This window comes from Vidua chalybeata, chromosome 3, assembly GCF_026979565.1.
Source record: "Vidua chalybeata isolate OUT-0048 chromosome 3, bVidCha1 merged haplotype, whole genome shotgun sequence".
Lineage (NCBI taxonomy): Eukaryota > Metazoa > Chordata > Aves > Passeriformes > Viduidae > Vidua > Vidua chalybeata.
In genome coordinates, this window is record NC_071532.1 from 59,352,658 (window position 1) to 59,496,614 (window position 143,957).

Consider the following 143,957-nt stretch of genomic DNA (forward strand, 5'->3'; position numbering starts at 1 on the left):
GTTAAGGATATGCATCACTTTCTAGATGTTGCCCGGGCCATAAGGGTTTCTGTATCCATCCCTTGGGAGCAACAGAAAGCAGTTTTGTTGAACATTAGCACCTTTGAGGATCTGCCAGTTGAACCACTTATAAAATGTCACTAAGCATTTTCCATCAGAATAGACTTAGTAAGTTGTTATTTTCAGTTAGCATTCATTTAGCATTTTTGCGAGGTCACTACAACTGGCTGCTGGTTCAGCTCTCTGAACTGGTTTGTGGCTCTACATCAAGAGCCGAGCAAAGAAATAATAGAACTTTGTATCCATCCTTCTCAGCAATGAGAGGATCAGCCTCGGCTGGTTGAGTATTCCGCATTTTACTAGTCTTATTTACTAGAAAAGCTTGAAGAGTAACCTTTCAAGAGGTACTTGAAAGAGAACCTTTCAAGAAGCAGAGCCAGTATCATTCAAGCAAAACGATTTGAAGGAAAGGAGATAGGTACATGCCTCAATTTTTTTGGAGGTAAACTAGTTACAGTTTGGGTTTTTGGCCTAACTTTACAAACCAATGCTCCATTAAGATAGAAATCTTCACTGTTCCAGTGCATTGAAACAGGGATCAGTGTAAACCATGATAAATCTAGAGATATGATTCCACCATCTATTTTCACACAATTGGCCAACTCACCAAAACACGATGTTTTCAGTTTAGCCTGCGCTGCTGATTGCATGACCACATGAATGGCTGCAAAGAAAAGGGCTGGATTATGACTGCCAGTTCAGGCTAGTGGGGAATTGCAGTGCAGGGCAACAGTGCCCCAGGTCTCTGTATTGCCCAGTGACAAGAGCTGGAGTCCTCTGGTAAGCCAGCAAGCAGCGACATGATCAACACAGTACTCATGGCCCTCGTCAGAAATTTGTACTTTGGGGAGAAAAGAAAAGTCAGCATATCACTTACAAGATTAAATTTTTTTTTTTTCTTTAGTCTTCTGGAGCAGTGTCCATGTCATACTGAACATCTTCAGTCTGATTGCTTTCTTTTTGGTACATAATATTTCATTTTTGTGATTCATAAATTTTTAACCGTTACTTGACTTTTTCCCCTGTTCTCACTGTAACATTGTATTTTTATTTGATACAATTTTATTAAAGATGTATTGGTTTTGCAGGGCCTGGTTTTTGGTAGTAGATGGGCCACAAAGATGGCTCCTGTGGGAAGCTGCTGGAAGCTTCCACCAGCAGAGCCAATCCTTGATGGCTCTGAAGACGGACGTGCAGCTGGCCAAAACCGGGCCAATGAGAGAGGTTGGTAATGCCTCTTTGATGGCATATTTCAGAAGGAAATCAAAACAAAGTCACAGGTGTTTCTGCTAGTCAGGGGAGAGGAGGAGGTGAGAACATGTGAGGGAAACAACATGGACACACCAAGGTCAGTGGAGAGGGAATGGAGAGGGAGGGGGAGGAGGTGCTCGAGGCACCAGAGTGGAGATTCCTCTGCAAGCCGTGGGGATCCACAGGGGATGCCATGGTGAAGCAGCTGTGCCCCTGCAGCCCGTGGGGATCCACAGGGGATGCAGAGATCCACCCACAGCCCATGCTGGAGCGGGTGGATGCCTGGAGGAGGCTGTAATCCAGTGAGAGACCCAGTGGAGAGCGGGCCTCTGCTTCCAGGCTGGAGCAATCTGTCCTTGGAGGACTGCACCCCCTAGAAAGAGAGCCCCATGTCACAGCAGTTTTGGGAGGACTGCTAGCCTGGGGAGGGAGTTCACGTTGCAGTAGATGTGGTAGAGCAGCTACTTATGAGAAGTGGACCCACAGGAGAAGTTCACTGAGAACTTCCTGTGGGAAGGGACCCCACAGCCTCACAGGGGAAGGACTCCTCTCTTGGAGCAGTGGAAAAAAAAAATCTCAGTAATGAGCTGCCCCAAAAACCCCCATGCCGTGTTAGTGGGAAGGAAGGAGGTCCTGGGGGAGAAAAGGTGCTTTAAGGGCTTATTTTACTTCTCATTATCCTCTTTTGATTCTGTTCATAATAAATTCACTTGGCAACCTGAAGTTGAGCCTGTTTTGCCCTTGGAGTGTTTTTTTCTCTCCCGATCCTTATCAAAATTCATGAAGTCTTTGTTAACTTTTTTCCTCTCCTCTGCCCAGCTGTGGCAGCAAAGGGTGAGAGAGCGACTCTTGTGGGTGCCTGGCTTTGGTCCAGTGTCAAACCATGACAAAAGGATAATATAAAAAGTTTTGATTTTACAGGGCCTTCATTTCCAGAAGGGTTTTTTTTTTTTTTTTTAAGAATAAAAGAAGGCATTTACAGCTAAGTGTCTTATTTCATCCCTTGTGCACTGCTGCCCGTGATAGCAAGAATGGAGTTTCATTTATATTACTTTTAAATCACAGTCAAATTAACTTTTTTCCTTTCAAATTGCCAAATAACTTGCACACCTCTAATAGAGAGAACTTGGTTCTTGTGTTGAATCTTGCTGTTGAAGTGGGACGACTCATTTTTCCAGTAGTACTGCAGATAGTACAGATGAAATATTTTTAAAGTTCATATAGCAAAAACTTGAGTATTAGAAATGTCATATTTAATCAGAAGCACATGTATTAAGGAAAGAGATGAATTTTTAATAATATTCTTCAGAGCTAATTCTTGCGGAGGGATTTGTTTACTGACAAGCTCAATGGATGGGCATGTTCAGAACCCTTGAAACTTCCCTTAGCTCTGATCAAATTTTAAAAGGTTTGTCTGGCTTGTTTCCCCCTTTATCTACAGCTGACCAATGGATGTGCATGTTTTCTTCCTAGATATTCTTATATAGCCTTTCTCCTATGTGATACTAGTTTTATCTTGCATCTGCCGTATGTTTGCATCTCTCCTTGTCTTGCAGCTGCATGTATCTTCCTCTACAGTAGCATAGAAATGAGAACTGTTGTGTTGACTTTAAGATTTGCTCCTTCACTGATATTGGGATTTTTTCCCTTTCTTTCAGGCATCTCTGCACTATGGTTCATGCTAGCATAAACGCCTGATAAATTACAGCAATATGTTGTTGGCATTTTCTTCAAGGGATGGGGAAGGTGACAGAAGTGCTACCTCAGAGCCTTTTCCTATATGTTACTGAAAAGGTTTGTGGACAACTGATGTTCTTTACATGATAATTCAGCACTGGATCTGATATTGCATATTCCGGCTTGAATACTTTTGTTTGAATCTATTTTTAATTGTTTAAAAAAATAAGTTGGTAGTAAGTGGAAAGAAAATAATAAAGTCTCTGTAGTGCATTGGAAGATGAAGCCAAATTAAGAGAGCATAAAATTGCACATGGGATACTTCACTTATATCTTTGGTATGCACCAACTCCTACACATCACACTTGTAACTCTGAGACCTGGCCCTTTACAGAATATGCCACACAGCTGTGATGTATAGATGTGCACACATCACATGCCTTACACATTCCTCTAGCACTAAAATGTGCTAAAATTAACCATAACTCTGACATTGGTGAAAACCTTATAGAGGCCTGTCAAAAGTTGTGCTATTTGTAGTCTGTGGTGCCATAGGCTCTCTCACAGGTAAACATAGTAACTCACTCGTCATGTTTCAAGTGTTTTGATATATTGGCTTTTTCATTTAGAAGTGTCACTTCAAGATGATGGCAGCTGTGGATAAGCTGCGGGGTAATTTCGTGCACGTGCAGTAAGCATCTGCCAGCACAGGCATGCTGGTCAGGATCCCCATCTCTTGCTATTATGTAACCAACTATGGGAGCTGAAATCTGTACCATTGATTGGTCTTTAGTCTGATCTGATTAAAACCTGAGATTTTTTTCCTTCAGCTTTGAAGAATTTTATAGAAAATAGTAGTGTTCTTCTGTCACATTCTAGGGAAAAAGAATTTTCATTGATTACTTAATTTCATTAACCATGGCTAGTGAAATCTTAGTTATAGTTATTGACCCCAGGTGTATGAAGAAATGGGTCACAGTGATTTGCTATATTACTAACAAACAGAGAGCACTCACACTTAGAACTGTTCTGAATTTGACTTGAAGTTACACTGTAAATTACTCTCTAAAAATGTAACTGTTATTGGGTTTTTGTTGTTCTGACTTGATTGAGAAATACAAATATTTACAGGTTTCACCACACTCAACACAGGCAACCCTTTGTTAGATAGTCTTTTGATACTACTGTAATAAATAGAATCATTAATGAAGACAAATATCAGCATCTGTGCTCAGTCCTTGTTGTCTCCATAACACTGATAGGAGACTGGTGTGCTTTTTCTGGTTGCTTTATCTATAGCAGATGCAAGTAACTGAAATCACTTTTGAGAAGCATTTCAAAGCATTTATGTTTCACGACCCTTAATGTACATAATCTGATTTTTTTTTAAAAACAGTTTCTCAGTTATCATCACTTCCCTCAATTAAGTGTGCAGCCTGCATTTCCATGTGCAAGTGGCTATTTTGCTGTAGAATTAGCCACCCAGGGCTAAATGTGCATATTGCTGTGCATGGCTAGAGTTTGCTTGACACTTTTTGAAGTGTTGGTATCTGCCTGTCTGCTTTAGAAGAATTGTTCTAGGGTGTTAGTCTTCTTATAGGGTGAAGAAGCGACCTTTCCAACATTTTAATGTATCTCCTTTTACACTGCTTGGTTGATAAGGGAAGTATCTTTCTGCTTTGCACTCGGTTTTATCTTTCAAGTTTTTGGAGAATTTTTTTTTCTGTGCTACTCTTTGCAAGGAAGTAAGAAGTGTGACAGAAAGGTGTGATTTTTAATTTACACCAGAGTTCTCAACAAATAATGACTTTTCACACCCTGTTCTTGTTGCTTAGCCTGGGGGAGGAGTTGTATGGCTACTGTTGTCATATCAAATTAAACCCACTCATGTAATTCAGAAAGGCATTCCTCTTAACCCTTCTAAGCTGCTGAAGTCGACAGGCATGAGAGTGTAGGTTGAAGTGTGTTTTTGGAGGATCTCTGCTGCTGAAGGATGAAAATGGAAATATTTTATTCAAGGAGTTTTTTTCTTTTTTTGTTTTTCCTTTTCTTTTGAGCACAGATGCTGATGAGGTTTGTGAGGGTGAATACTCATGTTAGCCTGGAGTTTGCTGCAGGTTCAGGGTATGGAAGGAAATGTTTGACCAACAATACCAGACACTCATATGCTTGTCTGAAAAACTGACTCCAATAGTGTTGTTGTGCTGTGGATTGCAAACATGGTCATGGAACACTTGGTGCTCCTTTAGATAGGAGAGCTAAAACACCTCGATAAGAAAATTCCCCTCAGAGAGAGTTTGCTGCTGCTGAGAAGTTTGCAGTGTGGAACAAGATGTGCCTTTATAAGTTATCTTCCTCTGGGGAGGTCGCTGGTCGTTTGGGGTGTGTTGCATCCCCTTGTCATCCGAGCGAGTCCTTCAGGCAGGGGGCACACGGTATGTGCAGGATTCATCCAGAGGGTAGATGCACGGCTGCCCCAGAGACTCTGCCTTCCCAGGGCGCCCACTGCATCCTCGCAGGTACCCCTGGAGCCTGGAGAAAGGAACCAGCAAATAACAGCAGGAGCAGTCTCCTCTCTATCGCCTTTCTTGTCCCTAGCTGTTGGTAATTCAGGGTTAAGTATTTGCTGGGTACCTGCCCTGCCAGGCGGTGCAGAGAGGGTTAAGGTGCTTGATTGACTGTAAGCATGGATGTGACAGACTCTTATCTGATGGTGGGGTGGCTTGTTTTTTTTTTTTTCCTTCTGTAAAATGTCAGCCATTTCCTGATGAGCCTGATGGTGGTGGTGAATTTCACACCTTTTTTCTTCTCTGTGTGGAAACCTGGGTGTTAATGGTACCGGAGCAGGTCTTGTTTTATAAGGAATGAGGCTGCCTCAGAACAGAGGGAAAGCAGGGACGGGAGAGGAGGTGAGGAAAGGGATCCAAGAAAACTGCCACTTACAACAGGCATTAGCTGAATTATTTTGCACTATTTTTATTCAGAGCATGTAGATATATTATTTGCTAAGTGCATTTTTTACTATGAAATATTGGAGTTTGGCTTAGAGCTCAGCACAAAAATAATCCCCTATTTTCATTTCAGAGGGAAATTTAGCATTGCAACAACTGAAGATGGAAAGTTGGTCAGTTGAGCAAGTCTGCAACTGGTTGAAACAGAGAAATTTAGGAGAGCTAGTTCCTAAGTTCCGTGGTAAGCATTTTTATTGTTTGGGGGAGTGGTGCTGTTTGTTTAGTATATCTTGCTATGCATTTTATTGGCACTGCCTACCTTGTTTTGGTGTGGGGAGTGTGTGTATATTCTAACCTCAGACTTTTATAGAAATTTATTAGGGTGAGAACTGACATAAATATGATAAATCAACCTAAGTGTACAAATTTGCTACAAAGTCTGAGAAATCCGGGGGGAAGAAATTAAGCCTGTATATAAATAGACACACCTCAAATCCGAGCTGTCAGTTTAAAAGTCCTGGCAGGGCCTATTGTATGTGGTAGAAATCTTTTGAACGAATGCAAATGTAGTGTGTAAATATTTTATGTCTGAGTATATAAACACTCTACAGAAGAGTGCACAAGAAGCTGTAATGTGAACAGCCTATTTCTTGTGTACTCTGTTAAAAAGCTTGATTTCCTTCATCAGCAAGTAACAGTCTCCTGTGATTCAAGCAAGGCCTGATTTAAAGCATTAAAATTGTCAGCTCTGCTTCTGTGTGTTTCAGGCTTGGCTCTATGTCAGGGGAAGATATCTGGCCAGTGATTAGGACTCCTGGCACTGCTTGGGAAAGGATGGTGATAGCTGAAGATGACTGTCAGCAGTACAAAGCATCCTTCCCTTTGATCCATCTTCCATAATCATATTTTTAGGTATATAGACTGTAACTGTAACTATAAAGCTAATTTACAGTAATTCTTTTATCCCCCTCAATCTGCAGAAGAAGAAATAAGTGGAGCAGCTCTTCTGGCTCTTAATGATCGTATGGTGCAGCAGCTGGTGAAGAAGATTGGGCACCAGGCAGTGCTGATGGACCTGATTAAAAAATACCAGCAACAGAGGAGTGGGCTGGAATCCCTTACATACTGTTGTGAAACAGCTTCTCAAAAATTTCCAGAAGTAATCAGTGGGTGAGTTTGTTCATGGCATAGCAAATATTGGTCTTGGTATAGTTGTGTTCTTTTCATGGCATTTTAAAACTGGAATTTACTAGCTCTTCATCTGTACCTGATTTTTATATTTTGAGTATCTGTAACAAATGTGAACTGTAAAATTAGATTCTTACCTTCTGGTTTTAAACATGGCATCAATGTTCCTGAACCACACCATTAATTAATTTAAACTTCCTTCATATCCAGTTCTAGGACCTAGTTTTCATTTGAACGAAGCACTTTCAACTTTCAGCTGTCAAACTTTCATTATAGCTAAGATTTTTTCTGTTTTCTATATTAAGCTCTTGAAGAACTTACTTTTAAATTCTTGCAAATCTTGGAGTATAATAATGATTTAGCCAGAGATAGTATTTGTGTCACAGGTGTATTGAAATCAGTTTATCAGAGGAAACTCTGGATTTGGTCCAGATGTAAGCATTTAATAATTCCACAGTGGGATTATTGAAATTTTTTGTGAAACTAGGTAGATTTTTAGAAAAGAGATTCCAGGGAGATTGTCCTCAATTATTATGTTCTGGCTCTTGGTTAGGCAGGTTTTCTTTCTCTGTTTGGAGTTTTTTAGGGGAGGGGGCAGAGTTTGTGAGGTGTTTTCATTGGGGGTATTTGGATGAGGGGTTTGTTGATTCTCCCATCCTTTACCTCCATTCTGACCTATTGTAAGTCTTGCAGGGTTATGTTTTTCCGAATGTTTTGGCTGAGGAGAGAAATCCTGACCTCTAAGTGGTCCCTTTTAAACCCAAGAATCCTGGCTGTCGAGAACAGCTTGCCATGGATCCAAAATGCATTTTTTTCAAAGGAAAGGACTCTAGCACTAAGGCTGCATTAGTCACAGTAGGATTAATCCCAGAGGATTAGAGCCGCAGAGCATTTGCCTTCATCCAAAAGGAGTCCAGGTTGTGCACTCTGAGTTGATTAAAAGCCCAAACAAAAGCGTGATAAACAGTGATAACTGAGTTACTTCCAAACAACTTGATCTCGTGAGCAGAACTAAACTGCACAGGGAGATACATCCTCTTGTCCTTGTGGAGGTATTTGTGAAACTCCTGAGGTAAATGCTCCTGCACCACTGGAGAAAAGGGGATTGCAGGAAGAAGACCAAGTCACTGCATGTAAGATTTATCACAGGCAGTCTCAGTTCTCTGCACCAAGGGCCTGCCTATTTGATTTATAGGAAACTCCTTCTTTAAGGGTAGAGGTGTCTTCTGTGAAGAAGACTACCACGTATAGGTCCTGTACTTCATCCAAAGTGTGGCGGATATACCAAGATTTCAGCAGAGGGTTCAGAAGAAAACATGTCCTTATGTTTAGGGCACTTAGAATGTTGCTTTGGATATTTAGCTTTCTGACTTTGTCAGGGGTGTTTGGATAGCCTGTGTCTCAGATGTGACTTTCCCATGTGCTTCTCAACTCTTTCAGGTCAAGCCATGCTATCCCACAAAGAGCACGCAGTTGCAGTAGCATGAGTGCAACTGTTTTGCTGTGAAGTTCAGCAGATTCAAAAAAATTAAATGCTTAAAATACCAAATCTTAGTGAATGTAATTTACATTAAAAGCTTTCCCTATCTAGTCTCCTTCCTGGAAAACAGGCTGCTGCTATTCTTCTATTTACAGGGAAGTTGAGTGAATAAGCTGCTGTTCCTGAAATATTTTTTGTGTCAGCAAGAAAGAATAAAATTCAAACAAGTTTAAGATGCATTCAGTCATGTATTTTAGGATGAGTAAAAAGTCAATACACTCTGTGCATTTTGGGGTATAAAATTATGGAAAAGCACCTATAGTGAAAAGAGTATTTTGTTACAAAACTGAAAGTTGTATCTTTATATGCAGATAGCTGTGACTCTCTTTTCTTAACACTGCAGTGCTTTTCTTAGTGATGCAGTTCCAAATTATTTTTGTCTTTTCAGTACATCTTGAACAAAATCCTGTAAGAATAATTTCTTTTGATCTAGTTCAAGGACTCATGACTTAAGTGTATGAGACACTGTTTTGAACAAATGTAAAACTCATAGTTCTGACAATTCACAGTATATGTGAACTCGCATTTCCCCCGTTGCTCCCTGATGTTAGGCTGAATTGCAGTGAGTAGAGAAACCACGTTAAGGTTTGCTGTTAGTAGCATCCACGGCTGGGCGTGTGATCCCCTTGGGACAAAGGTGAAATCTGAGTTTACATGCTCCTAGCTCCTACCATGCAGTGCTTGAGCCCAGGTGAAAACCAACCATCTTTTCTGTTTTGCAGAATTATTTCTCAGTCAGGCCAGTTCCCAGAACTTGCTCACCCTGCCAGGACCAGTGACAGGGTGGAGAGGGCATTGCTCAGGGCAGGGAAGAAAGGATCATCATCACAGTCTCTCTCTGGGTCAGCTGAAGTCACTGTGGAGCTTCCAAGAGCTGTCAGCAGTATTTCCCTGTTGTATTTCTCGTATAAATGCTATCCCCAGTGCTTTTTGGTGCACTCCTGGCTGCCACCTCTTTATGCTGGTGTCCTTGGCTCATCCTGTGACTGTGTGTGAATTGTGCTGATGTCTCCTCCCTGACAGAAACAGAAACAAAGTCCTTGGCTGGACATGGAATTTGGAGTGCAATAGGTGAACACTCTGTGTGGAAGTAATAGATGTGGCTAATTGGAATGTGGCTTACATCTCTAGCAGTTTGGATTAGGACGTGGAATCTTGTGTTTGTCACTGGTTCAGTGGAAGTGTTCTCAGTCACACAGTAGAAACTGCTTATGTGTGTATGAGGAGCTCACACATAGACATTGCCAGGTAAATATTAAGCTGCCTTCCACTTTCACAATCAATTGTTCCTGAGAGCCACACAGAGAAGATACTAAGGGTGTTTTTTTGTTGTTTCATTTAACTGCATGGATGAAATATATTGTTTCATGGAAAGGGAGAACTCCCCTTATAAATATGGCAAACTTTAATGTAATTTCCAATAATCTTTTGTGTGTTGAGTGCAACTGAGGCTGGAAACTGAGTTTCTAGAGCATCTTTAGAGTTCAGATGTTCTGAAGATATGAGGTCAGGAAAAAAAGTGGTTTATGATTACCATGAATTCTTGGCAGCATAACAGTGTCCCCTATCTTAGCTCTGCCTTTCCCCCAGTACAGGGTAAAACTGCTGATGTTGGCTTCCTCCAACACATCTACCAAAACAAGAAATAAAAGGAATGTGAGGAGGGAGAGAAGTGGACACAAAGGTTAAATGGAAAGTAGTGGACTGGCTCATAGCAAAGTGGGTATCTAGAGTTTTTGTTGCTAGTGATGAGCTACAGCTGGAGCACGTGGCCAGGAACAGTGGACTGTAAGATCAGGAAGCATTCAGAGATCTTCTAGAGTGGCTGGAGTAATGAAAATCTGACTTGAAGCTTTTGACTTAACTTCCAGAAAAAACAACTTTTCAAGATTCTAGTTAAATAGAAATGTATTGAAATGCCACGTAATTAGCTCTTTCAGCTCACCCCTTGTGTGTTGTAATGGTTAGTTTTCCCAGAAATTAGGACATGCCAGGTTATGAAGATGGATGTTACCCTGCAACTCTGACAAGGCTGACTTTCTTGGGATTTGTAACTGTGTAGTAATTCGAATATAAGCAGGCAGAACTTTCTACATTTTTCCTTTTAATTTGTCAGAGTTTGATAATTGAACTGAGAAATTGATTAAGAGGCATGAGCATATTTGATATGTTGATTTTTCTCCTTTTCTATTTCTGCCACTGGTATTTTAGAACCCTAAATGTCCTCTTTTCTATAAGCTGAGAAAAACCTGAGCACCTAAGCGCAAGACCTGAGAGTGATTTTTTGTTCCTTTTTTTCTTTCAGGGCTACTGACAGACAGATGTTGAATTCTTCTGGTCTTCTGGTGGAGCAGAAGAAATATCTGTATTCAGCTGAAAATGAAAAAGGACTAATTGATCATAGAGTGCTAAAGCAAAAGTGAGTTTATAATACATTCATTAAATTTTCCTTACCTTTTGACAATTACATAAAAGCTTCATCTTGCTTCATTTATACTTTACAAAAAGTGATCTTAATTACTGGAGGTCAGGTTCAGGTATATCCAGGTGAATTTAGGAAACAAAAAGAACAGAAATTTATTTGACTGCAAATAGTCTGGTGGTGTGATTCCATCCTCAGTCCTTGCTCACTGTTTAATGTTATCTTACACAGAGGGCAAAATACAGGTTTGTCTTTATTTATCTGATTTTTAAAAACTGTGTTTTACAGATCTGTTTTCAACAGCAATCTGACAAATTAGTCATTACAGAGTGGTATATGTTTATTCAATAAATTGTGTGCTTGAGGTATCTTAAGTATAGCAGTTGGGAAGGTAGGCATACTGATTCCATTAGCACACTTATTTTCCTGGGTTATCAAAATAAACCTGCCTAGAAACTGGAGGCAAGACAATGTGATGGGTTTTTTCTTTTTTTTTCTCCTTTGCTTTTCTTCTTTGAGATGGGCAGTCAGTGTTGAAAGAGAGCCCTGTTCCTCTTTCAAGGCAATTATTTTCATGTTTCCAAAGCTTTGTCTGCTTAATCATTATCCCCCTTTATTTCCACCTGCTACAACTTCTCCCTCTGCTGTTCTCCCCTGTAGATATGATTTGATGCTTTTTAAAGTCCAGGTACTTCTGTTTTTAAAAGAACATCTCCAAAGGTCCTGTCAGCACTGTTATCAAAGAAACAGACCCAAATCACTCAAACTCTTGGAATAAGCCACTAATATGATCCTGCAATATTTAGCCTTTGCTTCTAAAGGATGCTTATTTTTAATTAATTTGCCTTGTGCTGTATAAAGAGTTTTAAATGGGATGTGTGAATCAGAGTAACCATTACACAATGTACAGTTCAAATTATTGCTATTTGACCAGGGTTATACTTATAGCCTTTGTCTCCTCATTAATTTAATCCAATATCAAAAAGAAAAACTTAAAATTTTTGGTTGATTTTTTTTTTTTGTTGGTTTTGGGTTTTCTGTTTTTGTGTTTGTTTTCTGGTTTTTCTGTTTTTGTGTTTGTTTGTTTGTTCATTTTAATTTGTCTGTGGTGTTGGGTTTTGTGGTTTGGTTTTGGCTTTGATTTTGTTTTCCCAGTAGATTCATGGAGCCACAGCTTCAATAACTGTATGATTTTGCTGGAAGTGAATTAGTGGATTAGCTGGTGAATTAGCTCCAAGTTTCTCTGTGTTTCCTGTGTAGGTAGTCCTAACAACAGTGTTAAATACACTCTTCTATATTACTAAATATTACCAAAATATCAAAGAAAATTGTTTAAACAGAAAAATAAAGACTAAGTGGATGAAGCAATTGTATAATTTGTTTTCTTGTATTGAAATTGGGCATACATAAAGCCATGCAACCTACTCCAATGGAATAATGCTTTGCTAGCAATGACAGAAGTAAAACCAGCCCATCTCTTTGTTAATCTCCCAAGAAGATTAATCTTGAAGCAGTGCCTGTCTGTGAAGACAATAAGATAGAGTGTCTATCTCTGACAGTGTATTCAATAAATACACTTCCCATATTCCTGCTTTTCTGTACTGGAGTACTAGCAGTTTTATGGCTCCTGACAGCCCAGGGTTTATCTTGTTGCTAAGACAGAGGCTTTTATTATTTGTAAATACCTGATACTGCTGTGGAAAACCAACCTTTTATTGGTTGGTTTATATGTTCTGTCTGCCTTTCCTCAACATATTTGCTTAGCAAAATTATGTCCCTAATGTATCCCTTTTCCACTGTTTCCACTATGATGGTCCAGCTGTTTTCCTTCAAGAGTAATGTCCCGGTACATATTTATTTGTACATTTAGTTTTTCTGTAAAAACATGGTCTGTAGCTCTTGAGTGCTGTGTAACAGGTTTACTGTCTGAATGCCTTGGAGTAATTTGCTCAGAGCACAAGCAGGATAACAGATCTTCCAGCCAGCCTCAACAGGTTTGAACTTCCCTGTTTGCTGTGAGTTTGGAAGATGTGGTCAGTGCTCAGCTAAACCTGGGTCATATACCAATATGAATGCTGGTGCCAGCATTGACAGAATATTGGTGCTGGTGCCTGCATAAATTTGAGCTGATAGCAAGGACAACAAACTGGAAGATTTACAATTACCTTTACCTTTGCCCTTACAAATTTGTCATCCATCTCTAAGATGGCCATGATGGCCTGCATGGGTCATTCATTTCCTCAGTGGAGGAAATGTCTTTAACTAGGCCATTCTCACATCTTTTTTGGTCAGGCTACAGCAACTGTCTTGACTGCTGGGTAGCTGCATCTGAAGTGCCTTTAATTATATGTCATTCTGCTAATGATCTGTAGACAGCTCCTTGCTTTGCCTCCCCTTTAACCTATACATCAGTATTGTTCATCTGTTTGATGTGTTTTAGCAGAAACACGCTTATGGTTGTGCTTTAAAAAAAAAGAAAATTTTAAAAGGAAAAGAGAAAAAGAGCAGCTAGCCTGAAAAATTGTCACCTAGTCAATTACTTCAAATGATTTTGCTCCATTTACACAAGAGGGCAAATACTGCTTTTATATAACATACGTATATACACAAATGTAGTTATAAGCCTACAGTGAAAACTCAGCAGGACTGTGCTTTTTAATGTATAGCTTAAGAATTTCTTAGTTTCTAAGCAAAGACCTTATTCTTTATATCATCACATATACCAGAAAGAATTCTGATGATCTTTTTTTCAGTTAGCTCATAAGGACACGAAAAGCAGACTTTAAAAAACCATGTTAAGTCTTTGACGGTGATCAATAGTAGGAGAGAAGTACTGCCTGTCTATGTTGTTCAGAAGTACAGATATCAGATGCTGTCTGATTATACTTTTGGTATAACATACCAGAAAAACAATTTCATTTTTATGATTTCTGATAATTTCACTTTAATTGTTATTGCATCTTCATGAAACCTGTCTTATCTGTGAGTTTTGGTTTGGTTTGTTCAGGACTTGGGGGAGGTGCTTTAAATTTAGGTTTTTAATTTATATGGATGCAAGAATTTTTGCCACTTTTTTTTTGTTTTAAGTCAGCATTTTATGTCTCTGTTATTGCAGCAGGATACTTAAGGATACTAACCTAAAAGACCTAGAAGATTCATAATAATAGCTATTGTCTGTTCTTGTTGCCTCAATGTTTTGAAAGTCAGGACAACAGGGTTCATGGTTTTGGAGTACCTCAGGTCATCAGGGCTGAATTTATTGACATGGTGCTGTGAGTCTTCCACAGAAGTTGGGAGGAAAAAAGAAATAAATTGCTGTGTCTTTTCCACACCAGAAATGAGCAAGTCTTACAAATGACTTGCAGAAGACACTAATTGCATTGCCTTATTAAGGTCTAGCAAAGTCATAGCAGCAAAACAACAAAAATTCCAAAAACCCATAAAATTCTTTGGATACAGTATAACATATTGTGCAGGGGTGAAAATGAATAAACCCTGTTTCTTTTAAATGGCCAGATTTAACTGGCAATTTTGTCAGTCAGATTCCCTAAGGAGCATTTTTTCTTCCCCTTTCTGTAACCCACAGCTGCTGCCCTCGCATGAGGTGAAAGTGCAAAGCCTTCCTTTATGTGATGTAGCTCCTCAGACTGTCAAAAAGCCTGGGCTTCTTCTTGAAGAAGGTTGTGTCTGCATCTCACAAACTTTTTTTGGAAGCAGATTAATTTTGTCTGTAACTTCGTGGTCATACTGAACATGATGGTTTCTATAGAAAGGGTACTGCAGGGGAAGCTGAAGTGGGAGCTGCTGTGGGAAATGGGCAGCTTTGGCACATCTCACAGCTCCCACATCCCAGCCTTGCCGAAGCTAACACTGCTGTGGGTAACTTCTTTTTCAGTCTAAAGGATACCTGCCCTTATGTTTAGTGGGAACTAAAAAATATAAGAAATCATTAAGCACTAGGTAGACTGCAAATCCCAGGCTTGAGGGAATAACTGGGAAACCTTGTATTTGGGCTCAAAAGTTGGAAATGACAATGAAGCACTGAAAGAGAATGGCATGAGGATCTTTCAGGCACAGATATCAAAATTGTGAATAGAAAAATAGTGCCCTTTTGTTAACTGACTATTGAGAGGAAGAAAAGTTTTTTTGATATTTCGTCTTCTCTCATAATGTCTTCCTTTTGATGGAAATAGCCTTTGCAACCTTAAATGTTGTCATAAAATTGAAAGCATATTATACATGTGTTAGGGAAATGGATTTTTTTTTACAGCTAAAGACTTTTCCTTTCTTTCACATCTACAAGTTCCTTGTTTTCTCCTGTTTTTTCCTTAGATTTGTTGACATGGATTTTCTTCCAGACTACAAACCTTCAGACCAGAGTCTCTTGCTTGATGTGTGCTGTAGACATGTGAAAGGTTACACCTTCATTTGTGAATAATGGGAATCTATTGAGACTTCACCCATGTGCTGAGTTTTATGTGGATATACCAAAAAGGGGAACAACCCATCAAAGTCAGCAAATTTCTTCTTAACTGCCATGTCCTCTGACTAAATGGGATCTGAGCTGATGCAGCAATCGACTCACGGATTTTAGCAGACAATAAGAAAAGCTTGTGCCACACAGCCAGTTTATGTGTGTGCTCAGTTGGTCTTTAAATCACATTTCCCTCTAAATGAACTAAATAAATGCAAGAAACTGATCCTTCTTACCAGTATGCTCAGGAAGCTTAAAAAACCTAAAGCCTTATTGTGGTCTAGTATTTGATCTTGTTTCTAGATCTCTTTGGCACTTTACACAGCTATCTTGATTGAGTTGTCGGTATTGATACCAAGATTATTTTTACTGACTTGTTACAGCTAATGCAGGTAGCTCTATGTGTCTGTGTGATGTTTCTTGGAGCTGAACTTGGAGAGATGATGCTGTGTTTACTCCCCACTCTTCTCTCCAGTGCAATCTAAAACCATCACTGAATGGTCTGATGACACGGCAAATGTGTAACTCTTTGTCTTTTTGGCAGTAAAACAAAGTATTCCCTGGGATTAGGGATGCCAGGGGTTATATAATTCAAATAGATGTGTCTTTGAGGGCTCTTTGAGGTGTTTTGGTGTTTGGTTTTTTGTTTGGTTGGCTGGTTTGCTATGAGGTATTTTTCCATCCGAAGGAGACAAATGGCTCCTCCCAAAATAAAGCTGTTTTATAGCTTCATGACTCAGTAAACATGCTGTGCGTGAGCAGAGTAAGGTTACAATGGAGACAAAGAAGGAAATAGCTGTGTGAGACAGGACTGTGACTGGGCACATTAAAGTGGCAATCTACAAAAGCTGAGTGGTAAAAGCTCTGTGAATAGTTGTCTCCTTGCTGAGGAGGTGCTTCTTTGGATGCAGTTCCTTACTGCAGCTAAGCATAGAGAGACCAGCTTGCTTCATCTGAATTGGTATTTGTTTCACCTCATGAGAAGTCATTTTAGGGACTTAAACTGTGAGAAAACGAAATGAAAAGAATAATTAAGAACTTTGTCACTGCAGCTCCTTGTAACTTGCTGTAGGATTCCTAGTACCAGTGAAAAAGGGGTGTAATTAAGTCAGACGTGACAGTGGAGAAAGAGAGACACTGAAATTTTGCCTTAGCTAGCTATTGGATTGATTCCGCTGTAGAATCAAAAGTCTCAAGAACTGAGAGAGAAGAAAAAAATGTAACTTGAGATTTTGAGTTGTTTTTTTGTTTTTTTTTTCAAGATTTTGATCTAATTTCTGCCTCAGGTTAGCTAGAAGAGGTGTAGCCAGAAACAGGCTACATGTATTTGTACCTAAATCTCAAAACTGTATGTGCACTGAGATTTGTGTGTAGAGCCAAAACCTTCCTCGATTGTGGAGAACAGCATTGCAGCTGAACGGAACTGTTCTTTTAGTTAAACAAGCTTGCATGTGAGCATTTCTGAGGATAAAGTTTATATGGAGTTGTGTCTCTTTTCAAACAAGCTTATATTTCATTGTGAAATATTACAGCATATGTTTAACATGACTTCCCAACAGCAATGAGTCCTGCTAAAACTAGTGAAATATTTAATCTCGTGCACTGTGGGGGCCAGAGGAATTTTTGGATCTTGTTTGGAGAGCAAGGAATTATTTTGTGTTAGGTAAGGTAAATGAAGATAAATGAAACTTGGAGTATTTTTATTGCCATGGCAAGTGTGAAGGGACTGGTGAATGGGAGAGTTGCCGTGATTCTCTGATTATTAGCCATCCCAACTGCAAGAAAATTTTATTTTCTCAAGTGACTGAATGTTGTCCAGCTTGCCCAAATGGAACCTGCTATAAACCCCTCCACTTTTTGAAATGGCTTTTTGGCTTCAGTGGTATTACCAACAAATGGAATTTCAGTGCTGCTTAGATGAAAAGTACTGTAAATTTTAAACTTCTGTCCACTTTTGAGCTATTTTAAATGGTAGCACTTTGAAAACATCATGTAGTAATTTGCAGCCTGTACACTACATCACTTCCATCAGCAAAGTTGGTGAAGGTACAGGATGCAAACTTAAAGGCTGCAGAGCTGCCCACTGATGCTGCATCACACATCTGCACTGTTTGCATAGGAGGGATTTCCAAGTGATTTCAGAATCTAAGTTGGGTTTTATTTTCCTATGTGTATATTAATTTATCACGAAAAAAGGACATGAACATGTCTATGTGGATACATTGTCCCTTCCTGCACAACTTTGCCTTCTTTTGAGACTGCAAAGTACAAACAGAGCTTCACTGCACCTTGCATCTACTGTTAACCATCTGTGTCCCGTGAAATCTGGTGAGCTTGAAAAGACAGCAGCCCTGACCATTTTGTGTCTGTTTTACATGGGGAAATGCTAGTGCTGTGAGTACTTCTACTGATGTTGGGAGCAGAATACAGTACTGAAGCTATATGTTTTTTTCCCTCAACACTGTATTGTCATTTATGGTAGGGCTGGCATTGGTGCAGTTATATCAGGGATGTAGAGTTTTTGATAGCCCACAAGATATATTAAAAAATGCCAAGGTGATGTGGCAGCATAAGCAGGTCAGAAAGGTGGAGAGTTACAGGACAAGCTACTCAAGAAGGTATTGAGACTATAACTGGCTGTTGGGACCCACTTTTCCCTGTGTTCTTTCAGAATGAGGATTTGGGCAGCCAGTCGTGATAACCTGCCTCAAGCTCCCCCCAGCTGAGGTGTGACTTCTGTAGATAGCAGTCATGGTGTTCTTGTGGCAGGAGCTGCTGGGCTGTGTCTGCTTTGTCTTCAGACATGAGCTGATGATAAAACTGCCTTCATCCCTTCCTTGCCCTCCCCTGTGGGAGGACAGCCTTAAATAATGTGACATATAGTATTTTATTCAATTAAGCTGTTTGTCTTACTAGAGAGGAAAAATAAATGAAGAGACATAAAGGTGTTTTGCAACACCAGCAAGCCCCCACTGACTTCTGCTTTCTGCTTTCAGTTAGGAAGCACCTCCTACTGTCTGCTGGCTATTACATTCCACATTTGACATCTACTTTTTAACTCTGTATGTATTGATTGCTGCTTTTGTAGGTATTCTTTATGCAGAAACAAAGACAGCAGTCCTTGAATTTCTATAGCAATAACTTTCCCTTGTGTTGTGTTTTTCCATGTATTTATCTTTCCCTCCTGCCTGCATTTCAATAGAAGAAAGATGTGATGGTGATGATACAATCTTTTCTTTTATAGAAAAAACCTGAAATCATTTTTTGCAAGACACAAGATGTTGCAGTGGACAAGTTCTTATGTTTTGCCAGACTTCCCTTACGATGTCAAGTGCGTATTAGCAGAAAATAAATGCCCTGATCACAGTATGAGAATAAGAATTATTGAATTTTTACAAGCAGACATGACAAAATACCTGGAAGGATCACTGTAAGTAAACACCATTAAATTTATTTGGGGGCATTACCTGTTTTCTGCAGACATAAATTTTCAAATGGATGTAAAGCTGTTCTCGAATATATTTGCTTAAATAAAAGAGGCTAAGGGCCTGACACCTTCTGAAATGAATAGAAAGATTTTGTGCAAGCCTTTAAGCTGTGCCCTTTGTTACTTGGAAGGCAATTGATTGTCTAAGAAATAGTCAGAAATAATTTAATCTAGATTAGTATAGACTCCAGTGTTTAATACTGTCTAGAAAACCAAGTATTTCTTTTCTATCTCCATCTTGTTTGCACAGGTATCCGAACAGTCAGCAATATAACATTGTTGTCAATGCTCTGCTCCAGGCATACCCATTCCTTGATGAAGATGGGAATGGCTTTGTAAGTATTTTGGGCTTTCCCCACATAATTAATCACAAGAAAATAATCTAGTTCAGAGGAAATCAATATCAATTTCTTATATGCTGGCTCTATTCAGACTGCACACACTTGGCTGTGTTTGGCAAATCACATTTTTATTTCATTATGTCAATTAAAGATTAATGTAGGTATAGCTGTACCTCAAAGCTACCATGAGATCATGCAGACCTGTCTGTAGATGAAATCCCTGGTTGCTTGTTGGGTATATTTTCTTTCTGGGCTAATTTCTGCCCAGGGATAAAATGAAATTTGATTGGTTTTTTCTATTTTTAAAAATGAAGAAGCCAGCTCTTTAGGAAATTGCCTGTATGAGGACTAACATGTGACCGATGCTCTTGCAATGTATTATGATTGTTTGTGCATTAGATATGAAACTACAACATGCAGTAATCCTAGTGCTTTAAGGAATCTAGGTCTAATTAAAAAAAAAAAACAAAAAAAAAACCAAAAACATTTAAAAACAAATTTTGGCATATCATTGGGGGAAATAGCAGAAAACAGTGGAAGGAGATGTTTTAAATTTGAACTATATTTTTTTCACTTGTGATCCAGAATATCTGTCTGTGGTCTTGGAGGACCGTGGTCACCTTTTCACTTCACATCATTGCTTTGTCATGTGATACTTTTATACCATCTTGTAAAAGCTTGTGAGCCTCAGTGGGGACTGTTAGCTTTAAACATACATAAATATATATCTCACATGCCTTTACTGTAGAAAGCAAAATAATTTTGGGAATAAAAAAAAAGTTGAGGCTTAATAAGGGTAACTATTCTAGTTGTCCCCTGAGCCCAGGCATTGTTGAAGGGAAGGGACTGAAGAAAACAAAAACATCTCAAAGAGAAGAGAGGAAGCAAAAGAACCAGAGAGAAACAGCCCGTCCTTATTTTTAATCAGGATACCTCTCTGAATACGCCAGTGGTGGTCCTCGGGCAGGGTCCTGACTAATGCTGTGGGTTCATCTGGCTCCCTCTATGATGAGGAGCTGGATTGATATTCAGCTTGTTCCGAAGAGAATTTTACAGCCTTTAAGTTTTAAAACTGTTTTTAAACAGAGATTCTTAAGCTAGGTTTTCAAAGGGCTTTAATTGCAGAAGGACCATAGGCTAAGTGCCACATGGATGGCAGAACTGGTGCTGGCAGATGTTACGTGACGGGGCAGAGATTTCAGAGTGGTTTTTCTTTATCTTTTGATCTTTCCCCCCATTCTTACTAGAAAGCATTCTGGCAATAACTGCAATAAATAAACAAGGAAGCTGGAATTAGCAGTTTGCAATATTGCTAGTCTACTGCTTTCTGATCCAGCCCCTCTCCATTGCCTATGTTGAGAGAGGAAAAACTGCACAAAAGGTGTATGCCTGCATTCTTAAGTTCAGAGGAGGGTGTGAGAATGAATTAGTATTTTTTATTTGGCCTACTGTTAGACATTCTGTTCTTCCTTCTTGATCATAAGCACTATAAATACATATTTTTCTTGATCTGAGACAGTTGTGTGTTACAACAGTAACAGCTTCAACCCTACAATATATGCAAAGCTACTTATCACAAGACTTGCAGTAAAATTGAATTCATATACCTTTAAGAAGCAAATGAACAGCAAAAAAAATTGACAACAAATATTCTTTTTTTTCCTTGAAAGGATCTTCAGCAATTAAAAAAAGCAAATTTTTTGTAGATTTTTCTTTTAAAATTCCTTCAGCTATTAAGGGACTATAATTGTTGCTTGCCGTTCCTGATAATAGTATTAAAATGAAAGATGTAAAATATTGATTACTGAGAGGTTTTGAATACATTTAAGTTGTTTATCTATAGTAATCAAACAGTTGCTATTATTACAGTTTTTAAAATAGTACATTGAAAACATTTAAGAAATCAATAAAATGCAGAGGAAAAGGGGACTGATAGGTAAATGTAGAAAAAGAAAGCTAGCATGAGAGTAGTATTTCAAGCAAAAATGCTAGTTACAATCTTTGTTAAATAGCATTTATATATAAACTTCTGTGGAGGCAGTTCATATAATGTGGTTTTGGTGTCAACATTGGGAAGGGAGGAATAGCACTCTAAGTTTGTATTTCTCTGTGGACTCCAAAGAGAGCCTCAGGTGGGCAGCTGTGCACAAATGTCAGTGTTTGATAGACAAACACCTCCTTTTTGTGTCTTGTAAGGCTGGAGAATGGGAGACACCAAACATGGCAATTAGCTGGGCTGGCCTCTGGGAATAATGGTTTCCAGCAGTGGTAGCGCAATAAAGTTATTTGGGACTATTTAGAGTACCAACAAGTCTGTTTTCAATTCTTGGACTTTTAATTTCTTTTCAAAGTTCCGTTTTCAATTCTTGGACTTTTAATTTCTTTTCAAAGTTGTTGGAAAAATAGCTTGTTGCATGCATTTTAAAAACCAAAAGGTCTAAGTGCAGTTTGGAGTACCAAGTTTTGCGTTTCCTCTGGTGTGCTGGAGCTCACTTCACCTATTGAGTATTATCTTTCTGCCATGTAAAGTGCTCTATACCACTGTATTGTTAATGACATTCATTTACTGCTTGTTATTTATTGCTGTGCTGTGTCTCAGTTCCTAGATTCATTTTAACTCTAAAGTTATGCTTAAAAGGAAGGCAGTTTTTCAGCCTCTGGGGTGGAGGAGCAGCCACAGCATTTGCTGGGCTCTGCAGAAGGCTGCAGTAGTTCTTAAAGAGATGTCCTGAGAAGGTCTGCCAGTGGTGGGTGTGATTTTAATTTTAACTCACAAGTCTTGCATTTTAAAGACCTTCACCAGAAATTGATGTGCTTTGCGTGCCAGAAGGGTGCAGCAAAAACTGTTCTGGGTTCCTCCCTGGCCGGTGTGCATGCCTGTGTGGCTGGGCAGGGGCAGACAGTTGGGCTTCTTGGGTAAGGAAAGGGAAACTCATCCCATGAGAGATCTTGGGATTCCGGAATTAACATTTTCATCTGGCCAAGAGCAGAAAATCAGAATGTAAAGAACTTGATGTTATTGATATGCATGGATGGAGGAACTTTGAACTGTAAATGTCAGCACTTCTATTGCAACATTTTTGCAGAAATTTAGTGAAATGAACAACTGGAAAAGGGAAAGATTTCTGGCAAACATAGAGGAACAACAACAAAAACCAAAATAAGAGCACCTAAATTACCACAGAATTTTCATGACAGGAAAAAAATTACGTGCAAAACTTGAAACATTCCAGTTGTTGTGGGGTTTGTTTCCAGATACTGGACTTTTTTTTCCCAAAATACTTACTTACACTTCCAAATTATTTTAAACAGATCATTTAAACAATGTGTATGTTATGTTTCACTATAGTCTAATATCTTCAATCTCATACTGTTGCAATTAGAGGTTATTAAAAGTTTGTGGTTTCAAGATTTATTAGTAGATTATTCACATTTCTGTTTTCTCGGTTAAAAATTTTTCCATTTAATTTTACAGTATGAAAAAAATATATGCTTCTGTGCCATCAGTCCCTTTTCAAAGAATATCCAATATAGTCAGGACAATGATTATGACCCTAAATAAATTCACTTACAAATAAAGTAATGAATAAGCCACTTATGTACTATGAATTTTAAAATAATGTTATTTATGAGGTCAGTCTAGAAGCAGTGATTAAGAATTTTCTAAAATTCTAAATAATGATTTAGAAAAAAACTTTCTACTAATAGTAAAACTCATTTAAGAAGTGGGGTACCTGGAATGAAATTAATTCCAAGATTAACTTTTGGTAAGAGTGCTTTAAAGTGACTACATAAGGAAGTTTTCCCATTGTATTTCCTTCTACTTACAGAACAATGCTATCCTAAACTAACATATGACATTAAAAAAAAGTCTTCATTTAATCATGGAATAGTTTATTAGATTTGTAATGTGTATTGTAACCAGTACAGCATTTGTAAGTTACAGACAAATAGCTTATATAGAAAAAGTGAAGGTCATAAACACAGCAGTCAAAAGCAAATTGGCATGACACTGTTTCTTGACAACTTGCAAGATGTTCTATCTATCTGTGCTTATCCATTTTACAAGGCTTAAACCCAGCAATTTGGAAAGAATAATTTCCCTCATTCCATTTCATTTCAGCCAACCTTTTGAAAATCATATGGTTCCAAGAAAACATGATATGAGGAAGGGAGAGAGAAGGCTCTCTGCTCCACACCACTTGCCTTTTTGGGTAGGCTTTGCATAAGCAACTCCCTTCAGCTCATGGCTGTGGAGTGGTGCCTGTGAAACCCAGGATGCTGATGTTGAGATGCCTGATTTATGTAACTGCTGTGCACAAAGTGATTATTTGCTAGTAAATTACTGATCTTAATCTGCATGTAATCCTTTCCCTACTATGTCAGATAGACACAGCCTAATCCTCCTACTCCTTTACCAGGAAGGTAAACCTTCCCAGGGTGGTATTTGGGGGAAGCTGGGCAGAGCAGGAAAATTATAAGAAAATAAAGTTGTTGGTTCAAAAATGGTAACAAAAGCATCCTTTTTAGAGCATGCATTACCCACAAGGGAAACCATATAAATGTATGTGCCTGCAGTCTCATTCTGGAAATAGGTATGTGAGAGGGAACTTGCCTAAGTTTGTGACAATCCTATTATAGAAATAGATTTAATTAAAATTCTTCATTTATTGGGGGGACTGGAGAATGAAACAGTTGAAAAATTTTAACTTTGTGGGATATTTAAAGCCTTGTATGGGTTGTCAGCATATTCCTTCATAAAGAATAAGCAAAAACATCTTCTAGGCAAATAAAGATTTTTCAAAAGAAAGAAACTGTGTGAAGCTCAACTATAGGGATGCTTAAATTGTCAGCTGCTAACATATTCTGGGATGATCATGTTTTAAAATATTATAACATCTGTTAAACGCTTCAAAGAAGCATTAAACTAAGGTTTTTGTTTGCTTTTCTTAGCAGCCTTAAAATAACAAGCTAGGCATAAATTTTGCTAAGCATATGATGATGAGGTATTTGCATAAAGATGTGTAAGGCCAGGACTATAAATGTATTTAGGGACCTTTGGTTCAGGTGAGCAACAAGTGGGATTTTCAAGGCATGTAGTCACCTTACTGCTTCTGAAAATGGTGCTGAGGTGTAATACCCATCTTGAGGCAGTGACTATGCCTTGTGAGAAGACTGGATGAGCAGTTGTACTCTATTTTTAGTCACTATCTTTAGGTTGGTGGTGATGTGACTTCTGTTCTGGCAGAACCCTAAGCCTGAAGTTTGCATACTAGGAATGCAGATGGGTTTGCTTTCTTTCCAGTTCTTGGGTGTTGAAATGCGACTGGATGTGAAAAGATACTTTGGTAAGGGCACGTAGGAGGGTGGCAGAGAGTGTCTCCCTAAGAAGGGCACTCCTGCCCTGGTAGGCCCAGGGCTGCTCAAGAAGAGCTGAAGTAGAGATCACAGGGATTGTAGTCTCATAGCTCTTCCATTCTAATCTTTCACCATTAATGGAGGTCTTGCTTTTAGGATGGAGGGGCCTGTAGGTCAGCTAGAACCTAGGGAGTGGGAACAATAAGCTCAGCAGGAGAAATGCAAGGTCACTTGCATTCACCACCTTCACCACTGTCTCTTAAGAACCCTCCTGTGAGTGAGAAAGTCAGGCATGTCAGACTCACTGCAAAGAGAGATACTGTACTACTTAGTCTGCTTCTACTGAAATCTGGTTTACACCAAGTTAACCTTTCAAATCATGTGACCTTGACTATAAATGACACCATTTTGTTAAGAAATTTAGGGTAATCATTCTTCTGTTTATATTGTGTTTTAGCATGTCAGTGGGTACAGGCTTGACTATAGTATTAAGTGAGCATAATATTGGAGTAATTTTAGAAAATGAAGTAACAGATATTTGAATCTCTCCACATCCTTTCATTTGCAGTCACTTTTCTGACTGATTTTTTCCCTCTGACTCTTGAATACTCCCCAGTAACTGGAATATGCAAGAGATTTTGAGGAATGACAAAACTGTTCAAAACTGCAGGTTGTGCCTGCAGATACGTTGAACAGCCTTTGCTTAGAAATTGCTTCCCAGGGTCAATGGCATGGCTAGCTCCTGCCATGGGACATCCAGCTTTGGGCCACACGCAAATGGCCATTGGTCCTTAAGGATGCATGAGGAAGTTGCTGTCCATACAACTTTCAGCAGTGACTTTTCAATAACTGAGTAAAGAAATACACGAAGGTGACAGAAGCACTGGGGCCATGTAAGCTCTGCTTTTGGCTGCCAAGGAGTGATGAATGGCTGCATTAAACAGGACCTGCATCTGCTTGCAATGCAGAAATGCCTTTAAGTTGCACTTTACATACCTTGAGGTGTCTTAAAAATGCTAGGACCTACTTAAACGATTCTCTTAATTCAGCAGTTTTGAGTTCAGTTGAAAAATACCCTTGATCCTGTATAACTGTAGGCTCCCAGGAAAAGGTAGTACCACCCTTGTCTTTCCCACTCCCTTCTGTTAGACACAAAAATCATACAACTGTGCAACCAGTCAGACACTGCCAGAGGTAAAGGAAAAATAATACACTAAACTAAAAAAAACCCCAAAACAAGTCACTAACCCCCTCCCCCCACCCAAACCCCACAGCACAGTTTCTGTGGCATCTGTGAGCTGATCTGCTTCATTATGTAGTTTCACAACCCAATGTCATGAATGGAGCATAATGTAAGAGTTGAGGCATGGACAACAGTGCAGTTTATCTGGTAGCCTAGGATGGATTTCTATCCCTTAGATTCAATTACTGTTATCCTCAGCAAGCCACAGCAGTGCCATTAGCCCAGCTGATGGGTGCTGTAGAGCCATCTACTACAGGTGCTTTTGTTTCCTTCAATCCTGAAGCCAACAGTGGTGCTGCCCTATGAGCCTTTTTCTGCTTATGGCAAACACTTTTTTTTCGAGTTAGTTAAAAAACCTGACCTCCTTTAGGCTGGGGCAAATTCTTGACAGATATTTGTAATGACAGCTATTTTTTCCCCCCATGCAGTTGCTGTGGAAACGGGCCCTTAAAGATCGTTTCAAATACGTGCGGAGACCTATTGAAGATGATGAGCAAGTCCTGAGGAACAAATGCAAGTTTGGCCACAGGAGAGGACAGAGCAAAAAATCTTCTTTTGCTGAAAATACTCTTGATGATGTCCAGGGGCAGGTAGAGGTAAGATTTTTGGTGCTTGACTGAGTTCAGTCTTTCAGCTCCTCTGTTGACAATAAGGCCACCAGCCAGTAAAGGGGAGAAATGATCTCATCCCATTTAAACTCATTTTGTATAGAGCTTGTCATATTGTCAGACCCTTGACTTTTTTAGGTACCAACAACAGAGCAAACCTGATATTGGACACCTTGCACATTTATTGTCATTTAGACTTGTAAATTGGACAGAAAATACTGTCTGTTTTTCAAAATGCAGTATTTCTATTCTGCTTTTGATTATATATCTCCAATTAGAGTGAAAAACAATAGAGAATTATGTCTACTAGCTGAAGCCTCTGTACAAATAAGAATGCAAAGAGGTATTAGAGCTGGTAGCAAAAATCCTACTGTCACATTTGTTATATAAAATTTGTGTAGATGTGTGATGTACATAGAGACGTTTACAAATCTGTGCATGCAGTTGCTGTGTATTCCTTTAGTTGGAGAATTCAGAGCGTTATCACTGTCCAGTAAGTGTCTGAAGCATACTAATTAATTTATATACTTTCATAAATTCATTAAGGTTCCAGCTTTGCCAATGCTGCACACACCTCTTCGTGCTGCAATTAAAACATGGTAAAATTTAAACAGTTGTATAAATGTGATAAAGTAGATATGTAAGTAGATATTTATCTTGAGCTTATCAATGTTCATCCTGCTGTTTACCAGACCCTGTATTAGGGGAACAAGAGTGGTTTATTGGATGCATTTCTGCATGTATTGCCTTTGTGATTGATGGTAGCTTTAGTTTCCTATACAAAATGCAAACACACGTTTGGGTTGGTTTTTAGAAATTTCAGTAATTTCTGTTTATTCGCTTCAGATTAATATGTTCAGGAATAAACACACCCCTTCTTGCCAACTTTAGTTGAAGGGTTTGCAGCATGTGTGAAGTAAGAAACCTGTGACTTTGGTGCAAACAATAAACATTCTTGCATTCAGGAAAGAAGAAAGTATAAGCTCCTGGTTTTGTGTGCACGTTAAGAGTTAGCCATCCTTTATCTGCTAAAGCCTGGAAAGGGCACATGTGGGTCTTTTCTGTCTTATGAGCCTGTTGAGAAGGGCTTTATAGTGATCCTGTAGGGACTGCATGCTAAACTTCATTTATCTGTAGAGAGGGTGTAACTGCGCTGTGCTTCTGCAGTCCAGGAATCACCACTGTCTTTAATTGCATTGTCTGAGGCCATCACTGGTCATCCTTGTTTGCTTTTACAAAATAAAGACAAATATTGCATCTCCTCTAAAGGCCTAGACTTTTTTTGCTAGCCTGAATGTTGTAAGCAAATTAAGCGTTAAACTTAAGGGTGGTGAGAGTATGCTGAGTAACCCTAAACAACTTTCCTTTCTTTCTCTCATTTTCCCTGTATCCTGAACATATATATAAAAATGAAATACAAATATAAATGCAATAATCAACACTTGTGGGCCCTATTAAGGATTAAGAATGTATTCCATAATTTGGAGGGAAACATAACTTCCTTAGTTTTAAATGTGTTTCTACATTGAAAGCTGCAATGTCTGACTCTGAGATCCTAAATTATGTCACTACATATCTGCAAAATGGTACAAAATGTTTAATATTATTTTTAACAAAAGCAGTGGGGGTTTTCATTCTGTATACTTAGGAACACACATAAACACGCTTTCCTGTCCATCCTTGGCACTGATTATTCTATGAAAAATATAAACTCTTTGTGTCTTAGTCTCAAAAAAAAAAAAATTATCTAGAAGCCAATACCGTAGGTAAACTCAAATTATGTTCACATTGCCATTAGCCAGATCTCCTTGTCTTGATCCCTTTTCCAAGACTGGAAGAATGAATCAGCCTTGTGTGAACTAAAAGCCAGCACATCAAAATTAGTTGAGGTAAAATGGGTGAAAATGAATTCCAGGTTAAGGAGACCTTTGGAGACTAGTTAGTGAAGGATTCTTAGTCCCTTTGGGCCACCACACTCTCCTTTAGCTAGGCAGAATAGGACATTTAGAGCATTAAAGGTCAAAGCCGACTGGCAGAGCCATGCAGATGAGAGAGCACATCTGTTCCAAACAGATGACCTACTTACAAGTCTCACAGCTGACTTCTATATCGAGCTTTAGTTTCTGAGCAGTCATAAGCTGTCACTCTGTCATATGTGCTTTGTGTCTGTATAGTCTTGGATTGTTAATGGCGCTAAAGTGATAAAAAGATTGTTTACTGATAGGAAATGTCTCAGTGTTATACCTGGCATTTCTTTTTATATGAGAAGAGTAATACAGTTATTACTACTAATAAAACCCTTAACCAATCTTTTTACTTCTTCATGTGAAAATCCAGCTACTTGCCAGGACAAGCTTCCTGTGATGTTTTTGAGCCAGATAATGTCTGCTCCTTGGACTGCCCAAGCCCCTTTACCTTCCAACCAGGCATTCTTCCTTCAAAAGCAGCTCGAGCATACTCGGCAGGACACTGCTTCCAGGTGCAGCATCTGTCTTTATGCTCCAGTTTCTTTAAAACATCTGCTGATGTATTCCTCGTTACAGAGCATTATATTCAAACAAGATTGAAGAATAGCTGCTCTTTTTCTAGTGAGTAGCGTCGCATGAAAAGTCTTGAGGAAGTGCAGGGCAGTAGGATGATGGTAAGCAAGCACATAAACCCAAGCTAGAGGTGTCTGTCACTAAAGGAGATTTTTATTTAAATTATGCTCCTTACAACTATCCGTCACGTTGCACCACCAGCGAAAGAAGCTTGGACTGTGCCTGGCAGACATTAATTTGAGCCTCTGCGTCTGAGGGATATTTAAGAGTTTTATCAGGAAAGCCTCCATAAACAACAAATTTTATGGCTATGGTGTGAGAATCCTCAGTCATTTTCCACAGTCAGGCAAATATCTCAGAGCTGCAGTAATCCAGGGAACAGTGTTTTGTAATGATAATGACCTTCATCTGCTGCAAATGGAAGGTACTTTCCATGACAGGGGTGATCACACTGTTAGAATACATAAGAAAAGCAAGCCAGTCTCCCCTCTGCAGCAAGGGTGGGATTACTGCTAAACCAGCCATTCGGTGGCTTGTTCTGACTGCTCTCCTTATTGTGTTTTTAGCATCAAACCCCCTTCCTCTGCCCTAAGGACTTGTTTGATTTATGATCCTTCAGGCTGTGAGGGAAACCACCTCCTGCCAGTTGTAATAGGAAGGGCCCTAGACTTGGGGGAGCCAGAAGAAACGGAAAGATAAGACCATCCTAGTCCTTGGCCAAAGCATTGTCAGAAGGCAAAAGGTGATGGAGAAGGAAATGGGGTTAGAGCTGATGATTGGCTTGCATACCTTGAGAGCTTATGGCTCAACCACTATTTTGGTTTTCACAGGGGTAGTGACCAAAGGGCAAATTTTCCCTTTCAGAACTTTCAGTTTGGAAATCTTGCCAGTCTCAAGCGGTGCTTTTCATGGAATGTGTGACTTCACAATCAATTCAGTTAGCTGAATACAGAAATTAAAAAGCCCACAGATATCCTGCATGGCTCAACCTGCCAATTCAGAAAGGTGTGTGTTTCCCATAGGTCCAGTATCATATTCTGCGACTCCCAGAGGCTTCTGGGATACCCTTATGATATCTCAAAAGCCACTAAATAGCTATATCTATGGAGCTGGATTAAGCTCCTTCAATCCATCCCAGACATTAAATAAGAAAATATCTCAGCAAAGGGACTACCTAAAGGTATCTTAAGCTTCCTGAACTGTAAGGGAATATAGCAGGCTAGAAGACTGCTACTAATTCTTGATCTTAAACAAAAATGGAGAGAGAGTACAGTCACTTTTCTAAAGCCTCTGATTTCTTACATCCTCTGACAGTCTGTTTGTGAGGTCATCAGGGTTTCTCTGAAGCTGTTACACAAATAATTTGGAGTTAGGTGTGAAAAGGAAAAATAGGATCTGACAAGATGTCAGCTAAGATAGCAGTAGATGTTTGCAGATAAATTGGAGTATTTGCCACACCCAGCAGAGCTGGGAATAACAAAATGAAAACAACTTATAAAAGGGGCACCATCACACCATCTTCTTTCTGTGACAATGGGATAAAGAAATGCTTTGATGAGAAGTGATAGGATTCTGCAGAAACTTTAACTCACAAAGTTGGACATCTATTGATATTCCTGTACAGGGAAGATAAGCAGGAATTTTGAAACTGGTGAATGTGTAAATTCTGTGCCAAGAGGACTAAATGAAAAGCAGAGAAGATCCCTGGCCCAGGAGGAGCACCATTTGTGCTTGCTTTGGTGGTATCATGCGGTACAAGAATGGTGAAATTTATCCTGTTGGTTTTATCTGGAAATTGTCCTTTCTGATTAAAGGAGGAATCAGGACTGAGTGAAGTCTACCCTGGGAGATGGAGTCTCTTATCTCAGATTAGGTAAATTAGGCAAGGTAGACATTTCCTAGGGATATGCCTTTCTTTGCAGTGATAACTAACATCATGTTTGTTAACGGTCTTATGCCACTGCAGGAGTCAGAAACTTTAAACAAAATTTCAACGGCTCTAGAAAGAATAGGATTTGGAAAATGATGGCTGGAGAAAAAGGGAGGAATAAGAAAAATAAGGCAACAGCAAGGGAAAAAGAGAGCTAAATGTCTGTAAAGTTCTCAGAGGATGAACAGCTTGTGTGTGAGATGCAGAAATTCTCTTGACTCAATCTTATGGCATTATTGGCAGGTACAACGTTAGGTACCATCTATACTGAGAATGCCATGCACAAATGAAACAGGAGTGATAGCACCTTTCCCTCTAAGATTAATGGTCTTCAAATTAAGCATTTGAATGTTTGCACAGCCGGAATGTGAGCATGCATATATAAATGATCATTCAATGGCTGCACCAAACTGTTGTAATGTGATTTTTCCACTAAAACTTTGATGTGCATACATTAAACTTTGAGCATGTAGTGTTGCTTAGTTAATATTTTAAAATGCTTTTAAGTCAAAGCAAAAGCTTTAAATGCAAATCCCCATCATACATCTTGCACATCTTGCACTTCACCTTCTTATTTGTGTCAGCCAGTGTCTTTGTCATTCGGCGAGTTAAATTGTCAAGCACAGGTTGTCCCTTGGTAGAGGAAAACAGATTTCTGTCATTCTGCTTATGCAGCTTACTAAATCAGAAAGCAGTTGTTGTGGTCAGAGATAGACTGACTTAGGTGACTTGAAAGTTTTTGGTTAGCACTGGCACATAAATCTAGCTCTGAAGTTGTCTGCCTGGCTCAAAAGAGCAGTTATGTGTAATTAAAGCAAAGCCTGCCTTAATTAAACACCTCACTGGAGTACAAGTCAGTGTGGATCCTGCTGATGGTTACACGCTCATTTTGCTTGAAAGCAGCTTGTCCATGCTGTTTCACCTGTCTTTTGTGTGCAGTGTTTGGATATGAGAAGTGAGGCGTGGTTTTAATGTCTTCTCAATTCTCTCCCACTCATCCCACAGGATGAGAAGATGGGCCTTGAGCAGTGCCCAGTTTACAGCCTGCCTTCCTAGATTAATGCTTGTTCCAGATCAGTCTCCAGTGTTTGGGGTTTTTGTTTTGAGCAGACCATCACTTTCTAATAATTGTTCTTGAGTGTTTTGATCGCTCCTCCTGATATAAAACGGTCTGATGTTCATCATAGTAAATGCCATTCCAATGATCCTGATTGTCACCACAGAAAAAAGGACTGCCCCTTACAACAGTGGTAGCAAAAAACTGTTCTATACACTGTGCTTTTATGATGCCTTGTGTCTGTATGTGTTTCAAAATAGCAAGACCCACTTTTCAGTATTCAAATATCAAGACAGAGATTATGCTTGCTTAAGTAACTGTGAAAGCTTGTTTCTCACCCCGAAGAAGTTATAAAAGCCAATTAATGGAAAAGATTATTCCAAACAAGAGTTCTAACTACTGTCAGGCTTTCTTGTGTAAGTACCTTGAGTGTTGATGCTAACTAATGCAGGTAGACCCAGCGATCAAGAAGTGTTAGCAGCATCAATGCTCTTAGCAATAACATGACTTGGAATATACATTGGTATCTAGCAAGGAAAATTCGAAATGTGTTTTTCAAAGGAAATATTATTAACAGCTGCTCTATTGACAAAAGCAATAATAATGAAAGAGGGAGGCTGTACCAACAATACTACACATCAGCATCCCAGTCCTAATGTATGTGTTAAAGGACTTCCCATTCCGTGTTGACGCCACTGACCTGTCTGCATAGCACCACTGTTCCAGGAGATGGTTCTCATTACCATCACATGTTTTTCACATTGCTTTCCAGCAAGCAGATTAGACTCCATCCAAAGGAGTTGCCTCAATGGAGTATTCCCAGAGCATCCCAGTTGAGGAACCTGGATCGCTGGTTGGCAGTGAGCAGACTGACAGCATGCAGTAGTCATGTGTCCTCATATACACCTCTTTAACTCCTCTGCTCCTATTTGAATTCACTCTCTCAAACTGAGGAGCCAGTAGGTCCTGTTGGCATTCTTCAAAAAAGAGATCTCTATTTGACCTTAGCAACAATCAGGCTGCATTTACCATTCAGGAATTGGTCTAAACCCATGTAAAGAGCAATGAGTTGTCTGCTGTACACACCAGAGGCACTTTCATCACTCTGATTAGGCAGTCATGTTTGGTGTTAACATTCATGTCCTTTACGATTTATGATGCTAGCTTTCAACAGTAACTGAAAGCTTAGACCTTGGAGATCACATCATGCATAAGAATTGCTCCCTCCCTCCTCACAAACTGATGTAGCAGTTTCACTGCCTTGGCTGTGACACTGTTTCATAAAAGTACCCTGCTAACTGGGGTTTTTTTACAAGATGATGCTAATACAATCTTGGATCTTGGGAAGAATCAAGATCCATCAAAAGGACATTTAGGAATCGGGCCTTTATTTAGAAATCTGCCTCCAATCAAATGACTATCCTCTTGCTTCAGGAGATGGGAGGAATTAGGAATTTGGAGTCTAGTAGTTTTTTGTTTGTATGTATTTTGCTTTAATGTGAGCATCTTAACACAATCTGCTTGTATATGGTTCCAAGTAGAACAGTGAATAGCAGGTGGGGAGTCACAGTCAAAAGGCATCTGGAGTGTACGTAAAGAGCCTTACAACCTGTGTGCCTCCCAGACTTGGGAGTCTTCAGTCACAGATACCTGAGATGCCAAGAAGTCAAGAGCGTTTGCGGGCATGGGAACTAAGGGATGGGCTCTCTACTGCTGTCACCCTTTGAGTGTGAATCCAACAGAATGAGTAGGAGCCTTGGCAGGACCATCCGGCAGGCTAGGGTTAGGTTACTCTGACAGGTACTGGGTATCCTCTGCTTACCTCATTAACTTCCTTTCCTTTTGCCTTTTTTTTCTGTTCTGCTGCCCTTTTCATAAGCTTGCGATGATAAGGCAGCTTCTTATTTAAAGACACTGAGATAGATTTTTGTTTGTTCCAGAATTTTTTTTTAATCAAAATGTTTTTGTTTAAAAAGAAAGGAAACCCTTTACATTATAAACTGAGCATGTACATTGCTAAACAAGACAAAGTTCTGTATACAAAAATAATGAAATATCACCAATTAACATTCTTATTGTTGCAACTAAAATGGATCTTACTGGTGACACAACTGAAAATCTGGCCAGAGGGGTTGGATGACCTCAAGAAGTAAAGACTCCTCATTTAATGAGGCTATTTTTTTTTAGTTCTGTCTGGTATACGTGCTGAACTGTTAGCTGTGGCTTCTTCAGATACTGAGATAAGACATCCCAGCTTTGGTCTAGATAGGATTGGTTTTGCACATTATCAAAATAACGGAGCTTTAACCTTATGGTCAAATTTTACTGGAATATTGCTGTGCTGAAACTGGCTTTCTCACTGTGATGGTTGAAGTGGAGAGCATCTAGAGTCCTTCCTAAATAAGCAAGTGGTGGACTGGTAAGTCAGTTCAGTAACCAGCTTCCCAAATCCAGATTCCTCCTGCAATATTAAAGTTAGCTATAACATATTCTAAACGATACTTGGAATCATTCTCCAATCAAATGGGTGCTGCTGAGATAACTTATTTCCACCAAAAGAAAGCCACCTCTCACCTTTCCACTTACCTTAAAAGTCAATTTATTCACAATCAAAGAAGTTGGAAAGATTACAGATAGTGATTGCTTTAAGACGAGGCAACCAATTCTAACTGACTTCTGCTTGTATTACTCCCAGATAACAGATGATTTACACTATGAAGTTTGGCCTTCCATTGCTATTTTTCTCCCCTAATAAATAGCTATGATAGCAATTCTTCCTTATACTACTGCCATATTTCTATTGATAACTTGCCATTGCCACTGATGAAAATGTCAAATGGTCTTCTTTAGCTAATTAATAATATAATCAAGTAAACTAGGTCTCAAGGACAGAGCTGACCACAGGGAAAGACCATCAAATCAAGCAGTGTTTGCCTTGACAAGGGGGCTGTAGAGAAGCTGGCGTAAAGGTCACAACTTCCTCTTGGTTTTTGTTTCTAAGCAGCCTAGTCAGTCAGTCTGTGGTTGCAGCACACTGGGTTGAGTTGTTTTGCTTTCTTGTCTCTGCAAGTAAGATACTGAATGTGTCAGACCCTCAGGGAATGAGCCACCATGTTCCACATCAGCTGGCTGAAGAAGTTCCTCCTTTATTGGCAGGAGGCCTGAAAGCAGACCCACAGGAGAAACCAGTAGTGAAAGAGCTTTTTGGAGTCAGAGACTTCAAGCTAGCTCTTGCACAGCATAAAAACATAAATGTAATTTTAAAAGCCCTAACAACTGCCCAAGTTTGTGTGTGTGAGAAAGTGTGGGTATCTTGAAACTGACAAGAATGGGTCATCCCTTGGTTCTGTGTACTAGTCACAGTGAAGCAAGGGACAGCCTGTCCAAGGACAAGTTAGCAGGTTAAGGAATAGCTGAATGGCCCAGTTGGGAATATGTGGATACTAGGATGGTATTCATAGCAGTAATCAATATAAATTTCATACCAGAAACCATCAAAGGCTGATGCAGGAAGCTTGCAGAGACGACACACCAGCAGCAAAACAAAACTCTTGATGACTCTGAGTGATCTGGTGGATCTTTTCTGTGGCTTTCTGCCTTTTCTGCACTGGTTATAAAGGCTTTCTCACCCAGGATGAGCAGGAAGCCTGATTCTGCTAAGGGACAGGAGTGCTCAAGGTGCACTCCCTAGGTACAGGATGGCTGGCAGAATATAAAGTCATACCAGAAAAACTAGAGAAATTTTGCAAGGATTCTTAGTAGGTGAGTTCAGATGATCACATTACTGAGACCATTCATCATGGGCAGTGTCAGGGCATCTGTTTCAAGACTGGCATGTCAGTAAAGGGGACAGAATATTTCACTAAAGTGAGCACTACCACATTTCCAGGATCAAGTACTTGCACAAAGTTTTCAGTGGTGTCCAAGGATAAAACAGGTAATTTTTAAATTGTGACATACAATTTTTCTCAGATAATTGGAGGTAACTAATTTGATGCCAGTTTTTAGAATTTCAGGAGATAGCTAGAGAACATATGGACCAAGAAACCTTCTGTCTTCACTGGCCAAGTTGGCAAGAACTGTAATGCAGACCCAAGAGATTAACACATTAGGAAGGAATCAACAAACTTTTGGTAAACAGAACTGATTCTTCACAAATTCATTAGTTCTTTGAAGTATTCAACAACCCTGAGGACACAGGCAATCCAGCTGATATAGTTTACTTTAAATTCAGAAGAGATTTTAGCACATGCCTTTCAAAGGCTCTTAGAGGATATAATCTGAGGGGATAAACAGGAAGGTCCTTGAATGGATAAACAGTTAAAAGATAGAACAAAAAAGGCTATGCAGAAATGGTTGGGGTTTACAGTGGAAAAGATTATGAATGCTTAGTTTAAGCAGTTCAGTATATTTCTAAATGACATGGGAAAAGTAGACTAGTTGGCAGATTGCATTTTATGATGCTATCAAGGATAGTAAAGACCAAAGAATTGCAGGAGGACCCCATTCCAGGGGAAAAAAACCCAGCAGATAAAATTCAGTTCTGATAGATGGAAAATAAGGCACAAGGAGAAAATCCAATCGTAGCAACACTTACAGTGATGAGCTCTGAGCTTATTAGTACCATTCACAAATGCTATTTTTGTACTAGGCCAAAGAATATCTGGCACAATACTAAGCAGCAGTCCAAAAAAAAAAAAAAATGTTGATTACACAGAATTATTTAAGAAAGGAACAAAAGGCAATGCATTGTTCCACTGTATGCCCCTGTGGTGTCCCAGTATATCTCAACAAGTACTTTAAGTTATACTGCACCTATTTCATAAAGATTACAGTGAAATCAGAAAACTTGCGATGACAGTAACAAGGATAATTGAAAGTATGGACAAGCTTTCATATGTGGAATGATTAAATAGCTTAGGATGGTCTCGGCTGGAAAAGAGATGGATGAGGACAGAATATGACACATCTGTAAAACTATAGTGGCATAGAGATGGTGAATAGGTATTGAATGCAGTATGATAATTAGGAAGCAGAAGTAGCAGGAGAAAAACAAATAAATGCATTTCCTCTGACAGCATATAGTTAAACTGCCACATTTAAGGCAAGATTTTGTGGAAAGTATGATTTTATGAGAGTTGGAAAAGTGACTGGGAGAAGTAATTGAAGGAGAAAAAAAATCTACTGAAGGCTGTATAACTATAAAGACTGAAGGCTATTAAATATAAAGTTTGGGAGTCCACAAACCCCAGTGTAGTGAAGTCTTGATGAACTCACCTATACTCATCATTTATACTTTTTCCCAGCACCTCTCCCAGGCAGGTGGGGAGGGTGTGGTACTAAATTGTCTCCCCACCTCTGCTCCTGTCCTCTGAGGAGAGGCCAGGACTGCCTACCCAAGCTGATCACAACACTGTGGAAACCCAGGGCACCTGGAACATTTCTCTCTCTGCTCTGGGGTGTCCTGACCCCCAGGGGAGCACTGACTTTGACCATCATTCATGGAGAAAACTTCTAAAGCCTCAAGGTAAACTAGAAACCACATAAGTGTGATATAGATTATAGAGATTGTAGAGAGTAGTGTAGTATGTCACATGGGTGAGAAATTTAGGTTTTAGGATTTTTAGTATGTTATAGATGGGTTCAAGATGGGGGATATAGGGTGTTGTCTCGAGTTCATTTTACTTCCTTCTTCTTCTTTCTTCTTCTTGGGTTTAGGTGGGTGTAATTGGGTAGAAAAATCTGCATTGCAGGTCTTTAGGGGTCAGTTATTGGATTAGAAAGGAAAATAATTTAGGTGTCACTTCTTAATTGAGTAGTTTAGTTTTTGATTAGACTTAAAAGGCCTTGTAAAAAGAGATTGTTAGCCATTCTTGTGCTGTTTCTCCTGCATGCAGAATCTGATGCAGACAGTGTGCTGAAGTTTTGATAACAACGATAAACAGAAGCTGAAGACCAAAAAAGTTCAAGGCATCTCTCATTCCTGACACAGAACTGCTCCAGGAGGGTCTCCCCTGCCAGGGGAGCCCCCAGGGAGTTGCCCAACCTGGGGCCCGCAAACTCATACAACACTACTGCTGTAACACAATGAAGACTAAAATCCCCTATTAGAAAGAGTGCAGACTGTGCTAATACAGAACCCTTGCAAGGGCCAGGGAGTCGTGCAGGGGTCAAGTTAGGTAACTGTCCTGCATGCAGAACTTATTTTCTTCTGTGATGCCAATGGCTATTGGTATCTATGGATATATACTAGGAGACAGGCAGGTTTTTCATTGTGTACTCTGTGCAACCATTCTTGGAACATCTGCATGATTTCAAAGAGGGATGTTAATTAAAATGGAAAGTTTAATTGCACATGCAGAGCACTGCAAAGTGGTTTGGGATATTGTGCATTTCACAGCTCTATGTCGGAAATGTTCTGGGGAGCATTTTGAAGTGTCTTAAGTCCCTCTGGCATTGACCCACAGGCCACCCACATGTGTAGTCACAGCTGCATCAGTGACAATACAGACAGGAAAAGCCAGGGGCAACGCAGCCTGAGGATAGTAACTGTACCAACTGTGCATCTCCATGTCCCTCAGCTTGTTTCAGTGAGCTAATTCACTGTGTCCACTGATGGATAAGCTATACACACTCAGGCTACTCCAGCTGGTGTACTGCTTTGGATAGACACTCCTTCTCTTAGTAATTACCGGCTTTGGAATTACATCAGGGATAATAACGAGAATTTTGAGGAAGGTTGTTAACTATCCTCACGTACAAAAATACTTTTTGAAAACATTAACAGTCAAACTGCTCAAATAATGGTTTTCAATAAGAGTTTCTTTTAGTTCAGCTGGTCTCCTTGGGGGTAAAAATTCCAGCTGCACAAATGGGAAAGTTAGTTGTCCTGCTTTTAGAACCTGTATGGGTAAGAGGAAAATACTAAAATTCTCTTGGTAATACAGAGTTAATATTGCTAAATACTGAGTTGTCATTAGAACTGACTACTCATTTCCAATAAACCACAATGAGACAAACCAGACACAGGAACAGGAATTTCCTGAATAGCCTCAAATATACAATTTGGGCTTGGGGAACTTGGCTGACAGGTATAGTTTTATATGAAAACAGACCTTAGTCTAACTTAGGAGAGTGAGTACAGAAAGCTGGAACTGAAACCACACTACCCTTTCTCTGCTGAGCTTGGCTATGCTCAAATCACAGTGGTCACATCAAATAACATGAGCTAAAAAAGCTAAATAATCAAATAAAAATGCTAATTTGTTACAATTCTGTCCTTTATTTCTTCATAGGAAGAACCTGCTCATCTTAAAGGCAGTGCAATGGATTTACATATTAAGTGGCTTAATCAAGAGTATATGAAGACTCAGAGGAACTGGGAAGAAGTGGATAACAGAATGAATGCAACAATAGAAATACGGAGAAAGATGATCAGTGATAAGGCACCTTTAAAATATATTCTAAGACAATTTCCTTTCTTAAGATGCCCTTATCAGGTAACAGAGCTATTTTTAATAATGACATTGAATCCTGTTATAAATGTGATACATCTGTAGGCATGTATTTCACAGGATATTTCCACTGAAGTATCCATCAGCAATGTTCTCTTTAATCTAACTCATATTGAAACTAATCCCATTTTAAAAGGTTCATTAGCTCAACTCTGAGTTAAATGTGCCACATGTACCACCGGTGTCACTGTTTGGTGTTACTTGATGTATTCCTTCCCTGCTTTGAAAAAAAATTACATCACCATCTCAAGTTTATAATCTTATTTAACTGAGCTAGTTTTATCCTGTCTTCAAAGTGAATGCATTGTTTACAGTTTTGGTTTTGAGGTTTGCAATACCAAATACTTGTTTTTCTTTTAGCTTTTTAGGGAGTTCCAGCTTCTCACACACATGGACATTTATAAGAAAACAGTTGAGATTTTGGAGATTTATTCAGAAAACATATTGTCCTTGTATGTGGTGAGGAATAATCCAATTAACATGATGCTGCAAGAAAATCTGAAGCAGCACACAGAGGAGGACGTTCTGAAATGTCAGTACAAATCTCCTATGCTCTGAATATCAGAATTTTGTTGTAGATAATTGTTCTTACTTATGTAACTAAACTAGTTTCAATTGTACTGCACACACATTTCAAAAATGTTATGGTTTCTTTAAAAATACAGAGTGATGGTGAAACATTGAGAATAAAAGCTACTAAATTAGTAGGAAAATTGAGTCAGTCAAGTACTGAAACTTTTTTTTTCACTGAATAAAAGACTGCAGGTCTGATAAAGTAAGTAATTACCTTAAAATAAGTATTGCTAGATGAGCACAAGTATGTATTTCTAGATACGAGTGCTTATTATTTTCTAAAAATACCCACAGAAAACTAATTTTCTGCTTTAGAAATAGCCTCATAAAAAAGACACAATTTCCTTTGCAAGTCAAGTTTCTATGGTTATAATCTTTACCCCAGTAAAATTAAAGAAGTAGTTCTCACTAACCATTTCAGGCACCTCATCTCTGCAGAGACACACTGTAGGAAAAAGGGCACAGACTGGTACCTCTGGTGAGGTCCATGTACCCTGGCTCTGGGGGAGCAAACACCTGCTGACACTCAGCCTCTTTCAGTCTGAGAAGTCTGGGGAGTGTGGTCCTGCAGGGACAAAACTTTTCAAGCAGTCACTCAGAATTGCCATTCTTCCCCAGCTGCCGCTGCCTGTGCTCAAGCTTAGCTCTTTGAGAAGTCCTCCTTAGACTCACTTTCTGTCAAACAGGCATAATGCCAGGATATCAATCCAAGGTCACACCATATGAACACATGAGTGTCCAATAGCAGTTCCACTCCATTTATTGCCAGGTCATCTTTGAAAGAAGCAAGAAGTGTAGGTTAAAATTCTGGGGATTTCCTTTGCTAAGATTAAAAACAAAAGTACTCATGATAGATTAAAATTCTTCAATTAATAGTCTAATCCAGAAAGCCTTTATGGACTTTCTTTTCATATCTTTGGCCAAGGAAATCTATGGATATAGTAAGTAATTTCCCCTTTTCTTATGCAGCATGTCCACAGCGATTTTGACTCATACCTTAGTAAAGTCCCAAGGCCTTTACTTTTCTGTTTTTTTCTCACAAACAACTTGACCTGGCACCTAGACAATAAATGCATGACAAGGTAAGTTCAGTGAAGCACATGACACCAGAAGCCTGACCTGCAAAAAAGTTGTTATAGTCAATAACAGCTGAGCCAGAGGGATAGCAGGTACCAGGTGCCAGGAGGTTCTGCAGCACCAGCTGGTACCACAGCCTTCAAAGCAGAGTCCTGGAAACAGGACTCCCCAGACTTCCAGTTTACTGGGGAGAGATGAGTTTGGGGAAGGGCAGTGGGAGCAGGAAGACTGCTCAGCTCACAAACTCAACTAAAAGCAACCCAAAGACCAACTTACTTATTGTGAGGAAAATTGAATTGTAATACTGAGTAGCAGAGTCTCATTAATTATTTGACACTAATGTTCATTACCAGCTGAGTTGCCTAAATATTGACTGTGGTACAAACTACTCTTCAAAGTGGACTGAACAACAGCTCCACTACTGAGCTGTTAACTATTACGTAGGCTGCAGTCTGTTTTTCCAGGATGATACTCCAGTGCCAGAAGGTTTTCATTTGTAATTTAATAGAAATCCTTGCCTTTGACAGATATGAAAATGACTGCTGCATGTTTAGTCCTGCCAGAGGTCTTTGGAGATGACTCCAGTCTGTTTGCTGCAGTGAACGAGGAGGTAGGATACAGACAACCAGCAGCCTTGGTCTCTCTTCCTTTTATCAGCTGCACATCACCTGGCTTTTTGGTGGCTCTGCTTATTTCTGGGAAGAGATGACATTAGCCTATCTTTTGAGTAGAAATACTCACAGAAATACCACCAAACTTCAAAGCAGTGTTATCAGGCTTACTTCCTTCTCTGATCTGTTCATTGTAGCAATGTTGTGGCATCATTTGAAATACCCTTTTTTAAATTTAGGTAAAGGCAGTGACACCAGTGTTGGAAGTGAAAAACCCCTTCAACATGAATTCATGCGAGTTTGCCCTGTACATAGAAAGGGAAGAGTTAGCCCAGCTCAATGACTGCACCATGGCTCTGGCGGCGCTGGTGGCTGCATTCCATGTATTTGATATCCCATGCCCAAAGAGAATCCACAGGACACTGAACTTCCTGGAGTCCCTGGTCTTTGAAGTGAGGAACCCAGCATCCCTGCCCACCCTGGTAAAGACAGGGCTGGAGACACCCAAGTATCCAGTATCTGATGGTGCACCCAGCACTCCTCTCAGAAGCATTTGATATTTTATCAAAATAAATCCCTTTGTGCCATTCTTTCTAGTGAAAGTGTATGTATATTTAAAAGTTATGTTTAGTAATGACCTCCTTTTTTTATTGTACTGGCTACTTCTAAAAAACAAATTAAAACTCAAGCAGTTTCATTATTTTAAATGTAGATTTTAGAGCAGTCTAGAGATAATAAAATTTTCTTGATTACTTCATGCGTTATGTATTATTTTTCTGTATGGAACATTTGAAAAATTCAGATATTTTGATTGTAAGAATTAAAAAAATCGTGAATCAACATGTGCATTTCACTGCTTTAGATGGTAATATAGTTAATATTTTGAAATGGCACAATTTAAACATTTACTTATTACCATTACTTCATAATATTACGATTGCTGAGAGCCGAATATAATAATTTTTGTGGTTTAAAATGGTGGGCCTGATTTTCAGTTTGCAGGATGATGACTTTTTACTGTTTTCTTGCTTTCTTACTCTTTACTGTTTTCTTTAATTTTTCTAATGTTAAAACATTCTGTTTAAACATTTTAACATTCTGTTTTAACATTAATCCTGAATTTACTAAACAGGGATTCTAAGATGAGCTCTCAAAGTAGCAAGAATTACTTATCTGGGATGCTGCCATGTGCATTGGTAACCACAGCTGTGGTGCTGCAGAGGGAACGCCTCATTTTCTTTCCAAATTTGTTCCCCGGAACAAATCAGCTTTCTCCACATGGTGACTCTCTCTGCCCACACAGAGGAGAAGCCCTCTCCTCTCTTCTTCCACAGCTTTCTCTCTTTCCCAGCACTCTATTCCTAACTCCTGTCTGAAAATCCCAGGGGATACTGTCTGGCAGTGCATGGCTTTGGACAAGTGCCTGGTGATAGGAACAGCAGCCAGGAACCATTGCATTAATTAGAAATAAAAACTGGCTTTTTATTAAAACACTGCTTTCTATTAGAGACCAATCTCCCACCAATTCCAAAAATATCAGCGTAGGCAAAGCAGCACCTGTGGTCACAATGATTTTTTAAACACTCCAAACACACAGCCTGAAAGATCTCAGAAGCTTTGTTAAATTTTGGCTGTGCAGGGGTGACTCCAAGGTGGTGATTACAGTGGGAGATCCTTCAAAATGCGAGGAGATGGCTGCATTTGATGGCCAAACTCTCCTGCTATAGGCTTCACATGGTTCCCATGGAATGCAGGGAACCTTTATCAGTGTGAGGGCTGGGCTACCACTAATACAAAACAAAAACCAATGCCATTTCAGAGATTCAGTAGGTCTGATGAGTGATTTTAGTGTCCAAGTGAATTTGTTGGCTGTAGTTTTTGTAACAGAGGTGGCTATGCTCAGCTACCTCATCACATGGGATACAAAAGTAAGGATTATGTATGTCCCCATTATTGTATGTGATAGCTGCATGAATAAAAAACTGGGCTCAAGTGATGTTTATTCTACATCTTGTAAACAGTATCAATTTAAATCCATTTCTTAAGCCACAGTACTTTGTAAGTAGTTGTATATAAAAATTCAGGGAGGTGTTATCATCCCCAAGTAATCTCTGTTGAGCTGAAAATCTCTTTGTTGGTTATCATTGCAGGCTGTAGACCTGGCACACAGGACAGGCATAGGGGGTAAAGGAAAGTAAACTACACAGAAGGAGAGAATGAAAGAAAACAGAAGAATTTGGCTTTTTACTTATCTGCCCATGCAACTTCAGTTGCTGCTGGTGACAAAGTCCAGGGCTAAAAATGGCATTCTGATTGTAATGGCCAGCGGGATGTGAGCTTTGGGAGTAAGTGTTGAGGGACAGGGCACAAGCAGTAGCTAAGTTGCTCTTTTAAAACTACTGGCCAAACTGAGCTACAGTGAGGAATCACTCCACACCACATCCATCAGGAGCAGCTGGGTTCATCTGGGAGTCTTGGGCACAGATAAAGGTAACAGAGGCTCCAGTTCAGGTTTTATTTGTATTGTAGTACAATAAGAGTGCAAATTTGAACGTACACATGTTGAACAAAATGTAAAAATATTATTTATGCAATGCTATGGGAGGAAATCAACAGAGCAATGCAACTTACTTAATACTGACCCTGTTTCACCTCATATTATGGCAGGTACCAGTCACGACCTGGAAGGGACACAGAGAGTGAAAACTTAAGAACTCTAGCCAAAGAAAAGCCTAACAAAATCTGTGGGAAGATGTAACATTCTCCAAGCTCTGTGCAATGGGTATGTTCTGTTCTCAGCTCTACAGCTGAGCAACTTGCCCACTACAGCACTAAACAGAGGGCTGCCAAAAAACCTGATCCAACTCTTCTCTCTCTTCTTGCAAAGTAACATTCTGGAGCAGTCCTCAGTATACAGGTAGCTAGGCTTTCTCCCATATAAAGTGCATCTGTTTACATCTTGGGTGTATATATACCACGTGCAATGACTTCCCCTATAATAATCCTCCAAGAAAGGAGGTTGCCGCACCTCAGTACCTGCTGGTGACATCTGCAGCCTGCTAATGACCTAGTGAATTTCATGTATTTTACACCTGGCATGTGCCAGTGTACCACAAGCATTTAAGTATCCTTTTCCCTGTGCTTTGCCTTTCCCCATATGCCTTATTCATTTACAAATCAGAGTTTTCAGCTAGAAAGTGGTGAGTAAAATAATTCTCCCACCCCTGAGAAAACAAATCTTGGTTGAATATGAAACCAGGGCAGCAGTCCTAGCTTGAGCACAGTTTCTCTCCATTGTTGTGGTAACTGTGCTGAAGACTGGGAAGTGCAGACATGATTGAATGTAATCTCTTTTCTGCTAATTTCCTTGCCTCAAAATACTCCTCTTTTCTTCCATGTTCTGAAAAACATGGAAGTCCCCATGTACATGCAGACTCCATGTACATGGCTGGGACTCTATTGTGCAGCATAAACAAAAATCTTCTATGAAGTCAAACTTTATTTTTCAGTTGCAGCCTTCTCTATACTGGTCTTTTGATAAAATACATTAAAGATGCTGGTGGCAAAACTCACGTAACATTTTTGTAATCGTGCAAAAGTAAAAACATTCAGTTATCAAAAAAGCATTATAATTTCAACCCCAACAAGGTTTGTTTTGTTACAAGCAAACAGACAGTTTTATTATCTGTAAAGTAATATGCTGTAGCATAAAGTGTCACATATGTAACATTAAGTGTTTCATTTTCAAACTATGGCACAAATACACATTAGCCATAACAGTCTCATCTGGCTACCTGTAGCCTAATTTTTGGCTGATCAGTTTTTATTTTGATAAAATGAAGTAAAATCTTCCAAAAAGTAAAATGGGTACATGAAGTACAATTCAAGAATCCTTAGAAAATATTAACGTTCCCTTATATAATACAGCATAAATAATTAATGAAGGTTTTCTTGATGTCCAGAGAGAGTTAGGGATCCTAACCATCCATGGAGAATTAGCGCCATTAGTTTGGTAAATAAGACCAGCTGACTCGGTTGTTACACAGTACTCTCCCAAAAGCTTGAACACTTCCCAGAAGGATCAGATGTGTACTGGCTCCAGGAGAATATAAATAGTCCACCAGTGCTGAACTTAAGTGTCTTCCTTTCTGAGAGTCCTTACTCAACACTTCTAGTGAGTCTTTGTGCTTTGAATAAAACATGAGCTCCAGTGGAGAAAGCTGGTTCGTGCACATTTTCCATTATCTTCAGAGTTCATTGTGTGAGTTTTTCTCTGCAGCTTTGAACATCAGAATGGAATTAAAGATTTTTAGGGCTGGTCCCAGTTTAATGCTCATTATTTTGACTATGTCTGATTGGGTCATTAGCAGGAATGCTTCTCCATCAATTTGCTTTAAAAGAAAACCACACAAAGCTATTAATAGGTCTGACAGTGCAGCAGTATAACAGTTTCAGAAAACATGAAAAGTCCCAGGAACTTCAAACAAAGTTAAGGACTGGCTGAATACAAGCACTTTCAACTGCTTTCAGGAGAGCTTTGATTTCAACCTTTAGACAGATCAGCTAGTCTAAGAGAACAGGATGATCTTCTTCCTGCTCGAAAACAACCATCTGGCTAATTTTTAGCTAAACAGTTCTCATTTTCATACTGACAATATAAAACCTATTGAAAAGTAAAGTGGATAAATTAAGTATAATTCAACTATACTGAAGCACAGCAATGCTTTTAAACATCTTAGCTATTCCTTTTATGCAAGCATCCATAGCAGAAGCTTCTGGATCTCACTCCCAGCTACAGAGCTGGAATCCCCTTCAGGCCACCACTTCTCTGCTCACTAAATAGCAAATTGAAATTAATTTGATCCCAGATGAAAATAGGGGCCAGGCTAATAAAACTGCCTCTTTGACACAAACATAACAGAACATTTCAAAACATGGAATATTTTTTCTTTGCATTGTTGATATTTTACTAAACATTACAAATGAACATTCTCCTGTAAGCAAATCACTCTCTCAGCAGGAGTGCTAAATCCCAACAGGAAGAGCCCCCAGGGTCCTCACTTCAGGGGCTTCAATGGGGCCAACATTTCCTTTGTAACCTTTGGATCACTTAGGTATCTATAGGTAAACTTTTGTGTAAGCTGGATAGCTATACGTAAAATGCAACTGTGGTTAGATAGGAGCACTGCTTAGCCTTAAAGATACTAACCTGAGATAAAAACAGAATAAATTTTTGTAGGGCTAGGAAACAAGTTTTCTGACTCAGATATGCAGCAAAGGACACCCCAGCACTCTTAAGTTGCAGAACGCTGCAGTCAGAACAGCACCATGTGGTAACCCACAATTACTTTCTACTCATTTCGTACACAAAGCCAGACTTGGTGGGCTCAGAACTCGAAGTGTTTGAACTTGGGGACCCCCAAATAAAAAGCTGAAGCATCTTAACAGAAGCAGGCTGAGGGTTCATTTCCATAGTAGAAGTCTGAACCATCATCTTCTACCTACTGATGTCAGCCAGTCCATGCCTCAATGACCTCATTGACCTCAGTGGGGGACATTTAATTTACTAGTCACAGACAAAGCCTGAGAGGCTGAATCCTGGAGAAGGGAAATATTTTCTTACACCTCTGAGAAAGAAAGTGTTAAGGATTCAGCATCTCCGCAGCACTTGCTGTTTGCTGACTTGATTAGCAATATGCCAACTTTTATTTCTAAATACATTGATGAGACACAGGGGATGATCCAGGCTTGAATAGTAAAACGCTCAACATCTGAGCTAGTGCCAAATGCCCAGAGATGCAGCCTCTCAGTCCTTTGATAAGCAGCTATGATAGTCATTACAGTCTACAGCACAGCCTGAAAACTTCTGTTGCAGGAGATTAGCAGGGCCATCTGTATGCATTTTCCTCAGGAGGTGCCTTCCCAAGTCTAAGCACCAAAATTATTCTTCACTTGAAAGGCTGACTGACTCTGCCCATTCAGGTCATCTGGCTGGGATAAGCACCTGATCACTCTGGCATCTGTGATCAAACTGCCTTCTTGAAGCTAAGCATTAACAGGAATAACAAACCTCTGAGCAGAAAAAAAATAAGACAACCTAGTTTATAAGGCCTAATGTATCTAAAAGCCCTACCCATTCCTAATGACAACTTTGGAAAAACAGTCTTCTCAGATGACAGAAATGCACACCTGGCATGCTCACAGAGTGAGTACATACTTCTTTGAACTTCATCACAACCTTCAGATCTTCTCAATTCCTGCTCAGTTAAATCACATTCATAAATTGGCTATATCAGGAGGAAGAGCATCAATAGCTAAATGTGATCAGACAAGATGCAATGAGTTTTAAGAGATGGTTATCTCGAACCACTGTTCTGCTTTGTTTTACTTATTAACATCCTGGAGAACTAAGATTTATACTTGCTTATAAATCTTGTCCAGCCAGATCAAGAGAGAACAGTAGTAAATCACAGATTTTGTAAGTAATTTCAATTGGCAAGAACAAAGTTGGAAAAACACCTGGCCATCACTTGATTGGTTTTCTCTTTTCTTTCTTCCTACTTCATGACCTGAAAACCAACCTAATCTTCCATACATTTGCATCTGACTTTAAACAATGCGGCACTGAAATGGGTTGTCCAGGGAGGTGGTGGAGTTGCCATCCTTGGAAAAGTTTAAGAGGCATCTGGATCTGGTGCTGGTTGCTAAGGTTTAGAGATTAGAGGGATAGTGCTGCGTTGGAGGGTTAGACCTAATATTTTAAATATCTCTTCTAACCCTGATGATTCTATGATTCCATACACTTCATACTACTAATTTATATGTATTTCTACCAAGCTTTGTTGTCTCTGTCTTTTTGAAATAGAATTCACGCACCTCATCTTTAAACACCTTGCCATGTTCTTCACATCCTGGTAAACTTCGTATAAATTCAGAGACCTGCCACCAAAGCATACAACAAAAGATTTAGTAAGACACATGTTTTCTCAAAATAGTCTGTAAGACATTAAAGTCTTTTAGCTATTGTTTTTACAGTCTCATATTGGGTGTTCCACCTTCTCCTGTAAGTGCATAGAATCATGCTTCTTTTTTCTCTGATAAATGAGATCCTACTGCCTCAGGTGCAGAGAACAGTCACAGGTACTTGTGAAAGTAAAGCAATGACAAGATTCTGTCTGTCCAAGTATTGTTACATACCTGAACAGAGTCTCTAATCTTAAAAACAGGTATTATGGCCTGACCATATCCATTCAATTCCTCTCTGCACTATATTCTTACTCTCCAAAGCAGTGTGCCACATCCAAACTATGCACCAGAAATAGCTTCTTGCTTCATGCAGACCCCTACACTCGGGTCCATTCCTCCAGAATGTTTGTGTGGGGACTAAATGTTGGAAGTGGAGACCATGAGCACTTGATATGCGGGGCCATACATTTAGCACTTCTCTTTACAAGACCAATAAATATGCTTTTATATATATATATATATACATATTTATTTTTATCAATACACATATGAATTAATACTTCTGCTTCTGGTGCTGGATGGCAGTGGAATGAGCATTTTGGGGATCATTTACATTAGGTCTGGCTGAGTCTAATCCTCTGAGTACTCAGGTATTATTCTCTGGGGATAATCTAAAGCTCTGAATCAGCCTTCAAGGACAGTGGTAGTAAGATAGAAGACAAAGGGGGAACATACCTCATCTGTACTCCACTTAGAAACTTTACTGGCTGGGATCCCAGCTACACTTGGAAGGAGCTTGCTCTGCTGTTCCCAGCGCAAGGGTAGGCTAGGGATTTGCAACTTAGAAGATACGATAACTGGTTGAGAGAGAAGCCTCTGCGTGTTGGGTTCTTCAACATCTTCAGCAAGAGGAAGCAAGAAACAAGAATTAAATCCCTCAGTCGATGATGAGATCAGTCTCGGTAAAAGCACATTTATTTCTATTCATGGGCCTCCCTACACAAGCTGTATTGTTTTGCTTGAATAGTAAAATGCCATGAATGCCATGACTGTTCTTCCAGTAGCATGACTATCATTATATTGGCTCTCTATAAATATAACTACTCCTACATGGAAGGAGTCTCTTTCAACACAGCACAATTCCATGCCATCAGAGCTGTTAGCACAACGCACCAAAGGTCAAACAATTGAAAATATTTTGGTACAATAAATAACACTCACATTTAATAGTAGTACAGCAACACAAGAATTAACTTAATTTTGGGATTGAGCTTAGAAAATCAAAAGCAGCACTGCACTGCTACAAAATTCCAAGTGAATCAGTTATACAGTTCCAGCCCACACAACATTTATGGCTCATCCACAACAAAATGTTTTTCAGTTCTTCTGAGGAAAAAACGCAAATGTCTGCAAATTCTCTGCTTCCACTTTAATTGAATGTTTTGTTTGGAAAATAACATTAAACTCCTCCATGCTGCATTTTATCTCACTCATCCATAATGGAAGGAATGATCTCCCATCCCACTGTCCCCAAAGGTAATGTACTGGTGGGAGGGTGTCTTCAGACACATGCTGCTGTTGTCTGGAGAAAAGCAGCACCTGCAGATGTGTGCAGCAGGAAAGAGCGAAGACTCATACCTCGAATGATGTCAAACTACATATGACATCCCTGTTCATTTCGATCCATTGGCAGTGCAAAAGCAACATGCCTGCTCTCTGAACTGAGGCCCAGGTGCTTCCCAATTGCCAACTAAAATTGTGGAAAACCTCTGAAATTCACTTCTTAAGGAACAGCCAACAAAATACACTCTTAATGCCTAATGGTTCATGCAGTTATTCACAATGACAAGTTACTCTTAATGACATGGCTCCTGCAGTTACTCACAAATCCCTATGCTATTTTTGCTTGGATTGTTAATTTCTGTTGCAGTTCCATTCTACTTTCATTTTTGAGAAGCTGCTATTAACCACAAGTTCTCCCAATCCATACTGTTCTAGTTTTCACAAATTTGCACAAATTCAAATTATGGATTTTCACCAGCACAGTGGGGCTGACCTATAATACACCTAACATAGGATGGTACTACATTTGCTTGTGTTATTTTGCTCCTCTAGCCTAATTTTTTGCTACTTTCAAGATTTATTCTCATTTCATATTAATGCCTATTATTCTAAAGTTGACTCTTAAGCCATTTAGTCAGCACTGTCAGCCCATTCATTCATTTTTTTTAGACTCCTTAACCATTACATTCTCATTCTTCAAAGAGAGTTCCCTAAATGTCTTTTTACACTTCACTGTTGTTTTACAAATGCTCCTTAGAGCCTCTAATACTAATAAAAATCTCAATGAGAAAGGAATGTGAAAGGTAGCAACTCTGCTGAATGTAAAGCATATTTTACTGAACAGTATCTTTCTAATTGGTTTCCTCGAATCCCCTCCCCATCCTTACCCTCTGATCTTTTCCTTCTAGACAAGGTCTCTCAGGAGTTGAAAATGTAAGTGTTCAGCTATTTTTTCCTTTCATTAACACAACATGCAATATATTGATAGGGCCACATAAATAGTAGACTATAATGCTCTGTGAAGAAAATACCACGCAAATCACACACTGTATTCACACATTTAAATGTATATATGCACACAACAGCACACAGGTATAGGCACAGTGAGCAACATTCTCACTCTGTGTAGTATCTGCCTCACAGGTAAGGCAAAAAGCACAAGTGGAGCATGTAAAGTGCCAGTTTACTCAACTAGATGGAAAAAAAAAAAAAAAGTTCCTAGCCCTGTGGTAGATAAAACCACAACAGCAAAAAAAGAGAAATTTAGATTTAGTGTGGGTAAGCTTGTAACAGGAAGCCCAGAACACACCACTTTGGCTACAGTCTATATCTCTAATACCAGACAGTTGAAAGTTTTCCCTACCCACATGCTCTGGAGTATTTCTCACTCTACACACCCTGCTTCCCATAGAGAGGCAATCTGTCTTTCTGGGCCATAGAAAATATGAGATACATTCCAAGTTATGTCTCAGCTGGAACATTTAGAAGAAGAGTAACTTGAGCGGCACCAGAGGTTAGCCATCGAACAGCTTCTTCAACCACTTAAGTGAAAAAACAAAATCTGCTTGCCAGCTCCACGAGATAGCAGCCAGATGCACAAAGTTCACACTTTTAAACCTAAACCATGTCTTCTCTGCTGACATTTTGTTTCAGCATCAGCCCACCTTCCTTTACATTGTTCTTCTTTATGTGACCTTGTTATCCTTCTCTCTGATAGTTCATCTCTATCTTCTTAGTGAGTTATCACAGAATAAAATATAAACTTATATTTCATAGAAGGTAATTGGCAAATACTTTCTAGCATTATTGAGAGACCATTAACACTGCTCATTGCCTCCTGCATGGGTGTAGCTCTTAGCATATATAAGCACAAGATTTATGCCCATAAAAAAAAGTTAGTATGAAGGGGCAGTGATTTCAGTGGAGTTCTTTAGCTCCAAATAATCTTTCTCCAAAGAAAGGGAAGACAGCAGTACCTATTTTATAAAGTTATCAGTAGGGAACTGGTCAAGTGAGTATGGCAAAAGTATGCTGAAGTATAACAAGGTAAGTGACATGCCAAAAAACCAGGACAACAAGCACAGGTACCAACAGTGACAGTTCATAAATTCACAATTATTTTATCTTGAGATTTCCATGACTATGATAGCAAGAACTTAATGATCCATTTTCATCTTAGAGCTTAAATGTGTCATCCTACTTAAACACATAATAACATAACATTATGTATTTAAAAAGGAAAAATTTTCCAGACAATAATATAAAAAAATGTTCTATTTTCCTAAATCTAACTATCCAAGAACCTAGCAAGCAGAGGTTGTTGGTGAAAAACAGTCAATTTTGTCAAACTCAAAATGCTTCACAAAATCAGGCCAGTTTTCTTACAATTAAAAGAATAATACCAGACAATTTAAAATGCTTCCAATTATTTGATTTTTTTTTGTTTGTGTCAAATAATGCAAAGGTTAACATCAAAGCTGCATGTTTCCTGCTGAAACAAAATAGCTAAAAATTACAAAAAAGTCTCCTATTTGCTTTAGAGACTTGCTTCTTATAATGATTCATTTTCTCTAGAATTCTGAACTACATGTTTCAAAACACAGCTTTTTCACAGCTCCTACAATAGATGGAATCTCTCCAATTTTACACACTCACCAGAGTGCCTCAGATCTATCTGAAAAGTACTGGCCGATAAATAACGTATTAAGATTTAAAAAATGCATCAGGTTAATATTTAAAAATAAACCACTACCTTAATTTTGTCTTTATGCAAGCTCTACTAGTCTCAAAGAATTTCCTGCATTTTACAGACATGAGCTCACTTAAAAGGCAAGACATGTAGCTCTTGAAGAAACAGAGTTACTCAATTATTCAATTTTGATGAAAACTTTACAAACTGTTGTTGTACAAAAAATTGCTGAATAATCTAAAAGTACAAGGAATTAAGATTGGGAAATTAAAATGCTTAACTTGCATTGACCTTGTATCAGTTAATAAAATTATTGTAGCAAAGCTGCACTGCAACAATGCACTGACTTAGTCTAATAACAAGCCTGATACTAAGGTTCACATGTGAAAAATTAGCAAATATAAGACTGATATTCTGGATTTGTTCTTGTTGTGCTCTTTCTAAACAACGAGGATAAAACTTATTAATGAACAGCTGCTTCAATCTGTCCAACTGTGAACAGCCAAGAGTTTTGCTACAGCAGTACATACAGCCACACAGAATCACTGAACAGAAGAAAAGTCCACACTGGAAGAAATCTTTGGAGACCATATGAGAACTTTTCTGTCTCATCAATGAGAAGCCACAATCTGGCCATCACCCTCAACAAGACTGAGGCTGGGTTAAGTAAGTCACCTTAATTTTGCATTATATCTGTAACGTGTAAATGCTTTAACTTTCAATACCTTTTTGAGGCAATAAGTGAATGTTATACCTTTACAATTCAGACTGCTTTAATAAACTATTTTGAAAAGTCAGTGGAAAAACATCATTGAAATAAGATTTTTTAATATTGCTATTAATTTTACACTCATCCTTACAACTGTGATAAAGTTCTTGGAAAAGCTTTAATGATTACAAGATAATCTCCCCAACAGGTAGGGGGAAGGGCCACTAATTTTGCCCTTTAAGGAACATTCCTTTGGAAGTTCCCTTCTAAATTTGTCCCAAACCAGGACATGGTGCTAAAAGTGTTACTGTCAAGAAATTTTTGGACACAGACAGTGAACGTGGAAAATAATTTGCAATAGTTTCATGAGCATTTCAAGGGACATCACACTTCTTTACTTCTGCAGATTTTCATCTGAAACAAGTGAAAAACTGCCAATTTACCTTTGATTTCATTTGAAACGAGCGGCTTATTTTCTGTCTCCTCATCTTCACACTCTTTGTGCTTTATGGCATCCTTTGTTTGTAGTATTCCACTGAGGAAAAGAAGATGTTCAATTTTTATCAATACATCATAAAAATCACTAAGCATGATGACATCTCTTGCCAGCAATACTATTGACACACCAGGATTCCCATACAAAGGATGCTGTATCATTATAAAATAAAGAAAGAGAGGATCTTATTTCTGACTTACACAGAATGGCATGACTACTGACATGAATTTTGCAAAGAAGGCTCAAGAATAGTGTAAACTAAGATTATGTAAACCATACCAACACACTTGACTTAATAACTGAAACTGAAAAATACACAAACGGAGGCAGTGGATGTGTGCATATCATAAGGTGGGAAGTGTGAAACCCACATTTATAGCTGCATGTCCTACAAAGCCTGGCTGGTTATGCAGGCCATTTTTCAGGAGCTGTCTGAAATAACACTTACTCCTTTTCCTCTGCCCAACATTCATCTCTACAGGGCATCAACTCCTTGTCAGTACAGTTACTGACACCCTGTTGTGCAGCTGCTAATGATCCCGAAAATATCACCAAAAATATCTATATTCCTTTGCATCTGCTTTTGCATTACTTCTTATCCAGCTGCTCCCTAAGCTTTGCTAGCCCAAAAAATTTGCAGAGAGGGAATGTCTTCCTCCTATCAAGAAAAACTGGGCAAGAGATGTGGAAATAAGGGAATTTCTCAAGGTGGGGATGTGTGGGGTGTGTACATTCCCGTCTTAAAGTCAGCCCTTGGGAAGCTCCTCTTCAAACTCTGCCTTCAGAAGGTATTTCCAGATGTATTTCCTGGTACTTCCTGGTTTCTTACAAATGTGAAGTCATATGAATTTGATGACATTATGTGTCTACTTCTGCTTTTTAAGAATTTCAGAACACTTTGGCCAATTCTTACTAAGCCATCATAGATACTCAGAGCACTTGGAGATACTAAGTACATAATGAGCATTTTCTAAAAACAGGCACCAGACAGAATGATTCTTAGAGTCAAGACTACAAGAAATCCCACTAGTATATGAACTGATGCTTTACTATCTACCACAGAAGGAGTCAACAAGAAGACCTTAACAAATGTCAAAATCACAGATGAAAAGCAGATGCACACCTAACACTTCGTTAGGCATCAAGATTAGCTAACCTTGAAACACAAATCCATAGAAGAAACAGACCTATTTAATTCCACTGTTTACATTTATACTGTTGAATACCATTTCTATATTACAACAAGAAAACATTTGTGACTAAATCAAGTAGGAGCTTCAGGTTCACTGACTTCAACAGAAAAGTAATTATCACACTACTAATGGTGCAAAATGAACACTGCAGATCAGGAAATCCAGCCTTTTTAGTATGACAGGACAAAAATAATAATAGTATAACAACCAGTGAAATTCATACAGCAGGCATAACTTCTTGTGCCACAAAGGACTTCTCCACAGTATCTTCCTCAGAAAGATTTAGTAATTTAAAACTTATTTTCCAAACTCCACAAACACAGAAAACTATCTAAAGTAACATGCTAAAATAAATAGTGCAATTAATCCCAAAGGCAAAGGAAATGACAGCTGTAATTCAGTTAAGGAAGAGAGATCACCAAATCCTGTGAGGAAACAAGTACCTCCCTATTTTCTTGAGGGCAATTTTCATAGCAGCATACATACAGAAATTTGACCTCATTAGTTAAATATGACCGTATCATGAATTGAAAGTTTTGAGTAAGAGGCTGGAAGACAAATAGAATTTTTTTTAAGAGCCAGTATAATTTGATTCCAAGTCTGAGTGTTCAGCTTCCCTCACTGTAAAAATTTCCAGTATAGAATTTTTATTACAGTGAAATTCTTTTGCTCCTCTGAAGATATTTTAAAATTGAATATGCTGTAGGCATGTAATCTTTATCATGACTTTTAATCTCAGGAACATTCCAGAGGGAAACACTGCAGTATTTATGTAAATAATTATATTTTTGCACACCAAAATTTTCTAGTATACTTGTTTGATGCATAGAAAGGCAAAAAAAAAATAAAGAGAGAGAGAAAAAAGAAAAGGAGTAAGTGGAACCAGAGATTAGCTGAGTACCACTTAGATTTAACATGACAAAATAAAACTCATGTTTGGGATGATTTGTGGTTGATTCCTCAATGAAAGACTTCCATGAAACAAAAGATTACCTTTGAATACAAAGGTATACACAACTGAACTGAAGTCAAACATAATTAAATCCACACCATGAGCTCAGCAACTAAAGACCACACAAGTGTGTGTATCTATGTCTTCAATTATGCATGTGTACTTTGAATATACATCTAAAAAGATCCACTGGGTATTGCAATAAGCAGATGCTCAATATTTTATAACCCCAGCAGTTCATATATACCTAATGTTGTGAACATTATTTTTCATGCCTTTTTCAAAGGGAGATTATTCAACTGAAAGTCCTCCATGACTTTGCTGGATACATAATGAATGAGGAAATCCAGATGATAAAATGCAGCCAGTCATCAGTGTATTCAAACAGCTGAAATACAAGCTGCAAAGTCTCTGGGTATTTCAAAGCTGGCACAAGACTTATTCTCTTAATGAAACTGACTCAACACAGTGAACAGATAGCACAAGTATTGGTTATCTTAAGTCTTCTGAAGGTAGCATCCTCTAAAAATATAAAAGATGAAAAATTTTTTCTTCAATTAATCTTAAGAGATAGTTTGTAAAGCCGAAGTATTTTTCTAAAAAAAAGTGAATTTACTGTAAGTATTATTAAAATGATGAATTACAACTATTTTTTAACACAGCTTCTTTCAAAATTACACTTGCAGCCGTTTTTCTTTTTTTTTTTTGCTGTTTAAATTCACTGGAGTATGACTAGTGAATGCTATTTATTATCCTTAGTTGGAAGGGACCCAGTAAAGATCATCTAAGTCCACCAAAATAGTTCCATTTCAATCATCAGCTTTACTGTGGGCTATTTACCATAAAATACCAACTCTCCTGTCTGTCTCTCAAGACAGACACTATTATTGCCTACACAGTTCATATATAATGAACACAAAATAATGTAGCTCATGTAAATATGTAACAAATGACACCTTACTTCCAGGGTGTCATCTATTTCTGTTTGAAAATACTCAATAAAAGAATGTAGTGGTACTGTAAGTAATTAAAAATGTAGGGAATCCTATTGCCTCACATCTCTCCATGAAAACACTGATTTGTGTATTTTTAGTTTCAAAGATACTTTCCAAACTTGCACTGGAGAATAATATTTATGGTAAAAAAAAAGTTCTCATGTCATTTTCTGTCAAGAATGCATGCCAGATGCTGAAAGTTAAATAGTTACTTTTAATTTTTCCATGTTTGTACATAATTGTATATATATAATCATAATTTGGACACAAACCTAGGAAGAAGAATCTCAATTTCCAATAATTGTATTGTATTTTTCCTCTCCTCTGACATGTATTTCTTATTTCTTATATAACTTGTAATACTCCCTTCCCCTCTATTTCTAAGATAAAGAGAGCTGAAGAGCTTCCATCTCCTTCCCCACGGCTTCTAAGAATTCCACACACAAATCACCGGACTGCTTTGCTTGGTAAGTTGCATTTTGAACTGACTCCAAACACTCAATACTTTGAAAAGAACTGAGAGTTACCCAGGTGCCTTCTTTTCTTTCACATTGCATAACAGGGGCTTCTTGCAAGGAGATTTATTTTCTGCATCTTCCAGCTTGGTTGTTTCTGGTACAGTTTTCCCTGATGGTCGATTGTGAGGTGAAGATTTCATACCTACATGACCAGGGCTGGGGCATTTTCTGTCACTGTTTAAAACAAATTAACAAAATGTTTAGACGTGGAAGCAGTAAAACTGTTGTTTAATTTACTTTCTCTTGCACAAAATGTAAACTGAAAACATTCAAGGTGTTTTTTTTGGTTAAGAAATACAGAGAAGTTTTTTTACTTACCACTAAAAAAACTGTATACCTGGCATTTTCAGAAATCAGAAAACTCTCTTCTCCATTAAGTCAATGGTAAAATGATTAGGCAGTTCAACAGAAACAGAATTTGTCTAATATTACTTGTGATAATAAGTTATCCACTTCAAATATTTGTTACACAAGAACACTTTGAGGTATTATTTTCCTCCTATCCCTTCTCTCCCATAACATATCACTGTGAAGCCTTTAAAGTGTTCTATGCAGCCCCTTAATTGGGACAATATAAAAAATAGCACTTGACACAGTCTCTGCCACTGAGGACTCAAAGCTCAAAGTGCTAGTGGATTCACTGTAGTGGTAAGCAGGCTACCTGCCAGGGAGTAATTAAGTCACTTCAGATTTCTAAACCCCTACATTTATACAAAACAATCAAATCAGGCAGAACCCTTAGACAGCGGAACATTTTGGGTTTTAAAGCATGAAGCTGAAATTGTCTCTGAGAAGGCAATTTGAAATACCATCTATTGAAAATATGTGGTCATTACAGTGGGAACTGGAAATCCTCACATTTTCACATTTCACATCATTCACATTTTCACATTTACATTAATGTAACCCTTGAAAAGAAGGGAAAGCCTCTCTTCCTTTCCTTTCCGTCTTAAATTCTCTATTTCCCCCTATAGCCCAAAATAAGCATAGGAATCAGTATCCACAATTTCTGAGATAAAGTAATCTTCTGAAAATAATCATCTTGGTATCGCACTCCTTTGTTTTTTCCCAGTGCTCCTGTTTAAAAGCTTCCAGACTTCACCATTATTTTTGCAAAACTCAGTCCCAGTAATTTGAGTCCCCACTCCCACTGCAATGACAGAATAGTGGTTGTTCTTCAAAGAGCTACATTAATTTACAGTCACATCAATAGTGCCACTACAGCAAACAAAAGGAACACAAAGAAATAATTTTCTAAAGTGAAACCAACTGGTCAACATTCAATTTTAAATTCCAATTAACCACTAGTTACATCAAAGATGAAACCAAACTCTTGTTAAACTATAGACAGTAAAGTCAGTCTCAGTCTTTGACAGCTCCATGCCTTTTTTGATAAGCACTGAAAAAAATTATTTTTCTTCCCTGTAAATGAAAATGTAAATATGCAGGCCTTTCTGAAACCATTCAGTCATTGCACAGTTATAAATCGCATTGGAGAACACAGAAATAAAATACTGCTATTAGTCACGGACATCGCTTCAATCATAATTACTTGATTACAGGAGAGGTGGATCTTTCATTTGTTTCCACTTTTCTGTTTCTGGGGATAGGACTGGCTGCAGGCATCTCCCCACTCAATCGGTCAGGTAAGAGGCTCTCTTTGTTCAAGTTCATCTCTGAATATGGACAGCTGACTGCACTAGAAGTTGAAGAAGAACAATTACTCCTTATTCTCAGACACTTTACTGATTTCAAACAAAATGACACTGGAATTTCCTGGAAGTAGATGCAATAACTTAATATAAAGAAGATTTTAAAAAAATGTAGTAAGTAGTCATACCTTAAAATGTCAATAAATCCATCAAATGAAAAAACTCAACTTCGCATTTCCTTTTGACAGCAACTTGTGTAATACAAATTGTATTTATTTCTGTTAAAACATTCACTGTGGAAAATTGCTTGATAAATGTTTAGCATGCTCCCTCATAATTTTAATGGTATTTATACATACAACACAGGATGCTTTTGACTATACCCATGTCTCTTCAAATAAAGTCACATTACCATGGTTATTTATTTAAGTGACGGAGGATATTTCTATTATGTAATGTCTACACAAAAGCTGCATTTCAAGGGCAAAACATGAGGAATAGTGCACAACCCCTTACTGCAGTGAGTGTCCCATCTTTGCAAATGCCATTTTGTAATACTCCATTAAGAGACTGTGATATTTTTACAGTCTTTCTTAACATTCAACACTCCCTGTTTCCCTGCACTCCTGCTAGGGAAATTATTCGACAATGAACATTTACACAATGACTTGTAAATACTTCTCTAAGAAATGAGGAAGTTGTACCAAAGTTAGAAAACCTGTGTTTGCACAAGAAGCAGGAAAGGGAAAAACAGCAACACAAACCAAAACACATGGGGCTGAACTAGGAGTTTTCTTTAGTAGAATGCTCTGCAGTGTTCAACTGATTAGTCAGCCAGACCACATATTCAATACATCAATGATAATATCCTACACTCTGAATAGTATGTACATGTTACAATAGTGAATAACATCACACTCAAGTTTTCAAAACTATCTAAGATACAGGACAGACTGTAATAAATATGACGCTCCATTTGTGGCTCATGAGCTATGACATTAACTATATTTTGAAATTATGCTTTCCTACTCACCTGTATTGTTACAATGACTTCCATAATTCTAAAAGGTAAAAACCCCATGTTCTACAATTTTGCTTATTTTCTTTTCAAGAAAGAAGCTACTGTAACTACCCATCTTTGCATAAATCACTGCAATGTTTCATTTGTTTCACTGATAGTTACATGCATGATTTCCAAAGAGAACTGTCTAATATGAACAACTCTACCTTGACAGCCATATGTCCTGCCACATCCCAATTTCAAAAATTAATAGAAAAACAATAGCTTTCACTACAGCTTTCTTTCTAAAAGGCACAGTATTAAAAAAGAAAAAGGCCTTTTAATTTAAAATATGCTGTACACTCCTCTCTTCCCTTACCAACAAAGCTCTGGGCTCAGAATGAGTATGTAACAGCTCCTATAATGGGGTTGGACCAATATTGGTAATCTAATTTTGATGTTGCCAAGATAAACAAAAAGTTGGTGGAAATTTACATTTCTATCAGCACTTGCATAAAAGGAGAAAATTCCTTAAGTCCAAGTCAGTCAGCCCTTGCTGGGGTTGAAGATAGGATATCGACAGTATGTTTGATTTCTTCAGTTGGCTCATTTGAAAACAAGACAGTATCAACTTTTTCATTTCTTAATATTATTTTTCTAATGAAGATGAGATCCCTGTTAAGGCTACTCCAAGCAGATGTTGTTCCATAACAGTCTGTACAGTGCTATAAAGGGATATGTTGCCATATCCCCAGGTGATCCAATGAATCACACAAGTCATCTTTTTGCCTTCTTCTGAGGAGCTTTTTGTTTACACATCCAAATCAGATTAGATTCCAGCCACCCAATTGGCTATAAAACACTAAACTTGAAGTATGGTATGCTTTCGTTAATGAAATTTTTTAGAGTCATGGAACAAAATATACAAATAGCAATTAACTTGGAACATTCACCTTTTATTTCTTTCTCTTAAGCAGAATGGGGCATTTTATTTTAAATCTATTTATATATGTCTACTTACATTTATTCTCAACCTACTGGTTTTGTCTGTCTTAGGACTAGCCTCTGCCAGATGACTTAGCTGCTGCATCTATCACAATGATGTCTTTTTTTCCCTTTCAAAAGAAATACAAGATAAAAGATACAGGCTTCTGCTCAGAAAAAGGTTTTAAGGCACCAATGCTAGCATGATTTAAGTTCTTGCTGTGACAAACACATACCACTGTGATGAAATACAGTTTTCAGAAATTCATTAATATATTGGTTAATCTCAGTTCTGCCACTGCTATAGGGCAAAGCATGTAATTTTCTTTCAGCTTCCTAGGCTCACAGAGGTGTTTTGAGCAATGTTTCTGAGAAGTTAAAGGGCTGCCCCAAGGAAACACTGAACACTACTCATGTGGTATTTAACTTCAGTTGTGTATTATTAAGCAAGCCTTACACTCCCAATGAAATCTGACAATATAATTGTCAGACTCCAGCAGGTTTTCTGTTTACCAACACCACTAAAAGGTTTTAAATTAAAAAAAAAAACCCAAACAAAATACCCTAAGAAAAAGCCTAAAAATTCAGTCCTTTATTATAACTTGCCTGCTTATATACTACCTTTCCCTTGAGTATTTTCTGGAAAAACTGAAGTTGAATGACATTTTCAGTCAACAATAGTTATAATATTAATTATAACTATTATTATTATTAATTATAACTATTATTATTAACACTAGATTCAGATGACTTTTTCTCTGTAATTAATCATTCAAGTTGCTGTACAGTTTTTAAAAAACTCCTTGGTAGTCTTTTGATGTTACTGTTCCTTGAGGCAACAAAAAGAACCCATGTGGTTTCCACTGTTAGCTTGGTTACAACAAAACACAGCACAAATGAACCTTTGTATGGCTTTGGATCAATCAGTAAATCCTCCTGAATCTCAATACCTCCAGCCTTCAGTTCACTTTAACTTCTCTACTACAAAGAATAAAAAAAAAAATAATCTTGTTATTCCTACATAATAGAATTTATATAGGACTGTACGTTTTTAACACAACTCATCTCAAGGGCTCAGAAGTCTTGGTGGTTAGGTTATTTAATATTAAATAAGGATTTTTAACTCTTCTGTCACCTTAAACCTGGATTTCTGCTCCAGCTTACATTTTGCTTTAGCACATCATTTTGAAAACAGCACAAGTTCAGAAGTTAGTTTCCAAAATGATCAGATGTCCTTGGCTTGAGGGTTCCAAGGTCTGCCAGAGGCAGAGGAAAAATGGCAGGAAGCAAAAGCAGTAGGTACTCAATGTGAGACCTCTGCTATTCTTCTGACAGGACTGTACAGCCCCCGGCACTACCCCACAGCTTTGGAACCAGTCCAACATGAAGATCTCAATTATCATTGGAGCTGCCTCAGTAAACCAACATTCACATTAATGCCACCTGGCACACACACACACACACCCTGCACACGAGAGTAATCAGCCATCTCCAAATGCTGAAGGATCAGCACAGCACAATAATTAGCTGTCTGCAGGGCATCTGAAATGGCAGCAGATTGGCTGGCAATATGTGTGTCCATGACACAGTTTTCCAAGGAAAGGGAGCCACTGTTTCCAGAGTCCTGCATATGGTGAGTAAAAACTGAGCATTAAAATAAGTTTCTGTTTTTACTGAATCATGAAAGATGAAGAGAGAAAAAGGCAACGCACCATTCTGATTACAGGCCTGGGATTTTCAAGTCAACAGAGGTTTTACATTTCTTGCCCTTTCTAGAACTCTCTGATGGAAAAGAAATGTTGAGTAGCATATCCCATCTGTGCTTATTTGCAACTGGTCTTCTATCACACTCAAGATCTATCTCTAGGTGCAGTTACGTACCTATCTCTTTTCTGTAAAGTTCAAGGGTAGGAGGATAAAACTGGCCTGCTGATAGGCATGGACCTTAGTCTTCTCCAGACATTTGAAGATGCTCCTATCTCGTAGCAGTATGCAAATTTTCTGAAGCACAGAATCCAGACAGAACACTCTCAGCTACACCTAATATCAGAAGGGAACATAGGCCAGGATTCTCTCTTAAACTAAAGAAGAGTAAGGCAGCACTCTGTTAGGTCTAAGAATTTGCATATGAAGTACTTTTAAATCTAGATTATTAGTCTTTATGAACACTTGGAATATTTTGCAAACCTTTTATTTTGTATCAAGCCACAGACAGGTCTCCTGGTTCAGCTGTACTGGTTGGAAATGTCACCAACACCAGCTCCTCAGTGCCTTTCAGGTGCAAGTTACTGCTGAGCACTGCCAACAGATGAAGTTGTATGAGAGCTCCAGACTGGACTAATGGATGGAGTAGACTGTCTAGAGCAGACGTTATTTTGCTGATGGATTTTGTTAAGTGATCTCTTTACTTCAGAATTTATGAAAACATTTTTTAACTAGTCTCAAAACAATCAATATTAACTATTCCCTTTCAGAAATTATAGTGCATGTTTATCATCAAAGCATTCATTTTTCAGGAGAAAGCTGCTTCAACAGTCTAAATGTGAACCAAGAAATCAAGAGTGCTTTAGAATGGATTTGGCTGGTACCAATGACCTTGAGACTGGCATCAAAAACCACTGAAAAAAAAGATGTGACCTCCTGCTGAGCTGAGGTTCCCATGTTTATGTAACATGTGTTCTCTTACAACACAGCCTCTACCACAGCACTTCAGTTCGCTTCAACTTACACATAACGCATGGGAAGTTTGAAGTTTCCGGCAAAAATCTTTACTCATGAAGAATTGACTCAAAACTCTAATGAACTACTTACAACTGACCTCTTTGCACTCCTGCTTGAACTTGAGAATTATTGCATGCATTAAACATCAGGGTATACAATTCACAGTCATAAATATGCAGGTGATCTGCACAATGCTGACAACCTGTACAACAGGCTGTTTCAGCTGTGCCACACATAACCCTAGATCAACTGTTGATAGATACCAAGTCCTTAGTAACATCAACTTTTCCAAAAAGTAAAGGCTTTAGCACTGCTATATAATTAACCACCAAGGCTTTCATCTGATTCCTAAGGAACAAGCTCTCAAAAATATTTCAGAACTACTTACCATTTTAAATTATCATCTTTTCTGCACACAGGCATTTATGCATTGCACCTCATCACAAAAAGCAAGATAAGCATGGTTAAATACATTTCAAGGTTGCCAAGGTAAAAGAGCTATGGGAATGCTATCTGATGTAGAAAATTGTACAAATTTCAAAATCTCTTGGTTAGTTCAGGAAAAAAGTAGTGGTACAGTGTTAGAATTTCTGGACCCTCAAGTCTTTAGGCTCCAGAAGAGAACAAAACTCAATATTTTCCACAGAAAAATGTGGAAAATATTCTAGTTTTGTTCTTGTTTACTCAAGAATAAACCTAGAATATCATCACAGAGGGCAAATCAATAGCTAGTGAATAAGATACTTACTGGTAAAATATATTTGCTATGAAACAGCAAGTATCTGTCTTATGTTCAACAAAATCTCCTTGGTTATATTTTTATACCCTAGAACTATCAGTTAATGTGCAAATAATTGGATTGCTTAGACTACAGTAAAAAAAGAAGCACAATGAAATGCCATGAGTTTGTTTCTTTTCTCAATATTCAGGATGAGTAAGTATAACGACCTTTAAATAGCATGGAAAAGGTAGCTATAAAAGCAAAGGCTACACAAAGTAAATAGACATATAGCTCTTACTCATCCTTTCCATCTAAAACATTATAACTTTTATTGCCAATGTTTATTTAGAGAGATCATAAATGAAAAACTTTTCAGAAAAATTTACTTTCTTTATTTTTCTTAAGTTTCAACTTTGGGCTGAAACCAATGGTATGTCCACCTGATTCTAAGTAATTGAGATATCACTTGATAAGGAATTGGAATTTATTGCCTCCCAGACAAAATGCAATAATAAATCATACAAGACTCAAGTCTACTAGAATGTGAAATCAAATGGGTTTCAGACAAGCAGTCAGGAAGCTTTTTAGGCAAATCTAGTTTAGTTCACATTTGCAGTGGACTAATGCTAAGGACTAATGCAGAAGGTTACAATACGGTTACAGACAGACTTGACTGTTTAAGGAGTTATCCTGCTTGCTGAGTGAAATAAAGGGAAAGTACAAAAGGGAAGGTAGAAAAACTGGGAGGAAAAAAAAACCCAAAAGAAAAATAACAGACAGAAAAAGACAACTAGAATAGGGTGAGAATAGTCTGAAAGACAGTGGTGTGGCATACTGTGTCATGGCAACTCCATCCCAGTTCATACTGCAACAAGTTTTGTCACTGGAGCTATCCTAGCTACGTCCCTTCCTGGGGATAAAGCCTGTCCTAGCATCAGGAGCTCTTCTGCTCCTAACAGCACAAACAGTGCTTCTGCTGCAGACAGGGAAGAACTTGCAGCAGAAGATGCCTTTTGCATATCAAAATGTAGTAATACAGTGAGTTTTGCTGGCCAGGTATCTTTGATAGGGATTACTCAGGACCTTAACACATGGTGATACACCAGCAAAACCTTGTAGCATAATTTGAGTCAATGGGACATAATTCTCTCATCAAAAATGTGAAAAGATTGCAGAGCTCGCTCTTGGATCAAGGCAGTTTGAAAAGATACTTTCAAAAATGTATAGATAAATAACCAAAAAAACATCCACTAACCACATCAGGAAGAACAAAGGAATATGACATCTGAGAATCCTGTGACTGTGTAATGGAAAAATTGCAACTTTTGGAAGCTCTAATTTGCTAAACAGTAACAGGATGATATTTATGATTCTTCATTCTCAATTTAACATACTATATTATTTGTACATCCCTTACTGAAACAGCCTGGATTCACCCCACACTGTAAATATTTTTAAAATAATAAAATTTCAACTTGGGAAATGTTTCCCATTTACTCAGTCGTTGTCTCTCTGTCCCCTCCATTCCATTCTCCTGTGCTAATATCAACTACTCTCTAGGATGGGATATCCATATTTCTGTATTATACTTCAGATAGATGTCCAACAAAGCATCTATAGAAACACTAAATAGAAGCAGCAAGTTGTCATTCGGGAATATGTCAATTGGAATTTCCTTTCTAGCATTGCTCCAAGCCAACAAGCAAATCCTTACCCTTACCAACCAAGCAGAACAAGAACACCCAAGCCATAATAAAATCAGTGGCCTCATATTTCAAAAGGTTCAAAAGTTATTGCTTTATACATATCTGTCTGTAACATTCTGGAAACTGGACTGCAAGCCAAGGAATCCTCAAAGGAAAAAAATATAGAGTAACTGAATCTACCAATTGTGACAAAAAAGTAATGTACAGCAAATCTTATCTCAGCACACCCTGGTGAAATGAAGTTACAGATTGCTAATGTTTATTTCAGCATGCTCACCATGGCAACTGAAATAACTGCATATTTAGGTTTACAAGATTTCCTATTTTTTTTTTCCAGCTTGGATCTGTTTTCTTATGAACAACAATTTAGAAGAACCATCTGCACACATCCCTCAATTGAAAGGATAAAATCAATTTCACAAAACATACCTATGATGGCCGATATGTCTTGCTCTTTTGATGTGTCCAACTCCCTTACATCCTGCTGTGGGACACCCTCCATGCTCTAAAGCTTCAACCAGTTCCAAGGGACCTGCATGCCAGGTGAAATTACAAATGAGACTTAAGAAAATTATCTAATATTTAAAAGCTATATGCACGAATATGCACGAATACCAGCACATTGTAGCAAGCATGAAGAAATAAGTAAACAGAAATACTTTAATAATACATTCTGTAAAAGCATGATGGAGATTTAAACAACCTAATCCACTAGAGAAATAATTTTATTCTGTGCAAATAAATCTCTACAACAGAACTACATTTATATAAAGAACATAAATCTTGGAGGAGATGCATGACATCAAATTTCTCTTCTACTATCTACATTTAGTTGAAACCTGGTTGTTTTATAAGAGCACAGAAAAATTAAGTTATCCTATCCCTGTTCCTAAAGACAGGGATGTGTTTGTAATGTGTACTGTCCTTACACATTTTTTTAGCTGAAGTTTTCCAGTAAAAAAGATGTGAAAACGAAAGCTGAAAATACTACTAAAAAGAACAAGACATCAGGAGATTTTTGACTTTTTCATGTCTCTGAATTTATGTGTCTACCTGATTTTCATCAACCTGTAACAATGATGCCTGCAGAGACATTAAAGGATGCATGCCAAAGGAGATTTGAGGCCCAAACGAACATAATACATAACCCACAGTTTCACAGCAAGTGAGAGACAGCCGTGCTCCAGTACATAACACTGGGAACAGCTGCTGTGTCTCTGCAGGAATGCACTGTCCCCCTCTAGTAACCACTTCTTCCTGAACATCACATGAACTTGTATCTTCCCCTACAGATAACAATACAGACATGAAAAGGTCTATTTAAATATTTTTTCCAGATGAAAGATTCTTGCTCACAGATGGATAATGAAAGATAGAATTATTATGTATCATTAGAGCAGTCTAAAAGCTTTTTTACCAAGTGTTCCAGCCATGCAAAAATTACAAAACTATCTACACTGAAGTCCAAAGACTTCTATAGCCTTTAATGACTGTAATTGGTGAAAGAACAGGGAATTTTACCTTCTCTACCTTTATACAGAAATCATGCTTATAATGTAGCAAGTTGATTCAGAGGAGGAGTTATTTGAATAGGGATGTTTCTGTAAAGAGAAGTCTTGCTTCACTGACGTTCTGATTTTGAAAAAAATAACTCCCTATAACTATTCTCTCTTCACTTAAAAATTTTGAACTCTTTAAAAATGTAATTTAAAAGAGCTACAACTAGTTGTCCATGTTTACCTGAGAAGTTGCTGTTTGCATCGCTGTGAAACAATGTTAAAATCAACACCAATACTTGGCTCTTAATTCCCTAACTGCTATCAGAAAGGTCATAATCCTTCATGATGACTTAATTACATCTGAAAACAGTATGAATATATGAATACTGAGAACTGCTATAGACTAATATTGGTAACATTGCACGGCATTCACACAAAGCTGCTAATGTGAAAGGCAGGGATCTGGACCTCAACGTTGAAAGTCCTATCATACAGACTGAGACAGAAACTGTCTAGCAAAATATTTTTTTCCTTCCTCGTGAAACCCCTCCAGAAGTCTGGAAACGCCTTTTAACTTACCTGGAAACAATATTAACATTTTAAAAATATTCGACATGGTAATAAAACAAACTTATATTGTTGGATTAATATTTTATTCAGTAATCATTCTATTTTATAAGTATTTGTGTAGATTGTTACTTTTTTCCTATTTAATGGATGGTCAACTTCCTCTCCTGTCATATCATCCATCTTAATTTTTGTAGCTTAACAGAAATTTACTTCTGCCAGTCACATCCTAAAAGGGATGAGCAGTGCCTCCTAAGCCACCAGCTAGAGGAGATGACATGTTACATGTGCTGGGCACCTGTACCTTGTTTCTTTTAATGTCTCAAAAAAAAAAAGAATTTACATATTTTATACTCCCACCTAGGCTAAGATTTTTATTTATAAATCAATCTTACATAATAGAAATGTTGCAACCTTATTTGGCTCTTCTGCCATATGATACAATTTTTATTTATGTGGCCACAGACTACTTATCTCACTGGGCTGCTCATTCAGCACACAGGACAGCACATCTCAGATTAAGAAGCAGATATGCAGCATCCTGTCTTCTCCTCATTATTCACTTTGTGCTTTGGCACTTATGGCACTCTATTCAGATTCTGAAGGTAGAATGATTAACTTCCTAACAGGCAGTCATCACTGTACTGCTGAAGTGCTCAGAAAACTAATGAATATACTCTGATCACACCCTAGATAGGGAATAATTTCTTCTTGGCATTTAGAGACATTGAATTGAGGTATTGTGATTTTTCAGGTAACACATTCACACTGTGTGTGACTTATCTCAGTTATTTTACATTAATTTTTTTTCCTGAGTACTTGGCATTGCTCAGCATTTCTTATTTTCCAAGCACAGTTGTTTCTGACCTTGTTACAGCTGTGAATACTCAGCACTTGTGCAAACCATACCTCAAAGTCACTACATAACCCAGTCTCAGAGAAGAGCACTCACTTAAAAACTCATCTGTTCAAAGTTTGGCTAAAGTGATCTCACTGTCATTATCCAGAAACACAGTGGACTAGGCAGGGATATATTTACCAAAAAGTCTCTTCTCCCTGCAACCTCTCCCACTTCTTCAACAAGTAAAACAAAATCCCCATAGAGGACAAGCTGGTAAATCCAGTGTTATTACTGGTACCATGCTTCTGTTAGATTTATTTTCAAAGTGGGCACAATTAATCCCTCTTTGCTCAGCTGAAGAAGAAAAGGAAGTTCATTGTTTTTGAGGATTTGCCACAGCATTTGAAAGCAGTGCCTTCTCAGTGCACTCTGGACTCCTTTGAGCCAAAAAGCAGAGTAACCATCAAGAGAGATGTGAACAAAGGATCTTAAGAGTGATACCCTACACCCCTACTGAGTGCCACAGCAGTTTCAGTGCTGGCTTTGAGAGGGACAGGATTTTACACAGCAGATCTTTTACATCACTTTATGGTTTTCACTGTGGTTCTTGTATTTCCATTGCAGTAAGGGTCAATAAAGCCACCTACTAAAAAGTGATTAATTACTGACTATTGATTTTGCACTTAATGTCACATTTGCAATTATTTTGCATATCCTAGTGGCTTCTTTTCTTTGAATGACACTGCCAGGGAAAAATGATAGCACAGCACACATGCCTTTTACCATCATTACATTACAGTGTGGTTTCCCTTACTAAGTGGGGGCTGAAGAGGGTGTCCAGTTTTTGTACACCAGCCTGCAGGATGGATATCAGGGCTGTCAACATCAGTCCAATAATCATAAATACTATCCCAGCCATCAAAATGAACCTAAAATACAAAAAGGAGAATAGTGCATTTTAGATCAGGAAAATTCTCCATAAAATCAGTTTACCTGAGTAGTCTCTAGAAATGACATGTCCAGTAGAGAAGTCACCTTCAGAGAACTATTTAAGTTACACAGAAAATACATGTACTTCACATTCTGGACTCAGGCATACTCTCACTAAAATAAACAGTAAACAACCATATGTCAAATGGTTGTTTACTGTGTTGTCAGGCTCAAATCCCAGAAATAATGCAGTTCTCACATTAGTTCTCACATTAATACTTAAATTGAAGCATGAATTTCTGCCTTTTTCATCTCTCAAAAAACACACAAAAATCCAAATGTTTTTAAATCTCTTGTTTGAACTGGATTTAGGAAGAGCAGAGCAGTAAAGCAAAGGACTACAAAAAATGGAATTTATCTATAAAAGACAAACAATCCCCCCATCATATAAGCAAGAGTTTTTCTAAAATCAGGCTATACAAGATTAAGAGTTGAAACTGAAGAGAAAATGAATCATGTGACTTCGCAGGATAGCACCATATGGGTTATGCACACATTTTTTCACATGAAAGCCAAATGTCTTCAAATCTTGCATGACCTCTGTACCAGTAAATTCCTCTGATCTCTCACACACCTAGGTGTGGATGCACGTACACACAGACACACACAAACCAAGCTCTTTCAACAGACACTACAGTCAAATTACTGCCTTAGAAGTTACAAATCCTGTCATTTAATACATTAGACTGGGGAGTGGGATTTTTCTTTATTTTGGGATGGACTTTTTTTTGTTTCCTTTTTTTTTTTTTTTTTTATTTTGCATGTCCAACTTGAAGTAGAAAATGTGTAGGTGTGAAGATACTAGTTCTGATGACTTCCTACCAGCAGTTAATTCAGATGATTCAAAATGAAACTTCAGCATCTCCTACTTGAAATAACAGGTACGCCTAGTAAATCTGTACAAACTGCAAACATACACATCCTTCATTTTCAATTGGGTATCTGGTATATGTTAGCCCTTCTAACACTTAAGGCCTTCAGAGTGGAAGCTGGTTTCGTACAATGAAATTAATTCAAGTACACAACTTCTGCAAAACACATTAAAAATACCTTAACTTAGCTTAATCCAATACAAAGCCCATAATTAACAGAAACTTCAGAATTGCAGAAATCACTGAGAAAGGACAAAAGATCAGGGCTCTTTCATATCTCACATATATCTCTCTTTTCCCCTTAGGAACTTATAGAGATGAATTCAATTAACCTAAACCAAATATTTTACGGTCCCTAATACAAATATCAAAGCAGCCCTCTGACACTTGATATTAAATAATCACATTTCTTGATAGAATAGACAATTGTCTCCTATCAACTATTCCTGAAGCAATTTTCCAATATATTCAACTCTGCTCTCTAACTACCCACCTCAGCACAACTATCTAAGAGGACAATAAAGCAACCCATTCCAAAGGAATTATACATATATCAATCAGTGAAATGCAAGAGCAGAAGTTTAGCAGGACAGAGCAATACCACTAATTTCTTTCTATGGTTAATTTTACAACTACAGGATTTTAGTTCTACAAAGCCCTCATCATTCATTTAAGTAGGATAGTACAATAAGACAGAGAAACTTACTTTTATTCTATAGTCATCAGTATCTACAATGGTTGCTACTCTGATAAATACTGGATTTCTCTTGTCAACCACTTCAAGTTTCATATTTTTCTGAAAGCCATGAGAAGGTTTCTAGAAAAGAACAACAATACTATGTGAAACAACAAAACCTCAAAATCTGATGCAGCTATAAAATATATATAATCCATCAAAAACTTTACGCCTTTATTTTTTCAAATCTGCCCTCCCTCTACTAGAAATTCAAGTATAAAAACATAATTCAAACTAGTGTTGTCAATATAGTGAAACAAAGTAACCACTTTGGGATTCCAGGTTCTCCTGGAGTGGACTGGATTAAGCCATCCAAGTATGTAAATGGGTATATTTGTTTTGAATCAGGTTTTTTTTCCTAAATTCTCTAGAAAAGTTATCCTAGAGGTTTTGGCCAACTGTTTCATTACAGTATTTAATAAAGCATTACATACCAGCTGCCTGAAATGTCTATGAAATTGTCTACAGGAGACATATTTGTGTTTTCTGGTATGTATTTTTGTTTCATAAATCAAACCCTTTTTCAGTCTCCTACTGAAAACATAACTAATTCACAGGATCACAGTAACAAACAGGACCAAATGCCTGGGTTTGTAATACTATTTTGATAAAATTAGTGTCTTTGGTAGGAGTATCAGATTTTGTGTTTGTCATCTGTAGTTATGAAAACTTAAGCAAAATTATTTCCATTTTAAAGGAACATATTCACAAGACAAGTTATGAGGTTTATTCTAGTTTCGGTGAAAATAATGTATCTGTCACTCTAGGACTTTGCAGAGTTGGTGTTTTTCCTTCAGCTGCAGCTTAAGAACTCAATTTTCTCCCATAATAAAATACAAAACAGTGTTACTGTCTCAGATATAACCAAATAACTTCCTAATCCTAGCTCAGGGTATTTGTGCTGAGAATGTAAGATTGAGAAACCTTACTAAGACAGACACACCATGGGGTGACAAACTGCAGGTCATGAATAACCTCTGGTAATCTACTGACCCCAGGAACTGCTATAAACACCACATTTTGCCTTTTGTTAATCCAGCTCTTAGCGAAGTTGAGAATTAGTGTCTCTAGTAAGAAAAACTGAGGCAAACATGCTTCAGTGTGCTGTGAGAGAAGGGCTGGGAGATACTGGCCACCCAATTCTGGCTCCCAACAGCAATCCAAGATGGACAGAGGGATGGAGCACCTCTCCTATGAGGAAAGCCTGAGAGAATTGGGTTTTTCCAGCCTAGAAAAGAGACGGTTTAGGGTGATCAAATTACAGCCTTCCAGAACCTGAAGGGAGCCTACAAGATGGAGAGGGGCCTTTTTACAAGGGCATGTAGTGACAGGACAAGAGGAAATTATTTCAAACTAAAAGAGAGTAGGTTTAGATTAGATATCAGGAAATAATACTTTAGTGTGAGGATGATGGGGCACTTGAAGAGGTTGCCTAGAAATGTGGATGTCCAACCCCTTGAAGTGTTCCAGGCCAGGCTGGATGGAGCTCTGAGCAACCTGGTCTAGTGGAAGGTGTCCCTGTCCATGGCAGGGGGATTGGAACCAGATGATATTTAAGGTCCCTTCCAGCTCAAGCCATTGTGTGATTCCTTTTTGCAGTACTGACCATCACTGAAATCTTAAGAGCTCAAAAAGATGATCACTGAAAGAAACTAGCAAGTACAAAGATAAAAGAAAAAGATGCTGCTCACAAACACCATAGTTAAGCTGGGGAGCTGCCTATGGATGCTGCCCACATGCCCTAGCTGCAAGTTTGCAGAAGAAAAAGTCTGCTAAAGGGCACTGAAAACAAGCCCAAGACAATTGACTAGATGGACAAGAAGACTAATCTCTTACATTCATTTTTACACTGTATCTATTGCACCATATAAAATGTACAGAAATACAAATCTTCAAAATATGTTATCATTACTCAGTACCTATCTCATTATTTGTAATAAGTAGGCAGTAATTTTCCATAGCAAATTACACTCATTAGTAATACATTTGTAGCATTTAATCCCATTTATAATAATTAAAATAATACATTAATAGTTATTTATAATAATCTAATTTCTAACACTAAACTGCAAACTTGCATAAAAATAAACCACCTATATGCAACTAATTAATTGGATACATCTGGAAGCATAGGAACACCATATATGTATTATCTTCTTAAACAAATTTATTACATGAACTTAAAAGCATGAAAGAAATTTAAGCATTTTCTCACCACTTTAAAAGCCCTTGCAGGTGCAGGTAATGAACTGGTTTCTTCCAAATACTTCTCCCAAGAAAAATGCTTAGCATGTGGATAATCTGGCACATAAGAAACATGAGCAAAATTAAACACAGCAGTGCAAAAAAATGAAGTTAATGTCTAATTTACAGTGTGCCTAGCACTTTAACAATACTGTTCTGATTTATACATTGGACTTATAAAATAATTGCAAGAAAGGCTCTTCTAAATTGTCTCTGATAAATTCACCATACAGGTTAAAAGAGTCAACAATCCTCTCATACACACTATTGAGTAACTACTGTACACAATTGCTTTGGATATGAGGATATTCTGTGATTCCCTCTGCAATATAAATAATGTGGACTGGAAAAATCTGTCCACTTAACTGAGGAAATGATTTCAAGTAATGAACAGTCATTCACTGGTAAACAATCTAATCAGTGATAGCTTTGTACCACAGCTGAGCACATCTGACTACTTGTTAGTCTTTTAGTGAGCAATTTTTTACTAAGTTTCTAACAAAATAGCCTGGACATTTATGAATAATCTACAGATTATTCATCAAACATCATCAAAGAAGATGTTGCCTTTCTCAGAAAATGCCATGTTTATAAACATTCTAGGGAAGAAACACAAAGACAACTTGGCTGTTAAACAAAAGGCAGTGCCTGTCCTTCAACTTTACTCTGCACCAGAAGTTTAACTTGAAGTTTAAATGTTAGTATTCATAAGCTAGAAGAGAACAAAACCAATTCTAATTTATTTTACAAGGGATTCACTGAGTGATAGGCTGCAATTAACTTCCTGGCAGACAGACTGCTTACGACTTTTCAAGATTGCTGGCTATTAGAATTTTAGTCTAAGTCGGTTTTAACCAATTAAAACTGTCCATGTTCGCAGACCCCAGATGCCAGTTTCTGCAACAGGGCATTTAGGTCATCCAGCCATACACAACAGTCCTGAAAAACATCTCAAGTTTCACAATAATGAATACACTTCCTTCCTTCTTTATCATCTCTCTCATAGCATTTTCCTTAATTTCAAAGACTCCTTACAAGTTTGATTCTTTAATCATGTTAATACAATTTTTTCATGAATCCATTACCTTGCACACTCAGTCCACATTAAGATATTTCTCTTATGCAATGATCTCACACATCTGGAATTTGTTTTATCAGCATTTTCAGAATGTGAGTCTTGCAGTACTTGTCAGCCATTCAGCCAAAATTACGAACTTGTTCAGATTTCAAGGGATATCTTATTAGTAGATATCTCTTTACTAAATCAGTATATATTTGCATACTTAATGCCAAACATCTATTATACTTCTATTTTCAATATATTAAGTCCTGTAAAAAAAAAATTACAGCTCTGCAAATATCAATTCCTGATTACAGAAAGAAAAAAAATTCAGGAGAGGTACCAGAAACCATATTGTAAATTTTAACGATGCTAGTTGACTATAGCCACCTTAAATCTTTCAGACATGTAACAATTTACAAACCTGGTGGGGTGATGAGAGTTCTTTTATGTTCTTTACACCATCCAACAGGATGAATATGTGGGCTAGCTGCCTCACACCTGGAGGAAGGGGAGAAAAAAAGGGCCTGAAAATGCAGCACTTCAGACATCCTATTATGCTTACAAACCAAGACCTACAAGAGAGACTTAAATTCCTAACAACCCACAACACCTTCAACTTAAACTGCAAACATAACCTGAAGACACAAACACATCTAACACAGACTTTTACCACCTATACAAGCATAAGGCCTTATTTACAATTCTGCTGAAAGATCAAGAAAATCAAGTCCTTTAAATTAGTGGTAGATCTCTTTTGAGAAGCTATGATGCTGGATCTGAAAAATTCCCAACCAGAGATTCTTGGCTAGTTGCAAGAACACCATAATCTCCATCAAAGATGGAGTCTTGCAATGCCAAGACCAAAATTTGAAACCAAAAACTTAAAGATCTTGATTAATGGTCTAGGTTGCACCTGGAAGCAGAGGAGAAAATCATGTATAACTGCAATGCAATACCAATAGCAAGCAAAAATTCAGAACTGGATCCTGAATGGCTTAAACAGAGCTATAAACATGTTACTGTAACCCAGCACCACATAAGGAAAGTCAGTCTGGGAGAAACTCTGAAAAAAAACCCAAACCAAACAAATAAAACAACAACAAAAAACCAAAACAAAACAAAACAAAAAACAAAAAACCAAAAACAAACAAACAAAAAAAACACCAAAAAAAACCAAAACAAAACAAAAAAAAACCAACAAAAAACAACCAACCAACTAAAAAAAAAAAACCACCAAAAAACAACAAAAGAAGCATTTTAGGCCCCAAACTACATGAAAGAATTAGTGATCCAAGACTGCAAACTGCTCTTAAAAAACAGATCAAACTCTCTTACTCAAAGGGTTAACAACTTCCCATATTTTCTGTAAAGTGCATCCTATTCTGCACTACTGCTGTTGCCTGTGGCATGGTAAAAGAGCCACAGAAGACTAACAGAGGCAGGGTGAGCTACATGTGCTGGCATGTGTCAAGCAGTGAGAGATTGCTCTCACTGTGCTCGCTGGGTCAGTTGCATTGTACACAGACCAAATCAGAAGTGAGTCCTGGCTATCAAGTCCTCTTACAAAAACAAATAAAAGAGACACACACTGTAAAGAAACTGATCTAAAAGCAGACAAGAGAAAACCTGTTTAAGTCTTCTGTAATATTAAATTATTATATATAGAACTATTTATCTTTATTACATATTAGGATATTTTTTCATAACATAACACATTTTGCACAATAAAAACACAGTGTACATAATATATAATGCATATACTACAATTATTATATTCATAGTCAATATTATTAGTGAAAGCAAAAAGTAAGACTGATCTACAGGAAAAGTAAAAAGCTATCAGGCTCTGCTGTGAAACATGCACCATCCCTATGTGCGCATTGATACTTACTGAAGGTTTTTGAGTTGGCCAAACAATTGACAGTGCTTTTTTAATGAAATACATTGTATTTATGTAGCCAAGATGACTAAGAAACATGCTGCTGACACAAAAGGTCAGCATCACTCTGCATGGCACTGCACTACACTGTGCAAACACACCGTTTGCCTCTATTTAGCTGAAAATTCATATATTATAACCATATAATACCCATATACATCTGCCCTTAAGGACCTTGCTTCTTTTAGGAGCCTATCCCACCTAAGTTCTTCTTCAGTTAAATAAATTCAGTTTCACAGTGCACCATCTCTCTCCTCCACTATTTCCTATCCCTAAATGTGTTTCAGTAGCTGACATCAAATATTTCCAGCTATGCCCCACCTCTCTCTTCTGGAGAGCCCCACCAGCATTTCCATCTCTCCAGTGGCCACAAGCTCAGTGTCCCACTCACTGCAAGGACTCAGCGAGGCCAAAAAAGTGAAACCTGAGTAAGATGAAGTAGCTAAGGCCTTCACTCCCAGTTCCCCAGGGAGAGATCAAGAAACCAATCTTAAGCAGCCAAGCAATTGTCTAGATTCAAACACCATGTCTGCCTCTTGTGTTTTCTAAACACTTCTCAAATACTTAATGAGAAAAGAAGAAACAGAGAGCAACCATGCATGAAGACACATACTTCATATAATAATAACTGAGCAAAACACCAAACCACTCATGATCTAGTTTCTATTTAATCCCTCTCTGAAGTCAATGTCTCCATCATTAGGCTGGAGAATAACAGGTAATCTCTCCATTGTACCTCAATCCGAGTTTCTAATGCAAAATACCAAACAGTGTGGGGCTGCTCTCTATGAGTGTTATAAAATAATCATTATCTGTATCTACCCAGAAAGTATCAGCATGCTGGAAGTTCAAATTAATTAGGTTCCCTTAATTAATATACTTCTAAAATATCATATGCTGATAATGTGCAATACCTAAAAGGGTGCAATGAACCGTGCATGAGAGAAGAAGAAACTAAAGGTAAATTATGCAGGCACTCCATAGTCTTAAGATTCAAAACACCAGGTCTGTAGATCTGGGACACAAACATACTTTAGGGATGGCAAAAGGAAATAAAACACAGAAAAGATTGTAGACTGGACCCTGAGCTATACCACTTTGCAGTTTTCAACCTTCACTGCATAAAAGAAAAATGAAGGAGTGCATCATACTTGAAATACTTGGAATAACCTTCTTTTTTCATCAGAAAAGTATTTTACATGATGTCTAAAACTTAGTATGGATAATCTTCAACAACAGAAATGCAGGCTGGGGTGCTCCAGAACATGGTCTCACAACAAGGACTCCTCTAGCCTTCTACCGAAACAGAGTGAAGCACTAATGATGAAAAATACTGGCCAACATAACATCATTATCTTGTGGCTATATATATGAAACAATTCTGCTAGTATTTCTTTGTAATTATGCCAATCAGATAATGCCAAGCAGATAAAACCTACCCTAGATAGACTCTGTAATGGCTCTGACAATAGCCAAGGATTTTAATTCAGTTCATGAATACCAACGTCTTGTCCTTCTACAATATATAAAGCTATACTGTATGTATTTATTATTCATAGTATCACACCAGGTACTCTCTAAAGTACTCTCGCTGAAGTTGCCATCAATAAAAGGAAGCAAAGGAAGCAAGAGACCTTTTGTGATAATTTAGCACTGTTAAAACTCAGCACCTGATTTCTAGAAATGTTTTGCCTCCAAAAAATAAGAAAAAAACAGCGAGTTCTTCATGCTTCCTCTGGCCTCTTCCTTTCTCTTTACAGTAACTCTGAAGAAAAGCTAACAAGAACATGGGACAGCACTCCTCTCTTTGATCCCTCTCACACTGGGAGTTTTACATGTATGAGGTATACTTCTGCACTGAAAAGACATATCCTCTTACTTCCTAAAATGTTTTGAAGTAAAGTTCACAAATTATTTTCAAAAGTCTCGCAAGTTAAATTTGGGAACAAGTCCCATGGTCAGGATCACTATGGTATTATCAGTATTATACTTAAAACAATCAAGCAGATGTGTAAAACCACTTATCAGGACAAACCTTCTAAATGCATTTGGTTTGGTTTGATTTCTCAAGCATAATCTGAACATTCATTTTAATAAAACTCTGAAAAGTGAATGCCACTGCACACACTTCTTGCCTTGAAGATTCAAGAAGAAGCAAATGACCAAGGAATGTTGCAATGAAAGATGCATTCCTAGAAGATGCTCTGACATTACAGTGAGCATGGAACACAAAGCAACCTGTGATTCAACAGCATTGCAAAACAGCACTATGAAACATCTACAAACTTTGATTTGCTTTAAAAGAAAAACCCAGTCATTACAGATAAGCCTATGAGCAGCTTCTGCAACTGCAGTGGACTCAGGAAAAAGAAAGATCCCTGTTCCAGCAAAATCAGATCACACAGACCATCTTCACCTACTGATTTCACACAGCCTTTTAGCTTCTAACAGTTAATTTAATAATAGAAAGTAGAGATCAGTAAAAGTCACACAATTTAAAGTAAAACTATTATGCTTTAATGTGTGTTATTCAATGGATATACATCTAGTTTGGAAGAACAACAATAGTCCATCAGACAAAGCCCCAAAGAGTTGTCAACTGGAATGTTAAAGGCTATGCTGACCTTTCACAATCAATTTGCCACATCCCACAGCTTTTTATCTCCTTTGTTCCAAAACACAAGGCAGATCACCCAGCTCACATGCTTCATAAAACACGATGATCCATGAATTGTGAGGATGCTTACTAGGCCAAAAAAGGTTACCAACACTAGCAGGAGCAGAAGGATTTTGCACCTCCAAACCTACCTACCCCCCTGGACCACAGCAGAGCACCAACATTACCTTCTGCAGAGCAGTAGAGTCGTGACAAATGCACGCTCAACTAACAAAACAAGATTACAATGTCCACACAATTCATGTCACTTGTGAACCATTCTTTCTGTTGTGTGAGAACATGCAGACAGAAAAAGAAATCTAATATCCATACTGGAAACTGAAGCTAATCCAGAAAGCTGAAGTGGAGCCAAAAGCAGCAGAGTGCACCAGCTGAACCTGTAAGAGAGCCACACAGAGGGACAGAACAAGTGACAGCTTGCTGAGTTGTGGACATCTTAACTACAGAAAAAAACATCAAAGCAGGGAAGAACTACATCATGTAAATGGCCAGGAAATAGTTCCACAGTAAGGAAAACCAAGGGCAGCTGACAACGTCATTCCCTGTGTGCACAACTTTGCCTGAAAGGAACACGTGTAAGGTTCAACAGTCCTTAACTCACAGCAGGAGGGCACATCCCAGTGGGGGGGACACGCATGGAAGACAACTTAGTATTGTTCTACTGATCACTTTCACCTGTCATGCTAATTTTTCCCAAAAATCTGTTTCACATATACAGCTCATCCTAACTACATCAAGAGAGATGGATGATAATGCTTGCTGCTGAAAAAATTAATACTCAATTATTTCAGCAAACTATTTTCTTAAACAGGTTTCCACTTGATACTCTGGACATCTGGACAACCATTTTAAATTAAATGGTCAGCATTGACTTTACAATAAGTGCATGTGTTACAATAATTTTCTGTTTTGAAATTATTTCTGGTTTTCCCTTTTGGGGAACAAACATCTTATTATTTTGATATTCATTTTAATAAGTGTAGATACAGTCTGTAACAAAAATGTTACCTATCAAAAACCACTCATACACCCATAAATAATAATGTGCCCTCAAGAATACTACTTATACAAGTTCTTGATTGTGATATGTCAGTCACCCAACAGAGAGAAAAAAAGAAGAAAACTATAAAAACTATCCTGCAGCCCCATCTAGTGCATAATTGAGAATACTTCATCACTGACAAGTATAAAGCTGGTATTATTTTAGGTCAGGGCTTCTCGAAAGGTAATCCAGGAGGTTATAGCATGCATCCAGAGGTGGTATGGCACTATCATAAAACACTACCATATTTTCTATTTAAAGTCTGATAAGAAAGCTGCATGGTGATTCACAGGAAATTTAGCATCAGATAATGGTTCATTCTATTTAATTAGTTAAACGCATGCACTGTGACTCATGATTTTTAAAGGTTGTTTTACCTTTTTTTTAATATAACCCCTCCAAAAAGATGGTTCCTTTCAAAGAGAGAGTGGAGCAAAGTTAATTATCTCAAAAATGAAACACGCAGAGTGCAACTTTTAAGGACTTGGCTGCTAGGAAAGTAGTAAATACTGATGGAGAACAGGGCTGGCCTCTTAGTCTCACAACGAAGTCCAGTCTGTTCCAAAAATCAAAAGCTATTTTATTTTCACAGCAGGCTTCAGAAATCATTTTTCTACGCAAGACAGACAGGAACAGAGCAGCGAGTGGCACACGGGCCATTGTATTTTAACACACTCCTGGTACGCTGATCCCAAAATCTACCTGTACAACCTGCTCTGCAGGGGAAGTTCAGACCAAGCCAAAGATGAGTGAGGGCACCCAGAGGCCTCTGATGCAGCAAGTCTGGGATGCAGTATGTCCAGCACAGCCATTGCACCACTTCTCCTGTGGGCAAACAGCAACAAGCTGGCACAAGCTTCATTCACCTCTTTCATGAGCTCTGGCTGTGTTTCCATTTGGTCACAAAAAAATTAGGAAGATAAGGCAACATCAATCTGTGTGTAAGCAAATCTGATGTAAGGGAACAGAAGAATATAGGATGGACCTGTAGTTAATTCATAGTTCTGACATACTGAAAGATTCCCCACTCCATTTCCAGGTTCAGACAATGGTAAGAAAATTGAGAAGTTCCACTGAACAAGAATGCTTTCAAAGCAATATTATGTCTCATCAAAAGAGATGGAACAGATGGAAAGGACCTGGAGGCTTATGTTGTATAGGTCAAACTTCTTCATTAAGTAAAATCTTGAATTTGACAATTTTGTTCACTTTTGTCCAATCTAAAAGCCACTATCAAAAGAAAATTTAATAGGATTTATAATACACTGAAAGTAGCATGACCATGCATTAGAGCTGCTGTAATGACTAATTCTAGCCAGGGTACTTACTTTCAACCAAAAATGTATTTTCTAATGCTCAGAAAGAAAGTAAGGAAGAGTATCTTCAGGCTGAAAGCCTGAAGCCTAAAAACCCTTAGGCAATCGTAATGGGTTTCTGTTGCCTGAAGTCAGTAATATCAGTCAACTGTCTTTTAGGTATCCAAAAATAGGAAAGGTTTTTTTTAACCTCAGTGAGAAAGTTCAGTCTACTCCAAATAAAACACAAAAGGTATACAGAGAAACAAGGTACTTGTTTGAAAATAACCAACATACACAAAATAAGTAATTTCACCTTCATTATTATTCTGAGATTGAAACTTACATGCAGGCACAAGGAAACTGTGAGGCTCACTTATGGGAATCTCAGAAAACCTTTTCGTTTTTAGTCAGAGACAGCAGTTGGTAGACATGAAATGTATACACCTAAGATATTTTAAGGTCCTTACAAACCTGATATCTAAAATTAAAAATGTGAGTGGGATGCATTCAGGTTACATTTTCAGGCTCTCTTTTGGTCAGGCACTCCACTGCTATTTTCATTTGCCACTTTTTTCTCTCATTTTCTTTCTTTCCCTACTCACTATTCTCAATGCAATGCTGAGAGATAGGCCACATTACCGAGAATTTAATTTCCATGTACAGTACTTCCAGGAGCATCTTCTTGCTGCTTCCAGAAAGGTATTTCACAATTTCACCAAAAGAACAAAACTTAAGCTTGATGTCAGTGTAAACACAGCTCAAATGATTTCTGAAAACCTATAGGAAAACCTATAAGCTTTCCACTTCAAATTTTCTTCATCCTTTTAGGAGGGTTTTATGTCATGGATTCTACATATAAAATTCAGGAAAACCACTTCAGGATACTATAACTTTTACTAATACTATAAATGTAAAGCTTGGTTATATACTTGAAAACTGCTTCTCCCTCCTCTGAAAAGACCAGTGGACAAAGTTCCTGTTGACATTGGAATATTAACAAGTCTGAAATTCAGTTTATGTCTGCTATATAGAGTGCAGTATTTTAGAAAGATGCCTATGCTACCTCTGAACAAACTATGGGTTATATTGCACTGTGTTTTCCCTAAAAACTTTGCCTAACTGCCATTTTAATTATTAATTAATGTCATAGCTATAATGAGTGAACAGTTAAGTGCCAAGATATTCAGACTAAGTTTCCCCAGTCCCCAGTTTCCTGATGCTTTGTAGAGAAAATATATGGTTTGTGTTACTTCTTTGTGAAAATAATTGCTAATCTTTCTGGTCTTTGACTTGTATGGTCTATTATCTTGATATTCAGTTCTTGACTTCACTTAACTCTCTGTTCACTACTGCTTCAATAATTCAGTTCTACTTCAGTTTATTTGTCACAGTGGCCACAAAATTATTATTTCAAGAGATGGACTCACAAAGTTTAGAAGTTCCTTTTATAGTTTTGTGACATTCTCACTGACGTAGTGCCAAAGTAGTCACCAAATAAAGATGAAGGAATTTTTCTTCATTTATTTTATAGGCTCAGATATACAATTAAGTTGTCACTGCCAAACCCCAGCCACAAAGGGGATCCATAACAATGCTCTACCTGTTGTGCAGTAACTTACTCTCCAAAGACTGTAAGGTAAACTACATTGCTCCAAATGATCTGTCAAATGAAGATCCAAGTGCACATACAAACTTGTAGTGTAACAGCCTAAATCTCCTTCACTATCTTTATGCTCCTAGTACATCCTGCTCCATCCACTGACACAGCCCCTCCATCATAAAACATGTATAAAGGTCACCTCTAACACAGGTCAGGATAGCAGGATCTCAGTTTCCACTGGGATATAGAACACAGAGGACTAAAACCAGGTTTTGCCACTATCCTGATGCTTTATAGAATACGACTACAGTTCAGTTTCAACATAAGTGGATCAAGAACCTTATGAATACATGCAGCCTTTCATTCAATTTTCATTCAATGAGTAAAACTTACTCCAAGTACACTTAGTCTCATTATCATGGTGTATATTCTCCACTGAAGAGATCAGCCTCAGAGATAATATGTAATTGAAATCAATCTACACCTCCAGATGCAGCAGCACACATGAACACTCATTTAGCACAACCTCAGCATTTTTTACGTGCAACTTGACATGGGAAAATCAATTCCTCCAGTCTGCCACTGAGACCTACTTTGGTGGCCATACTTAAAAATCCAGCAAAAGTTGGTACGGTAACTGTATCACCAGTCTGGAAAGTATCACAGAAAACAGCACTTAAAGCGAACACATTTCTGATACATCTCACTAGGATACAAAACAAAAACATCATACCAGTAGTCATAACTCTCATCCCAGTTGTCAAAATGAACCAGAAAACGGTTGTCCACCATGTCTGTTACCGTGGCAACACAAATGAAAGTCGGGTTCTTCTTGTCTACGGCTTCCAGCTTCATCCCCACTCGAAATCCCGACGGAATCACTGTCTACATAGAGGAAGACATTTATCAGAAGATAAATATTATAAATCCAGAAATCTCCCCATCATCCAAAATCACTATATTCCTGTCATTTCCAAATTTCCCAATTAACTGTCCCAACAGAGCGGCAGCAGCCTAACTGGCTGACATGAGAGATGCTCAAACACCAAGACTTGTGGTTTATGAAAGAAAAAAAGTCCTAAACATGCTGCTAAAATGAAATGTATTTGTTTTAGCTGTCTTAGATACTCCCTCTGTTCCACAAGATTATGGTGCAAGACAGAGTACAAATAACAAATCTTTAATTTAAGAATGCATCAGAAGTTTAAACAGATAAGTAGAAGAGTAATGAACTGGAACTGCAGAGGTTAGCTGTGCAGTGGAGAATGTTAGAATGTTATTCTTTCTGCTGTAAACACTTTTGTTTTAAATTTCAGACTCAAGTCTGCAATCACTGAAATGTGCCATGAGTCTCTACCACACACATGAGCATACTCACAACTACACCATTAGTACCAAGTGAGTACTTACTGCATTCTGGTTTTCAAACAGTGATTTAGGAGCAGCTTGAGCCTTGCATGCCTTTAAGTAGGAGGGCCAGCTGAATTCTTCTTCCTTATATCCTAAATGAGTTATAAAAGAAGGGCAAGAAATGATGAGACACAGGGCACACGTATCAGTAAGAGACCAATTTTATACTTCTGTTTCTTCCCTTTGAATGAACATCTCCAAGAAGCACAGGCTAAAAGTCACCTCTTTGTCTCTCCCCAAGAAAACCTCATCTTACTACCACCTGTCTGCCTCACAGGTACTACCTAACTTCCCTTTGCTGGTCTCAGTGACACACACACAGAGCCAACAAGTGTTCTCCAGCTGCTTTTCAGTCTGTTGCTTTTACTTCAGAATCAGAAGAAAAACCTACAGGTCCCAAAGTTCTTCCCACCATGCCAGTCAGTCCAAGAAAAAAAATATCCTTCCTCCTCCAGACTTTGCTGTATTACATCATCAGACTATCACTAATACAGCATTATCACTACTAGCTTTAAAACAACCCCCGCTAGGTTATACCAAACGGTTACACTACCAATGCCTCAGGACCCCTTCTCAATTTACAGCGTAAACTTTCCCCTGTATGGACATTATACATTTTTTATTCTCTGTATACAACACTTGAAATGAAATCTGTATTTCTGTTAATGTTTAGTTTCTCAGGGGAAAAAAATACAAATAATTCATAATATGTTGAACTGCATAAAATAATCTTCCAAATACCATTTGTAGTTCTAATCTAAAAAACAATTCTAGGAGTTGGAAGCAAATAGGTTTCCTCCTTCATTCTTCTCTTATGTAACAGTTGTAGAAACATCTATTTTAGTCAATATGTTAAAACCCAGTAAATTAAGACCAAAACCACAACAAATTTCAGTGAGTGACTGCCTTTACTGAAATGTGTCACCTCATAACTGCTTGAAGTATTACTCAAATATGCCAGAGACAACTGCTTTGTTTAACCTGAGATTCTCATATTATCCCAGGAACCGCAAATTTAAAACCCTTCACCTTCTCTGCACGGGGCTTTTTCACTTTTCACTTTAAATAGTAGTCAACATAAATTAACCTACAAGTTCAAAGAAAAATACTTTCCTTATACTCCAGTTGTCTTGTCTTGATACAGCACAGCTGTGTATCAAGCTTTGAAACCATTTTTATGTTGTATGTATATTGTATTTCAAATGTATGTATGTTATATTTCAAATGCTGTACCATTTGAAGCCATTTTAAAGCAATACAGTATTTAGGCTTTTCATTTTCGCTTTGTAATTCTAGAGAGTATTCAAACCTAAGTCCAAACTCACAGCAGACAATAAAAAACTCCACCTACTGCATAAGTGAAGGGATCAGTTAATGGGACTAGGACAAAGCCCATGGGAAAAAAATGGTTTTAGTAGACTGTGAAGCGGTTTCTGGGCAGTGTGGATCTTCCTGTCACCAAATGAGAAAGGGACATCTTAACCTCCTAACTCATCTCTCATAACAAGACCAAAGGTCAATTTGATTTATTCACTGCAGACATAGATCAGTCAATGCAATTTTTGCATGCATATATATACATGTACATCCATCCTCATGCTGCAGATTTTGCCTGTGTGAGATAAAAAAGTGGCCTCCTCTACACAAAATGAATAGTGTCCTGAAGGCCATATTTTTTAATTTCTGTGAAACCCAGTTCAATTTTGCCTCTTAGCTCTCCTATACCTGCTGGAAGCCCAGCAGAAGCTGCCTGCTGCCTCTGCTGCTGTGGGGGTGGGAGACATCCCATCACAAGATCTGTCCTGCCCAGCAGCACTAAGAGTTACCCACCCTTTCCATTTTAATAAACATGGATAGAAATACATTTCAGAAAACATCTAGAATAATATTCTTCCTGTCTCATGTCCCTCGCTCCCCACCCCCTGCCCCCCCCCAAGGCAGGCCACCAGGTTCCAAATTGCTTAGGGTTTATACCATGAAGGTCATAAATTTGTATTTTATCTGGAAAATTAAAGGCTACTAACACAAACTTTTGAGTTCTTCTCTGGGGCGCTATTTTATATAAATACTGTGTCCTACATCATAACTCTCATTGGCTTTAGCATCTGTAAAATTTGCAATGGGCACTACAGAAATCATTATTAAAATGTCATAACACAGAAAATACAACCAATCTGTCCACCCCAATTAAAACAGAACCTACAACTGGCATATTATCCTTCCCCTTGGAAAAGCAGAACCCTACAAAATTCTTCCAGAGACAATCATTCATGGTCAACAAAAGCTTTCTAAACTAGGCATGTAAGATGTAAAAAGTGACAAATCCTCGTCATAGATGCAAAACTTACTAAGCACACTGTAATAACATCAGGAAGGTTGTAACTGGGAACTACACATTTGCTACACACAAGTTATTACATCAGTGAAGGCCAACCTTCTATGAAATTCTTATTTATGTTCAAGAAATTGCTATTGCTACATGGCCAGTTATGCCAGTGTACCAAGGCAAGTAGCACCCTGTAGCCAGAGTGGAGCTTGCAGAGGACTCAGAAGAGCAGCTCATGTCTCTCAAGGCCCACACAAAGAAATTCCATCCTCTCACACACTGGCAGACCCCCTGCCCCTACACTTCCAGTGGCTTTACTCTCACCTTCCACACCTGAGCCCTTATTTCTACAGTTCTATAATTCTCTGGAAGCACATCCTCTTGAATTTGTGCATGTCCTCATTTTCCAGCCCTTCTAAATCACATTATACTATCCTCATTGTGTATGCCAAAATGGCACAATCATTTATTTCTCACTTTCCAGACTTCAGGACTTGCTCCCTTCATCCCCACATACTCCCTTCATATTCCAAAAGGACCGCATTTATCTATTTTTCATAGTACAGTTCAGTGCAGATGCCCTCCAACTGCCAAAAGAAGTTACACAATGTGAAATGGAAGTAAATTATGCAAGTAAATTACACACATTTCAATACCTGTATATCATTTACATAATCCATGTACGAATTACACTTTCAGGCTTGCAATCTTACCTTTTTTTCTCCCTACTGATCTATTCATTCCTCTTTTTGTCTCTATTTCAGATTTAATCTTTGTGCAAATAGGATAGTCTTTATTAGTCTGTACCAACATTTGTACAAGAACACTGATCATTATGCAGTAGCAAAAATGTCCTAAGACCTTCCACTAAAGGATCCTCAGCTGCCTGTGAGACCTCAGTTTAAGCATAATTGTCACCAGTATGTTGGCATTTTTCTTGCAATAAGCTGGGGTCTAAGTTTGCTGCTCATTTTTTTTTTCCTTATGCCTTATAGATGACTCTTATGGCCCATTTTATTTTCTTGGTTTCTCTGAATTTTCACTGAATAAAAGGGGCATGCTTTTGAACTTGAAATTTTAGGCAAGATATGTATTTAATTTGCCATTTTCAAATACCCTTGACTAAACAAATGAAAACATTTCTGCCAAAAAAAAATATTACAGCATTACACAGGTACTCTCAATCTCAGAACTGCATAAGACATAGAGATTTAAACTAAGCAATACCTTTAGGTGGATGAAGCTTGTGACCTGTTTTTTCACACCAGCCAACAGGATGAATGTCTGAAGAATCAGCATTCACCCAGAAATCGTAACAATCTGGGTATCCATCAAAATGTAGTCTTACTCTGTAGCCACAAACCTAAAAGCAAGAATTGACAGCACATGTTTTAAGACCTTTGCCCTACACATAACCACTTCCATTCAATATTATATATAATAACTATATATTTTCAGTCAGCTTTTTATTTCTGCCCAATCTAGCATTACATGAATAAATTAATTTGATAAAAAGGAGAGAATTAAAAAGCAAAGCTATTCTCAGTCTGAGTGCCTCCTCTTCTGGTCAAAAGAATTTAACTGAAAGCTATTGCCAGAAGCACTCAAAAACTTGACAATGGTTCAACCCAGCATCAGAGTAAAACATAAGCCCTACAGAAGAGCATGAATACACCTGATACAACCGAGGTCAAAGTGTAGGTAATGAGGTTCTCAAGCTATTCTGATTAACTGATATGCAAGGGAACAGTGAACAATAAGTATGTTCAAAAGGCTCTCCAGAGAGATACTGAAAACTGTTTAAGTAAAGATGAGAAGTCAGTAGAGGTCTTCCCCAGAACTTCATTATTCCATGCAGTAATAAGTCAACCACTGAGAGGAGGAGAAAAACAGGACGCAATAGTGTCTCTGTACAGAAGTTCTCCACATCTCCCTGAGTGCCAAATGCCATAAATTTACTGCAGTTATCAGTGAAAATCTCAACATCAACCCTATTTCATATTTCATTTGGACTGTGACATAGCTTCTAGTTTCCCCATTTTAATTAATAAATGAAATCCAAAAACCCATTAAAACTAAAAATTAAAGTAAGATATGTTTAAAAGATAAACAAAATATGCCTGAGAAGCAGGTCCTCTATTGAAAGGAAAGAAGCTGCTCATCAGGAAAACTATTTCATGATCCACAGCAAAAAGAAAAACTGGGTTTGTATTTTATGTTAAATTGCACAGGTTGCCAATACAGGCAATTTCTGCAGCCATCAGCCTGAAAAAGTTGCAGCACAACAGCAACACAAGAAACTTTATTTTGTATCAGTGAATGAAGCAACTGCAAATGCAACTGCAAAAACTTCTTTAAAACTGCTGTGTATCAGTTGTCATGATTATTTTCTTTAATTTTTCTTTTCTTTTCTTTTACTTTTCTTTTAAAAAGTACAGGATTACAGATGAAACCACACATCATCCAACTAGTCTAATACTGTTTTTGGTAGCTGTGCATGCTAAATATATGTATAGCTGCATTGACACCAGATATAGTCTTTACATGTCTATCAGGTAGAAATAATACAGCATTATTAATTTAAAAATCATCTTCCTACATAAGTTTCTGTCTGCCTGTTAGATTAGAGTGAGGGTTTTCAGCTGCTGCTGTTTCATTTCAGTCTCTACTATAATCCAGCACTGTGGCTGCTTGCTTACCTCAGCCACTGTGAGAACACAGTAGATTGACTGGTGCTCAGGATCCACACCCTCCAGCTTCATCCCTACCTTGAATCCATTCTTATTGTATGGGAAAGACTGATACTGCAATGGAAAAGAACAGTTTCAAATACTTCTGAAAGTATACCAGAGAAAGACACAATATCTTTATAAGGAATAGAACAATCATTATTTATTATTCATGTTTCTGAAGGAACTAATAAATCACTTTAAGTTTCAAGTTTTCAAAAATGTGGAGAGGAAAAGAGAAATTGATGATTGCTTGAAAAACACAATGACTTGAAACTTGAGAATATGTAAGAAAATTAGGAAGAATTAGCAAAAGTGTCAAGGCAAAGATGACACCATTTTTCTTCAACTTTTTTCATTAATTTACAGTAAAGCATCTTAGCAATTTGATTGTTTAATTTTCAGCCTGTACAGTGACACCTTCCTGGTGGACATCATTCCTATAATAATCACAACAATGACTCTGTTTTGCCTTTTCAGTTCCACATCTCAGGCCATAAAAGATGAACTGAAAGACAGAAATATTGAACATTGTTTGTATGTAGAGATGGCCTATTTGCTGTCCTTTATATGCTGAGTCCAGACTATGTAGTCTTCCAGGAGAATTTTTACATTGCAGGAACATGACTACCCTTACATCATAGTACAATGAACCGAGAAGAATATCTTCCAAAAAACTGAAAGTGAAAACAAGGCTAAGCAGGATGGATCAACCACCTTTTCAACCAGCAGGCATCATCATCCCTCTGTTAAAGAGGACAGATGGGAGCAGATATTAAGGTTAAATTGGAAGAAAGATCAGAAAAATAAGTAACCAAAACTGAAGACAGTTTTCCACAGGTTAGAAAATTCACAGTAAGTTTTATGTTACAGAAAAAAACACAGGAAAAGCATCTTAAAATGTCCCCTTTTTCTTCGGTTTCTGTCTAGGAGACACATGTTCCCAAGTCAGCTGTGGTACCTCTGCAGCCAAAGGGAAGAGAAGGGTACCAAGGGAAATACTCAGAGAGGTACCACCTACTTGGAAAGAAGGGAAACCTTGTGAGCCACAGCTTAGAAACCACTCTAAGTTCTAAGGAAATGGCAAGGACCTTCCATCACCCTGACCATTCCTAACTAAGGATATGAAACAACACAGTGAAAAGTACTGCTTCTGAAAAGGTAAAATAAAAAGAAAAAAAACAGTAATTCTCAAAATCCAAACAGAAATCAAGGATTCATGATTGGTTGTGATGTTTGGTTGGGGCTTTTTTTAACCTGTTTATGTGGCTTGCTTATTAATCTGTAAAATGGAGAAACATTACCTGGCCAATTCTGAGTGTTATTAAGAATTCTCTTTCTGCTACAGGCTTTAAATATTGCACACTAAATCAAGCATTACCCAGGGGCTAAAAACTTTGAAAGAAAATACTAAATTAAGATGCACTGGATGAGAAAGGTACAATGTGAAGAAAACATCACATAACTCCAGACTTTAGCACCATGTCCAGTGCCCTGCAAAGCCTTTGTACTGCTACAGCATTTCATGGACCTTCAGACAGGCAGAGCAATGCTTTGTTAAATCTACCTTCCCACTAGGGCACTCTTTATCCTGATTTTTTTCTTGCTAATTTCAAGCCAGTATACAGCACTATCTTCACAACTGAAGATAGTCAGGGGACTGCTGTTCTTGCACCTACAAATCTATGGATTCTGTAAACCTAAATCCCAGATCTTCACTTTTCTAACTCAATAGCAACTAAACCACCAATTAAAGACCAGCATCACATGGCATGTGTAAGCTGAAAAGCTAATTCCCACAGAGAAGATTTAATAGCTGAACTATGAAGTATACAGAAAGAAATGGATACAAGAAACAGACTACAAGTAAGAACAGAATTGTCCAAAAAAAGTAACATATAGCAGGAGTACAGCAGCTGAGACATGTTCACGTGTTTCAGTAGGTTTTGCAAGGGAAGATAACAGCATGGATATCTTGTGGATTTGGATACAGAGCTCTCTTCCAAGCAAGAGAAGTGGCACTAATGAAAGCACTGAAATGACAAAGCATAGCAGGCAAAGGACAAGCAGGACATGATGATATGACATCCAACCAGATGACAGGCCAAAGGAGAAAAAGACAAGCAGTATCTGATGTAGTAACAAAATATAATGTCAGCAGAAGCTGAAGAAAAGACAGGTAATATAATCAAAACAACAAGACAAAAGATGACCTTTGTACCACCTTCCTAAACATAATTAAAGAAAATGATACAGCATGAAAAAGTGTGGGTATGTATCACATTTTTTAGCTTCAGAGTCTAGAAGGAATGGCTAGAACTGCAGATTTTGGGAGAGCATCTGCTTTCTGCAGTCTGATTTGACAGCATTCATCTACAACAGAATTCTCTGAAAAAAACAGACATAATTGCTTTCATAATTGCTGACGGACACAGCATTATTTTCATCCTGCAGATTTTCCCGAGAAAAGAATAAAATCTTCAAATTATTTTTGTTTATTGATTTCCTAGGAATTGCATGATCTTAGGTGGTTGACAGACTTAAATTTCAAAGGTCATACCTCTTTAAAAAGCTTAGTAGGTACTGCAATAGCCTTTTCTTCCTCCAGATAGGATGCCCAACACCACGCTTGCCTTCCTTTAGAGGGTACAGCTATAAAGAAACATAAAACAGGGAAATAATTCTGTAACTGTTAATATCTCAAGAAGAAAAATTCACAACACAAGTTTATAACATTCTTAAATTTACATTTTATGAAATGGACTCATGGTGTTCTTCAGAACTTATTTCAGGAAAAAGAAGTTCTGTAGGCTGAAAGGCACCAGGAACGTGAAGGTTCCTGGTTCATCCAGAAACATTTCCAGCAGTTCAAACCTTGATTAGTAACAAGAAAAAGCTCTTTCAGGTGACAAGAACAATTTATAAAGTCTTGCTCCAACACAGTTTTCCTTATTGCTCCTATGAAGCATTAAGATATACAGTTTGCAAATGCGTAAAAAGATGAGTTCAAATGAGTTAAAATAGCTCAGTATTTTAAGGGGTTTCTTTTTCCCCCAAGTCCTCCTTTAACTGGAAAGTATTTTCAAGTGGATACTACTCATAGTAAGTTTTTTTTAATCAGGGTTGAAATACTCTATTCTTTAACAGTATTCAGACTGTTTCTCACCTACTCGATCACTTAGTAGTTTGATGGTTTTGGATAGAAAGGCAGTGATTTAACAGTATTTTCTGCAAGTCTTCAGAACTGTCACCAGTGCTTTTTTTCCTCAGGATGTCATTAGCATATGACAGAAACCTCCAGTTTCAGGTTTGTTCACACAGTATGAACACTACACAGTAATTGCAATATTGCTTACAGTCCATCTTAATAATGGCTACAGTCACACAGTTTTCCGGCCTTGAAAATAAGGCACTACCTGCACTAGCAATAGCCAGGAACTTCAAGAACAGATGGCTGGAGCCTGGCTACGTATGTATCTACTTTCATACACCTCTACTCTGCTCTACTGATCTCCACCTAAAATGCCTCCTCTTCACAGACAGCTTAGCATTTCAGACCATAAGCTCACACTGTCAGAAGGATTTATCACAGTCCACACTGTGATTCTGGCTTGATCCAGACTGTGGGCTACTCACAGGAAAAACAAATCCTTTAAATAACAGTCTGGCTTAGCATTTTTATGATTAAAACATGAACCATAACAATAGTGATGCCAAACTTTCCTGAAGAAAGCTTACAATAATGTAACCAAAAGACAATAAATTTCAGAGTGATAGTGACCTCTCAACACAATTAGACCACACTAATTTTATTTAGGATTTACCCAGTTTTTATCTATTCCAACAGAGAAATGTATTGTACTTGGTTCTGAATACAAAATGGTCTTTGATACCAGTTTATACATTTATACTGATGTTCTCCCAAATAAAAATTTAAAAAAACACCAACAGAAGAAATCTGTAAATCATTCTTTCAGTGGGCAGCAGTGATTTCCACAAAGCATCAGCTTTGTCCTTGTGTCTCACACACTTCTTATCTCTTCAGCCTTAGAAGCAACTGTAGAAATATTTCAGTAGTGATGCTGTCTTGGGAGGGGGATCTTCCATAACATTTATTGTTGCATCTTCAACCAGTAGTTCATCTGCCTGGTGCACATCAGAGCTAACTGGAGTTCTGTGTTGATTAGTGGCCTGGCAACCTCTGTTAATGTCTCCCCATCTACCATAAGAAGCACTCTGGAGGGCAAGATGTAGGTCTGTGGTTGGTGTACCACTGAGATATAATAGCAGCTGATTCTCCCATTCTTCCTAAAACTATCTATCATACAAATGGCTTGAAAGAACAGCACTCATTTAAAATATGTTTTATTATGTTGCTTCATGCAGTATATGTCCCTTTGGATTGATTATAGCAATTATTCCTAAACAGTTCCATAAACGTGTCTATTTCCAGCACATAATGAAGATGCAAAATTGATCCCCAAGGAAACAAAAGTAAACTTTCACTTCTGCTTGATACATGTCTTTCAGCATCTGGGAACTCAATGGAGCTGATTCCCTCTAAGGCTGGCACTATTTAGAGGGACGAAAAGAAAAAAACCCAAAATGCACATTAGTTGCATTTACACTCACCAGATCCTCCCCTATGCTTCCTTAAAATGTAATTGCTGTAAATAACACTGTCACTGTCTTTTTACAGTAATGAAAAGAATTCAATAGGGAATATAAATTCTGTGAAACAATGCTGGTGATTCCCAGTAAGATATGGGTATTACCTGAAGAACTGATGGTTGAGATTTTTGTTTCATAATCTAACTTACTTTGTTTCAAAACGGTTATCTCCCCTTTTCTTTTTCTCCTGGCTCTCTGTGAGACTCTCAAGATCCTTCCTTCAGATTTGTCCTCCTAAATTAGAAAGAGGAGAAAAAAAAAAAATACAGTAACCTCATTAGCTTAGACGTCTAGTATGATAAAAGTCAAGATACTGAAGTTTAAACTGTGACTTCATTTAAATTGACCCAGCTCTCTCCTACCTCAAACAAACGTGCAGATGTCTAATAGAAGCAAAGTGAGCCATCAGTGACAAATCACAGCAAACACAATGAAAATGGCAGGCAGAAGGACTCTCACCACTTGGCACTCAGCCAGCCAGCCTTGCCTGACCCAGAGACAGATGAAGCCTTCAGCAGACCTCGCTGAGACACTGATAAATAACAGCATCTTTGGCATGTTCATGCTTCCAAAATTATTTAAAGGAAAACCTCTCACAGCTTTACTCTGTTTTTGGCTTTTTTTTCAAATGTACAATTGCTTTATGAAATACAAAATGGCACTGTGATCCTTTTAATTTTTTTTCACTGCTTTTGTATTAACAGTTTTGTGAGCATCTGAGCAGAGTAAGTACTCATCTGGGAGGGCAGATGCATGGAGACAAAGAAGGTATCCCCTGACTTTTGCCTAAGATACCGCTATGCAGAGAGCTGCAAATTCACTCCTGACAACTCTAGTGTCTTCATCCTTTTGACAATTCTGTAGTAGCAGGACTCTATCCTTCTCCCTGAAAACTGTGCTACCCCCAGTAGTGTCACAGTTATTGGGAAGAAAACACATACTACAAGAAAACAAGCATTATAGGAAGATATTGTGGGGTAAGCTTTTTCTAAAATAAAGAATAATTCCAAAGGGGAAAAAAAACCCAAAAAGCAAATTAAACTGCAACACAAAAGCAAAACAAATTCTTGGCTATGATTTTTAAAGGCAAATCACACTAAGAAAATCCAAAGTATTCCCTTCTTAACTGTAGTATAGCTTTCTTTGTAAATAAATTGTTGGTCTACAGTTATTTATTCATGTGCAGAATGACAAAGTAACAGGGTTGTTGGGAAATGTGTACTCTTGTTTTTCCATGCTGAAGACATGGCAAGTCAACGTTAGCATAATTTTTCCTTTAAATTCTTTTTGTTCTGTTCTTAAAAAAGCAGGGGAAAAAGACCAAAACCAGCTTTTATCAAATCATTGTCAATAATTACAATTTACTGCTGAGGCATAATTAAATTGGCAAACAAACCAGCTACTTATTGTGGCTCTGACAGAGTGATGAAGTCTCTTCTCTTTGTGGACTGATGGAGCTACTGACATTGCAATACAAGGCAAAACTCCCACCCAAATACTTGCAGGAATGGGTTGATGATGCATACTAACAATTTCATCTGGATTCTCCTTCTTCTCCCCATTATCCCGGGACTCTTCTTTGAGAGGTACTTTTGCTTTTCTTTTCCGAATGCCTTTAGAATCATCTTCCCCATTGCATTCCACGCTGGGCTTTTCCTCCTTTGGCTCTCTATCACAGAAGTAACACAGTGACACAAAGCTAATATTATTTCACTTCTCATATTCATAAAACAAGTAAAAAAGCAAGTAAATGTGTGGGTCCCATAGTACTATACTGAATATATTCTTAGAAATACTACTGAAAATTAAGTCTGTCAAAAGAATTAATCTGAGAGACACACAATAGCAACTGTAAAAGGAAAGCTGTCAGCTTATGCTGAACAAGTTTTACATGTTTTAAACAGTGTGTCTTTTCTCATGTACCATCAAGTCTCCCAGAGAAGCAAACTGTGAAATGTTTAGGACTGCAGGGCAGTTTAGAGAGAGGAAGGCAAAGGTAATTGTTAAGTCTGACAAATCCAATTGGAGAAAGCTGGTATGTGACTGTACAAATTGCTAAACAAGAAATCAGAACAGAAAACTTTGAAGCAATTAGCTAAAATGAAGGAAAATGTACAAAATCATAAATGTTTAAAACTGCCATAATCTAGCAATATGCAATACAGAATGGACACACTAACACAAACATGCTTTTATGATGAGATGAAATGCACTAACTGAAAAAAAGGAACTGAGAAGCTGCAGTATGCTCATGTTTTCACTCACTGTCAGCTATAAAACAGCTCTTGCACTTAATTATAATTAACTTACCACCCCAACCATCTCATTACTGATTATCTTAATTCCAATGACTGAAACAGGGTGGGAGTCTGATACTGATTCATGCATCCCATAGACTGTTTTACTGCTTGCGTCTGACAGCAGAACACAGCACACTGAGTAAAAAAGACTGCCTTCAATGTCAGTGTTAGACAAAACCAAATGTTGTTAAGGCATTTACACAAAAAACAGTGAAAGAACTTTATAAACCAATGGTGACACTGAAACTGAATATCTCCCTCTGGCCCACGATGAACATTTTATCCCACCACTTCACTCTCGTGCTGCATTTATGCCAAATTCTTTGTTTCTATGCTTTATTATAGTACCTACTTGTTTTTTACTTGTTGGGCACATTTCTGGCTGCAAAATTTCCCTTCAGGAACAAATTCTTCTATGGCACCATAGCGGTAACAGTTTTCACAGAAAACAAGTCCATCCACTTTTGCAGTTTCCTTTAACCTTGTGGGGATCCCTGTCTTTTCTGAAAAGGCTGCACAATGACAAAAGTTAACTTCACTTAGGTAGAGATGATACATTCCCAAACATTCTCAGCGGGCCTTGCCAAGCAAACAGAAAAACATCAGCCACACCACTCTTGTCAGAATGAAGAACTAGGAGTTAGTGTTTGTATGAGGTCCACATTGCTGACAAGCAAGTCAGGTTTTCATATTGCAACAGGAGAGAGGAACCCACTATTCTATGGTTCTGTCACGGCTTGATGTGGCTACTTGTGGAAGGACTGAATTTTGTGACAGGCACTGACTGCCCACAGAGTCATCACTGTTTAGAGTCCATGACCTCATCTCTTCCTGATATGCCTACACCTAAATTTGGGAGAAAAGGGTTGGGGCAAGTTATCTTTACATTAGTTTAAATTATTTCTGGAAGCAAATTGCTGACTACAGTCTGCAGCCTCTAGCAGCAGCTACTGCTCAACCGGCCTGAGGTCCACCAGAAGTGAAACATCACTCACTTGTAACAAAGCAATCTTCAAATACTAAGTTGCAATTTCCCCACAACAGACATAGCACCTAGGAGAGGCTGTATCCCTGAGAGAGTGCAGTTATTTTCCCTCACAAGCAAGTATGAAGCACTGTCAAGTACGCCAGCCTCTAAAGCAGGTTGTTGTCTTTGTACCTCCCCAAAAGGCAAACCTCAAGTCACAGACTATTTATGTTGCTTAAGCACTGTAGTGTCTTTGAAAGCAGAGACAAATGAACACTTCCATGCAAGCTATCTCCCCCAGAAGAATATCTATTATATTTATATATATAAGAATATCTGTTATATTTACACACCAGCATCATAAGTGGTTCAAAACAACTATTTCTTCTCAAAACGGAAAATTTTAGCAGTGTTTTTACTTTTGGGGAGCACTAAATTAATCAAGGATGGTGCAAGGTAGTAGCAGAATGCTTACTCGATATGTTTATGCATCCACAAACAGAGTTCAATTCAGTAGAAACAGAATTTTTTGTTTAGGTTTGTCAGACTGGAGGGGACGCAGTTGCTGTCGGTCACTGATCTCTCAGTCTAAGCAGAAAACCTGTTGTGCTACTACACTGTCACAGCGATGCTACTCTCATCACAGATTTGAAATCTGAATTAACTATCACTGCCTTGCCACAGAACACATTAACAGTGGTCTGCAGCTTCAGACCTCGGGAGGGCCCAAACCACTTTCCTACCAGTGTTAATGTCTCACATGACAATTATGAACTAACAGTAAGGGAGCAGCAAAGGAAAGCTCTCACTGACTTCTCGTGCTTATAGGGATGATTATCAAAAATTGTGATGTCTGCTTTTCAAAAGCCTTACAGCATATATATTTTAAAAGAAAGTTGATAAAATGTAATACCAATGAGGAAAAAAACTAGGTAGCTGTAAATAATCACAAAACCACTTGTGATATTCTCTTTCACGCTACTCCATCATTACTGGAGTCAGTGTAAAAAGATTGCAGTAATTTATGACCATGTAAACCAACTTTCCTTGAACAAAACAGGTGTTTCTTACTTCAGTATTTTAAATCCAGGAAACACTTTATCTGGTAGATAGATACTACAACTCTTAGAATTTTACCATTTAAGATAAACATAAACTGTTACTGCAGACTGATTTTAATGCTCAAAAAAAATCGTAGTTGGCAGGAGCAAGGCATCTGTGGGGGTATGCACTACACATCTAACACTGACACCGGTGGTAGCAGCTGTGCTGACCATACCAAGGCAGTTTGCAGTGCACAAATCAACTCCAGTCTGTTAGGAAAGTCTGTGGGCAGTCTGTGAGAACCAGCTCAACAAAAAATTCAATAATTTAAAATTCTCAATAATTAAAAGAAACTTATTATTTTGTAAATTAAATAGAGGGAAAATACCAATCCTAAATTTAGAGAAAATTACCGTAAGAAAAAAAAAATGTGGCTGTAATTGAACTTCAGATGTTTAACAGTGGAATTATTTCCTTTCAACTTGAAATTAATTTATTTTCATACTAATTTACACCCCAAGAAACTGGTTACTTCGTAAGAGATACTTTGTCCATTAAAGCAAGTAAATTTTTTATTTTGGATGCAAGCTTTAAGGAAAGTTGATACATTAAAGAAACTACAGTCTACCACAGAAAATGTTTACTGCTTCTTAACTGACCTTCTTGAGCAGTTGGAACCATCCAGGTTGTGGTAGCAGTTGCCTTTTTAACACTTTCCATCTCAGTTTCATCTGTAATTACTTCCAGGGCCCCAAATTCATTGACTCTAAACTGTAAGACAAAACAAATGGCACAGAGCATAGTAAAAATTTACTAGAAGTCTCTTGAAGTATCTTCTATTCAATATAGTTTTTACATGGTGTCCTCATCATATTGCCTATTTTCTGTTTCTGCTTATCCCCATGGAATTCAAAACAAGTCATTCTTGTTTCTATCAAGCCAAATCTGAATTCATTTTGATATCTATAAATATTAATTTGCAATAGATGCTGATCCAGATGCTTCCAATAGCTAACTTACACACACATATTAAAAAAAAAACAGTAACAGAAATTCATGGGAATATCCCTATGCCATATGTTTTTCACTGCCAGCAAAATAACACACTCCAGACACTGAGTATTCTTTCTGAGGACAAGGGAGCTGAATGAACATCACACACCAAATGCTTCACAGAGTACAGAAATTTCAGCATTCTCTGAAAACCCAGTACTTCCCCACTAAAAAGCACACATAAACAAACATCTCAAGGCAGTTTATGAGGTGTTTAATTACACGCTGAATGTGATATTACTGTCAGCCAGACACAAGGCTCAACAATGCCCCACATGCTGTGCTTACACTGGAGCACCACGAGTTATAGCTGTCCTGCTGCCAGAAGAAAAGTTTCTTCCCAATGCTGTAGTGATTACAGCACTACCACATGAAAATAATTCTGCTTCCCAGTCACTACGTGGTTTGCAGGCCCAGCTGGTGACATGGGTTTAGCTCAAGGCAGTGTTTTGTCCCTGACGCCTGCTCTGAACAGGGAAGGGGTGCCTTTGCCACAGAGAACAGGTCTTTATCAGTGTGGTGCTCTTACCAACAGCTATCAACAGGGAAAATTACATCTGAGAGAGTCCTTCAAAGCTCCCCGACATCCACCAGAGAGGACATTCCTTCAAGGCCATTGCATGAAGCCTATTTCTGTTTCTCTGGTCAGGCTACTTTACCTCAGGAAAATGGGAATGGGAACAATTGCCTGGCACTACATGGACCCTTTCTGTGCCTCCAGAGGCTGTTGAACATATCACACCCCCTCACTTTGGACCCTGCCATGATACAGTATTGAAAATAAGCCATTCTGGCTGCAAACAAAGGTGACCCCTATATATACACACACACGTATAAAGTGTGCTTTCACTAATACAGTCCTTCCAGCTTTAATATTTGCAAAGAGCCAAGAGGTCCTAAGGAATGTGAACAGCTAAGAAATAGGCTAGGAGGTAGAAAGGGAAGAGGCCCTCACACAATCATAAGATGTCTGGAGCTAAGATTTTTGCTTGTGATCAGCTGTGCTCACTACAGATATGAAAGCATGGACAAAATGCTGATAAATCCATCTGGACTGAAACACCATGAGTTCAACTTTGAAAGGCAACCAAATGCATTAAACACCACGTGCTGATGCTTCAGTTTGTGGAGAGACATTCATGCTGTTCCAACCACAGAAAAGCAGTAGAGTTACTATTCAGAAGAGTCTTACAGCTGACTTACGCACTCAGTCCTGTTCCTATTTTGGTTAAGCTCATTTCTGCTATTTGTGCTTTGCTGCCTCTGCAACAAGTGGATGTCAGAGGGAAAACCTTCCTCGCTTTCAAGAGCTCCAACTCTGCAAGAGCTGTCTCACAGCAGGCAAGCTGTGAACATGAGCCAAGACACCTGCAGGTTGCTGCAGCCTACCAGCAGGCAGGGCACAGGGAGGTTACTGAGCAGCTCTTCGAAACACTCTCCCACACCTTCATACAGTGTCAGCTGGAACTTCCATGTGCCAAAGGTATTTCTGAACAGTCCTGGGATACCTAAATACCTGGAATGTTTCTGCATGGTTCAATCAATGGCCAGCCCTGACACCACACACATGTTCCTCCTCCACCGGGGCCTACTGTGGAATGCAAGGACATCCCCCCAGGTAATGCAGTGACCTGCCAGCCCATCTGGCTCCAGAGGGCTCACTGCTGACTGATAGGCACCAAACAATGGAAGACAGATGACTGCAGGGAAGACAGCTCCCAGCTTCTCTTTCCCTGGAGGCTGTTAACAGCAGCAAGAGCTGAACCATTAAAGAAAAGCTCCTCAAGGAGCTCCTCAAAGCCAGGCAACCATGCTAAGATGGTCTCAGTGATGGGGAGTGACAACTTGCCACTGCCTTAGCAGGCGGGAGGGCACAACAGTCCAACTGGGCACTGCTTCACTGATCACTAACTCCTGGTTACTCCTATAACTCCTGCAGCCTTGCCTTTATTTGTGTCAGAGGCCTCCAGCTGCTGTTTGGAGGCAAACTTGAATTCATGACTGCTCTCACTCCCTATTTTCCCAGTGACACATCAGCACTAATGTATACCCCAAGCTCTTTGTGGCTAACCAGAGCAACACCTCAGACCTGGGAAGTAATACTCTGGTTTTAGCTGGGGAGGAAAAGACATTAACAGCTTGTGACAAAGCTTAACTACTTAAAAACAGGATAAATAGATGTACAAAGCAGCATGCTGCACAAAGTCATCACAGGATAATAGCTGCCAGAGCAACATGCCAACTAGTGTATACTGCTGGAAGCATGACAAAAAAGGATCTAGATTAATGGTGGTTTATGTGCCTATGAAAAAATTCAACACATTTGTAAGCCTCCTCTACTTGGAGTGTAGGCAATGGAAAGCCTAAAAGTAAAGTTGCCATCATAATATTTCCTCCAAAGCAAAATACAGTAAGGGCAGTCCTCCTAGGCACTTCCCAAGGTGTCTTGACAGTTTGAAATGTCACAGCAGGTGACAGTGCCATTGAGCCAGCTTCTGAGGATGGATCCATAGCTTTCTCAGAAATAAAAATTTGTTTTCAAGTCACAGAACTCCTTTAGTAAATATAGAAATTTGCATTGGATAAAAGGATTTCCCTTCAATCTGCCTTCATTGCATCAAATGGTGAAACTCCCCTTGATGGAAACAAAGGCCATAACCAAGCACTTAACAAATAAACTCACAAAAAAGACTGATTTTTGTTGCTTAAGTGTTTTAAAGAGAATAAATTATTAGGCTTATTGTGTATAAATTCAATCCACTTGGCTTTTGTCAAATGCCTGTTGGCAAATTTTAAGTAGTCTCTTAAAATGATTCTCTGTCCCATGCTATAAAGCCAATGGTTTTAAAAGATCAGACAGCAACAGAGAAGAGAAAGAAACCTCAACAGCTTTCCTGAACAAATTCACATGAAGATAAACAGGAATAAATATAGCATCTGGATAGGAAATTTAATTTCCAAAGTTTCATGTACAGGCGAGTAATTAGGGCAAAAATATACATGTTCAAGTAACTGCAATTCTTTTAATGCAAGCATATTGTAACTGAGTTGGCAGGAAGAGTCCAGCTGCTAATAGGTAAGTATGCAACACAGAACTTCCTCAGCTGCCTTGTCTGCAGTTTCCACAAGGATCAAGAAGGATCAAGGATCAAGCTTCCATTTAAACATCATTAGAGATTCCTTCCACACAGAGCTGAGATACATTTTTATGTTCTCAGGAAATGATGCCTTGATATATTAAAACCTCAGCTTTTATGACTATTAATTTTATCCCCAGGAAAATTTTAATATTCATTCAATAGATAATGACCATATTGAGGGAAGCCAAGGCTTAAATAAATAATAATCAAATATTATCAATACTTTCTGAACCATTTCTGTCCATCCACATGCTAAGTTTTTCTACTGGGACCAAAATTACTTTCAATAAATATTTTCCAAAAAATTAAAATTATTTGAAAATTTACACTGAATGGACTGAAACAAGTATCATAAGCCATTAATATGAAGTCTTTGTCTACTACAAGCAATAGTATCACACAAAGTATTTCATAAATGTTTCAGAAGATGACAGGTTTTCTGTTACCAGTGAACTGAAAGTCCATTCCTGAATTTCCTTCTTGAAAATCTTCCTTTTATATTTTAATTTCCACATATTCATTGTCAGTTTGTACCCATTTTTTTCTGAAGCCACATTACCCTATTGATTACATAGCTCTAGTACCCTAACACTTACTCTCTTGGTATAGGATAGAGCAAGGAATTATGTACCTCCTCAAACTCAATTTTATTGCGCTAAGCACAAGGTCCTTCTGTTCTTACAAAAATATTCTCCATCTTCCTGTTCAGCCTGTCATTCTTTGCCCACCATGTGCTACGCTGAACCATGGAAATCCCAGGGAACATGACAAAGCATAACTCCAGTGGGTTTAGAGAACTTCCATTCCTAATGGAAGTTCTTTGCCTTATCCTGCTGGCTGGAAGACACTGTGGTTTTATGTAGGGCTAAATGAATGCTAAAAGGGCTTTCAGTTCTCTTTTCCACATTTCATAAAAGTACTCTTGAGCATTTGTCTCTCTGTGGGATGAAAAAAAATTGCAAACAATGAAAAATGTCTATCATATTGTAGATTAAGTCTTAAAAGTCTTAAGTCTCAAACCTGTTGGGAACAAATGCATACAATCTAGTTTCAAATTAAGTCCCCACTGTTACATGTGTCCAGTTCAGAGCAGCACAGATCAGACTATCAGTGCTTGCTGTTACTTGTGTCCTCTTAAGAATGTAAAAGATCTCATCAGTTCCCACAGGTATCAAATCAGAATAAAAGTTGCTATTGTTTTATATATGGTAAAATTATTATTTGGGAGGACAGACAAAAAAAACAAAAAAAAACCAAGGGAAGAACAGTCGAAGTGCAAAGGAAAAAAAAAAAAAGAACAAAGCCTCCACATATGTTAATGCACAGCTTTAAAATAAATTAGAAAAATCAGCCAACACCACCATCTACTGGGCAAGACAAGGACAAAGAGTTCATTGCAATAAAGACAATTGTTACTCCATTCTGACAGTAACTTCAGCAACAAAACACATCTTGACACCACAACAGTGATTGTAGACATTCTCAGAAGAAATTCGCAAAGTTTTCAATATCCAAAACACAAGTAAATTGAGTAAATGTTCAGTACTCTTGATGCCTATGAAGTAGCTAAGCTTAAACTCACAGAATTCCACAGAAGTTTGTCAAGAGGACTGACACCTGGGACTTCAGTGATACAAGAACTACACTCTGATCTCTAGCTAGCAAAAAGTTATCATCATTCTTGGTGTTAATCACTGTTTAGTCACAGTGGTTTCAGTAGGACTCCTCAAATAAATCAGAGCTTTCCTAGCATTTTACAGTCTTTTTAAAGTAAAGGAATTGTCTGTCGCCATTGAATTGTCCAACCACACCCTGCTACATGCTGAACTATTTTTAACGTATTACTTAAATTGAATAAGTTATTAGATGCCAGAGCTTGTCCATTCAACCAGACCCCTCTTCCCTGTGTGTGTGATACACTCTTTACATGCACAATCACATACTACTTTTTCCACAGAACCCCTGCCCCAGGCAAGGGCTGAATAGCATTCAGAAAAATGAGGCAGCTGTTGGTATTTTTATACTCTTTCTTCAAGCAGTAAAGCCAGTCTTATTTACTCTACATGGTTTGAAAGCAGAATGACTGTTTATTTTCTTTTTTAAAAAAACCCAGTGTACAACAAAGAACACGTATCTAAAAAAGCTTTAGGCACTCTAGCAATTACTGTTACAATGCAGTGTAAAGTAACTCCTGAAACAAAATCTCTGTTCTCAGCCACTTATAAAAGGAAAAAACCTCCCTTTGGTAGCTCTTCATCGTTCTGAGCACTCTGCTCCCAGCTTATATTAAAGCACTCAGTAAGCACGTGACCCCTTACACTTGCCTCATCACAAAATTTTGACTCTCTTAGGGATAGAGAATACTGGAGAATTGTGCTGTTCCCACACCTGCCAATTCTGCTTCTTCAATCATGAGAAAGGATCCTGCCTGCACACTGCTACTCTGCAAGTATGGCAAAAGACAATCTTAAGCACGATCACAGCATATGTAGGGCTCCCTAAATCACAATCAGCAGAAATTAAATTCCTCACCACGAGCAAGGGGCAAGGCCAGACCCACTCTCACTGGAAAGATGTTGTCAGCAAGAAAGGCAAGCACTTCCACCAATCTTGGACTGATTTTAAGATGCTTCAGTAACACTGCAATAGGCTAATCCTGAAGTAACGAAGAAGAGAGAACAATTTGCATCCAAAAATAAAGGGTTTTTTCCTATCTGGGCAGGCACAAGCAGGAAGGAATTGCTATCAAATTATATCCTTCCAAAAATAAAAATAATAGGAGCATTCTCTCATCACTGCTGAACAGAAAGCTAAGGTACCATCAGAAAACATATCCCTTTAGCAAGAGAGACCGACGTTTTCCCAGTATATACCAATACCTCAGTCTTGTCTACAGTAACGTTTATCTACTTTATTCTTAGACACTCCTCAGGCTCTTCCAAACCTCCCCCCATCCCACTTCAAGTGCTCAAGAATTATCTCAGTACCAGAGGGCTTCCCACTGATTTCTCTACACTGCAAACTCAGTCTGCCTTATTATCTCCACTTGAGTAGGAAATTGCAGCTAAACAGACTTTCTTAAGGTGACACATAAATCAGCAACAGAGCCAGAAGTCAAGGCCTGCCAAGATGACGCTTATTGATCCAGAAGTTGACCTACAAGGCAACCCTGGCTCCGAATTATTTTGGCCAGAATATTTCTAGATGCAAAACTCTAATATCTCATGGGAAGCCCAAGCTAGCAAACAAATAAAAAATGGCTACTTGCCAAAAATTTGGTTCCAGCGAGTTGTTCAGCATTGCGCAGAAAGGCTGCAGTAGAAACAAGTGTCGTGCTAAGTGTTCCTGTGTGGGATTTACCTGCAATAGCCACAAAACTATTCCTTTTCCTTCCTGAAACCCTCTGCACGGTTGTTTGCAAATTTAACAGCAACTACAGCAAATAGCACAAAATGTTTTGTAGTAAAATCATTTAAGGGAAGACTGCCATGAATACACACGACGGAGCCCAAATGAAGATCCAAAGGCAAACTCAAATCCAGCATTTCTTGCTTTTACAGTTTTAATGATTTTAATAGTGAAATTTCCTTTTTTGGTCTTTTTTTTTCTTTACATAAGGTTCACTCATTTTATGACATTGCCAAGTTTTAACCAGAAATCTATGGCAATGAAGCAGAGCAAGAGCTAATTAATTACATTAGATTGCAACAGAATAAAGTTAATTTCACATGGAAAGGACCAGGCCACTAGGTAGATCTGCTAAGGCTCACATATGGCCAGAGGAAGTCCCCATGTAACTTGCTTTCTGCTCCCTATGCTATTCCTTACCACCTTCCCTGAAGGGAATACAACTTGTCTCTGGAGCAGCACCTTCCCAGTGCCTGCAGTGATTTAATCAGTTACAGGAAGTTGCCATTTCCCATGGACACCACTCTCATGGACCCTCCCTGCCTCTCAGGATTCAAAGTGCAGCCCATGCCGCCATGAGAGAACAGGAACAGCGTTGCACTGTAAAAGCACTGTACAAAGTTATCGCCCGAGACGCTACCGATATTTCCATAACAGTGTGAGAAAATAAGTTGTTCTAAAATAATTAATTATCCCAGGAAAGCTGGAATGCAACTTCAGAACAGGCAGGTGGAAGGATGTACTTTACTGCCTTGAGTAGCTGCAGCACCCCTGCATTCAGAAACAGCAATCCAAATCACTCTTACCTTCTTTACAGCACTGCTGGAAATACCAAACACCACTGGCCATTATTCCACCATTCATATCCACTATTCTATTTGGTTTCCTACAATATTTGCTGCCCAACTTTATTTACAGGTTAATTTCTTCATCATTAAATTTTAATTTTTTTTCCTTTATGTTCAAGCACAATTTGCAAGCTGGAAATAACCAAAATTCTGTCCAGGCAGTGTATAACTGCTCACTTTCCAAACACAGCACTAGAAAATGCATTAAGAAGTACTTCATAAACTTCTGTCACTACAGTAGGAAGTTACTGTAAATTATTACAGCTTTTCCAATTTAATGAGTATATTTAAATCTTGAAGCCATGGTGTTACTGTGTGCACTCAGCACAGAGATTGAAAAAAAAAAAGGAAAAAAAAAGAGAAAAAAGAGGAGTGTTTCACATTTACATTCACACCATGCAGAGTAACTGGTAAGCACTGATGTTTTTCAGATGAGCATACATTACTTTGCCTGCCACATGAAGGCAATCTGTAATTTGTAAACTATTTTAAATTCTACTGGAATTCAAGTTTTCTGTTTTATTTAAACATCTTGAAAGAACTAATATACAATGCTAAAATTTTTGTTCAGTCTTCAGTGCATCATACTGTACAATTTTTAATTCTCCCTATTCCCTGTGTGATTTGAAATTCTAGCATTTTCCACAACTACTCGCTACTTATCTGTCACATAGCATGCTCAAAGCAGTGTTCAAGGAGTGAACACTATTTTTGCTGAAGATTTTTTTAACAAAATCTGTATAAGAATGTATTTCCATAGCTTTCTCCAACTACAAGTGACAAAACCCTAAGAATTAAAAGTGCCCCAAGTTGTAGGAAAAGAACATTTTCAGCATTTTACTGGTATAGAAACAGATTCAGGAATAAGAGACTGTGCCATGGCTGAGAATGGAAGCTTGGTATCTCATTTGGCTCCCTCGTTTTGATTAGACTGGGAAATAACAAAAAGAAATAATCCAAGTATCTATTCCTGATTTAGATGTTCTTCTGTACCATAAGAAGTTAGATTTAAGAAATTTTAAGAAAACATTGAGAAAAGTTATTTTTAAATGTTTCAAAAACATTTTGCTCTACTTACAATAGTATTTTACCAACTTTTCACCATTCAGGAACTCATATTCACAAAAATGAAGTGGTTCTAAAAAGAATTGTTGCTCATATATACTTGCCTGATAACCCCAGGCTGGATTTCAATAAAGTACACAAGAAAAGAGATATCTTAAAACATGCATACATTAAGATAAGCATGACATGTCATCATGCAAGCAGTAAAGACAAGCAAATGCTATATTATTTATACAACTAAAAATAAGGACTTCAATAAGGTAACTCCCTAAAATGTCTACATTAAAAAGCAGCATTTCAATATTTTGGTATACATTTAACTTAATGTTAATATGCCAATAACAATACAGTTTGCCAAATCTGACTGTTCAATTTCCCCTAACATTTTAAGAAGACAAAAGACTAAACGTGAGAAATTAAACAATACTTTGTCAACAATGGCTATTTAAGCTATCGCTTATTATTTGCTATGAAATGCCTCAGACACTCTAATCTATTACCAAGCTGTCAAAATAGAATATTTGTGTTTAAGTATCTTGCTATTACAGTGTTTTCACCAGATTTTTCAAGTGCATTTCAATGTAAATACAAAACAATGGTTTAATATCTTTAGTAGAACAAGTCTATTACAATTTTTGAAAGACAAGCTTACAATAAGTAACTGCTATGTAAGGTCATTTTCTTTAGGTTCAGGACACATTAGTAAAATACTCTGTGACCAGGAGAGTTCAGGTAAATAATCCTCATTGACCCTATTCTGAGAATTCCACAAAGAGCATAACATTTTCCATGATTACATTTACAATTTCAAGCGATTAGTCATTTTTAACTATTTTAACCATCACTATTTAGAAGCAGTCCTGAAATATGAGTCATTACAATTATCATAAAAACTTAGAAGTCAGTATTTTAACAGCTCAAATTGCTTTTGGTATCTGTGTGAACACCTAGTCTCACTGAATCTCGATGTTCCCCAGTACAGTGACCTTCTTGGGCTGATTCTGCATTGTTAGAAAAAATTCTTCCTTCAGTCAGTCAAAATGACTCCATTTCAATTTCATCCCCTTCATCCCTTCAACCCCTTGCTTTTGTATCCAACAAAGGCAAACAAGCAAACAAACTCCCAAATAACATCCAAAAAAGGAGCTGCCTGGCCAATACTCTGTATATTTCACCGTTCTGGGTGGACTACTATTGCATCTCTGAATGCACCTCCCCTAATGCTTGGACCAAAGAAAGAATCTCTGTACAAAAAAACAAATATGTCTGTTTCCAAATTTAAATAAATAATTAAATAAATAAATAAATAAATAAATAAGAGAGAAGCCTTAAAATGAAGCTCATGCCTTCCTGAAAAGGACATAGTTAAGAATCTTCTACATGATTTCTTGAAGTTACCCTGAGCTACCTCCCAGCTCCTTTCCCTCACGTTACATGGAAACTTTCCCATTCCTCTACTCATTAGTGACTCTAACTTTCCTTCAGTTTTGTATGACACAGGGCAACCACAACTGAAAAAAAGCACAAACCAGTGATTTATATGAGATTATTGTATTTTCCTGCACTGTTCCCTTTTGTATTGCTCAAATATTGCAATACTACGGTTCCCTTTCACACAATGTTGCATATTAAAATAGAAAGAAATTTTTAAAGCCTGGACTTAAAAATACAGAACTGTTCAGGGACGTGGATGTCCATCATAGTGTTGGCTATCATCATCACTATGACATGATGAAGTCTGAAATCCTGAAAGAAGCCAGAGAAACAAATAATGAAAGAGCAGCACTGGACTTCAGAAGAGGCATATGTTGGCTTCTTCAGAGATCTGCTTGGCAGGATTTTACAGGAGACTGTTTTAAAGGGTAAATAGGCCCAAGAAATCTGTCTCTCTCTCCAAGGACTTCACACCAAGAGAATGAGGCATGTCAATGTACAACAAGTTAGGCAAATGTGGATGCAGGCCATCATGAATGAACCAGGGACTCCTGACTTAGTTCAAAACGGAAAAGGAGGTAAGCAGAACGTGGAAAAGGAAACTTCGCAGACAAGGTATGTAGTGATATTGCTGTAGTATACAGTCATGGAATTAAGAAATCCAAAACTCAGCCAGAGAATAAAATAGCAAAGGTAACAAGAAAGGCTTCTCTATGAGTACAGGCAGGAAATGCAAATTATGAAATTGAAGGGAATGGCTGATGAACTGAAGGGCAGGGTTGCTGGTCTATCTAGACCTCAATAAGCTGAAGAAGATGGGCTAACAAGATGCCATGAAGGTCCACCAAAGCAGGCACCTGAGACAGAGCATCTCCTTGCACTAGTTCAGACCAGGCGCTGACTATCTGAGAGCAGCTTTGCAGAAAACCTCTGAGCAGAACGTGAGTCAGCAATGTGCCTTGGCAGCAAAGGTGGCCAGGAGCACCCCAGGCTGCCTGAGCAAGAGGGCAGGACAGGGGAACACACCATTCTCTCCTAGTGAATACTGATGAGAGCATGTGCAGGCTGCTGTGTCTGCTAGGAATCTTTCTACATGAAAGGCACTCTCATGCTGCAGCAAGTCCACCAATCCAGGTACTGGTTGGACTGTGGCAGATGACATGCAAGCTGAGTGAATCCATTTGCTCAGTCTTAAGAACAGGACAGATTTTACTGCTGTCTTCCAGCAGTTAATGGGAGGATATAGAGGGGATGGAGCCAGGTTCTTATCTGATGTGCACAGGAGAAGGGCAAGAGGCAACAGGCATAACCTACAAAAGGAGAAATTGCAACAAAGTACCCATAAAAGAAAAAAATTACTATGAGTGTAGACAATGCTGGAACAAGTTGCCCAGAGACACTGTGGTATCTCCAGCCCTGCAGATAACCAAATCCTAAGCAACCTGATCTAACCCAGCCTGAAGTCTGGGGTACTCAGTCTGGGTGGTGGCCTGAAGTCCTCTGCAAAGAAAATGATCCTGTAAATTTATTCTACTGTTCTGTGACTAAAAGCAAAAATTCAAACAAACCCATAAAACAAACAAACTACCTACGCACCAACACAAAAACACATTCACAACATGTATGTCCCAAATTTCAAACATTTTTTAAATTTTTACTTCAACAATAGAAATCCTACCAGGAATCAAAAGATAAAAAGTTGTTTTAAATGCCACGTATTTTCTTGTGAGATTCCTTTCAAACATAAACTACAACCAAAACACATTAGTTTGAATTATTATATACAAAAATATTGACTTTAGTCAAGAGGAAATAGGTACAAGACAGTCTCTAATATCAAAATTGCAAGCACAGCAAAGGACACCTTCTGACGATAGATAAAGAAACAGAAAACGAGTTATGACTGACTTCAGGAAACTCAACCAGTGTGAAAAATGTAAGCAAAATTACTACTCCAATATAATTCAAATTTCTAAACTGCAACCAGCTCAGAAGCACTAACTTTATTCATCTTTCTAGGCACCCACATGACAAAAGCATAGCAAAAATAAACTATTTTTAGAAATAAAAAGACCTAAGAATGTAAGACCGTGAGAGTCAATGACAGTATGAAAATTCTTAGTGAGACAGTAATATAATGCTCTAAGTGGACTGCATTTTCACACTTTTGAGATTTCTTTGGGATTTTGTGCATTTGATTAATTCTGTCTGTATAGTGAGGCAGTGCTAATTTATGCCTTCCTACAGGGCTGACAGCTGTCTCTGCCAGCACCACAAACTGAATCAAGAAACTCCAGAGCTAAAACCTAACAGGCTACAGTCTCTTAACTCAGAACTGCAGATTCATGTTTTATTCATAAAAGCAGATACCTACACACCAGCTTTTCAAATGCATCTTTTTGTCATTTAATATTTTTATTGAAAAAATTACATATCTTACCTTTAGGTCACTTCCTGGCAAAGTACCTATGCCATCCTTCCAGTCCATTGCACTAAATACATCAAACTCCTGACCATTTCCACTAGACGCAGATTCATTCATGATGCATGTACTGAGGAAAAAAAAAAAAGTAATCTGAAAATTGTATAAGTGGTTTAATGCTAATACCACCAGATATTTCTTCCAATGCATTTCACAGAGTTATATCAAATGCTTCCCTCTGCACACTGGTAACATGGACAACTGATGACAAGGGTGATAATATACATGATGTAATAAAAGTAAGGGGAAATCTTTCTGAAACTTTGAAAATAATACCTGTTCCACACTCTAGGAGGCAATGGGCTGTACTGGAGAGAAAAGAAAAATTTCAAACTGCAAATAAATTGACACGAGGAAAACATGTCAAGCACACTTAAAAACATCTGTTCTAGGAAAGGCAAGACATGACTGCATGCCTCTACTAAATACATTTAGCACTGATTAACAGAACTGCATTTCCTTAATACTGGATAGCATGCTGATGTGAATGCTTTCCCTAAATTCAAATTAAAATTTCAAAATTAATTTGCAATTGTCAGTTTCCTGGTCTGACTCAGAACACTTGAATATTCTTTATCTGTTTCCATACAAATAAATTTTGAATTGCATTTGTTAAAACTTATTTCCATGTAGAGAAGCACATATATACTCCAGAGAAACCTACTGCTTTGCAAGAATTGACTTTAATGGATCCCTCTGTTTCAGAACAGTGAATGGAGAGAAGATAGTATTTACCTTCAGAAATAGTGCATCTGGACATCCCTCTCTGTGATAAAAAATTTGCATAAGCATCAGAAGTACATTGCACTTGCCTCTGACCCCTGGCTTCAGCTCACCTGCCACAAACACACCATCAATTGCACTGAACTGCAAGTGTTTCTAGCAGCCAGCTGTGAGCACCACCAACTTCTTCCTTTCCACTTCTCACAAACCCAGCAATCTTTAAATCTGTGGCCTGGCACCTAATTTACTATTTGTGCCATGTGGAATCTTACTTATTAATTTTGTTTCTGAAGAATGCCTGCACTATGCCTAGCAGCTGAAATAATTTGTGGCAAAATTAGCTGTCATTGTTCGTGAACTATTAGCAAAACCTCACCACTTTTAAAATTTGCACTTTCCGAACTTTTTGGAATGTAAACTCTCTGAACTTTTAAATGAACACTTTCTAAGCCTCATACCCCATCTGGAGACTGCAAACTTTTGCTGCAAGTATCAATATTTAAAATTCAAATAGATGGAGAACTTCTTCAGAGTTTAACCTTGTTTTCTAAAACCTAATTTCTAACTTAGGTCCCACTCTGAATCTGCAAATACTCTCTGTAGATCCTGACTTCTCACAAAAAAATCCAAAAAAAACCCAACCAAACAAAAACAAACAAACAAACAAAAAAAAAAAAAAAAAAAAAAAAAAAAAAAAAAAAAAAAGGTGTTATTTGTTCACTCTATAACAGAAAAATATGCAAACCAAGCAGAAGTAAACTCAGGTCATCTAGAAGCTTTTTATTGAAAGGTTGAGGAGAAAAACACTTACTTAACTTAGTTGCATAAAAAACAATTGAATTTACATTGTATTCATCAGAAAAATAGTATCAATCACTGTAACATCACCACTACAGACCCATACTAGTTTGGTTTGGGGTACATAATCTGAACTCCCTTTCATTTCTCCTTGGTTTCCACTTCATTTCTAGCAGAAGTCTTTAAAAACCTGAGCAGCTCACTCCATGAGTTCTTTCATTACACTACAGCAACTACACAGTTATGAACAAGATAACAGGAGCTGGACCTCAGTCAGTACCCGCTGCTAAGAGTAAAAGCCTTTGCATTCCCCTATATTTCATACAATAGGCAGGGTTCACAGAATGCTTTTTGAGCAAACTTCACGTCTTTCACATGACAAGTTTGAAGTACGAAGAACCAAATGATTCAATGTGTCTTTCCCACCTTTAAGTAATTCTCTGTGAGAAAGTATTGAAAACCATAACAGAAACATACAGAAATTCATTTTAAAAACATCAATAAATCTAAACAAATTCAGTGCAAACTGAGAAATTCCCCAAAGCCATAGATCTCATCTTTTATAATCCCAGGCAAAATCCACCACCCTACTTCAGGGCAAGCTCCTCCAACACAACTTGGAATCTCTGCTTGATCTGAGCACCAAGTACCACTACAAACAAATTCAAGCAGGCTTGACCAAACTGAACTGCAGCACAGTAGCAGAAACACAGGCCTTCCCTTAAGAATACAAGACCCAAGCTGCTAAGGAATAGTTGAAAAATGGGATCTCTCCAGGCACCCGTGAAGTTTTAAGGACACAAAACATGCTGGTTCAAGTGCATTGGTGGAACAAGCTGCCCAGGATTAGTATGGCTAAGCAAACACAAAGCAGTATTCTGCATTAACTGAAGTCTCTAAATAATCTTAAATTATCATTCTATTTAGAGGACACTTCACTCAACCCTCCTGTGGTTTATTACAGAAAATATGCTCCAATGATTTCTGCGGAAGGTATGATAGAAGTTGGGAAAAACTTGGAAGACTGTGGAGAAATGCTACCTCTCAGCAGCTGCTGAGAGCAAGTAGCATCGGACAGCACAGCTGCTCCATCAGGTGCTGTCATCTCCCATAGTGCCACTCCCATTACAAACACAAAAGTTACTTGGGGGCTGGAAAACTGAGAGTCTAGCCTACTTAGGCAGGGAGTAAACCATGAAGGGTAACAAAAAACTGGTAACAGAAATGTTCAGAACATATTTGTCTCAAGAAAACATACAAAGTCTGACTTAATTGCACCTAAGAAACTTTCCTTAGGTAACAAACAGCAATAATGATACATTCTGAAGAAGTCTAAAGACATTCATTATTGCTTTCCTTTTTAAATTAACTCATCATCAAAGGTACAATCTGTGTATGTTTCACATTCTGCAGCCTTCAGAAGTGTTCTTGGTGGGAATGAAAAGGTCACAGGGCAACACAGAGAGAAATTAATTTACAAAAAGGAATCACTTTTAACAAAGTATCTGTTTCCAGCTTTCCTGAGTTTGAACAGATGAAAGATAGGCCTTTATCCCTCTACTAATGATAGTAAGAAACAAGATACAGACCAGTAAAATTGTTACGGCACAGAGGTACTAAAAAAGGAAGAACTCATTGTAATAGCTACACCTAAATCTCAGAACAAAGAAAACTAAAGAATGTCTTATCTACTCCTTTAATTTTTTGTTTTTAAAGCTCTGAACTAGTATAACTCCTTCTATAATTATTTCATCTGGTATCATTACTGCTGCTGCACTGCCAGAAAAGTAGTAAAAATACTAGATGAATAAGGGGTCTGTCAGTGAATGCCGTCTAATGTGAAGGAAAGGACATAACAGTAAGTACTTGGAGCAATCATCTTCCAAAGGCATCTCCAAAATCTGCCTTTAGGGATGTAACTATCTCAGTCCTCACAGCCTTAAGAGAAGTGTGCTTCATATTAATAGTTCAACATTAGCTTTGCTTCAGACATATGTAATAAAGCCATTAAAATAAACAAGCTCATTTAATAAGATTAAGACACATCCTTTAGAAAAACCTTAATTTTTACCAACAGGTTCAACAATAAATGTGTACCTCACATGTGTATCTCTTGATACTTACCAAGAATAACAGTTCTCTATCTAAAAATTAGATAGTTTCATCTGGTGAGAAACTAAAAATATAAAGCAAAGAAGCAGGACAGAATATGCCAATTAGACATACAAGTAGTTTTTGAAGTAATTATAGGGTTATGTAGTGAATACATCAGAAAGTAGTAATAGGAGTCTTTCTTCCACTCAGTACTTTAAAAAACTACCTGACCCCTACCCGAATTTTTAACATCTAAGCTGCTAACTGTGAAATGCCTGTATGATTTCTAACCATCATGTTAGAAGTGGGGTTAACTCAATACTGGTCACTGGGCAGCAGAAAGAGCTCAGCAGTAAAGCCACAAGTCATTGTTGCTAGCCTGGTATAACATGTCTGCACTAATTTGCCATTTCTTCTTATGCATCTCTGTGTATTTTTGAGGATTTCTGTAGCTGCCATCACAAGACAGCCTAGCAGATTTGCCCCATACTGATCCTCTCCCCAGCTGACAGCTCTTATGAGGAGACCCAAAACCGGGAACACAGAGCCAGAGAAGATCACAGCAAGTGACATCAAGAGTGAGTTCCAAGAGAAAAAGAGATCCCAAGAGAGACAATATCCTTCTACAGGCAAGCCATGCTCCCTCTTCCCCACTGGACTGGGTGACACTAGCATTGATGGATGCTCAGAAATTTTTGTCCTAATATTGTATACATGTACTTTGGACATCTCCAAGGCTGCCTGGTGTAGCACTCATGAGCTAAAAGGACACATTTTCCCATACCCAGTATATAAGGAAAACAAAGTGGATCTGAAGGGAACAACTCAGTGTACCAGAGCTGCAAATACACCAACTTCTAGACACCAGGGACAAGTGGATACTCAGCTTAGTTTTATTTAACATGTAAGAATGTGAGTATTACCAGCACTGATTGTTACACTCCCAAATCCACATGAAGCAGAATTATTCCTTGCAATGTAAGTTCCCTATATTTGAAAACAGCAGTGATTTTGAGTTTCATGACACAAAAGCAAAGCCAATTGGCTCTAAGCCCACTGGGGTGAGCCCTGCTTCTCTCTCACAGTCCTCTCTTTGAGCTGGGCACACCTCACACTTGTCGCTTTCTCACCCTTCATATTTTTGCACCAGACTCTTCACTTACAGAAAAACAACCACAACAGGAACAGTGCAGGAAATGGTAAAATTCTTTGATGCTACCCACCACGTTTAAATATGTGTTTTTCCTTGTACTGTTTAAAGGTTTAATTATTTTAATATTTCATTAAAAGAAGTATTTTCAGAAACCCATTTTCCTCAAAAATCTTATTTTTCATTGTTTGGAAGCTACTAGTTCTACCATGTTTCTATTCTCTGTATCAAAAAGTTGTTTGAGTAAATTTCACTATTTTGCCTGTTGCTCATGAAGTTTATTACAAGGTATTCTAAAGATCAGATATAGCTTTTATATGTATTCACAAAGGGACACAGCTTAAAATTCTTTGCCACTCAAAGGTTGTAACAGGAAAAGGACCAGAGTTCCTATTGATGATGTTCCCTTAGCATTATTTACTCTTATTTTATCCGTTGCTACTCTTCTGACTACTAGGTGCTCCAAGGCTACTGTGTATGTTCGCTCCTGCTTCCCAATATTTTGGCTTTAAACCTTTTTTTCTCTACAGGATGAATCTAGCCACAAAAGCATTAAAAAATACTGTGAAGCCTGGGTCTGCACCAGCACTTAAAGGAGGTTCCTGCTTCCTGCTGTCCTCATCCGAGTCTGCAAGGTAACACAGTTATTGCTGTACCATTGCTGAAGACTGGGTAACAATTACACACAGCCTTCATCTACTGCCTCATTTTCAAATATCCACAAGACGCTACAACAATAGTTACCCAATACCAAAGCTATTCTATCATCTAATGAAATTTACCACTGTTTATAAACAGCCTGTACCTCACACTAGAAAAGCATTTCCTCTGCAAAGCTTTCATGGTCCCCTTATTTCTGTTATTGCCTGTGCAGGCCTGAGTGGAGATTTAACCTACTCAGACAGCAAAAGTTGTAAACAACAACTTTGAAAAAGACCTTCCTATGTCTTAAATTCTCTTAATTGCTTGAACAAGGCACAGAAAGTTACAAAAACCTTCTCTGTTTATTTGTTCCTTCTTCCTTCCCCTATGCAGACACCGCCTGCACCGAATCTTCACACCTCCTATCACCTGACCTGTTTCAAATTATTTCCTACCCGAAGTTAATACAATATGCATCTGAGCATCCCTTTTGTCTGACTCATGCCCTCCTCTTCCTCATCTGCCAGTTATTATCAGATCCCATAAGCTCTGCTGTTCATAAACAATTAGTTCACCTTTTCTAGCTCCTAAACACATGCAGCAGGTTACTGCATTTATAGACTCTCCATTTTCCCCCATTCATAAAGAGCTGCTGGCATCTCCCATTGTGATGAGCGGTCCTACTACTGAAGCGCTAACAAGCTATGACTACACACTTTCTTCAGTAAGCCTCATGCCAGCTCATCACTGATTCCTCACACCCATCACTCACAATCCATCATCCTCCTTACCAGCAGTATTAAAAAACAGAAAAGATTAAATTGAACAGCCCACTAGAACTCAACCATGTCTCTTCACAGAACAGGTGATGTCAAAAAAAAAAAAAAAAAAAAAACAAACCTCAACAAGTTAGAGGAAAAGAAGTCATCACAAGTTATTGAAACTTTAAAAGAAATACTCTAAAAAAAACCTCAGTAAACTGAAGGAAAAACATACACCACAAATTAAACCAGAGTTTATTACCATTGCCCAACTGACAACAAGGACCATCTGAGGCGATTGCTTCAGCCACCTTCACTAGAGCACCAGTTCAGGAGATCACTGTCAAAGCTGCTGAAGTCTCACCGGGAAATAACACCTACCCGGCACCACCCGGATAAAAGTGGAAAGCTCTGCTGCCTTCAGCCACTACTTTCAGGGAGTTTCTCTCGTACAGAGACTTCATCATAGAGACTTCTGGGAACGTGGTAGCTTTCTTGGTAAAAAGCATTGGTTCCTGAACAGCTTTAAGATTTGCACTCAGAAAACTGTGTTACAATCCTGAGCACAGACTATTTCCTAAAATGACATAGGCTAAACTTTTTATATCATGAGCTTTATTTATGCTCACCACCTGATTTTTAGCACCCACGACTGAGCATCCATTCATGAGTAGAAACAGCAAAGATGATCAGTCCAGTGCCACTCAATTATACGGAAGAAATAAAGAAAATAGAACAAAACTGAAAATGTAACTCCTGCTGCCTTTCGCTGTAAAGCTTTTACACCGCGCTGCTAAAGCACAGGTAATTAAAAGACATGGAAGAGGCCGTGACCCTCACGCCCCGGGGGAAGCTGCCGCATCTCCAGGGGCCTCCTAACGCGCGCACCGCTCCTCAAGCCTAAAAACCCCGGGGGCTCGAGCCGCGCTCCCGAACGGGACAAGCGACACGGCCGTAGGGCGCGCCCCCCGCCGCTCCCGCGCAGGCCGTGCCCCCGGTGGGGCGCAGCGGTCCCGGCAGCGCCCGCCCGGAGCCGCCCGGGCCGCTCCCCGCCCGCTGCCCCTGCGCCCGGCGCGGCGGAGCGCGGCGGCGGCCGGAACGCTGCGGCGAGGCCCGGCGGGCGCGGCCGCCGCTCCCCGCGCCGGCAGCCCGCGGCCTACCAGCAGAGGTCCCTCCTTGGCCAGTTTTGCGGCGTGTTTTTGCTGCACTTGAAACTTTCTGGAGAAAACCCGGGCTCAGGTCCGCGTCTTCCCCAGGCTCGGGCAGAACCGCCGAGACAAAAGCGCCCGCCCGGCTCCTCGGGAGGAGCGCTCGGGGAAAGCGGTTCTCGAGTCTCTCCGTTTCCCTCCCGAATTTGCCTTTTTATCCTTCGCCCCCGCCCCGGGCAATTAAACAGAGCGGGGGAAGAGTGCCCCCCTGCCCCGGCGAGGGGGCGGCGGTGGGGGCGAGCGCGGTGCGGGCGGGGGTGGGAGAGGAACTGGGTGTTAAGTGTTCCTGAGGAAGTTGCACAACGAGAGAGGGACTCTGCTTGTTTACCGGGTCCCTCGCTTTTTTTTTTTTTTTTTTCTTCCCACCCCCCCCCTTTCGCCTCCACCCCCCGGGACCGGGATCCGGGAAAAGGAGGTTGCCTCCGAGTGAAAGGAAAAAAATTTTAAAAAATGTTACCTTCTCCTCCCTCCTCCCCTCCCCCAGCGCGGAGGAGAAGGAGGAGGAGGAGGGGGGCGAGCTCTCTTTTTTCTAGGGGGCTGCGGGGACTCGCTCCTCGGCCGCTCGCAGCCGATCTCCGGGCATCCCTCGGCAGAGAAGTCACCCCTTCCCGCGGGAGGGGCCGGCACACGCCGCCTCCCCGGAGGGCTCGCCCCCGCCCGGCCCCGCAGCCGCCAGCGCCCGGCCCCGCGCTGCAACTTTTTCTCTCACGCTCTCGCGTGCGCCCGCTCCGACGGGGAGGGGGGAAAACCATGGGGAGGGGGGGGGAGCGGGCGCCGCTGCGGCCTCGACGCGGCGCCCCCCGCCCCGGGCGCTGTAGCCCCGGCAGCCTCCCCGAAGCCCCGGCCGGGGGCGGGCGGCCGCTCCGCGGGAGCGCCTTCCCGTCGGCCGCCGCTCCCTCCCCCCCCCCCGAAAAAAAAAAATCGCTTTCCGCCCCCCCCCCCCCCCACCGAAAAAACACCGCCCCACAGGCGCTAGCGAGAACAAGTGTGCCTATATCCTGTTGTTATATGCACCGGCTGCGGAGACGGGGAGGGAGAGACGGGCATGTGCGCGGGGGGCCGCTCCCCCACCCCGGCCGCACTTCAGGCGAGAGCGCGCAACTTAACAGAAAAGCCGCGTCCTATTCCCTGCCCCTGCCTGCCCCCCTCCCCCCCCGCTCCCTGCCCCCGTCGTCGGCAAAATACGCACTCACGTGTATGTGCGCTCACACACACCGCCGGCACCCCGGGGCCAGCCCCCGGCAACCCCTCGAGGCCGGCCCGTGGAGCCGGCGGCGGTGACAGGCGCCGGCCCCCGCCGCCGCACGCAGCCCGAAGCGGGCAGGGGCCGTTCCCCCGCCGCCTCACATGTCTGCCGCAGCGAGCGCGGCGCACGCACCGCACAGAGGCAGGAACTGAGCACTCGAGCAAAAGACTTTTTTTTTTTTTCCGTCTCTTAAAAAAAAAAAAAATTGCTACAAGCTTGCCTTTTTTTTTTTGTATGTGTATGTGTGTGCAAACTTTCCCCAAAATGGCGGAAATTGGGAGATGATTATATTTTAAATATCTCTCGCACACAATCACACAAAGTGCAGGAGCGACGGAAAATACAAACTCTCTGCTGCGCGCTGGTAGAGGCCTTCGCACACGGGGACCCATGGCACATTCAACCGGTATATCCCAGCAGCCGCCACCTCTCGCCGCTTCCGACCAAAAAACCCTTTTTCGCACCCCTCTCCGCTGCGCATTGCCCCCTCGCAGCCCGCACTTCTCCCCGTCCTTCAGCCTGTGCGAACAAAGAGCCGGGGCTGCGGAGGGGGGGCTCGGGTGGCAGCGAGCCCCCTCCCTCCGCTCCGCTCCCTCCCCGCCCGGCGCTCACATGCACACTCGTGCCCCCCCACCTTCTCCCCCCGCCGCCCGGCCGCGGCACCCGCATCACATTGTTCCCAACAGCACGGCGGTGCCCCGTAAGTGTCATTAAATGGAGCCAACTGACAAGCTCATTGGTGGGGCAAGTCTGCAAAATGTCTCTCCCCTTCCCTTCCCTTCCCCCTCCCTTCGGAACCCACTACCCCCCCCCCCCAAAAAAAAAGCCCCCCCCAAACACATTTCCACAGCTCCCTCCCCCGTGTATATATATATGTACATACACATACGTGCGTGCGTGCCTGTGTATGTATATAAATATACAGCGCATATATATATACATGTACTCCCTTCATGTGTTTGGGAAGAGAAAAAGAAATACCAGGCACCTCTCTCTTTCTTTTGTTCCTCTTTCACACTCGTACACTTATGATTTAGTGAGATTCCCGGTGCCCCGGCCGCTCCCCAGCCACTTGCGAGTCACTTGCCCACTTTACCCGGCATTAACTTCCATCCTTCCTGCTCGAGGTGGTCGGGGAGAAGCCCCCCTCCCCTTCCCCAGATACGTTTCGTAAGGGAGGGAGAGGAGGTGCGTCTCTCCCTTTATCTCTCGCGCTCTCTCTAACTTTCATCCTCACCTAGGGGGAAAATTAAAACCCGTCACCAGCCTTTGCCATCGCGGCTCGCTAAACGGCTTGCGGATCAGATCGGAACCCGCCGCTCCTTACCCCCCCAAATTCTCTCTTTCTCCGTCTCTCGAGTAGTCCTGACAAATATGGTCCAGGGCTGCGGGCACAGTGAGCATGCGCCCGCGGAGCCAGGGCTGGGGAAAGGGGAAACTGCCGCCGCCGCCGCCGCCGCGGCTCCTCTTCCTCCCTCGCCTGCGCTGCCGCTGCGCCCCGGCCGCCCGCAGCCGGCACCCGGCAGCCGGCACCGGCGGCGGGCATCGCCCTCATCGAAAACGCGGCTGCCGACAAGGGCTCCGGCGGAGGTGCATCCTCCCCCTGATTTACTGCCGACGCTGGAGGAATAATAAGGAGACTTGTGCAGCAGTCGCGCGCTATTTTGGGCGCTTTCAAAAATAACGCCTTACACTTTTCGGGGAGGGGGAGGTCCGGTCCTAGGGGGTCCTGCCCGGTGTTGCTGAGGTTGGGTGGTGGGCGCCGGGGAACCGGGAAAAGCCTGTCTGTGGCTCTTGGCCCCATCCTCTGCGCAGAACAGACCTGGGGCAGAGGCAGAACAGCTGGGCACCAGTAAGGGAAGTGCGGGTCCTGCGGAAGAGGGGCTGCCCTCCGCCGCGGCCGGCGAGGGGATCCCCGAGGAGATGGTCTGAAGCCAGGCAGCGCGGAGCCAGGCTCGTCCTGCGCTCCCGAAATACGGGGTGCCTGCGGTATGGACACATTCCTTGTGATGGGCCTCGTCTCGTTTACAACCCAGCCAGCTCACAAAATAAAACTAGTCTCAGATGTGCCACCTTCTTGAATACTCTCCATCGGTGCCCTGTATTCCTAAAGACAAATATCATCATTTATTTTCTGTCCCTGGTTCAGAAAACAGTGAAAATGGAAGGCCCTTGTTATTTCATGGGAATGCCCAGGATAAACTTCACCTGCAAGGAGATCTGTTAGCAAAAGAGCATTACACAACATAGACCTGTATGAGGCCTAAGTGTACTGGGAAAGAGGGAGGATGGAGGATTGTGATCAAATGTAAATATGGTACTTTTAAAACTATATATATATATGCAGTTTGAGGCAAAGTATAAAAGAACACAGAACACAATCTTAATTATACTAATCCTAATTTTTTTTCAGACCACACAGCATCTCCCTAAAGTCATTCTGTCCTAAAGGCAAAAACTGACAAAGTAAATTCTGAATTTGTGATAGTTTGGCGTATTATTGTATATCTCTTAAAATAACTCTAAAATCTCAATACATCTTTTGTTAATCCCAGTGGTGATCAATGACCAAGCTTTGTCTTGCTTTTATATATGCTTTCTTCTACAACTACACTTCCAACTTTGGCCCAAATTACTAGAACAGAAATAATGATAAATACTAATAGGCAGCCAGTAATAAGTATTAGTTGAATATCAATAGAAATAAATACAAATGACGAGACTAAGTACAACCTTTTAGGTATTATGGATGCATACTGTATTACCCTCTGATCCCCATGATGGGGACAGCATTGCACTGGACATGAGATAGAGATGCTCCATCTCTGACAAGACTTCCTAGCCTCAGCTTCTGTTCAGTAGAGTATTTACTTCAGAACCTGTGTTAAAAAATTTAAGAACCAAGCTTGACAACTCTGCTCCCTTAAACTATGCCCATGTTCAAACAGTTCAGACAATCAGGCTTTTGCCATACTATCTTGACAGTTTCTGTCTATTTAAATGATTTTTTTCCACAGCAGTAAAAAGGGGCTCATAATTAAGTATTTGCAGAATTGGTGCCTAAGCAAAATACATTATAGTTGTTTTGTTATGAGCAATGATGAGAATACTCACACCCCTTCAGCTCAAAAGGCATTGCATATAGGCTACAGTTTTCATCAATAAACATATGTTCATTAGAAACTAATTACAGAAAACAGTATTAACCTAATTGTAATAATTAGTGATAACATATATTTTAACTCTTCTAAAACACAGATGCAAAAAATAGTAAAGGATGAGAAAAATCCTACTTTCCACCAGTGCACACTTACTTGAGGAAATTTATGTGTTAGAAACAAAGAATAAACTGTAACTGAAGTCATTCAGCGCTTTTTTGAAAATTATTTCCCAATGTTCCCAATGTTCAATGTTGTTGAAATATCTTAAGTCAGACAGTTGCCAAAGAACTAGATTATTCTATTGTAGCATTAAATTAGCTGGGCTCTGCAGAAGATATTCAAAGAATGGTGCAATTTGGTGTACTTTCAAACTCTTTAGGATGCTTGACCTGTACTGATTATTCTCCAGATGATATTGATATTTTGGGGGATGGTATAACATACCCTGTTAAAAAAATACATTTCTAAGAGTACAACTGAACTAGTTATCTGCCATTATGTTATTTATGCTTGAAAGACTTTGTCCCTTTCCTCTGAAAATCTTAAAGGGAAACATAAGTGTGACTATAAGAGGGTAGCCCCTTACAGAAAATGACACAAGTGGAAAACCTCCATGAAGGATGTATATGGGAAGCAGTAACTGAAACCAAGGATTTGAAACAGCACATAGCTGCCTTATTGAATCAAACGGATAACTCTTGATTAAAATAAAAGGACATATGAAATTAATAAAGGTACCTTCTGTTCTCTGTCTCTTCTTCGATCCTTGCCCTAATCATAGTGTGTCAGCTTGTGATGTATAATAAACCCATTATTTTGTCAATAAAAATTTATTGAGTAAAAATAGATTAAACATTATTCACATATGCTCTTTAAACATTAGTTCTGTTGCCATTTTATTTAATACTAGAATTCCATCTGTATTCCAAAGGCAGAGAATTTCAAACACTTGTTTTCTATATGTAAGTATGGCATTTAATGTGATTTTGGCAGTATGTTTAATGACAGATTTTGGAGTAGCTAAATTTGGTCTCTCTCTGAGTATTCTTGTAACTCGTTGAATAGGTGTTTGTGCTGTAGCCAAATACTGGTTATTTTTCTAAGAGCATGTGCATGAACATCCATATACATGGCTTCCAAAATCCAAATCTTGAGTACCATTTAAGGGGGTGAGAGTAAAGTAATGTACATTATCCATTCAGTTTGCATATCGGGTTTGTGTGATCTAATGGCTCCTCAGCAAGTATCTACATAAACCGAGAAAAAGAGAATCCATATTTACTTTTTACCAAATAATTTGACATTTCCGGGATCTTGATTTCTATGATACAGATTAACATGCCTTAAAAATGGCCTCGTTAACCAAAAATAGCCTGCATGGGACTTTTTATCACACTTCTAATAACCTGTGCAGCTCATTGTGCGACCTTTCTCACCAGTGACAGTCATCAGTCTGTCATGTGATTCTTCCCCAACCTGGAGTACAGGAAATATGATTTCAGGGCAATCACTGGGGAAAAATAATATTGTAAATGTTATGTAAAGCTCTAAGCCAGGAAAATGGAAGTCTGAAAGCTTTAAGAAGTTGCAAATGAAGAGAGAAGGTGTATGTGGTTATTTACCAATTGAAGCAAGCATATTGCGGTCCATGGTGATTCCAGTTCCTCTCAACAGTACTGTCTCCCTGTCCAAAGAACTTGATGTCCACACCGATGTTAAGAAATAACGACTTGACTTATTATCAGTAGAATCAACTGGCTTTGCTACTCATCCTGGAATATTTATCAAAGTTGATACAAATGTCATGCTAAACTGGAGAGCCAGTAATACCTCCCTAGCTTTCAGATCTGTATGCCTGCCTGACTGCATCCCAACTCCCTACCACAGTGAGACTTGGGTGGGCAAGTCTTTTTTTTTCTGGGAAGAACACTTGAGCGTGAGTACTTGAAAGAAACTGCATTGTTTTCCAAAGAGATTTCAGCCCAATGTGCTCTGGATGTAGGCATAGGTGCAGCCTGGGAGACCTTGTTTCTGGAGACATTGATGAAGCCTTTGAAAATTCCTGCTTTCACAAAGTTGCAAGACTACAGAGCTTTCCAGAGTTGGTCTTCATCCTAGAGAAATTCAAAGGCAGATAGGGAAGTTATGGGTCAGTTCAGGAATGAATCCAGAGCCATGTTGCATATTAAGGGTTTAGGGAGCATTGGACCAGAATAATGAGCTGTAAAAGCAGAAAAAGTAATTTGCAAGCATGAGTCAAATGCAAATTAGGAATATTGATGAGGAATCTTGAACCAGAAGAAGGCTGAAGTTAGAAGCCTGGACACGTGAGCTGGACATTAGGGGAGAGCTTGGAGCACTGGCAGATCCTAAATGAGTTGAAGGAAGCAGGAAGGAGGTGGCCCCAGAGACAAGAGGTATGAAGAGACAACAGAGATTGTGTGATCTGCAATGGATGATAGGCCCAAAGAAATGGGTAAGAACAAAGGTCCTGAGGGAGAGGAAACGAGGGGGTAGTAAGAAAAGAGACACACCACAGAGGAGGACAAGTGGTATGGAAAGAGCCAGAGCGTAAGTGGGTCAAGAAGAGAAAGGGGGAAGAGGGAGCCTGTGCCAGGCAAAGTGGGAAGTAACAGGAGATTCACAGTCTTTAAAAATGGACTTTCCTAGATGTAGTTTTAAGGGATAATAATGAGCAATATTGTGGTTATGAGTGGGTAAGAGGGTAACCACCACAGCTTTTTTTGGCACAGAACTGTATTCATGCATGCTCTTTCCTAAGGTATGTGGGCACACTCTGCATATGAAGGCCATTATCATTTCCCATAGTAGAAAGCTTTGACTCCAACTGTGCATAAGATTATAACAGCCTTGCAGCAGAGCATTACTTTGGATAGTCTGTTCCAGCTGGATACTCCAGACCTGTCATCCAAAAGCTAGTAGTCACTCTGAGAGCTAAGGCTTGCACAAAGTAGGCAAGTTGATAAGGCAGCACAGACTAAACATCACTCTTGGGAACAGAAGCTGAATGAGAAAGGGTTGCAGTCGTCACTTCTTAGGTAGAAAACAATTTTGTTGAAATAGACAACAAAAGCAGAAGTTATTCTAATAATTGTTTGTAGAATTTTTAGATCTATAACTGCTGCTGGAAAATATCTGGAAGTGAATAAATAGCTCATCCTGTGGGTCTGCTTGGACAGCAAAGCCTGACAGCATGGGGAAAAGAGGAGGAAGTCCCATCCAAGGTCCTTAAAATACAATGGCAGGGTGAGAACTTGCTCTAACTTGCTCTCCCTGGAGAGCAATAGAACAGTTTTCAGAGCAACATGTGTCAGACTTAGTGACTCACAGCCACATGTGGACATTCCTAGTAAAATATAAATTGGTCCAGCAGTAGATGAAGAGGAAAGAATCCCAAATATTGTTTGTATTAGACATAAGAGCAAATGACCCAAAGTATGCAGAGACTCTTTCTTTATTTTCAAAACTTTTTATCTATTAGTGTGTTCAAACAAGTAAATGACGCCCTTTTTTCCTTTATTTTTTAGTACTGATGGTGTCAGATTGCATATACCAGGAAATACATGCTTGATGTATGTGAGATAATGCAGAAGTTTTCTCTGAGCAAAGAGATCTCTCCTTGTAGAGGCTAATGCAAAAACCTGATGCCAACAGTTAAAGGCAGTAGAAGGAAACCAGAAATGCACCAAACATTGAACAAAGCATTTTTGACATTGATAAGAGGTTTTCCTTACCTGAGAATTCAGAATTAGGATTGCAGCAGAACAGGTATCCGCTAGGCCTGCCAAACGTGACTGCAAATAAAGCAACAGACAAAGCAACTCCTGTTTGCTCTTAGGTCCAACAATCCATGTAGAACAACAAGAAGTGAGTCCTTTACAACATTTTTCCAGTGCTGTTGTGTCATGTGGACACACAGCAATAGCATTCCCCTCTTTGACAAGCAACAGAGAATATTAATGGAGCATGTTTCTGCATCTGACAACGAATGGACTATTCAGAGTCTGAGAAATTTATATTCCATTGCCAATGATCCTGAGTCATCAGGCTTTGTGGAGTCAACTCATACATTTCCTGTGCTGGCATAGTGGGCATTGTGCTCTCATTGATCTATATATGTAAGTGAATATGTAAATGTAAATAGTAGCTTCAGTCAGTAAAAGGGAGTTTTTATTTTGAACTTTAAAGCTATGTGCTAACCCCTCATGCTAGGAAATCAATCTGCCAAAATCTCATTTATTATCTAGAATATAGTGACAAGTGCGAAATAATATTCTTAGTAAAATAATTACAGACAATAATAAGAGGTGGGAGTACCTGTTTGCTGTAGAATTCAAGGTTCGACAAACACGTTTCAATGGAGAACTTGGTCTCCTGGCTACCACAACAAAGCAGGCAGGATATTCTTTTTGCTTTGAGCACAGAACTGTATATGTTAGTAGTCTGTGCAGGCTGATGCCTATTTGTGGAAGAACCAACTCATGTTGGTTTACATTTGCAGTTTCCCACAACATGATTTGATTTCAATATCCACTGATAACAGAACTGATGCATGCTCTTAAGCATTCAAGAGGAACTGAACTTCAGAAAAGATACTTTTGCTGAAACTAGTTCATTTTCACATGTTCCAAGATAAACTTCACGTGGCACTTTACATCAAGCCCTCCTAGCTTCTTACCCCCCAGGGAATTCTTGCAAATCAAAATCCTCTGTGCCTTAAATTTTAGAAAGAAAATGATGCAGTATGGGAACATCAACTGTATAATCATTAATATCATTATAGTACTGTACTGGGGAGCACATCTACCCTTCTTTACATAACCTCCAAATATTTAAACTGGAAAAATGAAGTTAAAACTGAAGGACTTTTAGATTTGCAGTGCACGAACACTGCATTCAGGAGTGTTGATGAGTTCTCAGGGAACACTTAAAAGTTCCCAGAAAACACAGAAGACTTTAGGATCATGGGCTAAAAATGGATGATGGACCTTTCTGGCTCCAAAGAGAAAGTCTCTTGCCCTCTCACCACTCATCCAGGGACGCATGGATATAAGTAGCAGTTTCATAAATATATTTGTTCATCCTGAAAGCAGAATGTATATTCTTCACCTTACTGAAATAATTACAGTGATGGTGTTGTGTAAGTGTACTGCTAGGCACAAATCTCACCTTGAGCTATTATCAATGGCTAACTTATGGCACCTCTGTTATGTGCTGAGTTTGGAGCTAAGGCTTTATAGAAAGCCAGTGGAGTGAAGAATGTCCTTTAGAGTGGGACTCAAACATGTACATGAATGGTTTATTGCTTTTATTAAATGTACAGTGAATTCAGATATGCACCTTACATTACAGCCTATGTGAATATCTGAATTGCAATTCTCAGTTCAGAAGTTTTGGTCAAAAAACTGTCTCACATTATGATGATATCTTTCCATTCATAATATTTCTGACTTCGGCTTTGGATGAGATAGTTGTAAGCATCAATCCAATGAAAAGGAGATACCACCTAAATATACCTTAATGAGCAAGAATAATATATTCTCTCTCTCTCTCTATATATATATATATGTTTATTTATTTCTTTATATTAAACGACTTAATCTTTTGGTAACTAGTAGGGTTGTTCTTCTCTATGGAATGTAAGCCAAGTTTCAGCTGGGGACAAATAATTGCATTATATAAGCACACTTAAAAATAGACTGACCCACATCTGTAACAACAGGATCATATTATAATAAAATGCTATTTCTTGTATAATTTCCTGAAGGCAGAAATCACCGATATAGATTGACATGTATAAGGAAAGCCATGTTATATTTGGCCTATATGCTGGTTTACATTTACGTGAGCCAAAACATGAACTGTTTCTTCTTTGGTGCAGTTCTGTTCTGTAGCGAAGATGGGTATTCAGGCCTGAGTATCATGATTTGCATTAGTATCAGAAGATTGGTATAAGATCACATGGTCTGAGAAGAAGAAGAATCTGCATCCAAAAAAGACTATGCAAAATTAAGATTTTTTTTTTTTTGTATTTCTGGAATAGGCCACAGTGCTGTACAGTTTTGTTTAGGTTACTACAACCCATCAGAATAAGGCTTTACTGAGCACAGTTCTGCACACATCAGGGAATCAGCAGCTGCAGATTTAAATAGGATAAGAAACATTATATAAACTTACTGCACATGCTGCTTCTCCTGTTGTAGTAGCTAATATGTCAAGACATGCTTATAGAAACAGACACATGCATATGTGCATGGCAGACAAGGTAGGTGCTCGGCTGGAATTCAAACCAATGTGTATTTACAACTGCTGTTGCCACCCCTCTCTTGCACAGCTTGCAAATTCACAAGCTGACACAGTATATTGCAAATATTTTAAGTTGTAGTTCTCTTCAAAGCTAAAAGATGGAAGCATAGCATGGTAATTGTGAGTATTTAATACTTCACAATTCTCACAGACTAATTTTATCAAGTAATACCTGCTCCTAAACCAACAGACTGTGTACAACAACACCTTTCTTTAACTATAGCTGGCATGACTGGTGCTCAAAGCCAACTTATGAATCCATAATGCTTAGTTAACTCAGAACTAGTTTTCTTCACATTAAGAGCATGATATACTCCAAGATAATGAATATTTCCATGTCAATTTCTATTTTAAATTCTTAATTTTATTGTCTATAGTATTTATTTATTAATGTCACAAGAATTCTTTCAGAATTCAGAATAATAGAGAAATTTTCTCCACTATTCTTTCATAACTGCCCCCTAATATTCTAATAGGTAAAAAATAAATGTTTGTAGAAGCTAAGCGTGGAAAATTTCAGCCTAAAATACTTCTTTAAGTAATGAGTCACTGAAAATAGGGAATCAGAATGAAAACCATTTCTAACCTTGTTGCATTTGCCTCCTTGTAGCTCAAATATAGAGGTCACAATAGGAAGGGTGTGTGTGTATGTTTCTGCAGCCTAGACTTTGTTGCTTAACCAATAACACATAAATCTAACCAGTCAAGTACAGCATAGAAAGAGGAAAAACTGGGGTTTTTTTCCACTGCTTAGCTTCTCTGCATTAACACAGATGTAAAAGTAGCCACTTGAGGCAAACTTAGGCTCCAGTTGCTACCTGAGCTTAGCTAAGAGAGTTTCATTTCAGCATGCATTGACTCAAACTTATTTCAGCTGACTGTTAATAAGAGCCAAACTCAAGAATTCTCCATGGTGTATAGCCTAGATTCTTTAAATTAACCAAGAGCACAAGGTAACCTTCCACTGGCTATTGAAGAACCATCCAAAAATTTTTTTTCTTGCTTCTGTTCCAAAGTGGACTGAATTAAAAAATAATTTTACATCAGAAATTTGCAGTAGTTCAACATCAGTAAGATATCCAGCAGATCAGTTCTGCATAACAACTGATGATTAGTCCTACTAGCACATAAGATCAGATAGACTGGGAAATCATGGCAATATTTCAGGGGCTTAGTGGGTTAGATAGTGATGCTGATGTTTTAAAATAAGTGCAACATTACAGTCACTAGGGCATTGATCCCTCAAACAATGTGACTGCCTTATTCTCTATGTATCTGTATGAGATTGTGGAGATTGCGGTGTGGGTTCTAAATTAAAATAAAATTCAGAAGATAAAATGCATTTCTAAATCCACTCAGTGACTGGTCAGTCAAAAGCCCACAGAGATCAATAGGGCAGTAATTTGCAATGGGAACTGGGCTCAAAAACATTTATATAATTTTGAAAATTTTGCCCAAGTCTAAAAACAATCAATTTTTCCTGGAGCCAAAATGTCATGTGCTTAGTGGATCATCCTGGAGCTTCAGGAAATATCGTTGACATTGAACGTTAAGAAAAATAAAAGTCATTGTGTTTTACATATGTTTGGCATCAGGAAAGACTGATGTCTGAGACCAGAGCTATGTGAATTGAAGTAATTAAACAAAGTCACTGTAGTGTTTATACAAAACTGTTGAGTGTAGCCCTCTCTACAGACCCCTCAGACCCCTCAGACCCTCTCAGCAGAGACTGATCTGATCTTACACTGATCTTTCCTATTAGACTTCCTATCAATAGCTTTGTGAAACCTTAACTAACATCCTAAAAGGAAACATTTCAAAAACTTATCTATAAGCAAAGTAAGAATCCTGTTGGCAGATTCACTTTACCAGGGCATACCATTCACTGCACTGATTTAAAATTTACCTGCAATTAATCCCATACCTGGCAACCGTAAAACATAAGAAATCTAGTTTAAAACATAGTTTTCAAATTGCAGAAAGGAAGAAATCAATTGGATCAAAGTCTCAATAGGTGTTCTTTTTTTTTTTTTTTTAATGTAAGGATGGCCATTTAACAGCAGGGGTATTAAGTTCCAGATCACATAACAAAAGTTTCATTTCCTTGGCTATATCTGTTCTCAACTTCCAAATGTTCTGCTGCTCCATGACAGCTCAAATGTTCCTTTGTTGGTCATCCCTCAAAACTCACTCAGTGTGATGCAGCATAATGTGAGTCTGAGCAACTTGCAGAGGCTTTGCACAATTGTGGAGCTTGTGAGAGAGCAGCTGAATTTTACCCAGGTCAGGAATGCACAGCTGGGAGATTTCCCCAGCTCCAGTAATGCTCCCAACCTCACTCATCCACCCCAGTCACTCCAATCACACGCAACTGAAGAGATCCTATAGACTCAGATGGCAAATTTAAAATGTCTCTGTCATCCACGTATAAAAGTCACTGTGGGCCACAGATAGCTCATTGGGCATGGGTAAATAAGTAGCTTGTTCTAAGATCTCCCTTTTTGACTCCTGAACCCAGACTTTGCCTGAAGTTCATCTGCTTAGTAACTATTCCCAGCAAGCAAATACAAAAGTAGTTTTTTTTATAAACCCATTGGTGGGAATCACTGCTTCCCAACAAAACCCAACATCTCCCATGCCCCTCTGGCAGTCCAAACACATGCTGTCTTGAGTGTGAGGATATGATATGAATCACCTGGTCTTTTACAAGAAAAAAAAAAAAAAGTGTAAAGTCTTGACACCCACAGATCCAATGCAGGAAGTATTGGTGCTCTTAGACTCAGGAGAGTCTGAGCAGTGAGCTCCTCCAGGCAGCTCTTCACTGCTGCACTGGGAAAATACATCAAAGGAGTCACACAGGACATTTTGTGGTGACATCCACTGGATGGCAAGTGATTAGATTCTTTGAAAATTTAGATTATATCATTGAGATATCTTGAGGTAAAAAATAAAAGTCATATTGAGTCTTGTCAAGTAGCTTAAAAATCAGCAGTTTGGATCTTCAAGGTGAGAAAACATTTTGCTTTTTCAATATGATAATTGTTCATTCCTATGAATGGAAGTTGAATGAAAAAAAGAGTCCACTTTGACTTGTGTGGAATAGCTACAAAAAAACCCGGATCTAGGTGAGTGAGAAGCAGTCTAAATTAAAACAGATAGGAGTATGAACTCATCATTATTATGCATATTAGTATTACATATATCAAAATATGTAACAGTTTTCTTATATAGCATAAACACTGCAATTCTTGTAAACTGCTGGAAAGGTGGGTTTTAGCCTTGAGTAATTCTGTGAGGATGGTAAAAAGGTAATTGGAAGACACTTTTTAGGCATACATTTTTGTTTTAATATTATTCATATTTTTAAACACAAAACCTTGAAGTTGCTTTGAGGTTTGGCACCTTGGAAGTTATTCCACTGGAGACAATTAATACACTATGCTTCCAACTGTATATAGTATTACTGAATCAGATAGTACAGTCTGTAGTGAAGGCATCCCAACATTTTTCACTTTTAAACAGCTCTTAGATTTACTTTGTCAAATGAGTTTTGGGCTGAAAAATTTCTTACTAGGTGCTTTTTCTTAGCTTTATTATTTTCTTGCTTGTTTCTCAATTTACAGATATAATAATGTAAGCTTTTATGATGAAAGGGGTAGACAAAAAGTGTGTCGTGTTGCCCATGTTGAAAATGTTCTGGGTTTTCACATTAAAATTTTTACTCCATCCAGTTATTGAGGTAAAAATATTAAATTTGACAGGAATAGAGAGCTTTATGCTAGAGAATTATTCATGCTGCTCCTCTTAAATCTATTCACGTTTGAAAAATTTCATTATGCAAGTGTTGGGAAAATACTAGCTAGATATTTAGCTGAAAATTCTGAAAAGTCTGTCTGCTCTGGACTCACTCAAGGCTGCAGTGATTTAATTCTTCCTATGATTACATCCAAGCTCCACAAAAATGTGTGCCTCTCAGGGACCTTTCTGTTGACAAGGTACAGAGGAGAAAACAAATTAATTTGAATGCAGGATAGACAAAAGTGAAATTTAAGAGTTAGTGGTTACGTATGTGCAGAAAGAAATGGAAGGAGTGTGATGAGCAAGAGGGTGGGACAATGAATTGCCAAGTATATATGCAGGAGACTGGGACTGGGAGCTTGTGTGGAAGATGAGGTTTAGAGGATGACAAACAACCATGGTGCACAAAGGAAGAGAAATGAGGTTAGCTGAATAAAGGGCCAGGAGAAATATGTGTGAAGAGAATTAGATGAAGGTTTCAAGGGAAGAGGTCAAAAATTAACACCAGTTCTACCAGGGATTAGATAGTGCAAGAGCGCTAACCTGTGGTTTGAAAGTTGGTCAATGGTTAAGTTGAACTAATTAGGTAGGTAAGAAGACAGCATTGTATAAGGCATAAAGAATAAGATTCAAACAAAACAAAACAGCATTTTAAAGCTGCAATGCAAGGTTAAATGTAAACTTTTAACACATAGGAAATGTGGGCATTGACACTGCTTTTGAAACTTTAATTTGAACCCTTGGGCACAAGCATAATGACATGCTCTTATGGCATGATGATAGACTATTCCTTGTACAGAAACCCAGCCTTACTCAGGGAACCCCATTATAAGAAATCTCCTCTGGGTTTCCACAAGGTTATATATTGAAGGTTACAAAGCTCCTGCTTCATTGACTCTGGCAGTCAGAAGGTGTGAAATGCATTAAGCAGTGGATTGCTAGAAGGAAAGCCACCTGCATGGAGATGATGAAAATTAGGTTCTTTCGTTGCCTCTGACAGTTTTCGTATAATACTAAACAAGTAATTTCCAGATGGTCACTAATTGTTCATTTTCAGAGAGCCACCCAAAGATCTGAGAACTAGTTTCAAATACTGTGGGCTTGTCATAGCTGAATTCTACTGGAACAATGCTTCAGACATAATGGATTGAGAAGGTGTGTCCTTGGCACATTGGACATTGGATATTACAGAATAGTGTTGAGTTTAAGTTTTGGCTTTCCCATTCTATGGCAGTTAATGCTGCTCACCTCAAACTGTTCTTCAGGTCCAGATAATCCTCCAAATAGAGAAATATAGTTTAATTTGTGTATTCCAAGTTATTTCAAGTTGAATATTTCAATAAATAACTCTCTTATTTATGCAAAACTACATGGATTTTTTTGCTTCAACTTGAACATCTAGTTCAGTTCCTACAGGGCTTTTGGCACTTTTTTGATTAGCTTGTGATTCATCTCAAAGGGTCAACTGTGCTCTTGAATTAAATACATAAGGAGAAAAAAAAGTTTTGGAATGAGAAAATCACTGTATCTTGGATTTACTGAATAAAAACCTATGTGGTTAAGCTTTGTAACTAAAATAGAACCTTCATTTTTGGACAGAAACCAGCGTACAGTTTGGAGTTACAGTAGAATATAATGTAGACAAATTAATTTCAACAGAACAATAGTTTGAAGCATGGTATTCACTTCATTTTCAACTCAAGAAACACAGACTGTGATTCTTTCATACACAAGGAGAGTTCATTAAATGACAGTTAATGTAGGAAGATAGAGAGCCAAAAACGTGGGTTAGAAAAGGAATATTTTTTGTAGTAGCATGGGAGGATGAAACTCAGAAGAGCCTTTTATATCTTTTAGTGACTTAGGTATTGCACACTCAGATGAGTGCCTAACTGCACAACAGCTGGCACTGCAAATTCTCAGGCTAGAGGACTGAAGGCAAAGGGTTACATGAGGGAAATCATAAGTGTGCCCGGATCAGCTGAAATCAAGCCCAGGGCACTCCTAATCCTAAAATGATGTTTACAGCTCATAATGCTGCAATTAGAAAAAACAAATGCACATGCACATGCACATACACATACAGACACACACACACACACACACAAAAGCAAAACAAAAAAGAAATTTCACTAAGTGCATCAGAACTGCAAATAGCACAGAAGAATTTAAATGTAATACTCACTCAGAGTATTAAATGGTGGAAACTTAACCTAGAACCTGTCATTTGCTTAAGTCTGTCTAATTTTTTTCCTTTTTCTTTTTTTCCCATTGTGAACATATGCAATGTGGCACCTTGCATTAACAGGTCTCATATCACCTTCCTCTGACCCAAACATCCAAAAAACTTCATACTACAGGACATATTAGTCTCCCACATAACTGTAGACTGATGGCATATGCATAGAAAATCTAAGGCCTCCTAAATTCCACAGAGAAATTTTAAGCAAGAAATAAGAAAACTCCTGAGACCCTGATCTGTTTCTTAATAGAGATATAAGCATAAAAGAGACAATCCTTCCCCTTCAAAAATAAGCAATTATTTTAATTTTAAAAGTGTATGAGAATGAATGCTTACAACCTCAAAAAAATTCCCTTTTCATCAGAAAAGTTAACACTCTGTTACAGAAAAATTACTTCAGCCTTCTAGGCTGTGAGAATGCCACTGCATTTGGATTACAGATCTGAAATACTGCAGGAGTTTACTCAAAGCAATTTTTCTTTGAGCAAGACAATGTCTTGTACTGAAAACAAATTCATGAAATTAAAAAAAAACTGAGACACTAAATATACTTTTAAACATTTGTTTAATTTTATTTAAAAGGCCCTCTTCAAACCATAAAAGGGATGATTTAATGTAAGAACTGGGTTCCCTTGCCTTCTACATCAAAGAAAAGCCTATGAAGGGGCTAAATTTTCAAGAGGAGTTCATTCATTTGCAAGGGAAAAACTCATAACTGTATATTCACATCAGTAGTCTGGCATTTTGGCTAAAAACTCTAAATTCAAAACCATTATTTTTGTCATTGCAATAAGGTGACGTTGCAAGTTTCAGCAGGTATGATCTTTTGTTTTCACAACCTACAGCCAGAAGGAGCCATTAGACCCTGTAAGTTTTAGCTCCTGTAAGATACAATTAGGTTTAAGCCAGACCTGTTACTGCATTATGTTCAAAATTAAGCTATTAAGTTAGATGAATAAGGTTGCAGTGCTCAAAAGAGTAAGAGTTTTGTTGGCCACAGTCAGAAAACAGGACATGGAAGGTAATACTTGTGCCCAAGGCTGTGGCAAGATCTGAGAGCCCAATAGGTGATGTGGTCTCAGAAGATGAACCACACTTTACACAGCACAGGAAGAAAAAGTCCTCTGTAGTGTTTGGCAAATTTAATGTGGTGGTTACTCTTTTTCACCTCCAAGTCTAGCAAAATCTGCATATATAAGGGTGACACATTACAGAGGACAAGAAAAGTGGAGATCCTGTACATGGCCTCAAAGCATGAATTTGTTCTGCCTGAAGTCCCATATCCCGGTGTGGTTGATCTCTGGTACTTGAGGACTATCAAGAAATTTGGGATAGCTTTCTTACACATTGCTAATTGTTCATGAGGCAGAAAAATGCTGTGCTGATTCTTTCTGGCTAATAACTAATGGCCCTGTGCAAGAGATCCCATTGCAATGATTGCTTTACTGCACAGTTGAAATTTAACAGGCATGCAGAGGGCGATACCTACCATATCCCTGAGGCCTGGGGAGGGTGGCAATAAACATCACTTCACTGGACACAGACCCAGCAAAACCAGAGGGAACTGCACACCTATTCAGTCAGCCCAGTGGACCTACTACATTTTTTTTTCGCAGGAACTGGATTAAAGCAAATTTTTTAAGAATGAATCTAGCTTGAGGTTCTGACATGTCCTAAAACCTCTGCATATTTTGTAAAACTGCTGATTTGCCACACCAATAGAAATGAAATTAGAACCCAAATTTTATTTTTGGTATTGTGGCACAAGTAAGCTACACTAGCATTTGAAAAATATCCCAAGTCAGAATTGCCAGCCTATTTCTTTAAGGAAATGACAGTACCACTGCTGATCCTTTGTTCTTAAGAACCACTAAATCTCAAATAAGCTAATCCACAAAACAACATGTGAAAACTCATATTTCAAATAAAAACTTATCAAGGAGGGATACCAACATCAGTTAATGACGCTGCAAGAACATAATATTTAGATATACATTTATATATATACATCTGAATTTTAGGAAAGTAAAATAGGCAAGCAAGATAGTATTTGTCTAACTCTTGCTTTTAAAAGGGATCTCTGTCTCTGACAGTTGATGTCAGACCAATGAACAATAGAGAAGTATGCTAACAGACACAAGGCCTATGCCAATTGTCTCTAATGGAAGATCACAGAATATTTCCTTGCACTATGATAGCAACAGTGAAGTGTCACTGGTGTGAAATTGATATAAACAAGATCTTGAGTATGTTAATGTGTTAATGAGTTTTTATAAGTGACCACAAATAGCACAAATAGCTGTGTATGGAAATGTGCAGCAGCTGCTTAGAAAAGCCATCCACTACTGCAAAATTATGAGGGAAAAGGAAAAGATAATATCATAAGAGGTCCTGCCCCTAGCTGAGGCTCTGTGTGAATTGATGGATGCAAAACTCTCCAAATCAGAGATTTCTGGCACATGAAGGATTGGGCACTGTAAAATGTGAGTATTCACACAGGTCCTGTACAGCTGGGCGCATATGAAAAGGGATTTTGGTTTTCAAGTCTCCTTTGTCTCTGTTGGCATGTACCACTTACTACCTCTTGAGTCCCATGGAACATACCTGCTACCTAAAACTGAATGATGGGCCTGAACTCTGGCATTTTTCCTGTGTGATGTGAAGTTAAAAGGTTTAGTACAACAGACTTGATTTAAACAAGCAAACAGAAACAAATATGATATTTACTTACTGTAGGCGATTTCAGTACCTAAGGTTAAAGAGCCATCTGTTTCTCTGGTGTAATTCCACTGGTTTCAACGGAATCAGGGCAGGATAAATTTGATGCAATACGTTCACCTGGTCACCTAGCACGCAGCAGAGACGTTCCCTTTGTGTGGAAGGCTGCACACAATCAGTTTGCCATCTAGTGGCAACTATTTTGAACACAGAGAGCAATTCAAGCCGGTACGTGATTATTTTAGATAGCAGGATGTGTTAAATCAACTGACGTGAATGAAAACACACATTTTCAGGTAAAAACTATTTTGAAGCATCAAAGGGTAACTGCATGTATAACCAACATTGTACATTCAGACAGGAAAAATATCCTGACTCAAGCTGTCTAATAAAAGCATTTCCAATTTTGCTAATACTTTCTGCACAGTGTGACTGGATGTAGATCACCTGTAGCATTTTACATAAAAGAAGATAGAACCACATACTGATGATTAGAAACCTTCTAATTCACCCATCTCCTACTCCTGTCAATCTCTCCCTGGGATTAAAAAAATGCTGTTGCTGAAAATTTTCACACAGTCAACCTGCCCCTACCTGAGTAGTCTCAGTGACTGGAGCTGCAGCTGCTTATGTGGGAAAAGCAATGACATGGCCAAGTCAGACTGTTTGTATTAAGGTTATGAGTTACTAATAGAAAGACTAGTCACAGCCAGAGATCAAATGCCATACCTCCAAACCCAAAGCAGCTACCAGAGTCTGCTCAGGAAATGCAAAAAAGATGTACTTTTTGGTGGTGGGTGGCCTGGTAGTACTTATGCATTTATGTGAGTGGGTTTATTTTCCCTACTTTTAATGTTAATTCAGTTGTTCTTAAAAGTGACTGGACATTTATCTGCTTGTAGTACTTAAATGACCTTTGTTACTATATTATTCCTTGACTATTAATACCATATGTATTGTGACATAGGAAATGTACCTGACATAGAAAAATGCTATTATCCTTTTATAATTGCTTCAAGCTCAAAGTGACAAAGACTTCTGCCCTTCTTTCTGCACAAGGATTTCCATAAATTTAATATGAAACTTTAAAAAAAAAACATTAAAACTGGTGTCAGAATACAATGTTCCTAGACCTGATTTTAAGGTAGTAAAAAGATACAAGTCCTGCATGTCTAAATTCTACTGAGAGCCTATTCCATAATGATGGAGATTTTATACTTAAATCCTGCCATGCCTCATGGCCCAGGAGCATCCATGGCACTGGTGTGTTACCAGTATACACAGATTGGGTGGCTACTTGCTGAGATTTCACGTAAAGTACACAATTCATAGTTGAATCAGCCATACAATACTTAAGGACCAGCTGATACCAGTCTGTCCAGAAAGCATGCAAATAGCTAGCAGTACCTAGTCTCAGTGAGTGACAGGAACCAAAGAGTGACAAAAGGTCAGCGATGAACACAGGTCCTCCAGTTTTAGAGTATCCTGAATTGGCAGGGAAATCCCCAAATGTTGGAAACTTGAGCAACATGGTATAAAAAATTGGATTTAGGGAAGATTTTAGGCTGCTGAAATTCATATTAGGATGTTATTAGCTATTATCAAGCAGTAATGATTTAATAATGAATTCTGTTAAACTGGAGTTGTACTAAAGAGCTGTTGACATGCATTTTGGAGATGTCATAAATACAAGTTTGTTTTCTGACAAATATCAGCTGGATTTAATGTCAGAGAAGCACTAAAACTGAGTAAAAATTCTTTAGATGACAATATTTATCATATTTCAGATCTTAACGATTTGTCTGCTTACACTGTAGTCATCAAAATATAAATATACATGGATGTTTCATTGGGTTACTGTAGGCATCTGTACTCAGCCTCCTATTCAGTAATCACAGACAAATGCTCAATTCATTGAAAATAGACTTTAGCCCATTTACCAATCTAGTTGTGATAAAGTGACTTGCATTCTGTTCTGGGCCATGAATCATGGTCACAAGAGTTAATTAAAGTTCTAATGGCAGGGTCAACAAGGTCAAGTGAATGAGTTTGTCTATATGTAATTAGGGCTGAACAGATGATAATGAAATGCAACAGGTGTAACATAACATCAGAGAGTAGAAGCTGTCTGATTCATTAAAGTGCTTGACCTGAAGATTCAAAATTGCTTTTGGAGTAAAAGGTTGGGAAAAGTACCTTTTTACTTGTAAATGGAAGAAATTTCTCTCTAGAATGAGACAATGACCCAGCACCATCTTTACTCTCATTTTCAAACCTGCTGATCTGAAGTGTGTGAGTAATGCAATTGTTTTAACAGCACATGTTTTTATTTTCTAGGCAAATGCAGTGCAAATATGACTGCAGAAAAATCAAGATAAATGAGAAAAATTTGCAGGTGGGAATTCACCCTTGATGTGGTTTATTTCACATCGAATCATTTTTAAAATTCCTCTATTTTCTCATATTAGAAGGATAAGTTCAAACTAAAGATGGCAAATAACAAAAATCACAAATTTGTGGCATTTTCAATCTAATAAGAAAATACATAATTTATCCTGACTCCCCTATACATATATCTCTTTCTCACAAGCTTGCTCCTTCTAAAACTATTTCTTTCCCCAGGTACTGACAAACAGAAAAAGCATACTTCACGAACAGGACAAAATGCATGCAGAACAATTTATTGCATAATCCTAAGAACCCGACGCAAAAACACTGAGGCAGGTGTATTTAAACTCCATCTTCAGAGAGCAAAGGGAAATGTGTGAACATGTAAGTGTCTCAATAACCTTTCCCCAGCAATCTCCCAGCTGTAAATTAACAGGTTTATGATAGCTATTGGCAGTGTAAATTTCTTTTTGCTACCTTGCCCATGCTGGAATCAGCCCTTCAATCAGAAGGTACACTTCTGCAAATGAAAAGGGAGTTCAGTTTCCATGCCCAATCAATCCCAGCATGTCTCCTAAGAGCACCAAAAAGAGCTCATTTATTAGTGCCACATATTGCTATGCTGGGGACACCTTCCTACAACAAATGAAAATGAGACAGGTCATGTTGTAGAGGCTCTAGAGTTACATCTACCCCAGTAAATTAAAACAGTGACATCTATGACAGTTACATCCACCACAGTAAATTGAAACAGTGACTGGGAACATTCCTGGGCATAGAAACGGGATGGCACATTGAATTAAATAGTAACAGCGAAGGTTCTTGTCCATGCTGGCTAGTACAGATGGGGAGGATGGCCCAGGCCCTGGTCATGCTTCCCATATGGCTTGTGGGCAGCCATTCTGTCTGCTGGAGTGAGGGCACACCACTCCTGCCATGCCTTATGGCCCCGGAGCATCCATGGCACTGGTGTGTTACCAGTATACACAGAGTGGGTGCCTCTTGCTGAGATTTCACGTAAAGTACACAATTCATAGTTGAATCAGCCATACAGCTGATAGTCCCATTAACTGCTCAACCCTTCCAAAATCACCTGAAATATCCTGTCAGCTAGATTACGGCTTTTTTTAATGGTGGAAAACTAGGCTTGGCAGCTGTTAGATGATGTGGTAACAGCCTGTTGGCATACCCATGAGAGAGAGCAGTGGGAGACAGTGTTAGAGAGGAAGCTCAAACAGAACCATGGTGGGCTAATCCCAGGCCCATCCCAGGAGAACCACTGATCCATCTCTGCAATCCCAGGGGAGCTCTGACATTCAGTGGCAGGCTGGAAGATAAATTACAGCCCGTGAGGAGCAAACACCTTCCAGATTTTTATCAGGAGAACTTTAACCACTTTGCCCAGGTGTGAAACCCATCAAGATGGAGCTTTTCTCTGAATCACCTCTCAGGTTAAAGGGGTGGGACACAGTATGGGATGCAGGGGAAGAGTAGTAGTTTTTGCTGGAAAAGGAGGGATTTAGGTGATTGGTGAAGGAACAAGTGTGGCAAAGTGTATTTGAGTGTGAGAATTTGGGCCAGAAACTGGAGTGAGTCACAGGGGTGAGTCACAGTCACAGGTGTGAGTATGTCCTGGACTCAGCCACTGGACAAACTGGGATAAAGATGCCAACTACTGGGCAGACAGTG

At 38.8% G+C, this 143,957-nt stretch overlaps 2 protein-coding genes across 5 annotated transcripts; one reads left to right on the forward strand and one right to left on the reverse strand.

The window, feature by feature from the left end:
* The first annotated feature begins 6,080 nt into the window (after positions 1-6,080).
* Positions 6,081-42,655, forward strand: SAMD3 (sterile alpha motif domain containing 3). The gene is made up of 11 exons (XM_053938608.1): positions 6,081-6,180; positions 6,920-7,109; positions 10,973-11,086; positions 18,808-18,993; positions 19,301-19,385; positions 26,421-26,570; positions 38,948-38,965; positions 39,423-39,626; positions 40,002-40,173; positions 41,819-41,901; positions 42,142-42,655. Exons 1-11 carry the CDS (start codon positions 6,102-6,104, stop codon positions 42,457-42,459), a joined length of 1,599 nt encoding a protein of 532 aa, XP_053794583.1. The 5' UTR covers positions 6,081-6,101; the 3' UTR covers positions 42,460-42,655.
* A 1,748-nt stretch (positions 42,656-44,403) lies between these two features.
* On the reverse strand, positions 44,404-121,672 carry L3MBTL3 (L3MBTL histone methyl-lysine binding protein 3). 4 transcript variants are annotated; one of them, XM_053939233.1, is made up of 22 exons: positions 121,582-121,672; positions 112,971-113,082; positions 100,242-100,353; positions 97,924-98,083; positions 96,802-96,940; positions 95,421-95,505; positions 93,161-93,252; positions 90,571-90,675; positions 89,099-89,234; positions 85,546-85,637; positions 84,869-85,020; positions 76,001-76,077; positions 74,488-74,573; positions 72,243-72,353; positions 70,489-70,603; positions 67,197-67,299; positions 59,536-59,682; positions 57,993-58,157; positions 54,273-54,364; positions 49,604-49,767; positions 48,779-48,841; positions 44,404-46,293 (listed from the first exon to the last, which is right to left on the reverse strand). In XM_053939233.1, the coding sequence occupies exons 2-22, from the start codon at positions 113,070-113,072 to the stop codon at positions 46,150-46,152; spliced, it is 2,442 nt and encodes an 813-aa protein (XP_053795208.1). In that variant the 5' UTR covers positions 113,073-113,082; positions 121,582-121,672; the 3' UTR covers positions 44,404-46,149. The 4 variants fall into 4 exon arrangements, with proteins under 4 accessions (XP_053795208.1, XP_053795207.1, XP_053795209.1 ...); XM_053939232.1 differs by having other exon boundaries at positions 121,578-121,672; XM_053939234.1 differs by lacking the exon at positions 121,582-121,672 and adding an exon at positions 120,846-120,922.
* Between the last annotated feature and the right edge of the window lie 22,285 nt (positions 121,673-143,957).

What these genes read in the sequence shown, in the direction of transcription:
- SAMD3 (XM_053938608.1), top strand. Translation starts at nt 6,102, where the DNA reads ATGGAAAGTTGGTCAGTTGAGCAAGTCTGCAACTGGTTGAAACAGAGA. An exon ending in GCTAGTTCCTAAGTTCCGTG is followed by an intron (nt 6,181 to 6,919) that starts GTAAGCATTTTT and finishes CTCAATCTGCAG; the next exon opens with AAGAAGAAATAAGTGGAGCA. An exon ending in TTGCTGCAGTGAACGAGGAG is followed by an intron (nt 41,902 to 42,141) that starts GTAGGATACAGA and finishes TTTTAAATTTAG; the next exon opens with GTAAAGGCAGTGACACCAGT.
- L3MBTL3 (XM_053939233.1), bottom strand. Translation starts at nt 113,072, where the DNA reads ATGAATGAATCTGCGTCTAGTGGAAATGGTCAGGAGTTTGATGTATTT. An exon ending in TGCCAGGAAGTGACCTAAAG is followed by an intron (nt 100,354 to 112,970) that starts GTAAGATATGTA and finishes TTTGTCTTACAG; the next exon opens with TTTAGAGTCAATGAATTTGG. An exon ending in CTGCAAGGGCTTTTAAAGTG is followed by an intron (nt 72,354 to 74,487) that starts GTGAGAAAATGC and finishes GTTCTTTTCTAG; the next exon opens with AAACCTTCTCATGGCTTTCA.